At 55.6% G+C, this 141040-nt stretch overlaps 1 protein-coding gene across 2 annotated transcripts; it reads left to right on the top strand.

Moving 5' to 3' along the window:
• Nucleotides 1-37287: 37287 nt before the first annotated feature.
• On the top strand, nucleotides 37288-115027 carry LMX1B (LIM homeobox transcription factor 1 beta; the record flags this gene model as incomplete). 2 transcript variants are annotated; one of them, XM_080709301.1, is made up of 8 exons in its annotated part: nucleotides 37288-37426; nucleotides 38044-38230; nucleotides 110539-110771; nucleotides 112502-112683; nucleotides 112802-112879; nucleotides 112964-113030; nucleotides 114465-114608; nucleotides 114870-115027. In XM_080709301.1, the coding sequence occupies 8 exons, from the start codon at nucleotides 37288-37290 to the stop codon at nucleotides 115025-115027; spliced, it is 1188 nt and encodes a 395-aa protein (XP_080565427.1). The 2 variants fall into 2 exon arrangements, with proteins under 2 accessions (XP_080565427.1, XP_080565426.1); XM_080709300.1 differs by having other exon boundaries at nucleotides 114465-114629.
• Between the last annotated feature and the right edge of the window lie 26013 nt (nucleotides 115028-141040).

Here is a 141040-nt window from a genome sequence, read left to right as displayed (position 1 = left end):
ATCAGATCACCTGAACTATATAACACAAACGTTATGGACAAGTCGAGCGTGGTGGCACATGGCTGTAATCCCAGGATTTGGGATCCTGAAATAGGAGGATTACAGGATTAGGGTGGCCTCGGCAACTCGGCAAGGTCCTCAGCAACTTAGCAAGACCTTGTTCCAAATTAAAAAAGGGCTAGGGTGTGGCTTGGCAGTAGAGCACTTAATACCTAGTACCCCACACACACAACAAATGGACATGAATGGAGAAATAGATTGCAATACAGTAATATCAGAGGACTGTAATACCCCTCCTTCTTCTACTCTCTACAATGGACAGATCAATCAGGGGGAAATTAATTGGAAAATACTGGACTCAAACTGCGCTTTAGACAATGGACCTAACAGATATATACAAAACTTTCTGCCCCACAGTCATGGAATTTGTACTTTCCTCTAATGTACATGGAATATTCTATAAGATAGACCCACGGTAGGTCACAGAACAAGTTTTCACACATTTAAAAAAAAATAAAAATTTGAACAAGTCATAATTTGGACCACAAAGACATAAAATTCAACAACATGTTCCCAGAAAACCAGTGGGTCAAGGAAGACACTGAAAGGGTAATTTAAAAATTTCTCGAGAATGCCGGGCACAGCAGGGCACACTTGTAATCCCAGCTACTCCGGAGGCCGAGGCAGGAGGATTCTATGTTCAAGGCCAGCCTGGGCCACTTAGCAAAACCACATCTCAAAATAAAATTTTAAGCTGGGCATGGTGGAACCTGCCCCTAATCCCAGGATTCAGGAGGCTGAGACAGGAGGATCACAGGTTCAAGGCCAGCCTCAGCAACTTAGTGAGGCCCTGTGTCATAATAAAAATGTTTAGCATGTAAAATGTGTAGAATGTTTCTGGGTTGAAGCCCCAATGCCAAATTAATTAATTAATTAAAAGGGGCTGGAGATATAATTCAATGACAGAGCACCCCTGGGCTCAATCTACAGTATTGCAAAAAAAAAAAAATTGAAAAGTTTAAAGATAAATAAAAATGGAAACATAGTATACCAAAAACTATGGAATCCACCAAAAGCAGTTTTCAAATGGAAGTTTATAGCAATAAATGTCTACATTAAAAAAAATATTTGGCTGGGCGTGGTGGCGCACGCTTGTACTCCCCGCGCTTGGGAGGCGGAGACAGGAGGAGCGTGCAGGTTCGAAGCCAGCCGCGCTGGCTTAAGGGACCCTGTTTCCAAATAAAATGTATAAAACAGGTCTGGGAGTGTAGCCCGGAGGGAGAAGGACTTCCAGGAACCCCAATACCACAAAAAAAAAAAAAATTTGGCAGGGCAGCTACTTGGGGAGACTGAAGCAAGAGGCCAGCAAGTTTAAGGCTGGTCTCAATAACTTAGAAAAACCATCTCAAATTTAAAAAAAACAACAAAAGGGCTGGGGATGTAGCTCCTTAAGGCACCACTGGGTCTAATCTCCAATACCATAAAAGAGAGAAAGAGAACCTGAATAAATAGCCTGATGCTGTATCTCAAAGAACTAGAAAACTAAGAACACTCGACCCAAAATTAGAAGGAAATAATAGATATTAGATATGAAATAAATGAAATACAAAAAGAAGAACGGGTGTTTTGGAAAGACAAAATCAACAGACTTTTAGCCAGACTATTCATTTAAGTATTTGTTTAATTTTTAGATTTAATTTTTATGGTACTGTGGATTGAAACCTCTGAACTATATCCCCGCCCCTAATTCTTTTTTTGAAACAGGATTCCACTAAGTTGCTGAAGGCCTTACTAAGTTACTGAGGCTGGCCTTGAACCTGCTATCCTCCTGTCTCAGCCTCCCAAGTACTGGAATTACAGGCATTAGCCACTACCCCAGTTTGAATTTTACTAAACATTTAAAGAACAAATATCGATTCTTCTTTGACTATTCCTAAAAATCAAAGAAGAATGAATTATTCCAAATTCATTTTATAAGGCCAGAATTACTCTGAGACAAAAACCAGACAAGGACAAAAATAATACAAAAGAAAACTACAGGTCAATATTACTGGAGAACATAGTTATCAACATTGTCAACAAAGCCAGTCAAGGTTGTACAGGTTTGTAATCTCTGTACTTGAGAGGCTGACAGAGGAGGAGCGCAGGTTCAAGGACAGCCTCAGCAAATAGTTAGACTTTCATCAATTTAGTGAGACCCTGTTTCAAAATAAAAATAAAATAAGGCTGGAGATACCGCTCAAAGGTAGAATTCTCTGGGTTCAATTCCTAGACACACACACATACACACACACACACCCTCAATAGAATGCTTAAAAAGTAAATTCAGCAATACATTAAAAATGCCGTTCATGTTGTGTGTAGTGGTGCATGCTTGTAATTAATCCCAGTACTTGGAAGGTTGAGACAGGAGGATCACAGGTTCGAGGACAGCCTCCACAACATAGTGAGACTCTCAACAACCTAGTAAGACCCTGTTTCAAACAAAAATAAAATAGGGCTTTGGGTGTGGCTCAGAAGTAGAACTCCCCTGGGTTCAATCCCCAGTAACACACACACACAAACACACACACACACACACACACACACACAATCATTCAGCATAATCAAGTGAAATTCATCCCAGGCATACAAGGATGGTTCAACGTGTGCAAATCAACAGACATAATTCATTACAATAACAAGTAAAGAAAAAGACCATATGATCATTTCAATAGATGTAGAAGAAGCATTTGATAAATTTTAACATCCCTTCATGATGAAAAGCTCTTAACAAATTAGGCATAAAAGGTACGTACTTCAACATATTAAAGGCCATATGTGACAAGCCTCCCTCTAACATCGTGCTGAATGGGGAAAAGTTGAAAGCTTTTCCTGTAAGATCTGCAACAGGACAAAGATGCCCACTCTCACTTCTTCTACTCAGAGTCATACCTCAAGTCCTGCTGGAACCATTGAGCAAGAGGAAGAAATAAAAGGCATGAAACTAGCTGGGCGTGGTGGCGCACGCTTGTAATCCCCGCGCTTGGGGGGCAGAGACAGGAGGATGGCGCAGGTTCGAAGCCAGCCGCGCGCGCTGGCTTAGGAGACCCTGTTTCCAAATAAAAATGTAAAAATAGGTCTGGGAGTGTAGCCCGGAGGTAGAAGGGCTTCCAGGAACCCCAGTACCACCAAAAAAAAAAAAAAAAAGGCATGAAACTGGAATAGAGGAAGTCGAATCGTCTGTTTGCAGATGACATGATCTTGAAAACAAAGAGCCTTTGAGACTCCACCCAAAACCTGTTAGAGCTAATCAATGAATTCAGTGAAGCTGCGAGGTACAAAACCAACATGCAAAAATCAGTAGTGCGTCTCGCACCAATTGTGAACTATCTGAAAAATAACTAAAGAAAACGACTTCGTTTACAACGACTACCAACAAAATCAGGTGCCTGGGAATACATTTCCAAGGAGCTAAATGATCTCTGCACTAAAACCTATAAGAGATAGATGGAAGAAACTGAAGAGGACGCGGCTAGAGGGAAGGATGTCTTATGTTCGTGGAATAGGAGGACAAATATTGTTAAAGTGTTCATACTACCCAAATCATCGACCACTTCAATGCAATCGTATGGAAATACCAACAGCATTCTTCATAGAAACAAGAAAAAAAAATCCTGAAATCCTTATGGAACCACACCAGGAATGGTGGTGCATGCCTGGGAGGCTGGGACAGGAAGGCTCAAATACAAGACAATTCTTGGTAATTTAGTAAGACTCTGTTTCTTCTTCTTTTCTTTTTTTCCTGTGGACCTGGGGGTTGAACCCAGGGGCATTCTACCTCTGAGCTACCCCCCCCAACCTTATTTTATTTTTAGTTTTTGAAACAGGGTCTCTCTAGGTTGCTGAGAGTCTTGTTGCATTGCTGAGGCTGTCCTCAAACCTATGAGCCTCCTGTCTCAGCCTCCTGAGTACTGGGATTACAGGTGTTTGTCAACACGCCTGGCTAAATTTATATTAATTAATTTACTTATTTTGGGTACTGAGGATGGAACCCAGGGCCATTCTACCTGCCTGCTATTTTTTTTATATTGAAACATAGTCTTACTAAGTTCTGAAGGTCTTGCTAAATTGCCGAGACTAACCTTGAGCCTGCAATCCTCCTGTCTCAGCCTCCCAAGCACTTGGATTACAGCTATGTGCCCCCATAATCCGGCTTGGGAAGAATTTTTTAGATAAAACTTTAAAAGCACAGGTAACAAAGGCAAAAAATGGGCTGAGGGTGTATCTCCAAGATGCAGCACTTGCCTCGCATGTGCGAAGCCCTGGGTTCAATCCCCAGAACCACAAAACTCAGTAGATAAAGAGTAAAGCATATAGAATCACATCAAACTTAAGAAAAAGCTTATTTGGGGCACAGGAGACAATCAACAGAGAGACAGCCTGCAGAATGGAGGCAATATCTGTAAACTCTACATCTCTCTAAAGGTTAATATCCAGAATAGATAAGGAACTCAAAATGCAAGAAACACACACACACACACACGCACACACACACACACACACACTGATTTAAAAATGGGCAAAAACCTGAATAGTATCTCACAGAAGACGTGCAAATGGCCAACAGGCTTATTTTTAAATGCTCAGTATCACTGGCCATTAGAGAAATGCAAACCCAAACCGCAGCGAGATGCCTCCCCTTCCATTCAGAACGGCCATTATCCAAAGATCAAAGAGAATCGGTGTTGGCGAGGACGTGGAGCAAAGGAAACCCTTGCACACTGCTGGTGAGGACATAAATTAGTGGAGCCACTGTGGAAAATGTGGGACAGTTTTCTCAAATACTAAAAATATAACTACAGTTAGGATCCAGCAACCCCACTGCTGAGTTATACATCCAGAAGAAATAAAGTCAGTTCAGCGCAGAGATATCTGCCTCTGACATTGAAACAGCACCAATCACACAAGACAAGATGTGGACTCAACCTACAGGGTATTGTGGATAAAGAAAATATGGCATGCACTGTAACACACACACATGCACGCACACACGAATACCATTCAGCCATAAAAATTTTAAAAATCTTGCCATTTGAAGCAACATGAACGAACTTGGAAGACGTTACTCTAAGTGATGAGGGTCAGCCAGACATGGTGGTGCACGCCAGTACTGGGGAGGCTGAGGCAGGAGGATGGCAGGTGCGGGTTTGAAGGCAGCTTTAGCGAGGCCCTGTTCAAAAAACTTGTTTAAATAAATAAATAGGGAGCCGGGCGTGGTGGCGCACACTTGTAACCCCAGCATTCGAGAGGTTGAGACCTGGAGGATCGCGGTTCACGGACAGCCTCCGCTACTTAGTGAGGCCCTCCGCAACTCAGCGAGACCCGGTTTCAAAATAAAGAATAAAAAATAGGGCAGGGGGTGTAGCTCGGAGGTCAAATGCCCCTGGGTTCCATCCCCAGACCCACACAAATAAATAAATAAATAAATAAATAAATAAATAAATAAATAAATAGGGTGAGGGCGTAGCTCAAAGGTAAAATGCCCCTGGGTTTACTTCCTAGTACCAAAAAAAAGAAAAGAAAAAAACAAAGTAGAGAAAGAAAGGGTCAACTCAGTATGGGGAGGTGGGAGGGGAGGGACCAGGTATTGTGTGGATATATGCCACTGTTAACATGACCTACATTGTGATGTGGGACTATAGTGCGCATATATATATATATGAAAAAGAAAGGGCCAAGTGCGGTGGCACACGATTGCAATCCCAGTATTTGGGAGGCTGAGACAGAAGGATCCAGGCTTGCGAACATTCTCCATTACTTAGTGAGACCCTCTGTGACTTAGTGAGACCCTATTTCAAAATAAAGACTAAAAGCCGGGCGTGGTGGCACACACTTGTAATCCCCACGCTTGGGAGGTAGAGACAGGAGGATCGCGCAGGTACGAAGCCAGCCACCCTGGCTTAAGAGACCCTGTTTTCAAATAAAAAAATATAAAAATAGGTCTGGGAGTGTAGCCCGGAGGTAGAAGAGTTTCCAGGAACCCCGGTACCACCAAAATAAAGAATAAAAAATTGAGCTGGGGGTGTAGCTCGGAGGTAGAATGCCCCTGGGTTCAATCTCCAGCATCACAAAAAGAAAGATGGAAGGAAGGAAGGAAGGAAAGAAGGAAGGGAGGGGCCAGACACAGAAAGGCAAGTACTCTAAGATCTCAAGTAAACATGGGATCTAGAAAACTTTACCCCATGGAAGAGCAAAGCAGAGAGCAGGCAGGGAAGGGGAGGAGAGCTTGCTCAGTGGGTACAAAGTTACAGTCACACAGGAGGAAGCGCTGTAGTCCTTCTGCCAGGCATGGGGGCTATAATCAACATCCATGCATCCTCCATTCAAACCAGCTAGATGAAAGGGTTTTTAATATTCTCACCAGAAAGAAATGGTAACTGGTGGAGGCAGCCATTACACATTGGATGAGGTATATGTGCAACTATGTGTCAAAAGCAAAAAAACGAGCCTGCACCTTGCACACACCTGCCATCCGATTATTCCAGAGGCTGAGCAGGAGAGTCCCGAATTCAAGTCCAGCCTGGGCGGTTTAGCAAGACCCTGTCTCAAAATAAAAAGGTCTGGCCGGACTTTGTGGCGCATGCGTCTAATCCCAGTACTTGGGAGGCTGACACAGGAGAATTGCAGGTTCCAGGACAGCCTCGGGAAGAAGTGAGACTCATCAATCTAGTCAGACCCTACTGCAAAATAAAATAAGGGCGGGGGTGTGCCTTGAAAGTCGAATGCCCTGAATTCAATCTCCAGTAACTCCCCCCACACACACACACACACACACTTGTCTGGTAACATCGTTGAATGGTAGAGCACCCCTGGGCTTAATTCCAGTACTGGAAAAAAGGAAAAAAGAGAAGAGAAAAGAGGAAGGTCAGTTGGTTAAAAAAAAAAAAAAAGGAAAAGAAAAATGAATCAGAGCCAGGCAGGGTGGATCATATCTGTAATCCCAGGATTTGGGAGGCTGAGACAGAAGGATCACAATTTTAAAGCCAGCCTCAGCAACATAGCAAAACTCTCAGCAACTGAGCAAGATTCCGTTTCCAAATAAAAAATAAAATAGGGCTGGGGGTGTAGCTTGAACGTAGGATTCCCCTGGGTTCAATCCCTAGCACCACAGGAAAAAAAGAGAGAGACAGACAGAAATGAATTAGTCCCAAATGTCAATAGAAATCCTGGCTTAAATGATGCAAAATATGAATGGAATGTGCCCTCAGCCGCCCAGGGTGCTGTGCAGGGCACTGTGGTAGGGGGACCCGGCAGAGCTGGGCATGAGCCTTAGGCCCCCTGAGAGTGGCTGTGCACCCTCGGGCAAGTCAAGTTCCCCCTCTGAGTCTCTGCGGGCTCTACTATAAATGGGAAGACCGATGCCCACCCTCTTCCTATTTGGATTTAAATGTCCCCCAAAGGTCCGTAGGCCAAAAGGCTTGGTAACCAGCCTCTGGGGCTGCTGGGAGGTGGCAGAACCTTTGGAAGCTGGGATCTAGGTCTCTGGGGCCATGCCCCGGAAGGAGATGAAGGAATCCTGACCTCTTCCTGTCTCTTTTGGCTTGCTGGCCTCCTCTGCCACATGCTCCACGATGTTCTGCCCCATCCTGCTCCCAGAAGGGACTGGGCCAACCACACAGTGAAACCGCAGGAATCCTGAGCAAAACCTTTCCTCCTTCCACCGATTTCCCCAGGCGTTATGTCACAGTGTCGGAAAGCTGACTAGCAAGCACTTCTTTGGGTTGTAATAGGACTATGTAAAGGATTCGTTCCCCTGTTCTTTGCAAAGAGTCAGGGCTCAAGAAATGCGGGCTGCGCTGGATTGGCTAGTCTCCCCCAGATACACATCCACCCAGAATCTCAGACGATGGCTTTATTTGGAAATAAGGGTCTTTGCAGGTGTAAGTAGCTATGCTACAATGGTGTCACACTGGGTAAGGGCAGGTTCTAAGCCCAAGGACTGGTGCAACTGGAGAAAAGGAGAGATCCGGGCACAGAGACACACGCAGGGAGAACGGGCAAAGAGAGAGGCAGACGCCAGAGTGAGTGCTGCAGCTACAAGCCAAGGACCCCAGGGGCGGCGGGCGCCTCCGGAATCCGAGAGAGAGGCACGCAACAGATCCCGCTTGGAGCCTGGGAAGGCGCCCACCCTGCTGGCTTTCATTTTGGCCTTTGGCTTCTAGGAACTGCAGGAGTAATTTCTGCTGCTCAAAGCCACCAGGTTTGTAGTACTTTATTATTATTTTTTTTAATCACTAAGCCAGGGGCTGTGGCCACACAGCGGCTGTCTTTGTGATGAGCCGTGGCATAGTGCACGGACGTCTGAGGACGCCAGAGGTCTCCAGTGCCTGGGAGCCTGCACACGTTTGCTCTCCAGCTTGCCAGTCAGAACTCCACTAGCCAGGGCTTTTCTCCACGGATCACAGAGAATGTCTGTATCTCCGGATGCCCGGTTTATATTCAGGGCGCACGGTCTGTGAAGCTCGCATGGGATCCCTAGAATCTATAGGATTTTCCTGTAGTACACAGGACGCGCCATCAGCATCTCTCTGTACCTACGACATCCTGCGCGTGTCCCGGTGTTAACGGCATCCAAAGAGCACACGCACAGCACAGGGAGGGTACCGACAACAGCCCCCAAGCGTATGCAAAGGAAGACAAACCTCAAAGCCAGGACCCAGGGCGCCCAGAGCAGGGACCGCGCACAGCAAGCCTCCACGCGCATCCCGGACATTGAGAACCCAGGTGTGAGCGCAGGTGCGCCCCAGCCACGCTCCGCGGGCCCCTGCAGCCGAGTCCCTGCCCCACACAAGTGGCTCTGAAGAGCCGTGTAGCTGTGGCCCTTGGAAAGCAGAGGAGGAAAATCCATTTGGGGCCAAGCGCTCTGTCTGAACTTTGTCCTTTTCTCAAGCAAAAGAAAATATTATTTCACCCTCTAAAGAACCACACATAATAACGGGCGAAATGTCAAGGCCAATGTTGATATAAACCCCAAGGAAAACAAACATCCCCGTACCTTCAGCGTGGCCTCTCCGCCTCACCCTGCTCGGCTAGTTTAAACAGATCTCGCGGTGGGCTGCGGGAGGCGGGGAAAGCCTGCGCGAGGGGGCCTGGAAGGTGAGCCCAGGAATGACTTGGGTCGGCTTTCAGATCCCAGCTCACTCGAGGCTGTGTGACCTTGGGCAAATAGCCTGGCCTCTCTGAACCTGAGTTTCCTCAACGGCAAATAGGAAGGACACAGGGGATAATGGCGGTCAGGCACCAGCCACAGTGCCTGGCACGGGGACTGACCATCACTGGCCACTGTTCTCTGCCCAGCCAGGTCTCCCTGGAGGGAGGGGCCGGGGGTGGCCCCCAGCGAGCTTGAGCCCTACGAGGCACCCAGCACCAGCCCGGCTGCTCTGTCAAATCGCTTCTCCGAAACCCTACAGCCCTGCCCGGTGGAGGGGAGCGTCTTCACGTTGCAAGAGGGGTAAATGAGGCCTGGGGAGGCAACGGGCCTCCGCAGGGTCACCCAGCAGAGAATGAGGCCAGGGACTTAGTTATTGTGTACTGGCCATTGAACCCAGAGCCATTCTACCTCTGAGCTACACCCCCAACCCTTTTTTATATTTTGTTTTGAAATGAGGATTGCTGAGGTTGGCGATTTCATGGCAAAGCTTTCGATCCTCCTGTCTCAGCCTCCCAAGTCCTAGGATTACAGGAGTGTTCCACCACGCCCAGTAGGACTGAGATGGGTCCCAGGCTCGTCGGGAAGCTGGCGCCTCAAGCCTGTCCTGGGGTTTGCGGGCTCGGCATGGGGGTGGCAGGATTCTAGAGGCCATTGGGGGGGAGCTCTGGCTCCCGGCTGCCCAGCCTTATCCGGGTGCTCCCCCCCCCCCCCGGTCCCCCAGACCTGCTTTCCTTTCCTGAGCTCCTCCTCACCCTGAGCTCAACCCACAGACCCAGAGTCAGTCTTCCCTGAGTCCCATCGGGGAGAACACTTGGGTCAGTGGGGGAGGGGAAGACAGACAGACAGACAAGATGGCTGCGCTGCCATCAATACTCACATCAGCAGGTGCCCGGCATGCTGTGGAGGGACCAGGCCACAGAGGTTCTTGAGTCTTCTAGAAAGCCATAGGGAGGTGGCGGCAGCATCTTCAGGAAGACTGAAGGGCCGGAGGGGAAGAGGGCTGGAGACTGAGCCGGGCTCCTGGAAAAGCCTGCACCCTGGCTTCCATCCCCAGTACAACCCCAAAATGTGTTTTTAATTAATTAATTTAAAAAATAAAAAGTATGCGGGACGCTGGGAGGCTGAGACTGGACGATCACGGGTTCAAGGCCAGCCTCTACAATTGAGTGACACCCTATTTCAAAAGAAAAAAATGAAAAGGGCTGAGGGTAGAGCTTGGAGGTAGAATGCCCCTGGGGTCCGTCTCCAGAATAAAAAAGCAAGAAGGAACAGAAAATAGGGGAACGCGGCAGGAACTGGAGCAAGAGATGGAAGGTGGCCCTGAGCAGGAGGTGTGAGGCCCAGGGCTGGGGCTGGGGCTCAGCTTCAACCTGGGAGACTGGAAGCCCTGCTGGCGGTTCAGGAGTCCAGGTCTGAAGCTGCCTGGCTCCGGGAGGCAGGGAGGTCCGTGTGGAGGGTGTCAGAGTTGAGGTCTAGAAGCCATGGGGGCGGGGGGCTTCTGCATCGAAACAGAAAGACGGAGGGACAGGAGGGTTGAGCCAGAGAGAGGATCAGAGGCAGCAGACCAAGGCTGGGAGGCCTGAGCCCCTTGTGAGAAGGGGGCAGGCAGAGGGATCCGGCAGGGTAGCAGGGCGATGAAGGTGACAGAGGCTTTGGGCCCTGGGTTCGCATCCCAGGCCCCAGCTGAGTGACCCGGAAGCTGCACCCCATGTCGCTGTGCCCCGTCCCTGACAGAGGGCCAGCGCTAGCTCCTGTCCCCCGGGGAACACATGCACGGAAGGCACTCGGCGCAGGGCCCCGCGAGCAGAGGACCTCGATAAATAGTAGCAAATAAGAATAATAAATAATGGGGAGCCGTGGAAGGGTTTGAAGCCGGGAAGTGACCAGGTCAAATCTGTATTTTGGAAAGAGCCGGCTGGAGGAGGAGGTAGCTTTGGCGAGAGGCGGAAAGGTCATGCACTTTTTGAGGTATTTCTCTGAAGTCTGTGGGAAGTTTGTAGTGTCAGGTTAAAGATTTTATTGGTTCCATGCCTGGTTTGATCCGGCCGTTTCCTCGGGTCCTCCTGCGTCGGATGCCGGCCTAACCGGCCTGCTGGTAATTGGCTGGCTCATCCTGCCGGGCGATGGGGTCTCATGGAACTTGGAAATGTATTTGAGCAATGGTGAGTGGGAAAAGAGATACAGAGAAGGAAGAACAGACGCGGGGGAGCGTGGGAGAAGAGCCGGAGCCAGGGTGGCCGGCTCAGAGTGGGGTGTGTCCTCCACCGGCGGGAATGGGTGCATCCTGGTGAAGTCCAGTCTGTCCCTCAGGGAGAATCGTGAATGACATGTCACACACGCGCCAGACTCCTTCCTTCCTTCTATACTGCTCACGGCTTGTGCTCAAAATGGCACTAAGCCTGGCATGGCGGTGCACGCCTGTCATCCTGGCACTTGAGAGGCTGAGACCAGAGGTTCAAGGCCAGCCTCGGCAATGCGGCGAGACTCTCGGCAATCTAGAAAGACCCCGTTTCAAAACAAAAGTGTTTTGAAAAAAGAGCCGGGCGTGGTGGCGCACGCTTGTAATCCCAGCGTTTGGGAGGCCGAGACAGGAGGATCGTGCAGGTTCGAAGCCAGCCACGCGCTGGCTTAGGAGACCCCGTTTCCAAATAAAAATGTAAAAATAGGTCTGGGAGTGTAGCCCAGAGGTAGAAGGGCTTCCAGGAACCCCAGTACCACCAAAAAAAAAAGAGCCGGGCGTGGTGGCGCACGCTTGTAATCCCAGCGTTTGGGAGGCTGAGACAGGAGGATCGCGGTTCACAGCCAACCTCGGCTTCTTAGGCCAGTGGCATCTCAGTGAGACCCTGATTCGAAATAAAGAATAAAAAATAGGGCTGGGGGTGTAATTCAGAAGTAGAATGTCCCTGGGTTCCATCTCCAGGAACCCCCCCCAAAAAAAAGCCAAGGATGTGGCTCAGAGGTAGAATGCCCCTGAATTCAGTCCCCAATTCACCCCCCACCAAAAAAATAAAAGAAAGTAAACAAAAAACAGAAAATGAGCATCAACATTTCTTGCAGGGTCTCCTGGAGTCCGAAGCGAGCCAGAGCATTTAGTTCCAGGTCATTAATGGCGACAACTTCCACTGAGCTCTCGCCTGCACCAGGCTCCTACTTGAACTGCAGAACCCTCTGCGGAGACTCCCTGTTTCTAGCCCCATTTCACAGAGGAGCACCCAGGCTCAGGGACTGCACCGCTTGCCCAAGGCTCGGCTTGGATTAGAGCTGTCTTAGAATATTTGCCCACACTCCATCCCCTAGCTCCAGGGCCCCTGGCCGGTGCAGAGCCTCAGAGTCTGAGCTCTGGTGCCCAGCACTCAGCACACAGTAGGAGACGGCCTCCCTTCCGGCTTCCTGCTCACCTGCTGTGTGACCTGGGGCAAGTGGCTTTCCCTCTCTGAACCTTGGCTTGCCTCCCCCGGGTCAAGCGTGGCGAGATGTCTGATCCCCAGGCCTGGCATGGATCCCAACGGCTCCCGTCCGTCATAGGCCTAGCACATAGTAGGCACTCCACAGAGGCCGGAGCCCTCTTCCCAGGGCGTCCCTGTCGGAATGATTATCTCCATGGAATCCACGCTGTGAAAATAAACATGAGCTGAAGTGGCCCGGTCTCCGTGGCAGCCAAGGGGAAGCTGGGTCCCCAGCCCGTGTCTGTTCTAGGCAAGAACAAAAGTTTCCCTGTGAAGTCACCCCCGCCCCCCGACTTCTGGAGCCAGCTGGAATGGGGGCGGGGGCCAGGCCTGCAGCCATGAGCTCAGCTCCTGTCAAAACCCTGCTGCCTGGGCCTCCAAACCCAGCCGCAGCAGCAGGGGCAGAGACCCGGCTGTGGCTGCGGTGGCCCTGGGGACGCAGTGCCCAGGGTCCGGAGTCCAGGGATGCAGATGGGGGAAGCTGCCTGGTGTCTTGGCAGGGCGCCTTTCCCTCTGTTCTGAGTGCCTTAGACCCTGGGTTTCGGGAGCTGGGGGGCAGTGGGCTGGTCCTGGAGGAGGTCGTGGCAGAACCCACGAGGAACGTGTCAGAGAAAAATGGGTCCAGATTCTGCCTCTAGCGCAACTCGCTAGAAGGTGGGGGGCAGGCGGGGGCCTCCCGGGCCCTCTGTGTCTGCACCTGGCTGGGGCCGAGGGATGGGACATCAGCCATATACTTTTTCTCAGTGGCTATTTGTGCCAACCAGGTCTGGGCAGCCCCCCCCCGGGGGGGGGGGGGCAAGGTACAGCCTGGTGGATTCAGACACAAGACAGCCTTGGAGCAGGGAGGTTCCAGGAGGGATGTTTCAAGGACGAACATTGGACCCTTGAGGGAGAAGCTATTCCAGGAGCAGGAGTAAAGCCCAGCCGAGGGCCTGAGCAAGAAAAGGGGCCAGCTGCACGATGGGGCCTCTCTGGGTAGCAGATGACAGTCAATCTCTATCTATCTATCTATCTATCTATCTATCTATCTATCTATCGCAGTACTGGGGATTCTACCTACAAGCTACAACCCCAGCCCTATTTATTTTATTTTTTATTTTGAAACAGGGTCTCACTAAGTCACAGAGGGCCTCACAGTAGCTGCGGCTGGCTGTAAACTTGCAATCCTCCTGCCTCAGCCTCCCAAGTACTGGGATTACAAGTGTGTGCCACTACACCCATCTCTTTATTTTTTAGTGGTACTGGAGATTGAACCCAGGGGCATTCTACCTCTGAGCCACACCCCTAGTCCTTTTTTTTTTTTTTTTTTTTTTTTGGTGGTACTGGGGTTCCTGGAAGCCCTTCTTTCGGGCTACACTCCCAGACCTATTTTTTATATTTTATTTGGAAACAGGGTCTCCTAAGCCAGCGCGCACGGCTGGCTTCGAACCTGCGCGATCCTGCTGTCTCTGCCTCCCAAGCGCGGGGATTACAAGCGTGCGTCACCATGCCCTGCTCCTTTTTTTTTTTTTTTTTTTTAAACAGGGTCTAAGTTGCTGTGGCCTCTAACCTGAGATCCTCCTCTTTCATCCTCCCAGGCACTGGAACACCGGGCGCAAATGACAGTCTTAACCAGTATGGACACAGGTCTCCTGATAATGTGGTTGCTCCCCTAAGAGGAGAAGGGCTGTTTGGAAGGAACCTGTTTCTCTAGGCTGTAACCCTCCAGGTGCCCAAGCAGCCCAACTGTGGGCTGTCCCCAAGCAGGCGTGAGGCAGAGAAGTGGCCCAGCTCTCCTCTGAAACCACCAGAGAATGAGGCGTCCACAGGGAGGGGGCAGCTCTGCGTGGGCAGGGAACCACGCGGCCAGTGGCTGCAGTCACCGCTGAGGCCGCTCGCTGGTGTCCAAAGGCTCCAGAGGCGGCCCCGGTGGCCTCCGCTGCTCAGAGTCCAGTGGAGGAGCTGGAAAGGATATCTGCGAGCTGCCCAGTAACAGCCAAGACTTCTGTGGATGAGACTGCAACAATGCTGCTTAAAAAAAAAAAAAAAAAAAAAAAAACATAATCTGCGGGCGTGGTGGCACATGCTTGTAATCCCAGCATCCGGGAGGCTGAGACAGGAGGATCAGGATAATGGGTGCTGGGGGGGAGGGGCAAAGCTCTTCACCACCACAATTATCATTTGCAACTTGTTGGTGAACGAACAGGAGTTCAGAGGCGAGAAGTAGCTTGTTCGAAGCCAACTAGATAGCAAGGTGGCCAGGATTCGAACCCGCACTAACTCCCAAGAGTTTACTTTGGAGGGAGTATGTTATAGTTTTTGTTTTGGTTTGGTTTTGGTGGTACCGGGGTTGCTGGAAACATTTCTACCTCCGGGCTACACTCCCAGACCTATTTTTATATTTTTATTTGGAAATTTTATTTGGAAACAGCGAGGCTGGCTTAGAACCCGCGTGATCCTCCTGTCTCCGCCTCCCAAGCGCGGGGATTACAAGCGTGTGCCACCACGCCTGGCGGGAAATATGTTTTATTTGCTATGTGAAGTTGCTTCCCGTGATTACCAGCCATAGCGTTTTGATTCATTTGGGAACAAAGGGGAATTCTAAGCCCCTGCTGACGGTGGGTTTGTGGCACCTTGCTGCTTAAGCCGCGCTTGGGCTAGGGTGCCCCTAAGATACCCATGCCCGGTGCCACTGGCCAAGACGGTGCAGGGGCTTCATGAGGCCTGGACCACCCATCCATCATGACAAGGCATCAAAAGCAGCCCATGACAGCAAATGGGAAAAAGAAAAAACACTACAAACAGAGTAATAATAATAATAATAATAGCTATTAGCCGGGCGTGGTGGCGCACGCTTGTAATCCCAGCATTCGGGAGGCTGAGACTGGAGGATCACAGTTCATGGACAGCCTCAGCTACTTAGTGAGGCCCTCTGCAACTCAGTGAGACCCTGTTGCGAAATAAAGAATAAAATATAAAGCTGGGGTGTAGCTCAGAGGTTGAATGCCGCTGGGTTCCACCCCCAGTAGTGCAAAAAAATAATAATAATAATAATAACAGCTATTTCTTGGTGGCTTAACATGTGTCAGGGTCTGTGCTATTCATTCCTCACAAATGCCTGGGGAGGTGGGCGCAGGTGCTGCCCTCTGCCGTGGGCGTTCTCATAGGCACAGAGGGTGAAGTTCCTTCCCGAGCCATCTCAGTGAGGCGGGGCTGAGCCAGCCTCAGTCACCCCCCCCCCCCCCAGTGCACCGCTGCTTCCTCTCTGCGGCAGGAGGACATTGCAGGGCTGCCTGCAGAGACGAGGACTGCAGGCCCCTGTGCTGAGTATCTAACTCCGGGTACTGAGGGGCCCAGGAGGCTGGAGCCTCTGGGCGTCCTCCTCCTCGCTGTAGTTTCCTGGGCATTGGTCGGGAAGGATTACGCAACCGGAGCTCAGCAGCGGCCCAGAAGCCTGCTAGACGTTCTTTCTGTTTTGAGTTCAGGCATAATCTTGAGTTTATAATTATTTTATAGGGTAAAGGATGTCGTCTCCAGTGAAAATAAATCCAATCCCTAAGTAGACACTTAGGCTTAAAGAGATGCTCAATTAGGAAAATGTTCATGAGACATTGTTAGTGATTTTTTTAATGCAAACTGCAGAGAGTGTGTGTGTGCGTATGCACTATATATACACTGTATATACATACATACAATATATGCTGCAATCCAACTGTTTTTTGAAAAGGCTATCCATATACAAGGAAGTTCAAAGGAATAAACAAAAACACTAACTTTTGAGGCTGGTATTAGGGATTTTTTTTTTTTTTTTTTTTTTTTTTTTTTTTGGTGGTACTGGATGGAACCCAGGGACATTTGACCTCTGAGCTCCACCCCTAGCCCTATTTTTCAGCCTTTTTTTTTTTATTTTTTTAAGAGCAAGTTTTTTTTTTATTGGTGCACTGTATTCATACATCATAGTGGGATACAAACTTTTGTAGACATACATGCACACATCGCCCATTCAGCCCCCACCAGATCCCCACCCCATTCTCTCCCCATCCCTCCCTCCCATGCTTGGCTTAGTGGTTGACATCTAGTATTATAGCAGTTTATCCAAAGTTAAAAATTATTATCTCACATAACAGTTTCATTTGTCTGATACCAAGCTTTTGATAACTTAAAGATAACATTTCAATATTTCTTTTTACTTTCTTTCTTACCAGAGAATATTTTTTTCTATTTTTTTTTAGGTGAAACTACCATATATTTATATATTTATTTTTCAGAAAAAAAAATCTATCCTAATATGGAATATGGACTCTAGAAACCCAAAATGATCTTGAAAAAGAACAAAGCTAGAAGATATATATTTTCTGATTTCAAACCATATAAAGCTACAATAATGAAACAGTGTAGTACTGTTCTAAAGGCAGATATATAAACCATTGGAGTTAAATAAAAGCCTAGAGCTAAATTCTTCCCTATATTGTCAAGTTATTTTTGACAAGGTTTCCACGAATATTTGGTGGTGGAAATAATAATCTTTTAACTAAATATTGTTGAAAAATAATAATTACATGGAAAAGAATAAAATTGGACCCTTACCTAATCCCATATACAAGTATTAACTCAAAATAGATAAAAGACCTAAATATAAATCTTAAGACTATAAACTTTTAGAAGAAAATCTGGGTCATAAAACCTCACAACATTGAAATTGGCAGTGATTTCTTGGATATGATTTCAATGGCACAGGCATCAGAAGAGTATACAAACTCCCTAAAAAATAAAAAAATATTGTATATCCAAAGACAATGTAAACAGAGTTAAAAGTTACTAATAGAATTGGATAAAATATTTCCAAATGCTATATCTGAAGGTATATTAATATTCCAACTAGAAATCCTAAAAATTAACAACAATAAAGGCAAACAATACAATTTAGAGATAGGTAAAAGACTAACATAAATAATGAATCTCCACAGATAACCAATCTTAGTTGTCTGTTGGATGGAAAATCTTGTTTCTCTGGTTCTGGTGTGTGTTACCTATTTCTTCTTTGTAGTTAATCTCTTTGAGTATTTTCTCTAGCGCTGGTTTTGAAGACATAAATTCCTTCAGTTTCTGTTTGTCATGGAAGCTTCTTATTTCTCCATCTAATTTGATAGAAAGTTTTGCTGGGTAGGACATTTTTGGCTGGAAGTTGTTTTCTTTCCGAGTTTGGAATATGTTACTCCAAGCCCTTCTGGCTCTCATGACTTGGTTTGGGAAGTCTGAAGTGATTCTAATTGGTTTGCCTCTGAATGTCACTTGGCCCTTTGTTTTTGTTGCCTTTAAGATTCTCTGCTTGGCTTCCACATTGGTCATTTTGACAATTATGTGGCGTGGGGATCCTCTTCTCCGATCCTGTCTAAAGGGAGTTCTATAAGTTTCCTGGACCTGTGTATCAACCTCTTGCTCTATGTTTGGAAAATTTTCTGCTATTACTTCCTTGAAGAGATTGTTGATCCCTTTGGTTTCACCTTCTTTTCCCTCCTCTATTCCAATTATTCTTAGGTTAGCTCTCTTAAAATGGGCCCATATTTCTTCAATATCAGATTCCTGCTGTCTGATATTTTTTTCTAGATTAGAAACTATGCGTTCATTTTTGGAATGATCATCTTCTAAGAGCGAGATTCTGTTCTCCATGTGCTCTAATCGGTTGTTCGTGCTTTGAATTGAGGCCTTTACTTCATTAATTGCATCCTTTATCCCTTTTTGGCTCTCTCTGAATTCTTTTCGAAACACCTCTATTATTTCTACAGTTATTTTCCTGATTTGATCTTCTAGAAATCTCTGATTTTCTGTTTTATCGGGTTCTGATGTTGTGGGGTTGTGGGCATTCATTGCTCCAGTATTATTCCTCTTTCCCATGATTTTGGAAGTTTGTGCCTTCTCTGGGTTCTTCCCTTGGGTCACTATGACTTCACTTAAGGTGCTCTGGATCTCGAGTCAGTAGTATCTCAGACCCCACTACTCCTTTACTGGGTTGTATCACAGAGTCTCCGACCCAGAGAGTCGATAGAGGCTGCTTTAGACTGTGGGGGGTGCCAGGTTGCACGTTCTCCTATGGTGTCATATCTCTGCCACCGCCACTCCCCCACTGGGTCAAGTCCCAGGGATTACAATACTGGGATTTCTCCTCTGTGGCCCACAATTTGACTCACTGTTCTTGAGTGCACAGATGTAGCTGTACTGGACTCGGTGAATTTGCTGCTGCTGCCGCCGGTGGCAATATGGCACCGCTGCTACGCCCTTGGCTGTGAGGCTGGCTTATTTCTTCTTGGTTTTGAGTTCCACTCTGAGTCCCTGCAGCGTGTGCTGAGCTCAGCCACTGGGAGCTTTAGCTGCTCCCTGCGCCGAGAAATCCCGCCCGGCTGTTCTGCAGCGGCTCAGCTCGGCTTGCTGTAGCCGTCTGGTGAACTCTCCGCTGCCGCCGGCAATATGGCGATGCTGCCGCGTCCTCGGGCATGAGGCCGGTGTATCTCCTCTGTGGCTCTGAGCTCTGTTCTCAGTCCGCTTTCTCTCTGGAGCCTGGTGATTTTTTTGTTTCTCTGGTGATGGTGTTTTCTGGCAATGAAAGGCGCTGATTTTGTGGTAATGGAGATTGGTTGTTAGCGGGGCTCTTAAGCCCCGCTTTTCTCGGCCGCCATCTTCCCGGAAGTCCCGCCTTTTTATTTTTGAAACAAGGTCTCACTGAGTTGCAGAGGTCTCACTGAGTAGCTGAGACTGTCTGCGAACCGCGATCCTCTGGTCTTAGCTCCCGAATGCTGGGATTACATGTGTGAGCCACCATACCTGGCTAGGGATTTTTTTAATGTCTCATTTTCTATACTTTCTGAATTTGCTATAATGAAGTACATTGTGTTCATAGTTTTAAAGTTATCACATTTTTTTACAAAGGTGTCTGAGACTAACAGGCATAAGACATCAGTAACAACCCCAAGCTCTGTTTTCCTCTTAACTTTCCTTCTTCATTTATTTATTTTTCATTCAACAAACATCTACTGAGTTCTTCTGGGCTGAGCCAATCAGAGTGGACCAAATGCAGATTCTCGTGCTCTCACTGTGCCGCGACTGGTTGCGCAGCCAGCCCTAAACCACGATCGTCTGCCCAGACACACATGTCGTGGAGCCCCGTGAGGGCAGGACCCTGTCTGGGTCCCCTCTGGATCTCAGTGCCTAGGGCAGGGCCTGCCACAAAGTCAGGTACTCCAGAGATACTTAGGAACATGTCAATAAAATCAAGGAAAAGCCGGGCGTGGCGGCGCACGCTTGTAATCCCTGTGCTTGGGAGGTGGAGACAGGAGGATCGCGCAGGTCGGAAGCCAGCCGCGCTGTTTTAAGAGACCCTGTTTCCAAATAAAAATATAAAATAGGTCTGGGAGTGTAGCCCGGAAATAGAAGGTTTCCATCCCAAGTACCACCGAAATAAATGAATAAATGAATAAATAAATAAATAAATAAATAAATAAAAGCAAGGAGACGGGAGTTCAAATCTCAGCTGCTTGAAGGTCAATATCCTCTTTTGCAAAGCACGAGGATAATACCTGTCCTACAAGGTTGTTTGAAAGCTCGAATAACAGGTGGAAAGTCATTCAGGCAACGCTTAGAAATAGTACGAGACTCCTGACAAAGAGTAGAAATAATATATTCCAAATTGAATAAGCTGGGCATGGTGGCCATGCATGTAATCCCAGTACTTGGGAGGCTGAGACAGGAGGATCTCCGTTCCAGCCTCAGCTACTTAGGCCCTTTGCAACTCAGTGAGACCCTGTTTCAAAATAAAGAATAAAACACAGGGTTGAGGGTGTAGCTCAGAGGTAGAGTGCCCCTGGGTTCCATCTCCGGTACCACAAAAATAAATGAAAATAAACAAATAAAATAAATAAATAAATAAATTAGAAGTGTCAATCTGAATTCATGATTTTAAAAGATAAGACTTTAGCCAGGCATGGTAGTGCACGCTTGTAATCCCAGTAGTTGAGAGGCTGAGACAGGAGGATCGCAGGCTTGAGGACAACTTCAGCAGGTAGTGAGACCCTCCTGAACCTAACAAGACCCTGTTTCAAAAATAAAAAATAAGACTGAGGGTGTAGCTCAGAGGTACAATGTCCTTGGGTTCAGTCCCAGTACCACAAATAAAATAAAAAGATAAACTTTATTTTGGGGCAGTTTTAGGTTTATAAAAAATTGAGCAGAAAATACAGAGCGTTTCAAGTTGGGTGAATCAACATAAGCAGTGAGATATGAGTTCAAATTCCAGCTGTGCGTGGTGGTACACGCCTATCATCCCAGTTCTTGGGAGGCTGAGATAGGAGGATTGAAGGTTTGGGGCTAGCCTCAGCAATTTAGTGAGACCCTGTTTCAAAATAAAAAATAAAAAGGGCTGGAGATACCAGGCGTGGTGGTACATGCCTGTCATCCCAGTACCTAGGAGGCTGAGACAGGAGGCTCACAGGTTCACGGTCAGCCTCAGCTACTTAGTGAGACCCTCCGCTACTTAGTGAGATGTTGTTTCAAAGTAAAGAATAAAAATAAGGCTGAGGGTGTAGCTTGGAGATGGAATGCTCTTTGGCTCAATCCCTAGTACAGAAAAAAATAAAGAAAAAAGTAGTTTCCATATACCCTTTCACATTCTCTCCTTAGATCTTATTGTTAACATCTTGCATTAATGAAATACATTTGTTACAATTTATGATACATCATTATCATGTATAATATTGATAGATCATTATTATTATTATATTATTATTATTATTATTATTAATGGTACTGGGAATTGAACCCAGGTACATTCTACCTCTGAGCTATACCTCCAGCCCTACTTTATTTTCTATTTTGAACCAGTATCTCACCAAATGGCTGAAGGCATACTAAATTGCTGAGGCTAGCTTCCAACTTGGCTATTCCCCTGTCTCAGCCTCCCAAGTACTGGGATTACAGGCATGTGCCCCTGTCGGGCTGATACACTATTGGTGATTGAAGTTCAAGTTGACTTTAGGGTTCGCTCTTCCTGTTGTTCATTCTATGGATTTGGACAATTGTAAAATGGCGTGTACCAGCCATCATACACTGGCGCCCCCTTATCCATGGGAGATACATCCCAAGACCCTCAGTGGATGCCTGAAACCCCAGGTAGTACTGAACTCTGTGTGTGTGTGTGTGTGTGTGTGTGTGTGTGTTACAGTAAGACATCAACAATAATAAGTAATAATAAAATTAAGCAAGCTGGGCATGGCGGCACACCCCTGTAATCTCAGTACTTGGGAGGCTGAGATAGGAGGATCACGAGTTCAAGGCCAGCCTTGGCAATTTAGCGAGACCCTATTTCTCACTCAAAACTAAAACGAGGCTCAGGTGTAGCTCAGAAGCAGCCCTGGGTTCATTCCCCAGCAACACACACACACTGTGAACGATCTCAACAACAGACTGGAACAAGGTTGTGTCTCTGAAGTATCTCCTTGCTCCATACTTCTCCTTCCTGCCATCCTGTGCGATGCCCTGTGGTGACGGGAAGGCTATGGGTCAATAAATGACGTAGACGCTCTGACACGGGGGAACTTAAACTGAGGCGCTGTGGTACCCAGAGGTCTTGGCAGCCAGGGAGTGAGCCCCCAGGTGGGCAGCAGACAGAAAGGGCTGACCCACGTCCTGGGGAGACAAAGTGAGACCGCTGACACTCCACCATGCTACTCAGAATGGAGGGCGACTTAAAGGTCACCAAGTGTTTACCTGGAAAAGTTCCCATTTATTTATTTAGTTAGTTAGTTAGTTTTGGCATTAGGGATTGAATCGAGGGTCATTCTAACTCCAAACTACACTCTCCAGCCCTCTTTTTCTTATTGTTTACTTATTTACTTATTTACTTACGTGCTACTGGGGGTTCAATCCAAGGGCATTCTGTCTCTGAGGTACACCCCAGCCCTGTCTTATTTTTTTTTTTTATTTTCAAACAAGGTCTCACTAAGTTGCTAAGGGTGGTCTTGAACCTGCAATCCTCCTGTCTCCACCTCGCAGGTCCTGGAATCACAGGCATATACCACCTCATCCAGCTCTCCGTTTAATATTTTTTTAACTATAGTTGACCGTGGGTAACCGAAGCTAAGAAAAAATAAAACTGTGAGGAGGGGAGGACTGTTGTCGTGTTAGACTTGTCTTCTTGCTCTAAAAATTCCCTGTGTCCCACCAAAGAGATGGAGCAAACCTTTCCTCCTCCCCAAACCTGACAACTGAGTTTTTAGTCTCCATAAGTTTTGGGGTGTGTGTGTGTGTGTGTGTGTGTGTGTGTGTGTGTGTTAAAGGGGATTGAACTCAGAGGCATTCTGCCTCTGAGCTACACCTCCTCCAAACCTATTTTATTTCTTATTTGGAAACAAGGTCTCACTAGGTTGTAGAGAGCATCACTAAATCATGAAGCTGGCCTCAAACCTGTGATCCTCCCATCTCAGCCTCCCAAGTATCGGGATTCCCAGGGTGTGCCACAACGCCCAGTTTAGTTTTGCCTTTTTAGAACATTATATAATTAGAATTATACTGGTGGACTTCTTTTTGCCCAGCAGTTTCTTTTTTATAGCTTCCAAGTTTGGGCAATCATGACTCATGACTTATGTGGTCTTTTTAAAAAGTGTGTTTCTGGCTCGGCATGGTGCTGCACGCCTGGAATCCCAGCCATTTGGGAGGCTGAGGCAGGAGGCCACAAATTTGAGGCCAGCCTGAGCAACTTAGACCCTGTCTCAAGATAAAAATTAAAAAACTAAAATGGCTGGGGGTGCAGCTCAGTGGTAGAGTGCTCCTGGGTCCTGGCCCCGGTACCGGCGCCCAGGTAGAGGGGAACCGTTCCCTGCGCTCTTGTTTAAAGCTAGACTGCTGGCCGGGCGTGGTGGGCACGCTTGTCATCCCCGCGCTTGGGAGGCGGAGACAGGAGGATGGCGCAGGTTCGAAGCCAGCCTCAGCTGGCCTAAGAGACCCTGTTTCCACATAAAAATATAAAATAGGTCTGGGAGTGTAGCCCGGAGGTAGAAGGCTCCTGGGTTCCATCCTCAGTACCACTAAATAAATAAATAAATAAATAAATAAATAAATAAATAAAATAAAGCTAGACTGTGGACCCCGCATGCCATTCCTGACTCAGGCAAACCCGGGCTCCCTAGAGAAAGGCTGATTTGGGAAATGTGCAAGATTTGCCTAGATCCCTTTGCTTTTCCAGAAAGCAAAGCTTGAAGCCAGCTTTGGACCCGCCGGAATCAAAAACCTCAGAATTGAACCCAAAGGAGGCTGAACTCCTCTCTGGTGGAAGGGGAGTTCTTGAACTCCAGTAAGAATTGCAGGGGAGAAAGCACATCAGATGACATTAGAGCCCTCTCTTCAGAAGGACACTAAAGAAATAACTCCCAGGATTCTAGGAAAGCAACGCGTTCTGTGAGAACCGTGAAATAACCAAATCCTCAGTTGGCACGATGGCGCACACGTATCATCCCAGTACTTGGGAGGCTGAGCCAGGAGGATTGCAGATTCGAGGCCAGTCTCGGCAACCTAGTGAGGTCCTGGCAACTGAGCCTGACCCTGTTTCAAAAATAAAAAAATAAAATCGGGCTGGGGGCTCTAGCTCAGAAGTAGAATGCCAGCCGGGCACGGTGGCACACGCTTGTAATCCCAGCATTCGGGAGGCTGAGACAAGAGGATCACGGTTCACGGCCGGCCTCGGCTACTTAGTGAGGCCCTTTCCAACTCATGGAGGCTTGTCTCAAAATAAAGAATAAGAAACAGGGCTGAGGATGTCGCTTGGAGGTAGAATGCCCCCGGGTTCCATCCCCAGTACCAAACACAGAGACAAAGAAAGAATGGAGTCCTTTGCTGGGCCTGTCTGCTGAGTCCATTGAGTGCAACCATGCTGTACTTTCGGGGAGCTAAATCGCTGAGAAGGTCAGACAGCGCCCTTTCTCAAGTACGCTCGCTCATCAGTGAAGAAGACAGAATCAGAAAAACGTCATTTTGCAGTCCCTCGTGGAATCAGGAACTCAAGAACACGAGAAAGGCTAACTCCACACGCACGAGAAGAGGCCTGCAGACGGCCCGAGCTCCTGACCGAGGGACACCGCAGCTCCTGCGGAGACTCCTCGCCAAAACCCGCGCCTCAGTCTGATCAAGTCACTAGATCTAATGACAGGAAACACCGAGGACAGAGGAACACGTTCCCGGAGCCCACAGGGATACGAGCCGCAAGACCCAGGTTGGGGGAAAATGCTGTGGGACAAAAACTTGGGTTTCTTCAACAAATAAGCCGCAAGGGTGGAGAGGTGGGGAGGGGAGACAGACCGAGAGGCCTGAGGACCTACAAGGGCGTTTACGAGACCATTGGGGAAGCATAAACATTGGTTGGATAGGTTCCTTGATTTCTCCAGGTATGATTATGGTATTATGGCTGTTTTCTTAAGATTCCCTTATCTTTTAGAAATATATGCCAAAATAATCATGGTTGGGATGTTACCGTGTCTGGGATTTGCTTTAAGATAGTTCACTGAGAGGTGGGTGCACACCCGCAATCCCAGTACTTGGGAGGCTAAGCTAGGAGAATCCCAGATTCGAGGTCAGCCTCAACGGCCCTCTGCAACTTAAACCCTGTTTAAAAAAAAGAAAGAAAGAAAATGGAGGCTGGTGAGATAGCTCAGAGGTAGAATCCCCCAGGGTTCGATCCCCAGAACCAAAAATAAAAAATAAAAATCCATCCAAGTCTTGGTGGTATAGCTCAGTGGTAGAGTACTTGCCTAGCATGTGTGAGGCCCCAGTTTTATCCCAGGACACAAAAACAAAATGTGTGTGTGTGTGTGTGCACATATGTGCACGTGTGCGCATGTGCACGTGTGCGTGTGTGCATGTGTGCGTGTGCGCGTGTGTGTTAGGATGGGAGAATTGAAGTTTCAGGATATAATGAAACAAGATTGTCAACATAAGTTATAACTGTTGAACCTGGCTAATGGGTTTATTATTCTACTTCTAAAGATGCTTGAAATTTTTTCCCAATAAAGAAAAGAGAAGTTCACCAAAAATAAAATCTTGAGCTAGGTGTGGTGGCACACGCTTATAATCCCCGCGCTTGGGAGGCTGAGACAGGAGGATGGCACAGGTTCGAAGCCAGCCTCAGCTACCTAGTGAGGCTTTCAGCAACTTAGTGAGATCCTGTTTTCAAATAAAATAGAAAATAGGTCTAGGAGTATAGCCTGGAGGTAGAAAGCCCCTGGGTTCCACTCTCAATACCACCAAAAAAGTAAAATAAAATAAATAAAATAAAATCTTGAAGCCAGGTGCTGAGACAGGAGGATTGCAAATTGGAGGTCAGGCTCTGCAACTTAGTGAGACCCTGTCTCCAAATAAATTAAGGCTGGGGTGTAGCTCAGATGGAGAATGCCTCTGGGGTTAAATCCCCAGTACCACCACTAACAACAACAACACAACAACAGCCTGGCCTGGGTGGAAGCTCCCCAAGGTTCAACACACACACACACACACACACACACACACACGCACGCACGCACGCACGCACGCACACCCGCACTAAGCCGGGCGTGGTGGCGCACGCTTGTCATCCCCGCGCTTGGGAGGCGGAGACGGGAGGATGGCGCAGGTTCGAAGCCAGCCGCGCTGGCTTACGAGACCCTGTTTCAAAATAAACAAAGAAGTATAAAATAGGTCTGGGAGTGTAGCCCGGAGGTAGAAGGGTTTCCAGGAACCCCAGTACCACCAAAAAACAAACAAACAAACAAAAACCAGCACTACAATAAATAAAGAAATAAGGCTCTTTTGCAGAACAAAGGAGCAGCCAACTCAGCATCTCTTATGCTCCTGACGTTTTCTCTTTGTTTTTATGTCAGCTCTTGGTGTAAAATTGGGCTTAAACGAACAGCAATTTTCTTACCAACACGCCTTCCTTCTAAGCACCTGTTGGCCAGTTGGTTCCAAAGGGCCGGAGCAGGGCGAGGAGGGGCCCTGGGTGTGACTCCGCCCCCTGCCTCCACCTGCACCTTGGGAGGGACCACCAACCATCCGGAGGAGGTACCTAGCTGGGTTTAGGCCCCGGCTTTGTACCCAACATGGCAGTCAGGAGACCTCGGGGCCAGAGACCCATCTCCCTGGGCGGCCTTCTGTCTGGAGCATGCGCAGAGCTGGGATTTTTTACCTGGGCGGCCTTCTGTCTGGAGCATGCGCAGTCCTGGGATGCTCGCAGTAGGTGTGGGCCACACGCAGGCGGAGCCAAGCAGCGAGTGGGCGTCGGGGTCTGAGGCTCAGGTTCAAACTCCAGTCCACCAGCGCTCCCTGTGCGGCCTCGGGCCTGCGCCTCCACCCGCCCGAGCCTCGGCTTCCCCTTCTGTGGGCTGGTGGCAGCGGGGTCCGCTCCTGGGGAGGCTGTTGGGTGAATTCAGAGCGAGGATTCTGTGTGGCGCGGAGCTCACCCAGTGATGGTGGCTGTCTCGGTGTCGGCGGGGAAGAAGATGTGCCTGTAACATCATCTCACCATGAAGGAGAGGGACAGGTGGCTGAAAACTTTTTTTTTCCTTTTCTGATTTTTTTTTTCTTTTGGTGGTGGTACTGAGGATTGAACCCAGGGGCGTTCTACCTTTGAGCTACATTCCAAGCCATGTATATATTTTTAAATTTTGAAACAGGGTCTCACTAAGTAGCTGAGACTGGTTTCCAGCCTGTAATCCTCCGGTCTCAGCCTCCCAAGTACTGGGATTACAGGCACATGCCATCACATGCAGCTTGCTGGGAACATATAAGAGGCAGACCCAAGACGGGCGGGGTGGCACAGGCTTGTAATCCTAGTACGTGGGAGGCTGAGACAGGAGAATCATAGGTTCATGGCTGGCCTCAGCAACGTATGAGGCCCTCCACAACTGAGGCCCTGTTTCAAAATAAACACTAAAACCGAGCTAAGGCTGCCCAGCGTTCAGGAGGCTGAGACCGGAGGACCGCGGTTCGCGGACAGCCTCAGCTACTTAGGCCCTCTGCAACTTAGACTCTGTTTCAAAATAAAGAATAAAAAATAGGGCAGGGGGTATAGCTTGGAGGTCAAATGCCCCTGGGTTCCAGCCCCAGACCTGCAAAAAAAAAAAAAAAATAGGGCTAAGGCTGTAGCTCGGAGGTAGAATGCCCCTGGGTTCAATCCCCAGTACCTCCCCCCCCACACACACACACACACACAAACCCTAAATAAATAAAAATGAGAGGTAGGCTCAGTCTAGTCATCGGGAGGGGATGGAGGGCTTCTAGGAGGAGGTGGCATTTGCACTGAGACACAGAGGATGAATAGAAGTCAGCAAGGGGAAGGGAGGGCGCGCACCTTCAGGCCGAGGGGACAGCCTGTTCCAGCTGTAAAGAGGCCCTTGGGCTTGGCGAGCCAAGGGGAGGGAGGGAGGCAGCGATGAGGCCCGGGCGAGGCCGCGGGAGGATTCTGGGCTTGGAGGCTCTTGCCAGGTTTGGTGAAGCTCTTCCAGGGAGCAAACGCTGCCGGGCAGGCTGCGTGGGCTGCGGCGGAGGCGGCGGCCAGGACGTGGGATGGAGTCTTCCGGCCTTTCTGCACACCGGGAGCAGTTGCGGGCTGCCTGGGACTGGGCTCGGGCACACCTGGCACACCCCCTTTGGAGGCTGCTCCGCACCGCAGGGGGCTGGCTGGTTTCAGGGTCCAGGGGTGTCACGGAGGACCTCGCAGAGGAGGTGATGGGAAAGGCTAATTGTTATTACTGTTACTGTTTTCAGTGTTGCTGTTAACAGGAGCAGCCTCGCCCAGCTCCGCCTGTCGCTGTCCCATCTCAGGGACAGACACAGCCAAGCCCCCGGGGGCACGGATGCCATGTTTTGTTCACACGCGTGTGTATCTTGCATCCGTGAGAACCCCTCCTTCCACGGAGGGTCCAGCGGGGTTGCTCGGGGGACACATTCCAGAAAGAATAACTCTGTGTAACCTGAAACCTTGAATCTGGAAACACAGCCTCCACGGGAAGTTGGAGGAGAAGGGCTGCTTCAGGACCGCCCGGCCTCATTCCATACAAAAGGGATGTTGAAACCCAAGGGCCTCGGCTCTTGGCCTCCAGCCTGTGTCTCACCCTTCACCGCGGCCAGAGAGAGCGTCCTAGAAAACAAACTTGACGGTGGCATGCTCTGCTTAGACCCTCTGTGGCACCCCGCTGCCCTCAGGTGCAGGTCGGTGCCTCCCCACCCACCACGAGACACCCGCGGCCACACTGGAGCCTTGCTATGACCCAGCCATGCAGGCCGCCAGTGCTTCACGTACTTTCCTGCCCAGGACCTTTGCACATCCAGTGAGCCCCTCTCCCCTCCATCTAAGGGAACTGACTTTGCTGAACCCTCTGATAGTATGGAAGGTACTAAAAATCCTCCCTACTTTCCAGATGAGGAAACTGAGGCTGTGAGCACTGCCAAGTAGCTTTTGCAACTCAGCCTCAGCAGGCTAGCTAGACCCCGAAATCTGAGCACTCAAGAGGGAGCACCTGGCCACACCTCCAACACAGAAAGAGCAGAGTTGGCTTGGATAAGAGGACTGAACAGAGGACAGGCATGGAGCCGGGCAGCACAGAGCAGACAGCGCATCCAAATCCCAGCTCAGCTGCTTGGAAACTTGTGGTCTGAGGCAGACATCTGACTTTTTTTTTTTTTTTTTTTGAGGTACTGGGGATGAAACCCAGGGCTGTTCTACCTTCAATCAACACCTCCAGGCCTATTTTTTATTCTTTATTTTGAAACAGGGTCTCACTGAGTTGCAGAAGACCTCACTAAGTAGCTGAGGCTGGCTTCGAACCTGTGCCATCCTCCTGTCTCACGCTCCCAAATGCTGGGGTTACACGTGTGCGCCGCCACGCCTGGCTTGACATCTGACCTTTCTGAAGCTCAGTTTCTTTATCTGTCCAGCGATGCTAGGTAGCACTGCCTCCCGCACAGGCGCGCTGGGGGTCTGCAGGAGCAACCAGGAAGCGCCTGGCAGGTGAGTGGCCTGGAGCCAGCCTCCCTGGATGCTCCCGGGGAGGCCTCGCCACCCCGGCCCAGTCCAGAGCAGACTCAGGCACCCCTCCCTCCTGCGCCAGGGCCTGGGAACCATCCCTGCCTGTTTTCTGTTTGGGGTTTTGCGTTTCCTTTGGACCAAGTCCAGCTTCCTCCCTCCTGGAAGGAGGCAGGGGGACCGTTCATGCCTAGGCTGGATGCCCAGGGGAGTTGCGCAGGAACGTGGCCAGAGCCAGGGGTTTGGAGGGGAGGCCAACTGGGTTTAAATCCAGAACCTGACCCTCGCAACGCTGGGCGACCCTGGACAAGTGACTTCACCTCTCTGAGGCGCAGATCTCCTCACCTGTCACGGGCCTCGTGCTGATGGAGAGAGAGACTGAGATGAGAAAAGGTGCCAGGTGGCGTGATTCCAGAAGAGAGAGGTGCCAGCCAGGCGTGGTGGCACACCTTGTAATCCCAGCGCTTGGGAGGCTGAGACAGGAGGATCGCACGGGTTCGAAGCCAGCCTCAGCTACTGAGTGAGGCTCTCAGCAACTTAGTGAGACCCTGTTTCCAAATAAAGTATGTTTTTTAAAAAAAAAGGTCTGAGTATAGCCTGGAGGTTTTCTGCTCCTGGGTTCCACCCCCAGTACTGCAGAGAGAGAGAGAGAGAGAGAGAGAGAGAGAGAGAGAGAGAGAGAGAGAGAGAGGAGAAGAGGTGTCCTGCCTCAGAAACACCTGCCTGGGGGAGGTAGCACCGGTGAATTGGGGGGTGCATGACTCAGCTCCAGATATTAGCACCCTGCTACAGAATGAGGGTCCAGAATCATTCAGGACAAAAGCCCAGCTTTTCACGCAAACATCTCATGGTGAAAAGGAGTATATGCTACATGGTTCTGTTTATATAAAAACCAAAATAAGCCAGGCACGGTGGTACACGCCTCCTCTTGGGAGGCTGAGACAGGTGGATTGCAGGTTCAAAGCCAACCTCAGCAATTTAGTGAGAACTTGTTTCAAAAAAAAAAAAACACTAAATAAAAGTAGGGCTAGGAGTATAGCTCAGAGGTAGAATGGCTCAGAGGTAGTTCAACTCCCAGTGCCACAAAAATAAATAAATAAATAAATAAATAAATAAATCAAAATAAGGCAAAACTCTTTTATAGTAATGGAGAGTTCTGGGGATTAGGGCATCAGGTAGGCTTCTGAGAAGCCAGAAATATTCTCTTTCTGAATCTGGGAGTTGGTCTCAGATCCTGGAGGTTCCCATTCATAATCTTGGGCTTTATATGCTTTTCTGTGTGCATATTATTTTTTTTTTCAGTACTGGGGATGGAACCCAGGTGCAACCTTTCTTTATTTTGAAACAGGGTCTCACTAAGTTGCAAAGGGGCTGACAAGTAGCTGAGGCTGGCCACGGACCTGTGATCATCCTGTCTCAGCTTCCCAAATGCTGGGATTACCAGCGTGTGCCACCATGCCGGCTTCTTTATACACATTATACTTCAATAAAAATGCTAAAATAAGTTTTAAATAAATAGGTCAAGATAGCTGGGCTGGGCGGAGCGCGAGCAGGAGAGCCAGTGTGAGCCTAACAACACACCTGGGGGCTGCGTCCTAACTCTCGGCCACCAGACCCTGAGACCCTGGCTGCCCCTTCACCCCACTAACACAACAGATGGCTCCTCCCTGACTCGACCTCACGGCCAGGTCTTGAGCTGGCACTGGGAAGAACAGGTAGGGTCTGCGATTTAAATGATAACATGCTGGGCACGGCGGCACACACCTGTAATTCTAGTACGTAAGAGACTGAGAAGGAGCTCAGGTTCAATGCCAGCCTTGGTAATTTAGCAAGATGTTTAGCAACTTAGTGAGATCTCCCACCACTATTTTTTTTTTTTTTTTTTTTGGTCCTGGGGATGGAACCCAGGGTCATCATTCTACCTCTGAGCTACACCACCAGCCCTATTTTTTATTCTTTTATTTTGAAACAGGGTCTCACTGAGTTGCAAAGGGCCTCACTGAAGTAGCTGAGGCTGTCCGCGAATGGCGATCCTCCAATCTCAGCCTCCCAAAGGCTGGAATCACAAGCATGAGCCACCACTCCCACCCAGCTTAGTGAGACCCTATTTGAAAATTAAAAATAAAACGGGCTGGGGGCGGAGCTCAGAGGTAGAATATTCCTGACTTCAATCTCTAATACCAAAAAATAAATAAATAAATAAAATAACATGACCCCCTCCAAAAAAAAAAATTCACCCTTATTTGTTAATTTTGCTTTACCAAGAATGCCCAGAGGACAGTAATTAAAAGGCAAGCCTTGTTCTGTTTCCCAAAACAACAACAACAACAAAAATCTTCCTAGGATCTGGATCCCACCAAGCACACCTCGCAGGGCTGAGCAGCAAACCCAGAGCCACACACTCCACTGGCAGCTTCTCTGGTGCCCAGGAGCCTGCAGTGGGGACTGCCCGGCTCCTCCCTTCCGCCTGGTCCCGAGGTCTTGATTTTATTTCTATGTTCACTATCGTTCTGTTTTTTTCTAAAGGCGTCCCTTCTCCATCAAACGGCACTCGTCAAAACAAATGCACGTCAGATGCATTTATTTGCACAGACACTCACAAAAACTTTACTAGACACCAAATAATTACAGGAAGGGGTGAAACTGCAACTCCACCGAACCGCAGCGTTTTGAAGTGGGTTTAAGATAAAGATCAAATAGGAAGGGCACTGCTCCCCCTGCCCACACCCAGCCTCCTCCCCAGCCGCCGACCCTTGGGGTAGAGACCGGTGCGCTCTCTGGCTTTTGTGGATTTGTGTTCAATTCATATAAAATGGCTTTCTGTGAGTTATTCTTAGAGTCCTAATGGGGCCTTTACGGCTCCAGCTTCGCCGTCCTTGGTCTTCTCTTTGTTCTGGCGCGGGTCCTCGGCTGGGGGAGCCCCTGGTTCTAGCCGGGTTGCTGAAATAACCCAGCCCATCCATTTGGCAAGAAATCCACAGATTCTTGAGGAAAGTGCCTGTTAAGAATAAATATAAGCGACACTTTGAGAGTCCCACAGTGTGGTTTCAAGGCAGTGGGCCGCGGCCCCTAATTCTAGTGCCTTCCAAGGGTCTGGCTGACAGCAGCTGCCCTCAGCCCCAGGATCCAGCGCCGGGCGGGTGCTGGGCATCTGGGCACTGCCCGGGGGTCTCTCCTGCCCAGCCCCACAGTGACCTGCACCTGAGCTTCCCGGGCCCTGAAGGAAGGGCTGCGGCTGAGCTCAGGACTTGCCTATCAGCCTCGGGCCCTGGCTGGAGGAGGCAAAGGCAGCCTCCTTTCCATCTAACAAATATTTAGAGGCCTACTACCCGCGGGCCCTTACATTTCACCCTTTCAACACCCCTGTGGGATAGATGCTATGGGGCCCATTTCAGGACACTGAGCTGTGGAGGTATAAGCCTTTCCTGAGTCCCACAGCCGGTCCTTAACCAGATGTGGGGGACTCCATAAGACCTGCTCTTCAGCACCCCTCACCACCGACCAAGGGCGCAGAGACACCCTATGACTAATGGCCCTTGTGCTGAGGAGCCTCCTCTGTGTGGGGTGGGAGTGAAGGACAGAGGGGCCTGGAGCGCTTGCCTCTCTCTCCACACTGGACACAGGTCCACACTGGCTTGCCCAGCCCACACTGCCTCCTGCCACCCAGAAAACCTCACTGGAGAGAGAAAACCGACTCCCAGCCAGGAGTCAGAAAGACCCGGCACTCTGCCCTCCGCCCCCTCAGGGTGGCTCTCCTACCCGCCCCAGGGAAGCCAGGAGACCACGGACACTTGTCGCCGGGCTGTGGGAAAGTGTCCGTGCCCCTTTACTTCTTCTGAACCCTGGACCCACGCGGCCTGGGCCAAGCCCAGCTGGGATCTGGGAGCCGAGGGTGGCTGCGGCTGGCTCCCTAGTTCCCGGCGAGTATCGGCAGCCTCGCTGCATCTTCGGAGTCTGCGGGCTCTCCCAGGGCCCCGCGCCACCCGCAGCCGAGGGCCCAGGGCTTGGATGGCGCGGCCCTTCGCGGACCTGCGGCTCTGGAGCCGGAGGCCGGGGCGCTCGGGCGGCCCTGAGCCTCTCCGCGGAGTGGAACGACGCCCGCGGCTCCTTCGAGCTCCCGCAGCACCCGCTCCGCCATCCCCGCCCGGACCCGCGCCTCCAAATGGAGACCTAACTGGAGGAGGGGTCCCCCTTGGCTGGGCTTTGGGCAGCAGCACAGAACAGCCAAGACCGGGCGGCTGGGCCCCATGGAGGGAGCTGGACCCGCCGCCGCACTCGCAGGAGGCGGGTCGCGCGGGCCAGGGCTGCAAGGCCCGGAGACGCCCGGTGGGAGGGAGGCCGCGGCTCCTCTGCAGGATGGGGACGGGCCCAGACCCCCGCCCGGAGCCGCGCTCTCCCCTCCGGCTTCTCCCGAGGCCCTGCTGGGGTGGAGGTGAGCCCGGGCTGCGTCTGCGGCTGAAGTCAGCCCGCGTCCCGGGTCGGGCGGTGCGCCCCGGGCCGGGTGGGGCGGCGGTGCGCGGGGCCAGGTGCCGCTGGCCGGCCGAGGCCCGCTGCTCCTCCGCGGTGTCTTCTCCGGCGGGGCGGCGATCGGGGGGCACGGGCGCCCGGTGGTGCTGGGCAGAGACCTGGGGCCTCGGCGTGGCTGTGTGCGGAGGAGCCGGGACGGCCCGCTCCAGCGGGGGGGCCGGAGAGCGGGACAAAGGGCCGGGAGCGGGGCCTGCGGGGCGCGGGGGGCCTCGAGCGGCCGGAGAGGAGACGCCGCGTCGAGGGGCCGGGGGCTGCGGACTGAACACCCCCGCCCGGGCCGGAGAAGGCGGCGCGGGTCCACCCAGCGCGCGCCCTGGCGACCCCGGGCCGCCCCGGGGGCGCGGGCAGCGACTCCCGACAGGGGCGCGGAGAGCAACGCCAAGAACCCGCGGCCCAACAGCACCCACCGACTGCCCAGCTCAGCCCTGGCCTGGACACGACCTCGGCCTTCAAGTCCTCCGCGCAGCCGGCGGGTCCGGGAAGCCCGGGAAGCCGAGCCGCCGGGGCCTGCACTCCGCCGAGGGGCTCGGGAGGGGTGTGGAAAGGAAAGGAAGAAATGGGGGGCGGGACAGAACTGCGCCGGGAGCCTGGGGACGGGGTGGGTCTGCAGGGCTGTGGCCACAGAGGACTCCCCTGTGCGCCCAGGGGGAACCGGCGAGGGGCCTGGGCCTCCTGGAACTCGGACTCGGGCGACCGCCGGGCATCGGTTGCAGAGATGCGCTGTGGCCAGCAGAGGGCAGGAGGCGCCCGGGCCGCCCGCGGGGTCCGCGGCTGGCCGCCGGGCGTGCGGGAGCCGGGCGGGCTCGGCCTCTCTCCGCCGCCGCGCGCCCCCGGCAGACGCCGAGGGCCCAGGCCCATCCTGGGGCTCAGAACCTGGGGTTTCCCAGGCTGGACAAACACAGAAGGCGGAGGCCGTGTGAGGGAGGTCCCACGTCCACTTCTCCATCCTCCAGGACACAGACACACAAAGGCGCTGAGAAATTCCAAGGCGCCGGGAAATCCACGGAGGCACAGGGCCATGCATAAAAAAAAAGTAAAAAATAAACCTGCAGGAGACACAGTCATTCAGGAACTCGGAGATAGGTATAGACACAGAAAGGTGCGGGATGCGCATAGGAGAGGCCTCCGGGGCGCAGCACACCAGCTCGTCGGCTCCCGCAGAGACGCCGACGCGGGGACACCCAGATACCCACCGCAGCACACGCAGGTACGGGGGGGGGGGCGGAGCCCCTGAGCCTGCACAAAGCCGGGCCCCTCCGCGGGGCCCCGAGGCACAGGGAGGGGGCCGCTGCGGACCCAGCCTCCCGCGGGCTCCAAATCCGATCCGCCCTCTCGCCTCCAGCGGGGTCAGGGGACCCGCCCCCTGCCCTCCGCCCCCGCCCCGCTCCGCGCCGCCGCTCTGCCCCGGGAGGGGCCGGCCGCCCCGCAGCGGCTCGTCCGGGCAGCGGGGTCCTGCCCCGAGGCCGCGCCCGGACCAGCTGCGCGTCTGTGGGACCGGGGGTCGCGGCCAGGGCGCGATTCCTGCGACCCAACGCAGGGGCTTCTCCGGCGGGGCGGGTGCCAGGCCCGACGGGCGTGGGAGTCGCGGGTCTTGGGCTCCAGGTGCCCAGGCCCGCCGTGCCCAGCCTGGCCAAAGCACTGTCCCTGACCCGTCCGCCCAGTGGCCCCTGGCTGGGTCCCTCGGCCACAGCCACAGGGTGCCTGCCTAGCCCAGCATCCAGCCCGATCTCGATTTCCTCCGGGCCGCAGAGCATCCTTGTCCCGGGCCTGCATCCCGAGCTCTGGGGGCCAATGCCCGCTCCCCCGCACCCCACACTCCAAACCCGGGAGCCTGCCTCTCGCTCACGGCCCCCGTCCCTGCCCGCCCCATCACCTGTAAACTCCTGGTCTCCAGAATCCGGGCCTGACCTTCCCCGCCTACCCACGTCCCCAAGCTCCATCCCGGGGTCCTAATCCCTCCTCTTCGGCTGGCTCCTCCGCCCCATCTCTGCCAGGCCAAAAAAAAAAAAAAAAAAAATCCTGGACGTCTTGCCCGAACCCCGAGCCCACTGCCCTCTCCCGGGCCCGGGGCGCCCTCGGGCGAGTCTGGGGCCAGCCGTCCTGGCCGCCTCGACTCCTCGACCCGGCAGCCAGCCCTCCCTCGGGCCAGGCCGACCCGGGCCGGCGTCGCCGCCGAAGGAGGGGAGCCAGCGCAGCCCCTCGACCTACCTGGGCCGACGGTGGGGGTCCCCGGGCGGCCCGCGGGCCGGCGCCGTCCCCCGGCGGAGCCCCTGCGCTCCCCGCCGTCCGCGCAGTCTGACCTCGCTCGGGGCCACTCCTCTTAGCGCGGGAGCCTTACAAAATATTAATAATAAAGCAGGCACGGCAGGGAAAAAAAAAAAAAAAAAGGAAAGCCTCCATTCCCCGACTCCCAAATCAATTTTTCAAGGGGGTGGGGCAGGGGATGGGTTTCGAAGGCGACCCAAACTTGTGCGAGGGGCCGGCGGGGCGGCGGCCGGGCCGGGGCGCGGGGGCGCGGGGCGCCGGCTCGCGGGGGGGCGGCGACGGCACTATTTGACGCGGAGCCGCGGGCTCATCCCGGCGCAGGGATACGAGGCGCGCCAATGAGTTCAAATGTCAGGAAGTTTGAGGCGGGGTGAGGCGGCTCCGGGCCGTGGTATCCCTCCGCCGCCGGCCCCGGCTCTAAACCGAGCGGCTCCCGCGGCGCACCATGGCACTGGAGTAGTGCGGGGAGCGCGCCGGAGCCCCGCGGCCGCTGCGCCCCGCCCGGGACCCCGCTGCGCCGCCCGCGCCCCCCCAGCCGGGGCCGCCCCGCCCCCGCCGCCGCCGCCGCCGCCGCCGCCGCCGCGGGCTCCGGGGCTGGCGAGCAGGTGACAGCGGAGCCGGCGCGCCGAGCGAGTGCCCGGGAGCGCGGCGCCGTGCAGCCGCCCGGCCCGCCCGCACCGCGCCGGGGCCCGGGGCCCGCGCCGCTCCACGCGCCCGGGGACCGCGGGCGGCCGCAGCCCAGCCCCGGCCCCGCGGGGGCCGCGCCTCCCCGGCTGCGGGGCCGCGGCGGGCGGGAGGGCGGGCGGCGCGGCCGGCGGGGTCCGCAGCGCGCCCCGCGCCCCATGGATATAGCAACAGGTCCCGAGTCGCTGGAGAGGTGCTTCCCTCGCGGGCAGACGGACTGCGCCAAGATGCTGGACGGCATCAAGATGGAGGAGCACGCCCTGCGCCCCGGGCCCGCCACTCTGGGGGTGCTGCTGGGTGAGTGCGGCGGGGACGCCCGACGGGGCGCGGGCAGGGGCGGGAGCGTCGTCCCGCGGTGGGCGCCGGCGTCGGGGGCCTGGGATGATGGACGTGGGTTTGCGGGACGTGGGGAGGGGCGCGGAGCGAGTGCCCGAGGGGCGCCCGGCGCGCCCCAACGCGCTCCCCGGGGAGCACGGGACGCCGCCGCGGCGCCGGCATCCTCCCCGGCCCGGCTCCCGGCGCGGCCACCCCAGCCAGGGGGGGCGGCGGCCCGAGCAGTCCCGTTGGAGAGCCCAGGAGAGGTTCCAGGGCACCGAGGAGGGGTCCAGACCACAGCTTTCGGGGGGTCGAGGGACCGAAGCCCTCGAACGCCGCCGTGGGGCGTGTCCGCCAGCGAGAGCCCCAGCCTCGCCCGGGCTGTCGGTGCCCGCCGGCACCCGGCGCTCCTCGTGGGCAATCGCACGGAGCGCCGGGTCCCCGGGAAGGAGGCGAGCCCTGCGCCGGCCGAGGCTCCAGGCCCGCGGCCTCCTGGCGGCCGAGCCGGCGGGCTGGGGCTGCCCGGCCCCCGCGCGCTCCGGGGCCGGGCACCGCGCCGTCTGGACGCGCTGACGCCGGCTCTCGCCCCTGCGCTGCAGGCTCCGACTGCCCGCACCCCGCCGTCTGCGAGGGCTGCCAGCGGCCCATCTCCGACCGCTTCCTGATGCGAGTCAACGAGTCGTCCTGGCACGAGGAGTGTTTGCAGTGCGCGGCGTGTCAGCAAGCCCTCACCACCAGCTGCTACTTCCGGGATCGGAAACTCTACTGCAAACAAGACTACCAACAGTAAGAGAGCGCCTCTCGCCCTCCTCCTTCCCGCCGCAGCCCGGCGGCCCCTGCCCGCGCCGCCGCCACCGGCCCTGTGCTCCGCTGGGCCCGGCAGCTCCGAGGGCTCTGCGGGCTGCGCGTCTCTGGCGGTGGCCGACCGTCCACTCCTGTTAGGCCCTGGCGGGGCGCCCCTACATGCCGTCCGTTTTCCCGGAAATCTGCGCTGGACCGCCGAGTTGGGGTATAAGACAAGGCCCTTAGCGGACAGGCATCTGGTGCCTGGTCCTGGGAACGGGTTTGACCCCAGTGAGGCCTGAATTGGGGACCAAGAATTGCTTTTCAAAGGAAGGCAGTGCTTTGGGGAGCCAAGCCTGGCCTGTGCTTCCTGGCCTTTGGGCTGGGTGTGTGCGGGTTGGGGGTTCCTGGGGCCGAAGGTGGTGTTTTGGGCATCAATTTGCCTTTGAAGCCGGGAAGAACCCCACTTCCCCAGGCTCCTGGCTGCACTTTTACTTCCCGAGAACTAGAAATGGATGTCCATCTTCCCCCAAACCGTGCCATGCGGGAATTTTTTGGTATATGTATGTATATATATTTATATACGTTTTTATTTCTTGACTGGGGAAGCAGTCTAGGAAGAGGCTCTCAGGAGGTGGCAGGCTTCCATTTAGGACTACCAGATGCAGTAGGGACCGACCCAAGCCCCTACCCACCACCCTTTCTTGCAATATGTTGGAGAGGGGTGGCCGCTCTGCTCTGGAGTAGCCCCAACCTCTGGGCAAACTCCAGGAGCGACAGTGGGTTGGGCCCTATCTGCTGACTTTGTGTTTAGCTGTGACTGTGGATTTGTGTGACAAGAGACTGGGGGCCGAGAGCAGAGGCGGCCGCCGGGGTTTGTGCCTGGCGGTGCGGTGCGATGGAGAGGGAGCTGGTGAGGAGCAACAGTGTGTGGGGCTCCCCGGAGCCCCGAGGTGCAGCAAAGCCCCTGAGAAGTTTTTAGTGGTTCCCCGAAAACCATCGTGGATGGGGCCGCCAGGTGGGTAGGCTGCTCAAGCAGTGCCCGCTCAGAGAGAGTGTGCCCAAGCCTGAGGGAAGGCCGTGCTTCCGAACCTAGGGGGGAGCGCAGCCTACCTGCTCTGCCCAAGAATTATCCCAGAAACAGGGCCTGCTGGGGAGGAGACTCCTAGCTGCAGTGGCTGAGGCCCAGGAATTGTGGGACTCACAGAGCCCTAGAGAGGGCATCGGGGCTGCCCTAGAGGCTCTGGCTCCGTCCCCTGGTCTGGGGAGGAGGCCGGTGGGAGCTGCTCTCTGCACCTTGCTCTTCCTGCTGCCTGGAGGCTCTGTGAGCAGGAATCGAATGCGGGTGGTTTCAGAGGATCAGCTCTTTTGCTGGTCCTAGGATACAGTTACTGTGCAGTGCCCTGGACTGACTCGATCCTAGTTCTGAGGAAGAGGAAGGCCCCCAGTTCAGCCACCCATAGCCACGGCTGGGCCTGGAGCGACACAAATACAATGAGGTAGATGTGGTTGGAGCACCTCCACCGGGTGCCCAGCCTCCAACCCATCCAGCCTCTGTAGCCAGGCATTGTTCTGCTAGCCGCTCTGTCCCGGCAGTGCCACTTACCAGCCACCAACTCACCCGCCAGCCTCAGCAGCTCAGCTCCTAGGGCCAGGAGCCCCGAAAGTAGAAACGTTTGTGCGGTTTTAATTTTTTAGCATATTTGAAAGACTCTTTACAACCTTTTGTACGAATTCACCCTTATAATCGTTATAGGGTTTCTCTTTCAAAGATAGCAAGCATGCCCTCTGGTCCTGCAGGTATGGAGGAGCCGTGGCAAAGTCACTTTTGAGCTGGACGTGGTGTTAGAGATGAGAGATTCCCTCATCTTGCAAAACAATTAAACATTTGCAACTGCTTTGTCCAGGTCTGAAAGAAAGAAAGAAAATGAGAGAGACAGACAGACAGACACCGGCCCCTTCTGTGTAGCCCCATGTAGTGGGAAGAGCTTTGGTCACGGGGCAACTGGTCCCAGCATCCAGGGTCTGGGTCTTGTGAGGCTGGAGCCTGGGGGAGGAGATGGGGGCGGCATTATTCTCTCCGCTTGCAGCCCCCTCCTCCTGCCTCTCCCCCCTTTCTTCCAATAATGCCAGTTAGGTATCTGCTAGGCGGTTCTGCTCCGGTGGCGCGGGCGGAGTAGTCGGGTGGCGTTATCAAGACAATCTTGGGGACAAATCCCCCAGCGGGTATGTAGGCGGCATTTCACAGGGCGAGCTAGCACAGCCAGGCAGGCAGGAGCTCACTGGGAAGCAATGTTCTTTACACAATAAAAAAGATTTTATTCATGATTCCTTTTTTTTTCTTTGAGAATCACAGATGCATATTTATTTCATCTGTGCGCAAATGCTTTTCAGACGGGAATCCAGGCAAGCAGGCGCAGAAACGTGCCTTCTTGATTTTGTCGAGTCTGTGTCAGCGGTATTGGGAAATTAACACCCCCCCCCTCCAACTTTTGAAAAACTGTCCTCACCCGGCTGCGGCCCTGAGGAGCTGCAGAGTCCGTCCTTAGAAAGAGGTTGCCGGTTTTTAGTTAAGTGGCTCCTCTTCTTCCTTTCGATTTGTTCTCAAAGATCGCGGGCACCCAGAAGTACAGAGTTGTTTTACGCACCACAGGGGTGATTAATTGGTGTTTGGCCACATTTAGTAGCATTTGATAAAATCCACTCATACGTCCTAGTTGAGCAAATCAGATTGTCGGCAGCGGAGTTTGGGTGTTTTTACTAGTAAACTCCGGTTCACTAATAACAGTCTCCATTCTCTCCCTGCCGGTTTTTTGGGGGGCTTTTTCTTAAAATATTTTTTAAGAAAGCCCCAGCCATTGGGGATGGAAAACCCAATTAGAAACCCGGAGGAAATGGCAGCACGGACAAGGCCTCTGCCTCTCATGATCTCCACCGGAGAACCGATAGATGAAACAGAAATGACAACCTCCCCCTCCCCATATTCTTCTTTTTCTTGGCAGTTTGGCCAAATAGAATTATGTAACTCTTTTCTTGCCGCCTGTCGCTTGTCTGGAAAGGGTTTCTGTCCTGTGGAGGTGGTGAATTCCTGGTGGAGGCTCCGGAAGGGGGGAGGGTCAGCAGGAGAGTCCAAAAATCTGTCACAAAATGGAGTCTAATCACTTGTTATACAGCCCCAGGTCTGGCGACCCCAGCCTCAGTGATGTGCCAGCAGGAGCCTTTGTGAGCTGCAGAACGCAGGGCTCCTGCCCGGCGGCCTCCACCCGGCAGCCAGGCTAGAGGCTTGCAGCACCCTTCCGGGCTTGCCTGCTTACTGGGCTCCGGGTTCCGCTGAGGCTGCCAGAGTGCCTGGAGCTTGCCTGGCTGAGTCAGATGCCCCCACCATGGCAGAAGGGCACACCAAGGTTTCACCAAGAGTCTGAGTCCTGGGGTGGCTTTTAGCACCCCCCCCCCAAGCTGGCGGCAGGCAGCTCCGGTGGCCTACAGAGCTCTTCCTAGCAGGTTCCTTTCCTTGGAAGTCTTTACACCAGAAAGGCCCTCCCGGGAGCCCCAACGTGTCCCCGGGTGGGGGACAAAGCCAGACTCCAGCCGCTGCTTTTCCCAGCCTGGCCTCCTATAGGCCTTACCTGCAGCACCCCATCTTAGCAAGTACCCCAGCCAGTGTGCCCTCCAGGACTAATTCAGGGCCGAGACACCGGCCCACAGCCTGGGGTAAGAGGTCTGTCCTAGACCCCAGCTGGCTCGCAAAGGTTAGCCAAGACCTTGCCTTACAATGAGACTTCCTTGGTGCTCTCCCTAGGGGCTCAAGGACTGATGGGCATGCTGGCAACCCAAGTCGGGGCCCTCTGCTCTGGGGAAGGTGCCTTTCCATTCACCCCAGCACCTTGGCTGAGGGCAGGAGGGGTCAGGGAAGGCCTTCCTGCGGCTGCAGGCATCTGCCCAACCAAAGCGTTATTCATGGCGACTCCTGGCTCACCCTCTATTCCCCAGGCTCCTGGCTGATGTGGCCTTATTTTTCTGCAGGATTTTTCTCCTGCGGGGAAGCAGTCTGGGAGGATCTGCTCTGGGGTATGTGATTGGCGACTCTCAGATTCCTCCTGCCAAACACCCGGCTTAGAGATACACAGCCCTGGCACCTGCCCGAGATCTTCTTCTATATGGGGGGGGGGGACCCGACCCACCTGGGGGATATTCTTATATAGGGACTCCAGATAAGGTGCTCAAAAGACCTGGCATCTTGCCTGGCATGGTTATAACACTGGAAATTACTGTTACTATTGTTACCATCATTATGGAGGGAGCGCCTTGTCTCCAGACGCACTGCACACTGACTGCTGACAGGTCCCATGCCCAAGATGCAGCTGGCAGGCTGGGCTAGCCTGGGCCTCGCCCTGCAAAGAGGAGGAGGGGTACCCCGTCCCTTTGCCTGTGAACTGTGTCCGTGAGGGTCCTGCCCAGCACCATTGTAACAAGAGCCCTGGACCCAGGCAGAGCTGGCTTCACCTCCCAGCCCCTGCACAGTGGCAGTTGATTCTTAGCCCTGGTCCTCCCAGTTCACCAAGCTGCAGGTGACAGCGCTCTCTCTCTCTGCAGGTGGCTGTGAGGATTATAGAGGGCACCCAGTGGGACTTGAGTGAATGCTCCCCTCTGTAAGGCTCCGTTATCCTGCTCTGAGCCTCAAGGTGGGTGGGGGCAGCTGCCTGAAGGTGAACACGGATGCCGATAGGAAGGACTGAGAGCTGCTGTCTTCTCCCTCAGGGGCCTGGAGATTGGCTCAGAGCAAGGCTGTTTCTCTGGGGATTGATTGGCATCTCCAGAGCCTATGTATCCCTTGGAAAAGCTTTCTCAGTAATTTCATATTTGAAGAACTGTTGGTGCTTATTGTTATTGTGATTCAGACGATAGAGAATAAAGCTCAACCAGCACCTCTAAATGTGGTGGCAGTGAGGTCTGAGTGTGGGGGGGTGGGAGGGACCCATGGTCTGCGGGCTTCTCAGAAGGAAGATGAGACTTGGGGGGGGGGGGACACCATCCCGCCAGGCTCAGTGGCCTTGTGACATTTTAACATGCTCTGTCCTGTGGCTGTGGAGTTTTTTTTTTTTTTCTTAAAGAAAGAAGAGGTTTAAAAAACCAAACATCCTCTACCCGTATCACTTAGAGTGAAGGATGGGCGATACTCACTACAACATCAGTTACAACATCCAATTTGCTGGACACCACGGCTGGAGGGAGGGAGGGAGGAAGATGGGCCACCTCTCCAAGGACCTGCTGTGAGGTTTTTGGCTCTTTGGCCGACCCAGCCAGATGTTCCTCAGGCCCTCTCCAGCCCCAGATCCTGTGGGTTCATGGCAGCAAAGAGTAAAACCAAAGTTACACAGACACACAGAGGCACACACGTATCGCCATTGTAGTAAGAAGTGGGGAGGTGGTGGTAGTGGGGGGGGGGCCTGGAAACCATATTTGAAAAAGTTGCTCCAGGAAGCCAAGTGGCAGACGCTCGCCATTTCATCGACCGGCTGGTGTTCCCCATTCATGCCATCAATGTCTCCTGTCATTTGATGCCAAAAGCAATATGATTTGGCTCCCCGGTGGCCTATAGAGTTTTCCTCTTTTTTTTTTTTGGCTGTAAATGTTTATTTGTTAATAATATACTTTAAACAGCCCAGCCTTGACCTCAAGTCTCCTGAACCATCCATCTTCTCCCAGAAAAATGTTTCAAAGTTTGTGTAATTTTTGGGGGGAAGGTGTAGCTGACGGGCAGTGAAGGGCCATGTTTGCTTTAACTACCGCGGTGGTGTGGACTGGTGAGGCATAAGGAGTCACTGTGCTCCAAACGGTGGCTTTCTTGGGTTTCAGGCCTGGCTGACAGCACTTCCTCGATGCCCCTTACCTTTGCTTCTCCTGATCAGTACAAATAAATTTCTGCCTGCGCCCTTCCTTTGTTATTCCCTGGGCAATATCTCGTAGCCTTCTCAGCTTCTTGACTGGCAGTCCCTGGACCTGCCCTGCTGACCCCGGGGCCCTGAAAGGGCCTTGGGGGGGGGGGTCTCAGGTTGGTCATGTGGGCGCAAGGGAGGAGGAGCTTTGTTTCAATTGAGAGCCTGGCTCAAACTGGCCCCAACTGGGTGTCCACGCTGAAGGCAGAGCACCTGGCTGGCCTGGCTTTTGGTGAGCGTGGGGAAGTGCTGCTTAAGGGAAAACCCGGTTCCTGGAGTCTGGTTCCAGAAGAAACAAAGATGTTTGCTTCCTGGCGGGCAGTGCTGTAAGAGGCTTCCCCTGGAACTGTGGGGAGCTTGCCAGCTGGAGAGGGAGGGTTCTGAGGGCTACCCAGAGGACCCGAGGTGCCCACCGGGGCTGGCAGGCATGGAGGCTGATGAGCTGCTGGGTAGGCAAAGAAAGATGCTGGGTAGAGAAGCGTGCCGGGAACAGGCCGCCAGGGGGTCCCTCCAGGAGCAGGCGGGCGCCTTGCGGGTGCTGCCGCAGCCAGCAGCCAGCGATGACGGGAGAGGAGGAGCAGCAGCACTTTGGGACAAGCTGGGTGTGACTGCTTCCCCCTCCTCCCACCTCCCTCCCGCTGCCTGCGGAGGAGACTCAGTGTGTCCTGTCATGTGACTCCAGGATTGCTATAGTTACTGGGCCGTGGGGCGTGGACACTAGCCCAGGCCTGGGCTGCCTAAGTCTGCAGAGATCAGAAGACTGAGGTGCGGTGGGGTGGTGGGGTGGGGGTGACCTCCAAGTGAGGGGCTCTGGGCGGGGCACATCTTCTCAAAGAAGACCAAGGTTGCTGGCAACGACAGCTTGGCACGGAGAACATCTAGAGACCAGGGGGAGTTTGGGGCATGACTGATAGCTCTCCCGGAGCCTCGGTTTCCTCCGGTGTGGAATGGAGGTAGTGGTTCCCACCTCAGAGGGTGATTCTGGGATAAAGTGGCACAAACCCAAAGGTGCCAGCCACATTGGGCACTCAGTCCAGGTCTGCTTTCCTCCTTCCTGCTGGGAAGTGAGGGGGCAGCCCCCGTCTGGCAGGAATGCATTGTCTAACCTGCGTGGGAGGCCCAGGAAGTGCAGCCTCCTAAATAGGCCTCGGGGAGGGGTCTTGCCCACCTTTTTGCTCCTGGCCCAGGTCTGGGGCCTGTGTGTGAAATTTTCCCTTGAGAAGGGAGTGAGCCGGGTCTGGCTGCCAGAGACTTGCCTCTGGGGAGGGAGCAGGGATGGGCTCCCGCGACTGCAGAGACCTGCAGGTCCCTTCTTCACCCTTGAAAAATTCTTGACCCTGACTAGTTTAGATGAACCTGCAGGAGCGAGCTGTCCTGGCCCCAGAGGAGCAGACCACAGTAGTGCATCTAGGAGGGAAAGAACATTTGCACTTGGTGAGGGCCTGAGGCTCACTGGTCTGCTTGCTGTAGCTCTAACAACCAACACCAAGCCCCAGGTGGAACTAACCTTCAGCCCTGCTGACATCCCCAGGTGCTCCTCTTCTGACCTCCTGAAAGCCCAAGATGTCCAGTAGGGATGGCTCCAGCTCTCCCTAGAGTGCCCAGCCAGGGAATGAGGGGGGCAGGACGAGAGGGTCACGGGGCCCTCCCTGTGCTGAATGCCCCCTATGGGGCCAGCCCTGGCCAAAGGAGGGAAAAGGTTACAATAACTGCCATCCCGAGCGAGCGGGGCAGCTTCCTTCCGAGGCCGGCAGCCTGCACTGACGGCGGTTCGGGCCCCAGGAGCGGGCGGCACGGGTGCACTGGCTACAGGCTCCTCGAAGGGGGGGGCGCCAGCAGCGCTTGATGAATTTCGGTTTCACCAGGGGTTTAGCCCGGATTTGGGAACCGCGCGCTGTAATACGTGCACTCAGTTCTGCCCTTTCTAAAGCGCAGCCCTTTCACCCAGCGCTGATTTATGAAGGAATCCGATCCCGGGCCGGGCCGGCCTGGAGCGGGGAGCCGGGCCCCGCGGCAGCATTGGGCTCCTCCGCGTTTCCAGGATCCTTGGGGGCTCGGAGCTCCCCTACGCTGGACTCGGGGTGCCCCCGCCACAAGGAGCGTCCAGCGGCCCAGAAGGGGCGGTTCCGCCCAGAGCTAGGGAAGGCTGCGCTGGGCTGGCGGGAGAAGCCCTGGCCCCTCCCCAAACCCTCCCGCCGACCCCCTCTGGCAGACCCGAGAGCTGTGAGTTCTCGAGGTTTGTTTATCGAGAGAACGGGAGAACGGAAAATTGGGGAGCGGGGAAGCCTAAGACCTTTTTCCCGCCTGAGAAATGTGCAAAGTCCCTCAACTCCTGGCGGCGGGCAGCCCGGAGGCTGAGTTCCTGACGCGCCGGACCCCAGCCCCCTCCTCCTGTGCCTGGCCCAAGGGCACTGCAGGTTTTTTGTATTTTTTTTTCCAGATTTGGTTCGCAGGGGGAAATGTGGTTGTATCAATCCACAAATATTTACTCTTAACAGACTTGTATCTGTGGAGATTTCGAACAAAGACAGTTTAGGGGGATTACAAAAACCCTAAACCCCGTTTTTCTCCCGGACTTGGTGCTTTAAATGCCAATTACAGCCAAGCCATATCCAACAGCAACGGGGGAAGGCCGGCGGTCCGGGAGGGAGCGGGAGGCGAGTCCAGCCATTAAATGTAACTTTTCATTATGAAAAGGATTTCGCCGGTTTTATCTTCTAATAAGATTATGTCACGAACACAAGTACCTAGGATGGTGCTGAGTGACAGGGCTCAGTGGTTTAATCAGAGGCTGCGCCGCTCAAACCGCGGGGCCCTTTGTCCCACGGAGCGAACGACGGAAACTTGCCGTCCTAATCCCCTTATTCATGACAAGCAGAGAAAGGAGGCCGGGCACCTTACAACCGTGTCCCCTCCACCCCTTCCAAGGGCTGCAGAAGGAGGGGGGCCTCCCCCGAGCCCCCGGGAGACTTGGGTTTCTGAGCGCGCACGGCCTCTGGAGTTGCTGAGGACAGGGTGGCTTTGCCGAAGCCTTGGTTGGCACGTCTGGGAAATGGGGGCAGGAGCCCCACCACCAGAGGATGCCTGGACAGGGCATATCGTTTGCCTACGCCGATGGAGAGCTCAGCCTGTCCCAACCCCTCTTCCCAGGAAAGATGGTGCTGGGGGCGCATGCCCACCACCCCCATCAAAGCAGGACTGACAGAAAGAGACAGGCAGAGAGGCAGTGCCAGGCTGGGGTCCTCGGAGAGGCGGATTTCGTTGGCTCTCTGGGACCGATGTGGCCCTCCCGTGCCCGCAGGTCTCCCGCATCAGCTGCCTCCAGCTGCGAGCTCGGCCCTTTTCTTCTGAGGCCAAATTCCTTTGTTCAACCCCTTACAGAAACCCGCTCCTCAGCGGGGGTCAGAGGGGTGTTTGATGCTGACCACCACCTCTATCCCACCGTTCGCAGGTCTCCACAGCCGCCGGGCAGCAGACCAGCCTGGGGTCCGCGGACACACCCTTCGATGTTGCGGGCCGCCGAGCCCCAGCCCCAGCTGCCCATTTGACAACTAGAATTCCAAACCTCCAGCCACGGGCGGTGGGCGCGGGAGGGAGGCGTGGGCCTTGCTTCTGGGCACAGCTTTGGGCTCCGGAGAAGCGTGTCCCTTGGCTCCGGGTCCCTGTACCAGTTAAACGAAACAAAGCAAAAGCAAAAGTGACACCCAGCAAACCAAACACCCTCCCCCAGGGATCCTTTGGGAACACAGGCCAGCAGCAGCCCCCCCCCCAGCTCCCAAGGTTTCAGCCCCTGGCCCCAGAGTCAGTGGAGCGGGAAAGGGGGCTTTGGAGAAGTTTCTCTGATATACTTGGCATTTTGGCCCCCTTTAAAGCTCCTAGGCTGTGCTCTGAGGACCCCCTTGCCCCAAGTGCTCTGGGGGCGCCTGACGGCACAGTCTCCTCCCGCGCCAAGGAGCCCAGGCTCTGGGCACGGGGAGGATCGAGCTGAGAGCAGGGTATCACCTTGTAAAAGCGACAGGCAAGGGCTATTTTATGGGGAGGGAGACGGGGCAGGAAGTGGTGATTCCATCTCTGGCAGTGGTGGGAGGAGGGCTCCAACCAAAGGAGGTTATCCCAGCCGGGATCCCACATCCCAGAGGGACTGGCCGGCCAGAGACTTTCGGACCCGCAGCCATTAAGCACCAGGCTGGTGGGAACCGGGAAGTGGACTGACAGACCTGGGAATCCAGGGCTCACCTCCCCACGTCTTCTCCCAGAGATCCCTCCAGTCCCTGCCCAGCCAAGTACTGGCCCTTCCTCTTGGCGGCGGAGTGGGGGGGGGTGGAGAGACTTTCCCCCCTTGAAACACTTGATACCAACTTTGTTTTTTTGGCAAGAAAAATAAGCCTTGTTTGGAGAGGGGGGAGCTTCGAGCCAGGGAGGGAAGGAGAGAGCCTGCGGCCGGAGCAAACTTTGCGGATTAGGTTTCACCGCCTCCGCCCCACCCCCAGCCCTGCGGCGGTGATTTGTGTGCGGGGGTCTGTGACCCTGCGAGCATCAAACGGCCCGCGGGAACCGGCCGAGTTCAGAGGGACAGTGGGCAGAGGGGCAGCCTAAGACAACGCAGATGGTTCATATCAGCCCGGCGGCCGCACCCTGGGCTCGCAGCGGCTACCCTGTGCCCTGGCTCCTCCGCTAGGAAGAAGGAAGAGACCTCTGGGCTTTGGGGGGTGGGCCGCAGCGCAGCAGTCACTGGCCCCTAGGGCCGGAGCAAAGGGTTCCCCACCAAGCAGTCCTGATCCTGACCAGCGTAGGGGCTAGGGCTCCTGGCTTCCCTGGAAGCCCTCGGCCTCTTCCAGTGGCGGCTTTACCCCGCCCTGCCCCGCCCCTGCCCCCAGGCAGCTGGGGCTCATCCTGTGGGCGGCGCCCAGCTGCAGGGGTTTGGGCCCCCACCTGCTATCGGCATTCATTCATTCCTTCATTCATTTATTCACGCACTCATTCCACGCTGTGGTACAGCGGCCTGCCCTCCTTGCCTTCTGGAGCCCTTCTGCAGGCCTGAGCTAACTCACAGGGGCCCTGGCTATTTCCCTCTCCTAGCCCCAAGGGAAAGAGCAGGAGGCTCGCTCATACCCTGACCTACTACAGCCTTGTTTTGGGACCCCTGCTTGGGCAGGGTGGGAAGCCCCTGGGCGGCTGCCCCTTTCTCCCCAGAGCTGGAGCTGGGCTTTTGGCCTTAGCAGGCCAAGCCTCCTCATCTCCAGGGTCTTCAAGGACACACCCACAGCCATGGACACTTCCGGCTACTTTAGATATCCCATCTGGGGGGCTCTTCCAGATCCTTGTAGTAGGGAAAGGGAGGCCCAGGTGTGAGCAGGACTTGCCCAGAGTGGAGGAAGTACAGACCACAGACTGCCAGACCAGGGGTCTGTGTGACAGCTCCACAGTTCTTTCCAGAATCCTGGTCCAGACGTGAAAACTGGCCTTTTCTGCCCTTCCTGGGTTGAGGTCTCAGGACCCTGGCTCCTAGCAGGGGGTGACAGGGGGCCTTAACAATGGAGTAACTTTGAGAGTTTTCTGGTTATGTGGGTTTGGGAATTTTATTATCTAAATTGGGACGGTGAAGCAGGGTGTGGCGGCGCACACTTGTCATCCCAGCATTCAGGAGGCTGACGCAGGAGGCTCGCAGTTCGTGGACAGCCTCAGCTACTTAGGCCCTCTGCAACTCAGTGAGACCCTGTTTCAAAATAAAAGAATAAAAAAATAGGGCTGGTGGGTGTAGCTCGGAGGTAGAATGCCCCTGGGTTCCCTTCCCAGTACCTCCAAAATAAATAAATAAATGTAAAAAATAAATTGAGACCTTGAGGGACAAGAGCCAGGTGAGTGCAGGGCCTCAGCCCACCATCCCTCTGTCCTTTTAGCCTCTGATTCCCAGACACCCTGGGCTTGGCCCTTCCCCTCTGCCCTAGGTCACAGGAAGGCCAGCAGCCTGGCCAAGGCCACAGTTGGCGGGCCAGTGGGCTTCAGACCTCCCGGGGCTCCGTCTCTCAGGGTCCCTGCCTCGGGGGAGCAGCCGGCTGGGTCATCTGTGTAGGGAAGACACATCTGTCCTCCACATGTTGAAGGCCGAGCTGAGGACATGTGGTTTGGGACGTGTTATCTTAATCATATTTATTAGCCAATCCTGAAAAAAAAAGTTTGATGTTGTTACGATTCGGAAAAGATCCCTGAATCCACAGGACGGACGACAGGTCAGGAGAGTCCACAGCCAGGCTTTAGCTGGGCGCAGGCCCTGGAAGTTCTTTGGGCGGTTCTAGTGTGATGGAATCCCTGTGCTGCGAAACAGGGCTTGCCGTTTTCATTTTCCCGAGCAGAGATCTGAAGTGAAATTAATTACCCCGCCTTGACTGATAGTTGTTCTGTTGGAGTATGGTTCTAATCCTTATTAGCATCCTCTAAAGTCAGGCATGAAATATGACTTTTGCACCACACTCTTTGGCATATGTTTTCCTTTCCCGGGATATTTTTCAGGCCATCTCCAAGCCACACTGCTGTTCATTATTTTTGCCATGGGTCTAAAGTTGCCAGCCCCAAAGCCAGCCCGACGCAGAGCACAGCCGGGGGGCGGGGCCGGGGGCCAGGCTGTATAGAACACATCTCTGCTCACAGCGCAAATTGCTTCTGATTATTGAGCTTTGAATATTTTCCCCCATCATGTTTTTATTAAAAACGCCAGCATATTTACGCTTGATAGTGTCTTCAATTAGGTTAAAAAAAAATAAAACACGGGGGGGGGTCCCCCTTTCTATAGCAGTATGTAAAGAAAATAGTTGTTATGACCGCAAAATTACCATCCAAGCCTGGTTCAAGTAAAGCCGGCCGGGCTTTGACAAGCCCAGCAGGCTGGGAGCGTTTTTCTACGCGTTCCAGCTGCTAGGGAAACAGACTGGAGAGGAAGTCCACAGCAGCCTCCGTCTGCTTGGTGCGCAGGGCACCTCTCGGTAGCCAACACTTACCAAGTTTGTGAGCTGCAGGAGGGAGCCCAGCCGCGTGGGGCTTCCTGACAGGCAGGGCAGGCCAGGGGGCGTGCAGTAGCAGTGGTGGTAATAACCAAGGTGGATGCTGGCGGCTCGGAGCACTTTCCGTCCTCTATTGACACTCCGACCTAGGCGCTTTGGAGATTCTCAGGCAAGACAGCTGTCTCAGCCTCCCAAATGCTGAGGGACAGAGAAATTGGGTAACTTGCCCCAAGTCACGCAGCTAAGGAGTGGGACTGGATGTGACGCGCAGGCATATGTCACAAGGAAACTGCCAGTGCTCCTTTGGGAGGGCAGACTCTGGCCTCTTGCTGGGCTTGGTACTCCAGCCACAGCTGGCACCTGAGCTCAGCGTTGCCCATGGAGCAAGTGGTTCATCACAAATGGCCAGTGTTCCTGTGTGCAGCCGTGGTAAGGCGGCTTCTCCTCCTCCTCCTCCTCCTTCTTCTCCTTCTCCTTCTTCTCTTCTCCTTCTTCTTCTTCTTCTCCTCCTCCTCCTTCTCCTCCTCCTCCTCCTCCTCCTTCTTCCTTTTCATCTCTCTCTCTCTCTCTCTCTCTCTCTCTCTCTCTCTCTCTCTCTCTTTTGGTGGTACTGGGAGTGAAACCCAGGGGTTTTCTACCTCTGGGCTACACTCCCAGACCTATTTTATATTTTATTTGGAAACAAAGTCTCACTAAGTTGCTGAGAGCCTCACTAAGTAGCTGAGGCTGGTTTTGAACCTGTGGGATCCTCCTGTCTCAGCGCAGATTACAAGAGTGGGCCACCACACCCGGCTTTTTTTTTTTTTTTTTTTTTGCGGTACTGGGGATTGAACCCAGGGGCATTCTACCTCCAAGCGCACCCCCAGCCCTATTTTTTTTAATTATTTATTTTGAAACAGGATCTCACTGAGTTACAAAGGGTCTCACTAAGTAGCTGAGGCTGACCGTAAACCGTGATCCTCCTGTCTCAGCCTCCCAAATGCTGGGATTACAAGCGTGCGCCACCATGCCAGGCCATGTGGCAAGTCTATGAGGATTACCCTCTGAATCGCACCCCTGCCCTGGGGGCGGGCTTTGTTAATACCATTTCCCCCTTTGTGAAACTGAGGGGTGCAGGTCACTCAGTTTCTCAGGTCACTCAGTTTCAGATGAGAATGGTAAATGCTATCATCTCCAAGGCACAGGTTGTGTCTAGGCACGGGCTAAGCTCTTGGCACCCCCAGATCTTGGGGAGTGTTCCTGAAAGCACCATTGTTTACCTGGGCTTCCAGGCAACAGAACCGGGGCTCAGAGAGGTGGAGCCACACACCCAAGTCACGCAGGCGGCAGGGGCTGCACGGCTTGGAGCCAACATCTCAGGAGCCTCTTCTTCACTCTCCTGACCACTGGGCCGGGGCTGGACCACACCTCCTCAGTAGGTCTCACCGGCACAGAACTACCCTGCTAGCAGTAGGTAGGAACACATTTTGACACTGGGGAGGGGTGTATCTTGGCCAGTCTCTGCCAGCTGGGCCTGGCATCCTCTCATCCTGGCTCCATGGCACACGAGGAAACCAAAATGGAAGCTGGGCATGGTGGCGCACACCTGTCATCCCAGCACTCGGGAGGCTGAGACAGGAGGATCACGGTTCGCGGCCAGCCTCAGCTACTTAGGCCCTCTGCAACTCATTGAGACCCTGTTTCAAAATAAAGAATAAAAAATAGGACTTGGGATGTTGCTTGGAGGTAGAATGCCCCTGGGTTCCATCCCAGGTGCCATAAAAAGAAAGGAAGGAAGGAAGGGAAAGAGAAAGAAAGAGAGAGAGAGAGAAAGAAAGAAAGGCAGGCTTGCTGGGGAGCAGCTGCTGGGAATCGCAGGCTGGTGTGCTGGGTGTGAGGCAGAGCCTCTCAGAGAGGCTCTGACTCATTGTTTTTGTCGGCAGCACCAGCAGCTCCACGCCATTCCCCAGTGCCTTTAACGTGCTTTGCAAATACACCAGGAGAGCAAAGAGGTTTGAAGAGGGGAGATGACTTTCCCAGGATTACACCCCAAGGTGTGACCGGCCAGGGTTTGCCCCTCCTGCTCAGGACCTTGGAGGCAGGGGCAGGTGACCACTCCAGGGACAGAGTGCAGTCAGCCTTGACAGGGCATCTTTGCCCGGCAGTTCCTTCCTGGCTCTGAACTGTGACTCCTGCATCTAGGGGCAGCCTCTGTCTGCCCTTTGAAAGGCCGGCCCCCTGAGTCTGTCACTTTGAACTGCAAAGGGGCCTGTGGTGCGGGCTCAGCCCCCTCCCACGTGCCCAGCCTGCCCCCTGCCCAGGTCTGGTTCCAGTGGCAGGCCTGGAGCCAGAGGGGCGGGCAGGGCAGCAGCCCCCCGGTGGGATGTCAGCCTGGTAAGTGAGCAGGAGCCGGAGGAGGCCGGGCTGGCTGCCTACTGGCCGGCCATCAGCCATCCCACGTGGCCGGAGTTCAAGCCAGCCTCTGAGATGCCACCCTCCCACAGACAAGCAGGCCCCCGTGGCTGCAGAAAAACAGCAGTAGTAATGATAGCAATGCTAGCATCCTAAAGGAAATGCCTTGCCTTGGGGCATGTCCTGGACCCATGGCTGGCTCAGCCTGGTGAGCAGGCCCGCAGCTCAGGAGGGGCGTTAGGTGAGAGGCTGGGGCATCTGGGCAGCTAATTTCCAGAACCCAGCCCAGCTAAGGTGGGCTGGGGGGAAAAGTGCCCCTGACTTGGAGAACTGTGGGTTCATGCACGGGGCAGGCACAGGCAGAGGTAGCAGAGATCATGCGCCTGCAGATACCAGCTGCTTCTTGGAGTCTTGCTGTGTTGCCCAGGCTGGCTCCAAACTCCTGTCTCAAGTGGTCCTCCAATGGTCCCCCTGCTTTGGCCCCACCCTGCCCCAGTCCCTGTGACTACAGGCTAGCTCATGCCACGGTTTCCAGCATCTTCTTAGATTTTGTGACCCCAGAACTGATTCCTTGAGAGGCTAAGAACTTAACCAGAATGTGTGTGTGTGTGTGTGTGTGTGTGTGTGTGTGTGTGTGTGTGTGTGTGCGCGCGCGCGCGTGCGCGCGCGCGCACATGAGCACACGCGTATGGTAATAGAGGTTGAACCCCAGGGACATTGTACCTCTGAGCTATACCCCAGACCTATTTTATTTTGTAACAGTGTCTTATTAAGTTGCGGAGTGTCTCACTAAGTTGTTGAGGGTGGCCTCAAACCTGCAATCCTTCTATCTCAGTCTCCCAAGTACTGTTATTATAGGCATGCGCCACCACGCCCAGTTCCAAGTCCATATATATATTATATATTATTTATTTATATTTATATTATATATATTGATTGGGGGCACTGAGGATCAGACCTGGGGCCTCATGCATGCTAGGCACGCATTCTTTCACTGAGCTACACCCCTGGCCTCTTAACTAGATTCTTCAAGAGCGCTCTGGAGCCTCAGATTTCAGAGTCCAGGTCTAGGCTCTTCCTGGCTGTGTGACGTTGGGCAGGCTGCTTTACCTCTCTGAGCCTCAGTTCTCTCGGTCTATTAAGAACCAAGCACCTGCCGCAGGACAGCGATGCAATTTAAAGGAGGCGTGGCGCAGGCTTCTTGCCGGCAACGTGGCTCTTGTAGGTTTTCCCTCTCCTGCTCCCGTGGCCCTGTGTGCTGGGCCTTGGCTAGAACACGGCAAAGTAGATGATCAGTGAGTGCTGAAAGACGGTTGGGGCTAGGTCAGGAGCGAGGCTGGCTGGACTCCAGGCTGGGTTCTCTCTAGCCGTGTGGCCTCTGCAGCCTCCTCAGTCTCTCTGGGCCTCTTCCCATCACTGGTATGACGAGGGTAATCAAAGAACCTACCCCTGGGGTCGTCAGGAGAATTAAACGCGTTGAGGTGTGTGGAGAGCCGCATCTAGCCACGTGAGCTGCTTTTGTCAGGGGAGGGGCGGTGGCGGGGGCCGATTAGGTGCACGAGAACACAGTCTTTATGCCAGGCCACCTGGCCAGGTGCCTGTGAGGCCGGAGGCTTCAGCTGGGAGGGGGCTTGGGGAAGGCAGTGGGGGGCACTGGCTGCCCAGGGGCTGCTGGGACCTGCGGCTGCCGAGCCGGGCAGGGCTGGCTCTGTACTATGGGGTGAGGTCTTATCCTCCGGGCAGGAGGGAGCCATTGAAGGTTATTGGACAGGGGAGTGACGGAGCTGAAGAGGCACTTTATGGAGATGACGCTGGTGCCCTGTGCATGGCATTAGAGGCTGGCAGGAGGAGGCTGCTGCTGCCTTAGAAGTGACGGTAGTAAAGGGCAATGGGAGGGGACAGGTTCCAGCCAACCTTGGGTGGCAGGGTTTAAGGTGGAGGCAAGGTGACAGGCCAAGGGAGACTCCCAGAGGCTTGGGCTGGAGCTGGACTGGCTGGAGCCCGCAGGTGCCCTGCTGCCTGGGTAAGGCCTTGGGGTCCCGAACACTCTGGGCTGGTCCCGGCAAGGGCGACCCCCTTGGCTGGGTCTCTGGACAGATGTGACTCTTTGAGTTGTGACCCTCGTGGCCACACAGCGCCATGCTCCGGAGGGCGTGTGCTTGTTTCTGACTCTGCCTGTCTCTCCCTCATGAAACCTCCACTTCTGAGCAGGGGCTGGCTGCTTTGTTCTGTGCTAAGCCCTGCAGGTGAGCCACTGCCTCAGACAGCCAGGTCCGGCTCAGGCTGAGCATGTCCAGGGCGGCCCCTGGCCTCCCGTCCTCTCTCGGGGAAAGCCCCCCTCCTCTGAAGGCCCAAGATCTCCCTGGCTCCAGAGACCACCCTCACCTGCCAAGCTGGGGTCCGTCCTGTAGCCCTTGTCAAACATACAGATTCCCAAGTCGAGAGGGACTCACACTCTCAGGGTAGAGCCACAAATCTCTATTCCCTGCTGGTCTGCAGAGTTCCTGTGCAGCCTGAGATATGAGAGCCTGCCCAGGGCAGCAGGGCTGGGGGGCGGCACAGGGTGGGTGCTCAGAGTCCGTTACCATCGCAAATGAGTGAATGAACTGGGCTGTTCCCCCTCCCCCTTTAATTATTTTCCTGTGCCAGGAATGGAACCCAGTGTTCTACCACCGCGCTCCAGCCCCAGCTCTTGTCTGTCTGTCTGTCTGTCTGTCTGTCTGTCTGTCTGTCTGTCTGTCTTGACATGTGCATAGGCATTAGTGGTCAGGGCTACAGCAGATGTGGGTCCGGAGGATGGCTAGGGCGCCTGGCCCATGCTTGGGGAACTGGTTAGAATAGTTTCCTTCCCTCTTCCTGGAAGCCCAGGATGTGGGGGGCCAGGCTGGAGATCACAGGGCAAAATTAGTACCTTCTAGGAGGCGGGGAAGGGTCCAGGCTGGGGACCACCAGCACGTCCCCCTCTAGCCTCCCTCCTCCAGCAGGGCCGCACGCGCTCTGCCTACTGCTCAACCCACACAATGCCAGCTCCATGGAAGGAAAGGTCTTTATTTTGTATCTCTAGAATCTTTACCCTGTGCAGCCACTTAATTAAAGACTCACACTGTCTCATTGAACCCTGAAAAGTCTATGAGGCAGGGTCTGTTGTTATCCCTGTTTCAGAGATGTGGAAACTGAGGCGCAGGGAAGCCACACCTGGCAGGCCCAGGGTGAGGAGCAGGCAGAGGGGCCTGGGGGCAGCGCTGACCTCGGCAGGACGAGCTGGGCAGGGGCATCCAATAGGCTCTGCGGAGAGCAAGGAGACTTGGGAACTGCCTTCACCTGCAGAGACCGGAGTGGCATTGAGAGGCCTCAGCCGGTCCCTGGAGCCACGTCCCATTTCACATGGGCCTGCCAGAGACTCACAGGGCCCCTCAGAACCAGGCCCGGGGACCAGCGAGGCGAGGGAGAGCGAGCCAGATGAGACCCTGTCCTGGGACAGACAGGCCCTGGGGCACCCAGCAGGCAGGGCAGGCAGGGGAGGCCGAGGGATGATACGCCAGGAGTGCACGTGGTCCTCGGGGCCCCACTGGGTCTTCTGTTGCCTGATTCCTGCAGCCCCTGATACGCCCCTGAATGCCAGGCGAGGGACCCTCCCCGCCGCCATGTCTGAGAGCCACTGCCTTGAGTTCCTCATTGCTGAGCCCTGGGTTCATTTCTGTAAAATGGGTACTAGTTTGACACTGCAGGTCATGATAGGGACTGACAGGAGCACAGAGCTCATCGCTGGAAAAAAGAAAAGCACAGCTGTTGTTACTGCAGTGCTTTCTGGCTCCCCTCCTCCAGGACTGGGACAGAACCCAGGCCTTGTGCATGCGGGGCAGGCCCTCTGCCACTGAGCTCTGCCCCTTTCTTCCCTCCCTCCCTCCCTCTCTCCTTTCCTCCTTCCCCCTTTTTCTTTTCTCTTTCTTTCTTCCTTCCTTTCTTTCTTTCTTTCTTTTATTTTGTACTAGGGGTTAAATTCAGGGGTGTTCTACCTCCAGGCGACATCCCAGCCCATATATTATACACACACACACACACACACACACACACACACACACACACACACGTACGTAATATATGTATATATATTGCAGTACTGGGGATGAAACTGAACTACACCCACCCACAGGCCTATTTTTTGTTCTTTATTTTAAAACAGGGTCTTACTGAGTTGCAAGGGGCCTCACTAGGTAGCTGAGGCTGTCTGCAAATGAACCCTCCTGTTTTAGCCTCCCAAATGCTGGGATTAAGAGCATGGCCACCATGCCCAGCTGCCTTTTTATATTTTTTATTTTTTACTTTGTAACAGATAACAGAGTTACTTTGTAACAGAGCTAAGTTGCTAAGGATGGCCACCACCCTGCCATCCCCCCATCTCAGCCTCCCAAGTACTGGAATTACAGCACCTAGCCCAGCCTTTTTTAAAATAAGAATTTATAAGAGGAGCCAGAGGAAGGCCCTTCAGACCCTCATGCTCCCCTCTCTCCCACCTCCTTGGGGCCAGCTCCCACCCACTCATGGAGTACCTACTGGAGCCAGACAGATGCTGGGATGGGTATGTCTTGCCAGTCGGGGAGGCTGTGATGGCAGGAAGGGTCCTTAGTGAGGCCAGCACTGCCTTGGACAGAAATGAGTGGGAGAGCTTCTGCCAGCAGGTGACACCAGGACAGAGCCAGGAAAGGAAGGAGGAGGAGGAGGAGGAGGAGGAGGAGGAGGAGGAGGAGAGGAGGGGCAGGAGGACAGTGGCTGTGGTTTTCCAGCTGGGGGACCGTGTGGCCTGTTACAAGGACAGCGCCCTCCCTCGTGGAGTCAGCCTGGTACAGCTTTGCACATGAGGCCTGCTGGCACAAGCCAGGCTGACCTCACACCTCCCAGGCCTGAGGGTAGGTGTTACCACTGCAAGGAGACTGAGACCTAGAGGCTGCACTCTCAGGGTCACACAGCTTGGGCATGTCCCCAGCAGCTCTGCCGCCAGCGCCAGCCCCTTCCTGGCCCACCCCTCCTCTTCAATTCACTGTTGGCACCCTCTGGCTCAGTGTCTTCGCCCTGTCCTGTCCCCTGGGAGCAAGCAAGGCCTCCTGGGGCTCACATGGAGGCAAGGGGGTGCACCGTTGAGACTGGGGAGAAGGGAGCAGAGGCAGGGAAGCGGGCACAGGAAGCGTTTGAGAAGCGGTTGCAGTCAGAGAAGGCCAGGGCGAGGTGTGGAGACTGGTGAGCCCGGTGGCACAGCCCCATTGCACAGGTGGCCTTGGTGGTGAAGAGGAATGAGTGTGTGTTTCAGAGGCCAGTGGACCTGACTCTGATTCCAGCGCTTCCTGCCTTTAACCTTGGATCTCTTCATCTAGAAAATGGATATTTCAGAAGCCCAGGTTAGGGTTTCCAGCAAACGAAATAATCATGGATATCACCATCGTCATCGCCGTCATCATCTGATTCTCTCAAAGTTATAGCCAAGGGAATGGGAGCTCACACTCCTCTGGGGCTTCCAGCTGGGAAGGTGCCTGACAGCCCTGAGGCTGCCCCTCCCAGAGGAGAGGGGAGGTGAGCCGAGCTCTGCAGCCGTGCCCGCCCGTGGGGGCCAGGAGGGGGGCCCCACTCTTATAGCCAGAAACGAGTGCTGGGACAGTGAGTGAGAAAGCACAGCCACCCCTGTGGAGCCGATGGCCCCTGGGCAGCCTCCATGCCAGACCCTCTCCTCCTCCCCCCTCTTCCTTCTTTCCTTCCTTTCTTTCTCTTCATTTATTTCCTTTTTTTGTTACTGGGGACTGGCCCCTCAGTGGCATTCTGCCACAGAGCCACACCTCCAGCCCTTTTCATTTTTTTTAAATTTTGAAACAGGTCTCATTAAGTTACCACTCACTGGCCTCAAACCTGCGACCCTCCCACGTCAGCCGCCCAAGACTGAGTGACAGGTGTGTGCCGCTGTGCCCTCCAAGGCCCTTTCATAGGCCTGTCTCTCGGGAGCTAGAGCCTCACTCTGGGCTCCCCTCTCTCCTTCCTAGTGTTTGCTGAGGGGCTACTGTAGCCTCTTAGTCCCAGGTACTGAGGACTCAGGAGGGACAGCTCTGTGCCAACGAGCTCACGGGCCAGCGGGAGAGAGAAATGTGCACCTGACAGTAGCTTGGTAAGGACTCCGACGGGTGAAGCCTCGGATGTGGTCCCTGCGCACAGGGCTTCTCACGCAGTCTAAGGGCAGAGGGATTATCTAAGGAGAGGACCGAGGGAATCGTTTTCAGGCGGAGATGGCCTAGAGAGAGGAGGTGGCTCAGGGTCTTGAAGGCTGCGCGGGGAAGTCTGCCTTTGTGCCAGGGTCGCTGGAGGCCGAGGGGAATCCACGGCAGGGAGTGCTGTGGCTGATGAGGGGTAAGGAGATGCACTCTGCCCCGTGGATTCAAAGGCAAGAGAGCTGGGAGCCAAAGAGGAGGCCCGGGCGCTCCTGGGGAAGAGGGGGCTACAGAGCGTGTGCCCCCAGGGCCTGGGTGCAAGTGTGCGGTGCGTGTGTGTCCTCACACTGGAGCTCTCCGAGAGCCCACCTGGCCTTGTGTTCTGGGCCAGGGCTCCTACCCAGCATCCAGCGTGGGGCCTGGCATGTGTGGGGGCCCAGTGACTGTGTGCGGACACACAAGGGGCACCAGGCACCCACATCTGTGTGTGCAGCCTAAGCGCATGCGTATGTGCGTCTGTCAGTGATGGTGGTGGGGTGTCAGCCCACTGCCCAGGCATACTGCCTGGAACAAACCAGGGTGCCTCGGGCAAGAGGGCAGGCAGCTGTTAGCCTGGCCTGGACACCACTGGGCCTTGATATCCCATGCCCAGCCAGAGGCCCCAGCCCAGGCTCTGCGTAGGTAGCTGCAGTGTCCAGCAAGTCTGTTTGGGTTATGGCTGCTGCAGCAAATCGTCCTAGTGTATGGCTACCATACCTGCCTGGCCTAATTTGGCTGGGCTGCTGGTGGCAAGGGTGATGCTCTGCTCCAGAATGGAGGGCACCTGGAGAGGCAAGCCCCCTGGGCACCCGGCGTGTTCGCCAGGACTCCAGTGCCAGAGCAGACAGCAAGCCAGCGGGGGCGGTGCCTCACTGTGGCGGGCCACGCGTGGCCATGCATCCGAATGGCACCCTCCGTGCTTATAGCCGCATGGGCGCGCCCATCATGACGTCCATAAGCTCCAGCTCAGGCTGTTGGTGTGGACAGGCATACGTGTGTGGACTTGGTGATGGCACGTGTGTGGCATAAGTGTCTGGGGGACGCCATGTGGGTCTGGGGGTCAGAGTGGTGTCACCAGTGGGCTCTGTCAGGGCATGGAGAGGCTGGCACCTTGACCTGCAGGTGGGATGCGTGGACACAGGGTGGGTGTGATGGGCCGAGCACCGTGTCCCTTCCTGGCCTGTGCCATCAAGGCCCAGGCTTGGTCTGAGGGCCCAGGGCCCGTTTCCAGTAGGAATCCCTCACCTTCATAAGGGTGGGCGGCATGGTGATGGGTGACAGGCCCTCTGCTCCCCTCTGCCTTCTTTCTGCTCAGGGGCTGGGCCCAGGCTTAGCTTCAGGGCCAGAGGAATGGATGCCCAGCTGGGACCCCAGTCCTGGGAGAATCTATTTGCGTGCCTTGTGTCTTGGGGTCTGAAGGCATCCAGGTTAGCATGGTGTGGGGGGGCAAGATGGCAGCAGTGGCGGGGGTAGCAGGTTCCTGGAAGCAAGAGAAACCCCCAGCCCAGGAGAGCCCCTCCTGCTGGCGTCCCTGGCAGGTGGGTAATGACAGGTGTGCCCCGTGGGCGTGTCCTGGCTGGTCTGTCCTCACAGGTGTGCCCTGACAGGTGTGCTCTGACAGTTTCTCTGGGAGGAGCCAGGCAAGTGGCTCGGGCTCCGGGCTCCTGGGCTCCCCACAGCCTGCGCACCCTCCCTGCCACCGTTGGCTGCCCTGCCCTCGGCCCTGCACCCTGGGGAGCTGACCCCGACCCCACCTGGCCCCCCACGTCCCAGCTCGGGGGGGGGGGGCTCACAAAGGGAGAGGAGGGGAGAGAAAAATCGCAGAGATTTGTCTTGTCTCGAGCTGACAGCGGCGCGAGTGATTGCCAGGCCCGCTTGGCAGTTTTTAATCATTTTATCTCTGTTCTCGGCTCTCCGGGGAGACAGCCAGTGCTTAGCAGTCTGCTCAGAAAGACCTCGGGGCGCGTGGCGCAGCGGCGGCTCCGAGCTCCCATTATTAGCTGTGCTCTTCGGAGCGCGCGGCGATCTCTCCCCGGGGGAGCCGGTGAAAAATTAACACGGGCCGGCGGCGCGGGCGCCCGATGTAACTGTAATTACTCCATTGATATTCCTCACACAATAGCGCTGTCATCAGTCATTTACATAAACTTTCTCTCCACGAGGACGGGCGGAGGTGCCTAATCCTATTGGGCGCCTCCACCACATGCATTATACATGGCCGGCTCCTAGGTGAGGAGGGAGGGGAGGGCATAATTGGGAAGGAGAGGTGGAGAGGAGGGGAGGAGAGAGGAGGAAAGGGGAGGAGAAAAACGAGCTGGGAAGAGCTGGGGAGAGGAGTGCAGCCGAGCCGGGAGGGCGGGGAGGGAGTAATGGAGAAGGGAGAAAGGAGAAGAGGGCGCTGGGTAAGGAGGGCAGAACCAGAAGCCATCCCGGTGAAGGTGCCTGAGCCCAGGGTGCCCGATGAGGACCTGGGATACAGGGGCCAGCCCCGGGCAGAGCGCGGGAGGCTCCCAGCCAGGCCGAGAGGCATCTGTCTGACCTGGGACAGGTGAATCTGCTCCTCAGGGGCCTGGCACAAAGCCTGACCCGCCCCTTCCTGGGCCATCCCTGCCCCTTTCCTGCCCGCAGGGCCTGGCCCTAAGCCCCCTCGGGAATCTGGGCCCTGGCTGGAGGCTCTTCAGCTGCTAAGGAGTTAAAACCTCCCTGGAAATTACCCTGTAATGACCTAATTAAAGACTTCAGGGCCACCTACTCTGGGGTGAGAGCTAATAACACCCGCCCAACAATAATAATCCCGGCGGAGCCTCCGTTATTGCTGCAGCCTCGCCCCCCACCCGTGGCTGACCCCCTCCTTGGCCCTGCCTGTGTAAGCTGTGGGCGACGGGGGAGGCTGGGGCCGAGCCCCCAGCTGGGGCCAGGAGGGCTCTGGATGGGACCAAGGGGAGCCGCCCAGGATAGTCAAATTTCCGTTGCTGAATATTTAATGAAGCCTGCTTGGTTTATTTGGTTGGCCTGTCGATTTTTATTCTTCTGTCAATAGCTTCTCATATGTGGGGCTGTGATGATCTTTAGCAGGGGCCTCTCCAGGGACGGCTGCCACTAAATGCAATTATGGATTTTATACCTCAATGTGTTTGATATTTCCACTGATCTAATTTGCAGCCTGGTAGTTTATTGTTTGGCATTTTAATGACGTTCAAATGCTATGGGAAATTTGATTTCTTTTTATAATTCCTCCTTAACACAGTTAATGCGGGTGGCGGTATGGCCCAGATTTTAGAGCCCAATGTATAGAAAGAAGGAACACACACACACACACACACACACACACACACACACACACACACACACACCTTGTATATACTTAAAGATATGTCCCTTGAAGGAGACCTGCCTTGGAGCCCAGGTGAGGGCCTGCCCAGCTTGGGCTTTCTGAGGTGGAGGAGCTGCTGTGGCGGCCAGGTGGGGCTCAGGCGGGGACCCACAGGCAGCCTTGGTGCCAGGCCTCCGGAGCTAGGACCTGTAAGTCTTCTCGTGGGACCTCTCCAAGCGGCTTCAGGTTGCTGCCCTGCTCCTTGTTGGGCAGCTGCAGATCAAGAAAGTCCGCCCTCCCACGGCTACCAGTTATGGTGGCCTGCATCGGAGGGCAGGGGCTACCCCAGTCCCAGGCCTTTGGGTCTGGAGGTACTTCTGTGACATACCTGTCACCTGCCACAAGTCCTGTGGGGTGCCACCCATTCAAGCATCCTTTCCCCACTTCTAGGTCAGGGATGTCGCCACTGCCTCTTCTTCCCCCCATCCCCATGAAGGGTAGACGGGGACATGGCCAGGGCTGGGCAGTGTCCCAGACCCAGGTTGCTTTCTTCAGGCCAGACTGAGAGCAGAGAGGACGCTGAGGTCCTCGGAGCAGGGTGGAGGTCCCCTGCCTCCTTGAGACAGTACCCCAGGCTGGGCCACCTGCTCTCCTGATAGGAGGCCCACAGGCTGGTCATCCAGCCAGGGTGGCCCTCTGCCCTTGGTTAGCAGGGTAGGGCCCTGAGGATGGTGCGGGGAGCCTACTTCTAGGAGAGCCTGCTCTTGGGAGCCGCCCACCCCTGGACAACTGACCATTGTTGTGAGGCCCAGAGAGGCTCAGGAAGCTCTTCCAAGTTGCCTGCCCAGAAATGAGCAGCCAGACTGAGTCCTTCTGCCCCAGGTACTGAGCAGAGGGCTGAGGCCTGACCAGGGGGCTCTGGTGAACACCCCCAGGCCTTCCTGAGGCTCCTCCATGGCTTGCAGACCCTGAATTCTGGTCTAGAAAATGCCCTTACCTGAAGCACTGGGATCCTGGGGTTTCCAGATGCGCTCACAGTGCTCCGTGCGGAGCCTCACGCCCCGCGCGCTGCAGACCCATCTCAGTGCATCCTCAGGAGGCGACAGAGGGTTCGTTCTTGTACCCCTTTCACAGAGGCACAGACTGAGGTTCTGAGAGTTTTGTGTCACCTACCCCAGATCATAGCTAGTGGCAGGACAGGAATCAGCCAGGCATGTGCAGCTCTTGGGCCCTGGTACTAACAGTGTGGTCTGCCCAGGCCTGGGCATGGCTGCATGGAGAGATGGCCATGCCGGCCCTTCTCCTGCTCCTCCTCCACATCCTAGCCAAACTTCTGTCCTGGAGCCAGTCCCAATCCATAGCCTACCCTTGTGGGTAGGTTCTGTCTCTGGGAGAATCCATTCCCAGTGGGTCAACCTCTCCTGACCTCACCATCTGTCCCAGTTTCTCCTGTGGCCAGTCCTGCCTGCCTCTGGCCTCCCCCACGGGAGCAGTCATGGTGAGAACTCAGAATGGGGTGCAGCGTTCCATATACATCCTCTCCACAAGGTGGGGACCACATTCATCCCTTCGCACAGATAGGGAAACCGAGGCCCAGGAGGGCACATTCCTGCTGCAGTCGGTCCTAGCCAAGGCTCAGCGCTTCCTTCCCCAGCCAGAACAGCTGTACCGCCCCATGGCCTTCTCGTGTGTCTGTGGAGTCCAACGCCATGGCACTTAGGTCCACGCGTGTGTCCCCGGCTGGCCCAGGAGGCCTGGCAGCACAGGGACGGGTCTGTCCCCCTCACAGTCTATCACTGCCACAACAGGGCATGAGCAGCTCAGGCCCCAGGCGGAGTGTGGACACGTGGGTGGGAGCAGGATGGCTACAGGCAGGAGTCCCAAAGCCCATGCTCTCGGCCTCTCCTCGGCCACCCCCAACCCCGGCACATGCAGGAGAGACCGTGCTCTAGTTGCCAGGGGCTCGTGGTAGCAGGCTTTCCCCTCAGGTCCCATGGCAGCCCCTCAGCAACACCCAGACGTTCAGTTCTGCCAGGCCTCTGAATCTTCATCCTCTGCCCAGCCCCCTGCTCATCCTGGTCCCCCACCCCAGATCATTCCCTGGGCGGCCTCCCAGGTGCCCCACGCGGCCGGCCCTGTCTCTGGGGACGACCTCCTGTCCCAGCCCCATCACAGGGCTTTGCCAGGCCTCCCTAACTCCCTGGCATCTCCTGGGCGCAAGGCGGTACCATTACAGCAGAGACACTCGCCCAGAAGGGTTTGTGGAACCAACGAAGGGGTGAAGCGGGAAGAGATGCTTCTGTGGGTCACCTCGGCTCAGTCCCATGGCATCCTGGAGGTTGAAGACTGACCCGCTGCTCATTGAAACCCCCGCCCTGGGGCATGAGGGAAAATGGATCGAAACCCTTAGCCGGCCCCGTGTAGACATGAATGCTGTGGCGGGCATGGACTGAGCAGCCGCTGCCCCCCCCCCAGGCCTGGCCCTGCGTCTAGGTGTTAAGTGGCCTCCCCTTCCCACCCCAATCAGCAGTGAAATCAGAGCTGAGTAATCTGATGTTCCACTTAGGAAAGAAAACAGGATTCCCCGGCCCAGAGGAGCTAGGCCTTGGTGGGCAGGAACGCAGCCTCTAGCACCAGATCAGCCATCCCGATAAGATCTTCACAGCTCGTTATCCTGGGTCAGGCTGACTTGTGTGCACAGCTGGCGGGTGGGTGGGTGGGTGGGGGCTCTCCAGGTAGCTGGGCTGCTCTCCCTGACCTGCCCGAGGGGGGGGCTGTGTACTTTTGGATACAGCCGCAGAAGGTGCTGGGGTCTCAGGGCTGCTGTCCGTCCCCCAGAGAGTCCCTGCCACGGAGCTGATGGACACGACAGGGCAGTGGCGTGGGGCACCAAGACCAGACTGACCCTGGCTCAGTCACTGGACGCCGGGTGTCCTCAAGAGGGTCAGCCAGCCTCTCTGGACTCCCATACTTCCACTGTGACTGCAAAATGCAGTCTCTGCTATTCTCTCTCTCTCTCTCTCTCTCTCTCTCTCTCTCTCTCTCTCTCTCTCTCTCTCCTCTCTCTCTCCTCTCTCTCTCTCTCTCTCTCTCTCTCTCTCTCTCTCTCTCTCTCTCTCTCTCTCCAGTATTGGGGATGGAACCTAGGGGCATTTTATCTCTGAGCTACACCCCCTGCCCTATTATTTTATTCTTTAGTTTGAAACAGGGTCTCGCTGAGTTGCAAAGGGCCTCAGTAAGTAGCTGAGGCTGGCCGTGAACCGCCATCCTCCTGTCTCAGCCTCCCAAAGGCCGGGATTGCAAGCATGCGCCACCGTGCCCAGACTCTGCTGGATTTTCAATGAGATTTGGTGGTACCCTGCTCGCCCCTGGCATAGGGACAGCTCAATGAACTAGGGATCATGCCAATCATTGTCCAAACTGGAACACTCTGAGAGTGAGGGATGGACCACAAATATAAACCAGGATGTCCGAGGTACCTGGGTTGGTGGTGCTAGCTGGGTGGAGGGCTCCTGAGACCTGGAGAGGGGATTTTTCTGGAGGCAGTACCTGTGCGGAGCACTTACTATGAACCCGGCACTGTGTTCTTATTAACCTGTCACAATGGCCTGGAGAGGTGGACACCACTTCCCTGCCCACTGTACAGATGAGGAAACGGAGGCTCGGGAAGGTTGAGTGAATTGCCAAGGTCCAGAACAGGGAGAGTTGGAACTGAAAGTGGGCCTGCCTGGCTGCCGCCCCAGCTGCAGAGGAGCCACTGGGTGGCACTGCCTGCCACAGGGCAGGGGCCCCACCCCGGCAGCTGCCAAGAGATGAGGCCCGGCTGCACGGGGGCCATCTGGAGGCCAGGTGGGCGTCCTCTCAGCCTGCCAGGTAACGGGCTTTGCTGGCTCCAGGGCCCACGGTGGCTTCCCCGTCCTCCAGGTCCTGGGCCCCATGCTCGCTCTCCACCCCCCTAGTTCTGTGGCTATCAGGCGTAAAGGTGAGATGGGGAGAGAAATCCATAAACTGAGGGTTTTGAAAAACCTGTTTGCTGAGTGAGCTATCGATCGCCTGGAAAGTTCCTCCCTGGTCACCGGCTAAGCTTAACGGTCAACAGAGGATGGTGGGGTCAGGCGCAGAAAAGGGAGAGGCGCAGAGTTAACTCCCTCTACCCTCTGCCCCATGACTTGCTCCCTTTCCGTGGTAGGAGTTCTGCACCCCAGCCCCAGCACACTTGTGTTCCAAGAGGAGATCGCTCCCTAATCATATGCCCGTGCTAACCTCCCCCAGGCCCGGCCCCGCACTGTGGAGCAAAATGTTAGGAATGGAGCCGGTGGGGGAGAGTGGCTTTGCCCTCCAGCCACCTTGGCTCTACTCTGCCCCTTCCTGGCCGTGGTGCCTGGGGTTGGTGGCAGTCCTTCCTGGATCCTAGGCTTTCTGCTCTGAAATGGGGTCCCCTCTCCTTGCAGGGAAGAGACCTGGGCTTGAGATGCTAAGGGGGCTTCCTGGCTGCAGCTTCAGAGCCAGGTCTGGAGGAGACAGACATGTGTCCCTGGAATTCTCTCAAGTCAGACGGGCCCTCAGAATCCCTGCCAAGCTCCTCTCCTGCCCTCCCAGCCTGCCCAGCCCTCTCCCACCCAGCACCAGCTTCCTGCCTTTGCCTGCATCTAGCCGGTGGTCCCCACCTCACTGGGGTCCCGGGTGAGGAGCCTCCTCAGAGCAGGTGGTGCCTGCCTCCCCCCACCCCCCATGTGCACGTGGTCCTGGCACACCCTTCACCGACACCTCCTCTGGGCCTGGTTGCACCGTGCGACACAGGAAAGTGTCCAGTCTTGTCAGGGAGGCAGGCATAGACAAGGGTGTCACCAAACCCAGGTGACACCACTGTGCTGAGGGATGCCCTGCCCAGCCTGCCCTGCGGGGTACGCGGTGGATGCACTGAGCATGGATTTCAACCCACCCGGTCTGATAAGCGTCTTGTTCAGGGATCATCGCAGGATGGCCCAGAGTGAGGAGATCCATGGAAGAGAATACAGTGGTTTGGATGGTGAAGTGTGGAAGACCCGCCCCGCAGAGCCCTTGAGCACACAGCAGGGGACAGCTTCACGAGGCGCTTGTCCTCGACTTCTGACTCTGAGTCCAAGAGTCTGAGTTGCTCCGGAGTCCCTAGGGAGCCGCAGGGAGGACATAAGCGGGGGGGCTATGGAAGGCAGCCCGGGGTGCTGAGGCAGGAGCGAAATGGCGCTGCTGTGCCTTGGGATGGACTCTCAGCATGGGTCGGGCTGTGCAGGCACCCTCAGTCTGCCCCACTGTGGCAAGAGGCTGTCTGAGTGCCGAGGACGGGAATGCGAGCCGACCTCACCTGCCCGCCCGCACACCTGCCTGTCAGTCCATCCATCTGTCCACCCATCCAGGATTCACCGAGCCTCCACTCCATCTGGACCCCAGGTTAGGCTGATGAAGACACTGGTGGACCTGCAGGCAGGGCTGGCCTCGTGTCTCCCCGCCCGGGGCCGGCTCGACTCGTGGCTGGTGCGGCGTGCCCCCTCCTGTGGGGCCGGCCAGTCGGCCCTTCTGTGAGCCCCACGGGCTCCACTTCTGGTGGAGGAGCAGGGTGGCCATTGGCAAACTCTTGTCTGGTCGCCAAGTCTCTCTCGAGCTCCTCCTGGGTCGGGACGCAGCGCTGAGGTCCCTTGTGGATCTCGTCCTGGACACAGCGCTGAGGTCCCTCGTAGGTCTGGTCCTGCGCACTGCGTGCTGGCTGGAGTTGCCAGGATGAACCGAACCACGGGCTCTTAACATTGAGAAGGTCGTGGGCAGACGGACACCGTGGGAAGTGAGACGTGCTCGAATAGTTCCAGAGCAAAGGCTCGGGGCTCAGAGGAGGGACCAGTGTGTTTTGCTTTGGCAGGTCACAGAGGGTTTTCTGTAAGAGGAAAAAAACACAAAAAACAGCTCACTCTTTTGGACAGATAGCCTTTTTAAAAAGTCATTGTGACCAAAGCAATGTGTGCTGGGGAAAATTCACATACCAATGCAAAAGTTCCCTTCCCATATCCCCCAGCGTAGCCCAGTCTCTGAGCTCAACTCCTGCAGAAATGAACCCAGAACCTACTCGCATATCTACCCGCAGCTCTTCGCGCAAGTTTCGGACAGAACGGCATCACGCTGCCGCGCTCTGGGAGACTCGCGTGTTTCCCTTGCTGGGCAGTCCTTCCATGCGTGCATGCAGCTCCTTCACGCTCTCCCTGGCCCCTCAGTGAGCCAGTCTCCTAATGATGGACAGTGGGATTTGCATTTAACCCCTCGCGTGTTGCTTCAACCTGCCCGCTTTGGAGAATGGTCGGTGGCTCCGGGTAGCCAAAGTGCTGTGTCCCTGCAAGGGGAAACCCATGACCAGTGCTCCGTCCAGCCCTGGGCTATCTGAGCCTCGGCCCTGTGCATGATGGTGCTGTCCCATGGAGAGGCCCAGGGGTCCAGCAACCCCGGTCCAGCTCCGCAAGCCCATACAGTGTTCTTTTGGCAAATCTGCAGCCCAAGAGCAGCCAGCCCACGGCAGTTCCACGGACTAGGCAAGTTCATGGGGACACAGACTTCTCTCTCCAGAGGTCCAGCATCTCCTCCCCTTCCATCCTCCTGTCCCCGGGGAGAGCATCGCTGCCTCCCTCTTGCCTTCCTGACCCTGGTAGCTCCCTGGCTGCCGGGGAAGGCCAGCTCTCCAGCACATGCCCCTGACTCTATACAGTCTGCATTTTTATTTTTTCAGCACGTAGTGAAATTCATAACACCCAGTAATGACTTCTTCACTGTACTGGGTAAAGGGAAAGGGGAAGGATAAAAAAAAAAAAAATAGAACCTCAAAGAAAAATGAACCGTGGCAGGCAGGGACTCCATTTGTAACAATATGGAAATTGATTGTTGAGTCAGAAGAATATTTTGTAGTTTGCTTAGCTGTGCTCGGCACTAATAGCCGGGAGCATTAGTGAACCCAGGGAATGAGTTATGGGCCCATTAAGGAGGCCTCGAGGCTCTGGGGCCTCCCTTGAAGTCAGGTTCCAGCCTGTGGGTCTGACGTCCCTGGGTGCCGGCTCCTTCCTGCCCTGGGAGAACCAGGCCAGGCTCCATAGCTCTGGAGAAAAACCCGGGCGCCTTCTCAGTGGAGCAGTGGGGGCAGAACCGGCTTCGAGTCTCAGCTCCTCCTTCCCGTGTGCTAGGTTCGCTTGGGCAGGTGACTTGCCCCCTCCCCTTGGTCTTTGTTTTCTCATAAAAATGTCCTAATTATTCCTCTCTTTGGAGGCATGAGTGGACTGGGAAAGATCATGGATTAAAGGAAGGGAAAGCAGGCATGGTGGCACAAGCCTGTAATCCCAGTACTTGGGAGGCTGGATCACAGGAGGAGCACAGGCTCACAGCCAGCCTCGGCCACTTGGCGAGGCTCTCAGCAAACTAGCAAGACCCGGTTCCCAAATAAAAGTGGATTTCTCCAGCCCCCCACCCCACATGCCCACGCAAGGAGAACAGGGATGGGCACTTGGCTGGCTCATCATGCTGGAAGGAAGGAAAGATGGATGGATGGATGGGTGGATGGATGGACGGACGGACGGACAGACAGCTCCCTGGCTGAAGATGATGGCTGTAATCAGTGATGCTCGCCGTCCCATTGGAGGCAGCAGGGTGACCAGCCTGCCCAGGTCCATAAGGACCACAAGAAATGAGGTGGCTGTGGCTCGGGACTGCACCCTGAGACTAGATGATCAGGTAGAGGGAGGCAGTGACCTCCCCTGCAGGCAGGTAACTCCTGGTTGCAGAGCTCTGCCTGGCTCAGGCCTCCCACAGTCTCATCTTGTCCCCTAATCAGCATGATCTGAAGTTAGGGCCCCCACTCGCATAGAACCTGGGCCTGCTTCCCTGCTCCTGTCTGGGGGAGAGGCACCACATCCTCAGAACCATCCCAGGTTCTTAGGTCAGAGCCACCTGCGTCTTCCTGGGGGCCTCCTCTGCTCACCTCCCACCTCCCGGCCCTCTGGCCTGCTCACCATCACTCACATCTGTCCTCCACGCCCTGGGTCTCCCTCCCTTGTCTGAGCAGCTGCACTGACTTCTGCCATGTGCCCTTCCAGGCAGGGCCCAGGGACCTGCATAGGGACTCACCTTGTCACTCCCTGGGAGGTGACTCAGGTGACCCAGAGGCCTCGCTCTCCTGCCCTTTCTCCCTGTGTCCCCGAGCTCTAGGACCAGGGTGTTCAAATTTGAGCAGGCACCCAGACCCCTAAATTGCCACTCCTCTTCCCCAGAGTTTCTGGCTCAGCAAGTCCAGGCTGGGGCGGGAGTTTTTGCATTTCTAACCGGATCCCCGGTGGTGCCAAAGCCCTAGGGAACTGCCCTGTGAGAGCCTCTTGGTCCACACACAAGGCTTGGGTTCTCCAACATCAGCTTCATTCCTGTCTCCAAACCTTTGCACCTGCCAACAACGGTCTGTCTCCCTAACTGGCCCCACGAGCTCCTGCTCGTCCTCCCCATGCCCAGGCAGCAGCTGTGGGGAGCTTCTATGGTACTGTACCCCTTTGTCCCTACCGATCCTCATAGCTGGGAGCCTCCAGTCTACTAGGTGTGTGGGCTGCTGGGCACAGGTGACTGCAGATAGAGGGTTTCCTGCCCTGTCTTGTCCCAGCATAGGATCTGGCTGCCCAGGCGGGGCATTTGTGGGGACACAGACTCAGCCCTCCCAGCAGCCAGAGGGGCCTCTGGGAGCTGAGGCCGGAGCTGCAGCTCTGACCGGTCAGCTGAAAGGCAGGCAGGGGCTCCGAGTGGGCAGCCGTGTTTTGTTTTAATCACGGGTGAGATGCTGATGTGGCCCTCCCTAGGGATGGCGAGGGGGAGTCCAGCCCCACCGCGGGAGGCGCTTCTGCAAACAGCCAGCGAAACCCACGTCAGCGGCCACGGGGGCGAGAGGCCAGCCATCCTGGCAGGCAGACAGCAGAGAGCCCGGGAGGGCCCTGCGGCCTTCTCTGCTGGCTCTGCAGCACTGCCCGCTGCCCGGCCCCCGGCCCTTCGCCCTGCCTGAGGCCAGCATGGCCGGGGACCTGCAGGAGCCCGCTAGGAGCCACAAGCGACTGGAAGTTGTCGGCCGCAGCAAAACTTCCAGCGCATCCTTTCGGTGGGTGCCCTGGGCAGCCCTCAGCGGCCGGGAAACTGCTCGCCATACCTATTTTAAACACCAGTGTAATGGTTTATGGCCCATAGAGGGATAATTACGGAGTGCAGAACCCGGCTTTTATGGCCCCTCCTCCCCGGGGCGCACTTAGAGAACAGTATGTGTCATGTAGCCAATTTAGATAATGATTCTGATAAAGATAAACGGAATTGTTTATTATAAGTAATTGGGTCTGCTAAGGCCCAGATGAGGCAGTGATGGGGGAAGGACGCCGTAGGATGTGGGGACCGGGGCCTGGATGGGGCTTCAGGGTGGAAGACACAGGCCCACCCTCTGCCCCCACTCCGCCCCCTCCTGCATCTCTCTTCCCCGCTTTCCCTTGCTCCCTCTCTTCCTCCCTGTCTCCCTCCGTCTCTCTCCCTCTCTGTCTTTCCCTCTCCCCCCTCTCTGGGACCAAACGGATCCTCCTCCATCCTGCATACTGGGCAGAGGCTGCTCCTGGGCATAAATAAATCATGAGGTTTTCTGTTGAGTCAGCTGGGTGGGGGAGGCACCTGGAAGGAAGGACCGGAGGGGGGTCCAGAGGGGGTTCCGACCCACCCCAGGCTCCGGGGCAGCCCAGCCTCTTGGTCCCATGTGGTCCAGGGACCCGGAGGGCTGCCATCCTTCCTCGGAGGGCAGCTGGCAGGTGCGGGGGTGGGGGGGGCGGGGCGCGGGGGGTGGGTCCAGGGTCAGCCCAGAGCAGAGGCTGCAGGGCAAACTCAAGGGAGACAGGGGCCCCAGTTGGGGGTCTTTGTGAATGATAAAACAAAGGCCCTTCCAGCCCTCCCTGCCCCACAACATACACACCTGAGACCTCTAATTATGCCTCAGCCCCAGGCAGGGCCGTGGGAACCACGCTGCCCCTAGCCCGCCTGCCTGACCCCGCTCCCCAGGTCTCTAGAGCCTCCTTGTTTGTCAGTGCCATGCCTTGGGGAGTCAGAAATATGGGGAGCACGGAGATTTGAGGCTCTGAGAACAGGGTCTCTAGACAGGCGGATCCTGCAGGGGGTCCGCAAGCTGGGGTCTGCAACAAGGGGCCACACAAACTGCTGCTCTGAAAGTGGGGCACGCAAGCCAAGATCTTAGATGAGGGATCCCACAGTCTAGTGAATGAGGGACCCTCCAAGCCAGGCCATTAGACAGAACCAAAACCCATCAGGCCTGGGCTCCTGCCGTGTGTGGGGGTCGTCTCTGAGCAGGGATACCTCATAGGGCTGGGGGTCCCTACGACCAGAACCCTTGAGGCAGAGTCCTCCCAGAGGCCCTGCTGGCCCATCAGGCCCAGGTGTAGGGGCCCCGGGTTGACTGCCAGCGGCTCTGGTTTGAAACCCAAACCCCAAACCGGAGGAGCGGCCTGTCAGGTGCCTGTGATCCGCATGATTGAGAGGGGCGCGGCGGGAGGGGGCTGCGGGCCCCCAGGCGCCCCAAGTGGAGCTGCAGCAGCCGCTGCGGGAGACAGGAGAGAGCAGGGGATTTTCTCTTTCTTGCAGCCGCTTAGCTTATCTGATCTCAGGAGGGAAGGGCTCCGTTCAAAGGCAGTCTCCTTATCAGCTGGGGATTTGTTTGGGGCGTGATAACTGCACCTGGCAGGAAAGCGGCCTGCAGGTGGGGCGGCCAGCCTGGGCGGGGCCAGGCTCCTGGGTGGGCGCGGCCAGGCCAAGCTGCACGCCCAGGGCCTCCTACCTGAGCCTTACCTTTGCATACAGCATACACCCAGCAGACCTGGCCCCGTGGGGCACAGCAGGTCTGGGCCTGGGATTGGACCGGGCAGCGCATGGTTTCCTCCGCGATGCCCGTCCCTGCTGGCTCCTCCCGAGTTTCCTTCCCATGGGAACCAGGAGATGAAGTGTCCGTGGAGTGACAGTGAGCCGTGGGTTCAGCTAGGAGGTGAGAGGTGGCCCCGGGGCCTGTGGATGAAGAAGGGGAGGCACAGGTGTGCAGGATGGGGCCGGGCCAGGAGCCAGCCAGAGGGCAGGGGTGGCCCACAGGCAGGGAGAGTTACCCCGGAGTCAGTCTTCGTGGGAAGGGCTCACTTAGCTTGATACCCACCCCTCCAAACTCATCCCCCCAGCCAGTTTTTTAAGTAGATATTTTTAATTAAATGTTTTATTTTGAAATATTATAGATTCCGGTGCATTTATTTAAAAAGTAACAGGGATTCCCTTGTAGCCTCTACCCAGTCTCTCTTAACGATGACGTATTACGCAGTATCACAACCAGAATGAATACAGGGCACCAGTCGTACCCAGGCTTACCCGCGGCGTGTTTCTGCGGTCTCATCCCATGTGGAGGTTCCCGTGTCGCCCGCCACAGAAGAAATAGAACAGTTCCATCACTGTGAGGACCCCTCCCATGCCTTTTATTTTGCTTTAGTTTTAAGGATTGAACATTTTGCTTCCAAGATACACCCCGAGCCCTTTTTCTTTTTCTTTCTTTCTTTTCTTTTTTTTTTTTTTTTTTTTGTGTGATACTGGGGTTCCCGGAAACCCTTCTACCTCCGGGTTACACTCCCAGACCTATTTTATAGTTTTGTTTGGAAACAGGGTCTCTTAAGCCAGCATGGCTGGCTTCGAACCAGCACGATCCTCCTATCTCCGCCTCCCAAGCACGGGGATTACAAGCGTGCGCCACCACGCCCAGCTTATTTTTCATTTTGAAACAGGGTCTCTCTAAGTTCCCAAGGCTGGCCTCAAACCTGCGGTCCTTCTGTCTCAGCTTCCCAAGTGCTGGGATTACAGGCGTGCCGCTCTGGGCCGAGCCCTCCCATTGCTCGTTATGACATACCCACCCCTCCCCACCCCTGGCCCCTGGAGGGCTAAGTTGTTTAATCTTAGGCAGTGGTACCTCTGTCTCCCAGGCCCCTAAGCTGCCTGCCCCCTACATGGACCAGCCATCAAGGCCTGGACATTCACCTTCCTGGGCCTTGCTGGAACTGCCCCCTACTCTCTACTGTGCTTGGGCTGTCTCCAGGGCTGGCCCCACCTGCCCAGTCCCTGTGCTGTACCCCATGTTTGAGCCCTCACTCAACATGTCACTGCTGTACCCCAAATCCTACAACCCGGTGTCTTAGAATCAGAAATGCTAGCCCGCCGGGCATAGTGGCGCATGCTTGTAATCCTAGCATTTGGGAGGCTGAGAGGGGAGGATCTCGGTTTGAGGCCAGCCTCAGCTACTACTTAGGCCCTTTGCAAGTCAGTGAGACCCTGTTTCAAAATAAAGAATAAAAAGTAGGACTGGGGGTATGGTTTGGAGATAGAATGAATGCCCCTGAGATCCATTCCCAGAACCGCAAAATAAATAAGTAAATAAATAAATAAATAAAATGCTAGCCCAGCCCTGGCCTCCTGGCTCTGCCTCCCCAGCCATCCGGAGCACCTTGTGGGCAGAGTGTGGTGTCCACCCTCACTTCCTCCTCTTGGATGGCCCCGGTCGCCCTGCAGGTTCCAGCCAGAGTGTCCTGTCCAGGGAGCCTTCCCCGACATGCGCAGGGCCCCTGGGCCTCCCCACCCCAGCCGCAATCACGTATTGTCAGGCCGTGTTTACTTGCTGTCTTCCCCAGAGAAGGCAGAGGCCTTGTGTGCTGGGCCTTGGGAGGCCAAGCCCCAGGACCAGGAGTCTGGTCTGGTTTCCAGGATGAGGGTGGGTAGGGACGCGGGTCAGCCTGCTGTGTGCTCCAGCGGGGACCTTGGGCATGCATTCCACAGTGGGGCCTTTCTGCCACGGCCTCTGTCCTCTCCCAAGTGGCCCCTGGCTCTGGAGAAGGAAAGAGAAGTGCCGCGCGCCTTCTGGATGCCGGGCCCTTTGGGAGGAGCAGGCAGAGGGACGGTTGGGCCCTTGCTCTGTGCGGTGCTCCTGTCCTTTCGCTCTAGAGGAGCCAGGGACCAGGTGGTGGTGTGAGCAGGTAAAAGCGCCTTTGCCATTGTGTCCAGAGAGGGCCCAAAGGGCGTCCCCAGCTCAGCCCCCCAGGGGCTCTGGCAGCCCTGCCTCTCGGTCCTGAGGTAGCAGCCCCCAGCCCAGGGGCACGCTACCTCCAAGCTACACCCTCAGCCCTATTTTTTATTTTTTACGTTTGACTTTTTATTTTGAAACAGTCTCATCAAGTTTCTGAGGGCCTGGCCACGTTGCTGAGGCTGGCCTCAAACCTGTGAGCCTCCTGCCTCGGCTTCCCAAGTACCAGGCTTCCAGGCGTGTACCGTAGCACCTGGCTCGGCAGCCACCTTTGATGAGAGGTCAGCTTCCTCGCAGCCCCGGCCCACCCCTCTGCCAGTTTTCCTGGAGGGGACAGGTGGATTGGGACTGGGAAGGGTGGGCAAGGGGGCATGGGTGGGACACCTGCCTGGCACAGGGGGATTCTGTCCCAAGGGATGAGACAGACAGACAGGCAGGCAGGCAGGAAAGGGAGCTTTGGGCATGAGTGGCATGACAGGCTGGACTCCGGCCTCGCCCTGTTCGTGGAGTCCTCCAGGACAGGCAGGAAGGAGGTGGCGCTGTTTGCGGTTCTGTTCGCTGGTGTATTCTCAGCACCCGCCACCATGCCTGGCGCTCGGCAGGCGCTCCAAAAACACACGTCGAGTGGTCAGACCGACCTGCAGCAAAACAGCTCTCTTCTCTAAGGCTCAGCTGGGAATAGGGATGTGGTGTCGCTGCCCCGTTTTGTTTTACGTATAATTCACATGGTTTAGTTTCTTTGTGTCGATGTGCGTGTGCGTTCCTGGGGCTCGAGCCCAGGGTCTTGTCTGTGCTAGGCAAGCACTCTGCCACGAAGCCACATACATCCCCTGCGCCAAACTCACCGTTTTTAAAGCTGGGCACAGTGGGGCATGCCTGTCGTTCCAGCTGCTCTGGTGGCTGAGACAGAAGGATCGCAAGTTCAAAGCTAGCCTGGGCAACTTAGTGAGCCCCCATCCCAAAATTCAGGAGCTGAGACTGGAGGATCGTGGTTTTCGCGGACAGCCTCAGCTACTTAGGCCCTCTGCAACTTAGTGAGACCCTGTTTCAAAATAAAGAATAAAAAATAGGGCAGGGGGTGTAGCTCGGAGGTCGAATGCCCCTGGGTTCTGTCCCCAGACCCGCAAAATAAGTAAATAAAAAAATAAATAAATAAAAAGCAAAAGGGGCCGGGGATGTGGCTCAGTCGTAGAGCACTTGCATAGCATTACAAGCCCCTGGATTCAGTCCTCAGCACTAAGAGAAAAAAATAGTGACTGTGAATAGTTTTTGGTGTGGTCACAGGGTTGAACTGAAAGCCGTGCGGAGGAGGAGCTCTTCACAGTAGCCGGCCGGGGCTGCTCACTGCAAGTTGGTGTGTCCCTTGTTTAGGATCCACACCTGCTACTTCCCGAGGGGGTAGGAGGCAGCTTCCAAGAGGAGGCGAAGAGATTCTAAATTCTAATTCTAAAACTCAGCAGGGGAAGTAAATCAAACACCCAGGCTAATATTTCACGAAGATAGAGGATTAAGTTGAGCTCTGAGCATCCTAGCAGCCAAGACAGAAGGGGAAATCGGACGGGGTCAGGAACTCCCTGTCTGACCACGGCCGGCTGATGGGTGCGCTGGGAGCTGCGTGTTGTTTTTTTCCTGTGACCACATTTATGTTTTGCAGGTGTTTTCTGTGAGAAAGGAAAACGGGCAGGTGTCAAATCCCCAACCCTTGCCTGGCGTCTGCGCATCAGAGGCTCTCGTTAAGCCTTTGATGAAGTGGAATAGTAAACGGGATCCTCAGAGGCCACCTTCCCGGGCTCAAGCAGCCGAGCAGGAAGGCCTCGGAGGCGGAGGCTGCGTGGAGAAGGTGGTGCGGCGGGGCCCAGCGTCCAGGAGGGGTGTGTGTGCTGCTCCATGACGCTCTCGGGGCCTGGAGCAGGTAGACGAGGAGCCCAGCTGGGGGCGAGGGCTTGTTCCTCCGCCATCCCTCGGCTCCCCCCCCGCCCCTGTGGCTAGCGCTGAGCTCTCCCAAGAGGCTCTGAACGAGGCAGGTGCAGGGTTCTGCAGCCCCAGCGCCGTGCGCCTGGTAGAGCCAGTTACTCTCTGCTGTGGACACTGGAGGATGTTCAGCGGTGTCCCAGCTTCCACTGCAACATGTCCCCGGCACCGCGGCCCCCATTCGTGACCACCAGAGATGCTTCCAGATGTTGCTGAGTCTTCTGAATCCACTAAGTTGGAGAGACACCAGGCCTTCTGACCTTACGCTCTGGGGTGGCTGCAGGTGGGGATGTTACATGCCGTACCCCCAAACCGCCCTCCATCCCAGATCTGATTTTACCCATCACTAGCTGGAAGAGAAGTCCTCACCTGGCTTCCCCGCCGCCTTTTAAACAGCACCCTGTGCAGTGTTTGAATATTTTATTCAGACAAGTAGGAAGTGGGCAAAAAATAAAAGCACCTGTGCAGGCTTGTAATCTCAGTAATTGGGAGGCTGAGACGGGAAGATCGCAGGTTCGAGGCCAGCTTCAGCTACTTAGTGAGGCCCTCTGCAACTTAGAGAGACACTGTTTTAAAACAAAGGATAAAAAATAGGCCAGGCGTGGTGGTCCCAGCATTCGGGAGGCTGATACCAGAGGATCGCAGTTCACAGACAGCCTCAGCTACTTAGCGAGGCCCTTTGCAACTTAGTGAGACCCTGTTTCAAAATGAAGAATAAAAAATAGGGCAGGGGGTGTAGCTCGGAGGTCGAATGCCCCTGGGTTCCATACCCAGTACTGCAAAGAAGAAAAGAAAATAAGCACCTGTGACTGGGGAGAAAGGGGTTCACCTGCCTGGTGAAGGCAGACGGCAGCGACCTGACAGATGGATGGTGAAGGAAAACCACAAGGTCCCAGAGCCCCGGTCTGAACGTGCGTGAGAAGCACCGTGGAGTCGTTAAAGCCGGGAGGTGAATTATACGACAGACGAAGCACAAAAGAGTGGCACGCGCCCGTAATCCCGGCACCTGGGAGGCTGAGGCAGGAGGAGCTCAGGTTCGAAGCCAGCCTCAGCAACGTAGCAAGACCCCGTTTCAAAATAGGAAATAAAATAGGGCTGGGGATGTCGCTCCGGGGCAAGAATGCCCCTATGTCCAGTCCCTAACACCACTAAAAGAAAAAAGAAAAGAGCCACAAGAGGCAGAGCACACTTGGAAGTCTCATCAGACTTTGGTGCTCAGCAGACAGAGCTCGGCTCCTGCGGTACCCCGCTCCTCCGCAGCCACCCGGTGTGGCTCGCGTGCGGGGCCACCTTATCCGTGGAAGCAGGCGCTGCCTGCGTGGGGCCAGGGTCCGGGGAGGAGGACACCCTTGACTGCATCACAGAAGCCTCGTCGGAGCCCTGGCCATTCACAGGGGGATGCCCTGGTCCCTGCAGCTCCTGGGCCAGAGTTTTGGCGGAAGAGGATCTTGAGACATTTATCCTTCAGTCAGGCAACCATTTAGCCCACTATTGAGGACGGGCCGTGCCCCAGCCGCCGTCCCAGGCACGGAACATTCAGAGATAGGCTGGGGTGCTCCCGGTTTTTGAGGTCGCCCGGGGCTGTGCGTGCCGACCTGCAGGTGGTTCACTGCACCAGGGGCGGGGCCTGGGATCCCGCTTGCTCTCCTGGCACGGGCCCGTGCCTCGCTAGAAGAACGAGCGATTTGTTCATTTAGCAGGAAGGCCCAGCGAGGGCTGGTGAGCAGGCCAGTGCCCAGAGGCTCCCTAGGAGGAGGGTCCGGAGGCCTTGGGTCTTTGCTGGAGGGAAGTGCCTTTAGTAAAATGGAAGAAATCCCAGGAGAGGGGCTGAGGGCCCTGTTTCCCCATAGCCGAGTTGGGGTGCAAGGCCTGAACGGGAGGCCATGTCTGGAGCTCAGGCTGCAGAAGCAAGAAGACATAAGAAATGAGGCCAGTGGGGCAGAGGGGCCTGCCGCGGGCACAGCGTGCCAGGTTTGGAATTAGGGGAAAGGAGCCTGAAACCCTGGACCCTTGGCCAGGGCGTGTGGTGGGATCTGAGCCCCCAGGGCAGAGCACTGACCCTCTGCCCTGCCCGCTGCTGGTCAGCCCCCTCTCTGTGGTCCGCATTCCCACCTCCTGATTAGATTTGGGAAGGACTAATTAGATATAATTCATTATCCTCAAAAATGAGATCAGAAATCAGGAGCTCTCCTCAGAAGAAGGTGGCCTCGCCCCTCATCCATCATGCCGCTAAGTAACCAATTTAAAGTCAGGCGGACGCACGCGGCAGCATTATTACCTTGTCATAAACAGTTAGGGGAAGGCCCCCGAACGAGGCAGCTTTATAAATGGTTTTTATCACATTAGTTTGCAGTTATTTGTCATCTACTTTGCTTAAGATAAATGCCGAACAAATAATCGAATTATCAAGCCCAAACCTGGGAAAGCCATTTGCATTAATTGCGGCAGGAGAGGCCCGGCGTCCTGAGTTTGGGAAGCCCCCTGCCCCTGTCAGGCCTGGGGCGCTGGGTGGGCGGGCGGCAGGGAGGACTTCCTGGGAGCAAGAGGCACCCGGAGGCCCTGTGTGGGCAGCAGGGGTGGCGGGCCGCTGAGAGGAGGGTGCGCCTTCCCTGCCGGGGCGTCTCCTCTCCCTCATGGAGGCAGAGTCACGCAGACAGGACACGCTCAGGACTGTCTGTTGCTGGGCGCCACTGCCTTTTGTCTGGCCCAGAAGGGCCCTGTCACAGGCCTGAATGGGCCGCCGACCCCTATGGAGCTTGACAGCTTCAGGCAACTCGTGCCCGTCTGGTTCCTGTCCCGGCCACCAGTGCCGGGCAGGTGGTGTGGAGTGGCCTGGGCCTGGGCGGGGCGTGTCCAGGGGCGCTGCTGGCCCCCTCCCAGCTGGGCCCTGGAAGGCTCCCCCCAGCACCAGCCCTGAGGAGCGAATGGCGATTTCACGGTGGCCCCGGGAAGCCTCCTGAGCCCCAGCTGGGCCCACCCGCCCCGCGGCACTCTGGCCTTCCATGGAGCCGCTCAGCCTCAGAGCTTGTCCTGTGTGGTGCTGTCCACACTGGCCTCAGAGGTTGTCCTAGTGTGGCCAAGACAAAGTGAGTTTTCTGTGGTCAGTGTAGACCTGCATGGGGCTGCCTGAGAAGTGACTTCTGACCCCAGTAGAAAGAGCACAGCTAGCTTTATACGGGTGCTGGAGCCAGGCGGCCTCAGGTCCAACCCGGCTTGCCCGCTGCGAGACGTCAGGAAAGTCACTTCCCTCTCTGTGCCTGTTTGCTGTCTGTGAACCGGGCTGCTAGGAGTGCCTACCCCCATAGAGCTCCGTGGAGTTAACGTTAGCAAAGCCTTCGCCTCAAATACCTAGAACGCAGTAAACGCTGTAGAAGGGCCGGCAACGGGGTAGGTCGGGGTGACGCAGCAGCCGGCCCCAGGGCTCCGGGCTGTGAAGGTTCCAGTCTCCATCCTTTCTTTCCTGTGTCAAACACCTCGTGTTTCCTGGGCACCTGGGCAGCCGAGGCTGTCCTCCAACCCAGTCAGTGGAAGCCAGTGTCTGCTGTGCTTCTCAGCTCGGGCTGGGGACACAAACATTGTGACGGGGACACACAGGAGGCGAGCAGGAGCACACAGTAGATGAGGGGCCCATGGAAGCGCCCCCTGCAGGAGCAGCATTAAACTAAGATCTGGCCAGGCCTGGTGGCACGTGCCTGTAATCGCAGCTACCCAGGAGGCTGAGACAGAAAGATCGTAGCTATGAAGCCAGCCTGGGTAACTTAGCAAGACCCTGTCTCAAAAAAAAAAAAAAAAAAAAAGCTGAGGGTGTAGCTCAGAAGTAGGGCAGACCTGGGCTCATTCCCCTGTATGACAAAAAGTAAAAATTAAAAATTAAAAAAATTAAAAATAAACTAGGATCAGCCAGGCATGGTGGCAGATACTTGTAATCCCAATACTTGGGAGGCTGAGATGGGAGGATCGCAGTTCACGGCCAGCCTCAGCTACTTAGTGAGGGCCTCTGCAACTTAGTGAGACCCTGTTTCACAATAAAGAATAAAAAATAGGGCTGTGGGTGTAGCTCGGAGGTAGAATGTCTCTGGACTCAGTCCCCAGTACCTCAAAAAATAAATAAATAAAATAAAAAGATCTAGGCTGGGCACAAGGTGGCTGGGGAAGAATAGAAGTACGTCCCCACAGGACAGCTTCCCTGGCCAGGGTGCACCCCACACAGGGGACCTCCGAGGGCCACCTCCACGGCCCGCTGGCTTCTCCCCAGGAGCTCTGAGCAACAGACAGGAGCTAGGATGGGGCTGGCCGCTCCAGGCAGCTGCTCGGGCGGGGTAGGCGGAGGGCTGCTGTGGGGGCACTGAGGCTGAGCCGAAGCACATGGTCGCTGTCTATTTATTGGGCAGCGGAGCAGGTTTAATGGGCCAGCCCCGGAGGCCATGAGGAGGTGGCCTCAGAGGAGCCCTGGATGAGGGAGCCCCTCCTTGCCATCCCCCACCCCTGCTCAGCTGCCTCCTGAGCCAGGAGCCTGGGGCTGGTGGGGGCTCTGTGGGTCCCTGCCTGCCCCTCCCCGCAGGCCTGTCTGTGAGAAGCCGTGGCCTCACACTGAGCAGACACCTGGGAATACCAGGCCTGCCCTCCTGTCCTCCTCGACGCCCCCAGGGCTCCCTGCAAGGTGTGGTCACCGCAGCAGGGAAGGACACCTGGCCAGGCCTGACCTCTGTCCCACCCAGGCAGGCCGCAGCGCAGGGGCCCAGGGGTCCCTCCTGCCCGGGCACCTTCATCCGTCATCTCCCCCTTGGAACAGCTGGTGCTTCCAGGGAAATTGCCTAATGAATCAACAATGCGGGGCTTGTGGAGGGGATGGCAGCAGGGCTCCCAGTGAGGCCCACCGCGGCACTGGACACCTGCGGGGCAGCGAGCCCAGCCCCACCCTGCCTGCAGCCACATCCCGTCCCCGCGGGGCCAGGCTGACCCGGGCTACTGCCGGCTGGGTGGCCTGTGCAGGGCTTTACCTCGCCGCTTTGGTTTTCTCACCTGCACAAATGGGTGGATGTGGCACCTTGTGCTGGGAGGCTGTGGACCAAGAAGGGAGCCCGTGCTGGGCGCGGTGGCGCACGCTCGTGAGGAGGCTGAGACCAGAGGATTGTGGTTCGCAGACATCCTCAGGTACTTAGTGAGGCTCTTTGCAACTCAGTGAGACCCAGTTTCAAAATAAAGAATAAAAATAGGTCAGGGGGTATCGCTCAGAGGTCAAATGCCCCTGGGTTTCATCCCCAGACCCGCAAAAAAAAAAAAGGGAGCTAGCTCATGTACGGCCCTCATGAACGTCACTCTGCCTGCTCAGGACTCCTCAGTCGTTTCTATTCCCAGTGATCCTCGCCAGGGAATTCCTTTCAAACCTCAGTTTCCTCTGCTGTAAAGTGGGGCCAGGATCCTCTTTGCCGGAGGGCAGCGGCAGGGGCCCCGAGACCTCCTGGCTCCCAGCCCAGCCTGGGAGTTCTGCAGAACCAGTTCCTTGGGCTGGCTATGTGCGCTCCCACGCCCTGCCCTCAGGAGGAAGGATGCCTGCTCCCAGGGTGGGCACCGGGGCCTGGGGAGGCGCAGGCGGAAGTGTGTGGGGCTGGGCTAGGAGCGGTGGGCGGCCTGTTGGAGCAGGCCCCGGGCTGGGCACAGAGGGCCCATTGTTGCTGGGCCCAGCCAGGCCAGGCCCGCGCGAGCGGCCACCACCACTGAGTTTCAAAAAGTGTCTAGACAGGGCAGTCCCAGGCCTGGGCAGCCTCCAGGTGGGGCTGTGCCACCCGGGTAGGCAGAGAGGCTTGTGCCCTTGGCTTGGCACTGAGGAGGCTGGGGCAGGGGCAGAGCTGCTGGTAAGGAGAGCAGGCATGATCCCAACCCTGCTGGCGGGAAACTCTGGGTTCCAGTTCCTGGATCTTGCTGTGTTGCCTGGGGCAAGTGCATGCCCTTCTCTGAGCCTCAGCTGGACAACCTAAGGATTAAGAAGTTTGGGATCAGAGAGACCCCAGTTCAAATCCCAGCTTAACCACTTCCACAATGAGCGCTTCTGGCAAAGGGGCTCGAGCTCTGTGAGCCTCATTTTTCCATCTACAGAATAGGGATAAGAAGCCAAGCACAGTGACACATTTCCATAATCCTAGACCCTCCTGTCTCAGGTTCGAGGCCAGTGTGTGATAACTTAGTGAGACCCTGTTTTGAAAATTTTAAAAATAAATCGAAGCCGGGCGTGGTGGCTCACGCTTGTAATCCCAGCATTCAGGAGGCTGAGACCAGAGGATCGCAGTTCGCGGACAGCCTCAGCTACTTAGTGAGGCCCTCTGCAACTCAGTGAGACCCGGTTTCAAAATAAAGAATGAAAAATAGGGCTGGAGGTATAGCTTGGAGGTAGAATGCCCTGGATTCCATCCCCAGTACCGCTAAATAAATAAATAGAAAGGGCTCCAGCTCAGTGATAGAATGCTGCTGGGTTCAATCAACAGTACTGTAACAACAAAAACAGTAATAAGCGGGTATGGTGACGTAGACCTGTAATCCCAGCACTCGGGAGGCTGAGACAGGAAGAGCACCAGTTCCAGGCCAGCCTTAGCAAGTTAGCAAAACCCTCAGCAACTTAGTGAGACCCTGTTTAAATAACAACAACAACAACAACAACAACAACAAGCAAAATAGGGCTGGGGGTGGGACTTGGAAGTAGAACACCCCTGAATTCAATTCCCAGGACCAAAATAAATAAAAAAAAATAGTAATGGGAATAATAAGAATCCCTTCTTTACTTCCAAAAAGGGATGAAACGTGAGCTGTGTGGATCGTGCCTGGCACCTAGTGGGTGTGCAGGCTGCTGGCTGGTTATCACCCTTGGCACCTCTGTTTGGGAGGAGGCCAGGCTTGGAGATGGCTTGCCAGGCGCACCTGGCACTTGGCTGGCGGCGTACTCCAGAGAGCTTTTAATGAGGCATGGGCGAAGGCCCTGGCGCTCTCCGTGGCCCTGGTCGCCCTGCCCGAGATGCGGGCTCTCCCCAGCCCAGGCCCGCCATGGGCAGGGGCAGCAGGCCAGACCTTTGGGGAAGCCCCCACCTCTGCCTCCGGCTGGGGCTATTTTTAGCCCAGTGGTAGGAGCTCTGCTCTTATCTCTGCCTGGTATCCTTGTCTTCTCTTGACTAATGGGGCTCCTCGCCCTGTGCCAGCCGCACCCCAGAGCCCAGGTCTGCGTCCTGGGCCAGGCTCTCATCTCCTGGCCCCAGGGCACACCAGGGAGGGCAGAACACCGAAGGTCCAGACTTCCGCAGCCTGCAGGCCACCCACGGCCAGCCCCAGGTCTGAGGCTAGGGGGGTCTCACATCTGTAAAGGGATCCCAGCCCTGTGCCCCTCCCCCCACACGCTATGTGGTTTCCATGGCAACGAGCACAAATCCCCCAGCCCTTCACAGAGGGGCCTTGTTTGTTTTGCCTGCATAACTTTGGAGACCAAGTCACAGTCCCAGGCTCCCCAACGCCCCCACCCCGGCCTAGCTCAGGTCCCTACGGATCAGATGATCGGGTCCAGGGATGGGTGGGGAGGGGACCTAGGGACAGGGAGCAGAGAGGTGACCTCCTAGAGTACAGGGACAAGTCGACAGCATGTAACCTATGCTCGGTGCTTAATAAGTGCATGAATTGAGCTAGGTGTGGTGGCACATGCCTGTAATCCCAGGATTTGGGAGGCTGAAACAGGAGGATTACCAGTTCAAGACCAGCCTCAGCAACTCAGACGCTCAGCAATTTAGCAAGACCCTGTTTAAAGAAAGAAAGGAAGGAAGGAAGAGAGAAAAGAAAGAAAGACAGACAGACAGACTGGGGATATAGCTCAGTGGTAGAGGACCTCTGGATTCAACCTCCAGCACCACAAAAAATAAAAATAAGTAAACTATGCAAGTCTTTCCTGACCCTGACCAAAGCAATCCGCTTCCCGGTCCTCAGTCTCCCCACCTGTGGAATGGGGTTACATCCCTAGAGGGGTGGGAGCACTAGCCTGCAGGAGGCCTGCCCAGTGCTGAGTGCAGCCTGGCAGGCTTCTCACTGCCAGTGTGGCTGCTATCGCCAGGACCGTGGGATGGGTATGCCACCATGCCCTGGCACCTCCCTCGCTTCTGACAGCTCCCTGAGCTACCTGCTGAGCTGGGTGCCCCTCCCCCAGCATGCAGCCTGGCTTGGGGGGAGGGGCAGTAGAGCCTGGCAGGGCCTGGTCAGGCCCCCTCCTCAGCTGAGCCTGGGCGGCGCGGGGGTGGGGCTGCCAGCCCGTGCAGTGACATTCCGCAGCTCTGCTGGCCGCTCCGGACTCTGGTGGCTAAATTAAGTCTTGGTTTCCTTAAAATGACTATTTATTGCTTTAATGCAGTACTGAGTGTTGGAGAAAAGACTCGACCAGTACGGGGCTCACTCAGGGCTCGGTGGCCGCCCATTAGCATCGTCAGGGCCTGCTGGGGAGGGCAGTGGTGTCTGGGGGGGTGCCTCTTGCCTGAGAAACAAAGGTCCCTTCGGTGCTCCCCATGGTGGGCTGCAGGGGCGGGGTCTCCGAGTCTCTGATCTGGATCCCCTTCCCCTGGGTAGCGTGTGCTCTGGAAGAGGGGGCCTAGGTGACACCCCCACCCGCCCCTCGCCAGCGTGGAGAATCGCTGGCCTTTGAACAGAGCCGGCACCAGCTGCCCCACCAGCCCCTGGGTAGCCCGCCTCCTGCGTGGGGCCAGCCCATGCCAGCCTGGGGCATCTCAGCTGTGAAACCCGCATGAACAAGGGGGCTTGGGCTCTCCCTGGGACTGCACCATTGTCTCCGGTGAATGCAAATGCTGAGCAGGAGGTGGTGGCAGGGACAGGCCCACGTGCCCTGAGACAAAGATCGGAGGGCAAGGCGTGGGGCGCCGTGCTGGCCTGGAGCAGAGGGGCCTGGCCGCGTCTCAGCGTCCGCATAGTACCCCGCGGGGCGGCGGGGATCTTGCCCTATTTTACAGATGGCAAAAGTGAGGTTGGAAAGATTCGAGGAGAGGCAGAGGCCGGGCCTGAACCAGGTCTCCTTGTTCTCTGGGGACAACCAGGGTGTTAGGGGAGTCAGCAAGCCGGTTCCCTGGAGGAGATCTGCCTAAAGTTTGGCCTGGAAGGGTGAGAAGCCTTTAACCACAGCCCAGAGGGCAGCGGGGCGGAAAGGGGACCGTGAGGCCGAGCGGGGACCGAGCAGGCTTGATTCTGGAGTAGCTGAGCGGAGGGAGTGGACGGCCAGCTCAGTGCCTTTGTGCTTTGGAGCCGCAAATGGCTTTCTAGAAAGAGGAAGAGGAGCAGCGAGGAGGAAGGAGGGTGGGAGGCTGGGGCTGCGGCACTTGCCTAGTGCTTGAGGCTCTGGGGCCATGAGGCAGTCAGGGAGGGAGGGAGGGCAAAGGAAGAGCAGACAGGAAGGAAGGCAGGTGACCGAGTTGGGTCTGTCCTTGTGTCAGGGAAGTGTGCGGCCTTGCGCAAGGCGAGCGTGGGCCTCCTAAGAGGGCAGGTCGCTCCATCCTCTTGGCTGTGGGTTATGATTGGATTTATACTTTCAGCAAATGGGGAGGCCGCATCAGGCCTAGGCCTGGGGGTGCCCGAGGGCACGGGCCCAGGGAGGTAGACTGGGCGAGGGAGGGGCTTGAGCGAAGGGCCTGAGGCCCTGAACCCCAGTCCTGGAGATCTGTAGTGCGCTGTCCCGAGCCGGTCCCTTGGGAGCTGAGCTCGGGTGGATAAGATAAACCGGGCATTTTCTTTCTCTGCGGTTCCTTCTTTCTTATATTTGCTAAGTAGCTCTCCTTTTATTCTACCTCCAAGCTACACCTCTAGCCCTATTTTTCATTCTTTATTTTTTGAAACCGGGTCTCACTGAGTTGCAGAGGGCCTCACTAAGTAGCCGAGGCTGTCCGCGAACCACGATCCTCTGGTCTCAGCCTCCCGAATGCTGGGATTACAGGCGTGCCCACTGCGCCCGGCTCAGCGGCTCTCCTTTTATAAAAATCATTGCTGCGCCTCGTAAAACAAACCCAGGCAGAGCAGAAGGGAACATCCCCGCTCCCTTCCCACCCAGGTCAGCCAACCCAGGGTGACATTCCACACCTGGGACTGAGCCCAGGGGTGCTCTATCTCTGAGCTATACCCCTAGCCCTTTAATTAATTAATTAATTAATGTTTTTTTACTTTGACATGGTCTCACTAAGTCGCCAAAGCTGGCCTCAACCGTGATCCTCCTGTCTCAGCCTCCCAAGTCCCGGGGCTCCCAGCATGTTTCTCGGAGCAGCTCCTGCGCACCTCCAGTCCCTTGTCCCTTTCTCAGGATCCCTGTCTCCTCTCACCTGCTTCCCTCTGTACTTGCTGCACGTGGCAGTGCGCTGAGGACATCTGCCCGCGTCCGAGGCCCTGGATTTATCTCCATCTTTGAAAGCACCACCCAACAGTCCAGGGAATGGGCGAGCTCTGAGTTATGAACCCGTCTCCCCTCTGACAGTGCCCTGGATGGCTGCCAGGCCCTTGCTTCACACGCGCCCCGCCGGCCCGGCGAGCAGCCTGCTCTATACATCTTTGTGCACATGTGCTGCATGACAGAGGCTGGGTGTAAACACAGGGGCCCTGGGGTGCGCACGGAGCGGCCGGCCCTGGAGGCAGGTGGGCACCGTGCTCCGGCCCGGGAAGAGGGGCTGTGCCACAGAACTGGGGTGGTTTGAGGGCTTTTGGCATCCGAGTGAATATGGAAGTCACAACAGGACAGAAAGCCCCAGGGCCCTGGCGTTTAAAAGCAGGGGCAGAACCAGGAGCCTGCCCATGTGTGGGAAGAGACCATATGCCTGCCTGCTGCTTTCAGAAGAAAGGGGTGGCTACACTGGGCGCATGCCTGAAATCCCAGTACCTTCGAGAGGCTGAGATAGGAGGATCGCAGGTTTGAGGCTAGCCTCAACAATTTAGGGAGAACCCTCAGCAAGTTAGTGAGACCCTGTTTCAAAATATAAAAGTAAGAAATAAATAGGCCAGGTGTGGTGGTACATGCTTGTAATCCCAGTACCCAAGACAGGAGGATCACAGGTTCAAAGCCAGCCTTGGCAACTTAGCAAGGCTCTCAGTAACCTAGTGAGACCCTGTTTCCAAATTTAAAAAAATAGCCGGGTGTGGTGGCGCACGCTTGTGATCCCAGCATATGGGAGGTTGAGACTAGAGGATCGCAGTTTGCGGACGGCCTCAGCTACTTAGTGAGGCCCTCCGCAACTCAGTGAGACCCTGTTTCAAAATAAAGAATAAAAAATAGGGCAGGGGGTGTAACTCAGAGGTAGAATACCCCTGGGCTCCATCCCTAGACCTGCAAAATATATATATATATATATATATATATATATATATATATATATATATTATATATATTGGGCTGGGGACATAGCTTGGAGGTAGAATGCTTCTGAGTTTAGTGCCCAGTACCAAAAATGAATGAATGAATGAATGAATGAATGGAGTTGTGGGCTCTGGGCCACAAATAAGATAAACAAAGGCAGATCTTCCAGACTCCAAAGAGACCCCCCTTAACCTGCCCCCCTAAAGCTGACAGGCCCAGCTCCTGGCAGGGGTGAAAGGCCAGGCCAGCAGGGAGAGGCCCTCACACCTGCCTCACACCCCGCGTGGGCAGGGGTCTTGCACCTCCCCTTCTTTGTTAAGCCACTGTGAGTGCTTCACTAGGCAAGGGCACTGCGGGTCCCTGGCACTTGTTGCCCTTTAGAAATGGACCACCGGGGCCGGGCGTGGTGGGCACGCTTGTCATCCCCGCGCTTGGGAGGCGGAAACAGGAGGATCGCGCAGGTTCGAAGCCAGCCGCACGTGCTGGCTTAGGAGACCCTGTTTCCAAATGAAAATATAAAAATAGGTCTGGGAGTGTAGCCCGGAGGTAGAAGGGCTTCCAGGAACCCCAGTACCACAAATAAATAAATAAATAAATAAATAGGAGCTGTGCATGGTGGCCCATGCTTGTAATTCCAGTACATGGGGGCCGAGACAGTAGGATCACGGGTTTGCAGCTAGCCCCAGCTACTTAGTAAGGCCCTCAGCAACTTAGTGAGACCCTGGTTCAAAATAAAGAAAAAGTAAATAAATAGCACTGGAGGTGTAGCTCGGAGTAGAATGCCCCTCCCTGGGTTTAATCTCTAGTACTGCAAATAAAAAGAGAATGAAGAAGGAAGGAAGGAAGGAAGCCAGCTCCAAGATTATGGCAGGCCTGGGGTCCAGCCTGGTAGCCCAGCAGGAGGGGGTGCGGCTTGCACTGGCAAGGCGGGGGGCATGGCGTTCCTGGCCACAGTAAAGGCCCACGCATGAAGTCAGCACAGGGGGGCAGAGGAGTGCGCCGCGGGCACGGGCAGCACTTCATGGTGTCGGAGAGGCAGCCAGGGCCTCACAACAGGGCGGCACAAAACTAGAACAATGAGGGAACCAAACTAGAAACAATGGCGCCCTTGGATGTGAGGACTGGGGCCGGCTGGGGCCGGTGGAGCAGGCCGGGCCTCAGCCCGTGCGTGGCTCCTGTCCTCCTGCCTGGGCCTCCCGCCTCGCCAGCACCAGCAGCCACGTTCTGGCCAACCAAGCCTTCTGAGACTCGCCCTCCTGAGCAGAGTGCCCGGGGTCTGTGCTGTGCGGTTGTGCATGTGTGCGTGTGCATGTGCGTGCACACCGGTCCAGGTGCCACTCTAGGCGGAGGCCTGTGGCCATGTCCTGGTTATCCAACATGTCCATGTGCTTGGTGTGAGCACACACCTCTGTCCCTGGGCGCTTGTGTGGGCCTTGGTTTGTGGCCGTGTGCTTCTCTACGTGAGTAGGTGGGCTTTTAATCACCGTATGCGTGTGTGACTGTGTGTCTGCATGTGTGTGTGTGCACAGGCATACATGCATGTTGTGATATGTGTCCTTGGGAGGCTGTGCGGCTTTGGGGCTGAGGCCATGGGCCCCTTGCCTCTGGGACAGAATGGTAAGCTCTGTCTGAATGTGGGCAGCCTGCTGAGCCCCCAGGGTGGCCCCCAAGACCTCGGGCAGGAACTGCAGGCAGAGGAGGGAGGCAGGGAGCCTGCAGAGGATGCTGAGGACAGGGCTCCTGGGCAGGGGACTGGACTGCTTGGGGCAGGGCTTGTGTAAGACCGTAGCAGACCCCCAGCCCTGCCCTGGGGCCCGACCCAGCAACTTTCCCAGAAACCCCGCAGGAAGGCCTTGCCCCAAACTGAACTCGCAAGAGTGTGCCTGAACCTCCCAGGACACCCACTGGCCGGCAGGACAGGTCCCCAGAGTGACACCCCTCCCAGCAACAGACCCTTGGCACTGCCCATGCATGGAGACCTAGGTATAGGTGAGCGAAGCAGTGGGCACCCCACAGGTGGAAATGCAGGTGTGCATGTATGTGAACGATGTGTGAGTGTGCTCAGATCGGCCTACCGACGGTTGTCCACAGATGTGCTCTGTGGCTTATGTGGCTTGTGCCGGTGGACAGTGAGCCCACGTGTGCCCATGGGTGGACACCCTCGGATCTGCAGGCTATTTGCACATGTAGGCATGTGCAAACAAGCTCCGTGTACAAGTCGGCGAGGCAGCCACAGATGCAGAGGTAGCTGTGGTAGCCCACGTGCTTGGGTGTGGGTGTGCGCTCGTACCATGCCAGCATGCACACATATGAGTAGGCATGTGCAGGTGGATATGGGTAAGGGCTTGAAGAGCACTGGTGTGGGCAGTGCAGGTGGCACACACACATGTATACACATGGCACCTGTGTACCGCAGTGGCAGTACAGGTCGGGCAGGTCCACATGATGTGAGTGGGGGTGTGCCAGAGAACCTGGGGCTGTGTGCACACGCTCATCTTGAGCAGATTGGCCACCATGGAAAGGCAAAGACAGGCACGGACGGGCAGGCAGCCGGGAGCTCCTGGGGTGGCAGAGCGGGGCAAAGGCAGCCTCCAGGGCCCCCATTCTCCCAAGAGCGTGGCGTGCTGGGCACAGCCCCCATGCCCTCAGCAGGATTCAGTCCCGCCCCAGAAAACCTGGCTCTGCCAGGCTACCGCTGCCGAGCCACGAGGTGGGGGAAGGGCCCAACTCAGAATCGGCCATAAATTTCTTGAGATGCTTTAATTTTTTAAAAGCCCCACATAGATGCTTTGCATTGCAAAAACCCACAAATATCGGCTAAATGAGGTGCACCAGCAGAAGGCCCACAGCCCTCCCCGCCCGCCCGGCAGCTGGGCCCAGGCTCAGCTGGGACCCCTGGCCTGGCCAGCCGGGCCGAGGGGCCCATCTTTGTTCCGAGTAGGGCTCAGACTGCCCGAGTGGCTGGGTAAATAGTCGCCGCAGTAATCGCAGGCTGATTCCAACTAATTAAATCCTGCGCCAAGAGCCCACTCCAGCCAGCATCCCGAGAGGCCAGGGAAACACAGACACCCCAGACGGAGCTTTGCTCCGGGTTGGTCTGGCTCTCTAATCCCGCATCTTTTGAAAGATAGGCGCGTCCCGGGATGAGAGGTCAGCGGGCCTGCCCTGTGCCGAGCGGTGGAATTTTTCAATAACCAGCAGCTGGGTCACCAGGCTCACAAAGGCAGAGTAATATCCTGTGGGCTTACTCGAGGAGCGCGCGGCCGTGCAGAGCCAGCTCCCTCCAGGCCGGGGCAGCGGCCCCCCACAGCCCGGGCCCCAGCGGCCAGCGAGAGGCCACTCGGCAGCTCTCCATTCTCCTCCCACAGAAGAGCAGGAGAAGGGAGGTCGGCGGCCTCTGCTGCCCCATCCTCCCCAACTGGGGCTCCAAGTCAATTCATCTTCCTTATTACAAACCAGCCTGGACGCTCCCAGCCCTCAGCTGTGCGGTGCCCGACCTGCCTGGGGCAGGGCTGCTGGGACCAGGCCTCTTCCGGGGCAGCAGCTGTGTCTCGAATGGGGAGGCCACCGTGCAGGGCAAAGGTCCTCGACTCTGCAGAGGATGGGGTTCAAGTCACACCAAGCCTGTGTGTCCAAGGAGATCCCAGCTAGGCCATGCACTGGCTTGAGTGAGGGCCGCCTCGATTATACCCTCTGTGAAATGGGACCATGAAGCCCGGGCTGAGGTGACCGTGTGGATTCGGTTAGAGCAGATGACCAGGACGTGGTGGCTCTCCCCGCCACCGCCACCGTATCTTGGGGCCCCGGGGCCTCTCCCGGGCTCTGGGAGCAGCAAGGTTCGTGCTCCCGAGGGCTCACACACTGTAGAGGGCTGCCCTGCAGCGGGACCACACCACACATGTGAGAGTGATTAGAAGCTGCAGAGACTTGGTTTATTTTATTTTATTTTTTCCCAGAGAAACAATAGTTGCCCCCTCGCCGGAGTCTGGAATGCTTTCCGCCCCGGGTCTGGGACCCCTCATTTAAATTGGCTTCGAAGGGACAGGCGCTGCGAGCCCCTGGAGGGGGTTGTTAGGGATGGAAAGCCGGGGGCCCAGGAATTTACAACCCGTTACTTGAGAGGTGTCCTGCCTCCCCTCGCCCCGTCCAGGCCTTCGCAGGCCCCAGCATGTGCCGTAAAGATGTCACCCTGGGTGGGGGGCGCCACGGAGCCATCCAGGGCCTGGTCTTTGGGAGGGGGGTCCGCTGCCCAGAACATGACCCTGGCCGCACACGTCCCAGCCAGATGAGCTCACGGGAAGGGTGGGTACGTGGGCGTGGCTGTTTCCACCACACACCCCTCCACAATAGCGCCAGCTGTGATGGGGTTCGCACACGGCGGCATCTGCAGCGGGGGCCTGGTCGCAGCTGCGCGCCCTCGCTGCCCGCCTGGGCCAGGCACAGTCCCAGGACTCTGCTCACAGGAAGCCAGGGGCTCTTCTTGTCCCTTGCCAAGTCACGCACACCTTGTGTCTTCTTTAGCTCTCGGGCGCTGTCCGCAGCACCTCTCTGCGCCTGTTTTCTTGTCTGTGAAATGGGAAGAATCACCTCCTCCACCTCCCAGGGTTGGGGGAAATTGGATCCATGTATGGCTGGGTCCAGAGCCGAGGAGGGGAGGGAACCCCTGTCACTGGGGGCTCCCCGAGGGAAAGGGCATCTGGGCTGCCACCAACAGAGGGAGCAGGCGTGGCACGTGGGCTTTGCGGTGGCCTAACCCCAGGCCCCCCGCCCGGCTCCCCACTCAGGAGGAGCGCCAGACCTGGGCAAATGTGGGGACAGTGGGAGGGAGCAGTGTCCCCGGGCCACTGCGGGCAGCACCGCTGTGTGGGGGACGTTGTGGGGAGCCCTTGGGGGACTGCGAGGAAGAGAGAGCTCACAGCACACGGGCCAGGAAGCCCGAGAGCCAGCCCCTGGGGAGCTGCACCTGTTGGATAGCAAGAGGTCCCATAGGCCATCAGCTCCAAGGTCAGCGCCTGCTCCTGCTCCGCGCGGGCGAGAGGGGGCAGCAGCAGCATCGCGGGGAGCCGGCCTGGAGCTCCCTGGCCGCCTAGCTTCTGCCCCACAGGCTGGGGTGGCCAAGCTGAGCTGAACCAGTCAGCCACCAGTCAGAGGGCAGGGAGCAGAGATGGAGGACACCAGCCCCAGGGAGAGCCTGGTGGAAATGCTCCTGGGGGGTGGGTGGGGGAAAGAGAGGGGGGGAGGGAGGGAGGGAGGGAGAGAGAGAGAGAGAGAGTGTGTGTGTGTGTGTGTGGTGGAGCGGGGAGCAGAGCAAACAGCCGCTGCCCTGTCCCCTCTGTGGCTGTGGCCAGGTACACAGGCCTGTTTGGACAGCTGCCTTGTCTGTCCGTCTGTTTGGGAGATGCTGGCTGATAGATGGGGGTGGGTGGGCTGTTAACCCCTCACTGCCCGCACTCCCACGAGCTGCGGCCCCCTCCCAGCTCCTCTCCAGGGGAACTTCAAGCACAGTGATTTGTGGGGGAGGAGGGCGGCGCAGCCTGCCCCTCCCACCAAGGAAGCCGAGGGCTGGGAAGAAGGTCTCCTGTGATGACCAGGGGCAGAATGTGTCCCTCTGTCCATCTCCAAGAAAGAACTGGCCAGGATTTCCAGGGCTGCTTTCTGCACACAGCCAGCCCAGCCCAGGGTCTGGGTGGAGGAAGTGGGGTGGCCCCTGTGAAGTGTCAGCTGGGGCCAGCCGTGGGGGAGCCGGGCTCCAGTCCTCTCCTGACTTGGGGGATCTCAGACCTAGTGGTGAATCCGAGGCCGGATGTCAGGGAGTTGAGGACAGGGCTGCCGTCCACCTGGCATCTCCACCCACCACCCAGGGGTGGGGCATCCCAGCTCCTCCACCTGTGCGTTTCACACCCTACATTGCTCTCTCTAACCCAGCTCTGTCTCCCACTCCTGCACCCCCAGTGCCCCGCACCTGCAGGGCCCCAGCGGGTCCAATCCACCAAGCTAAGCTCCTGCCTCTGCCCTGCGTGCCCCCTGCCTGAGCTCCGGGCTCCAGCCAGAGTGATCTTTGAAAAATGTAAATCGCTCAAGCCGCCTCCCACTTAAAACCTCTCAGTGGCTTCCTATGGCTCTTGAGATTAAGACAAAAATCCTTTAAAAGGCCCATGAGGCCGTCAATGGGGCGCAGGTTAAGTAAATTAGGGTTCACCCCCTCCAAAAGAGGACAGGTCTGCTATAAATCAGGTGCGCCGGGCCTGCCTGGGATCAACTCCCACAGTTATGGAGGAGGAGTTGAGCCCCCAGCGGAAGAGTGGTAGAGCATGTTAGTGTCTGTGAAGAAAGAAAGAAAGAAAGAAAGAAAGAAAGAAAGAAAGGAGGAAAGACAAAAACCTGACCAGTCCTCCTTATAAAAACAAGAACCAGGTGGGGAGGGGAGGACAGCCCACCTGCTCCTGTACCTGCTACATAGGGTGGGAAGCAATGGCCCAAGGAAGACCTCGGCTGCCCCGGAGAGGAACCTGATGGCTGGGGATGGGGTGGGGGAGGCTAACCTGTTGTACATTTCAATATTAAACTATAGAACAAGTCACCTATTAAAAATAAATCCATTTTTTGTTGTTTATTCTGTGGGGGGTATTAGGGACTGGCCCCAGGGGCATTTTACCTCTGAGCTACACCCCAGTCCTTTTTTATTTTTAATTCTGAAACAGGGTCTAAGTTGCAAAGGGTCTTGCTAAGTTGCTGAGGCTGGCCTGGAACTTGGGATCATCCTCTCTCGGCCTCACAAGTACCAGCAGTACAGGTGCGCCCCATGTCCTCCTGCCTCAGTCTCCTATGCAGCTGTGATTTCAAGTGAACTCTAAAAAAATTTTTTTTAAACATAATTGGAAGCCAGCTTGGTGGTGAACACCTGTACTTTCAGTACTTGGGAGGGCGAGACGGGAAGATGGTAGGTTCAAGATCGACCTCAACAACTAAGAGCTTCTCAGCAACTTAGACCCTGTTTCAAAATCAAATAAATCAGGGCAGGGTGTATAGCTTGAAGGTAGAATGCCCCTGGCTCAATCCCTAGTACCACCCCGTGGGGGCGTGCTAAACGGCCCAGATCCCCCGCGCTGAGAGGAGAGAGAGGGAGAGGGGTCTGCCGGACTGCCCCTCGCTGCCTCTGGTCGGCACGCGCCTCCGCCGCCCCTTCCTGCCTGGCTAATGCTCAGGAGCCTGGGGCCTCCTGCTCACTGTCCCCGGCTGCCCGGACCTCTCTCGCCCACCCCCACCCCCAGCCCAGACCCGCCTTGGAGGAAGGGGCTGCTCCGACTCCGCCCCAGCTCTGCACGCCGTCCTTCGCCCTCGGGGGGCGCAGCCCACGCAGGCAGAGCCCCTGGGGCTGGCCTGAGCTGCCCAGTGCCCAGCGCCCCGCCGGCACACAGTGGTCACATCGGTATTTGGGGACCGGGTGAAGCAGAAGGCGCATTCCGTGCCGTGGGGGCCGGGCGGTGCCCGCCTGGGCCCCGGAGGCCTCTGCCAGCCTCAGCGGGGAAGGGGCCGGAGCCGCGGGCGCTGCCTGCCAGGCGCGAGGCCCGGGCAGCTGGATCTTCAGGCGCACCGCCTGCCAGCCTCGCTCTCCCGCGCCCGCCTGTCTGGGGCAAGTTAACCTCCTCTCTTTTTCCCTTTCCGTGCCTCAGTTTGCTTCTCTGCAAAATGGGGGTGTGGACAGGACCCACGTCTCCGAGTTGTTAGGGGCGGGGTCCCGGATCCCCACCGAGAGGGCGGGCGCACACAGTAGGTGCTGGGTGAGTGCTGGGGGGACTGGTGCGGCCCCGCGAAAGGGTTAAAGCCCAGCGCTTTTTAATTGTCAAATGACTGCGGGCGATTAGCGCTGGCAGCTTCCTCAATAATCGCTCTTCTCTGTACCTGCTGGGAGCTTAATTAAAAAACAAAGAGGCTCAATTTAAAGGCCATTACTATGCTAATGCGGCCGGGCGCGGGGTGATTAAGCGGCTGGGGCGGGTAGCGGGCGGCTGGGGCGGGGCGCGGGGCGATCTGTTACCCACTAAACGGGTGGCGGCAGAGTCGGCGGCAGTGAGGCCTCCACGCCCGCCCCCAGCCCGTGGGAACAGAGCGCAGGGCCTGGGGAGCCCCAGGGATGTGGTCTCCCATCCTCCGGGGGCTGCCGTGAAGGCCACCCACGGCTCCTGGCACCCCTCTAGAATCCCTCCTCTGTCCCCAGCTCGGCGTGGAGTCCCATTCCTCTCCAGCACCGGCTAGGCCCCCCTCTCAAGCCCGGTAGATGGCTCAGCTGGGGGGCTTGGTCTGCCCCCTGCTAGGGCTCTTCCCAGGAACAGAGTCAGCCCAGCCCAGGCAACCCACTGGGGGAACCGACCTCAGGCTGCCAAATCTCTGGGTGTTTGCTGCCCCAGCCTCAGCCACCTTCCCAGCCCCCAGGATGGGGTTGGAGCTCAGGCCCCCTGAGAGAGGTGGGCAGTGAGGCCCCGTTAGTGGGCTGACAAAGCTGGCGAGCTGGCACTCTCTGGCTATATCAAGAGGAGGATAGGGTGGAAAGTAAGGGAGAGGACGGCTGGTCTCACCTGTAGAGGGCTGAGCTCCTGGGCCTGGGCCTCCATGGCCACAGGAACAAACACACTCCTTCCAAGGGTGACCAGAGTAGGACACCACAGGCACCGGGCCACCTGACCACCCAAGGGAAGTGTACTTTTGTGAGTCTCTGAAGGGCCCTGGAGTCCCAGCTGAAGCTGGACATTTGTCCCCAACACAGGACACCCCAAGTCTGTCTTAACCCCATGGTCCTTGCCCTTGCATATTTTCATTAGCTTCCTGGTAAATGTGTGACAATACACTTGGGTGATTCTGCGGGTACCATTGGAAACCACCCCACCTGCCCGGGGAAGATCGAACTTGGTTAAAAAAAACAAAAACAAAAACAGATCCCTGCTGGTAAAAACATGATCAGTGGCCGCAAATTACCCAGCGTCAAATCAGCAAGATCCAGTGTGGGCACAGACCTGACAGCGGAAGCAAACCTTTATTGAAAAAAAGTTCATGAAATCGCATTTATCTCAATGAAAATAATTTTAGTAAAATAAAAATGGAAATGGAAAAAGTTATAAATTATTTAACTGTACCAGAAAGAAAATTGATCAAGAAATTAAATTGCCTTAATGGAGTTTGTTCCAGAAAACACTGTTCAAAGGAACTTTATCAATGTTCTTAGAACCCTAATTAAAATGCTATGGTCTATGAACTGCCAGCTCAAGTCCTTGGGAGCCGGGTGGGGGAGGGCAGGGCATCCTCGTAGCTCTTCTGCTCCTCCCCCCCTGGGACCTCTTCCCTGGGCACCTGGTTCCCTGTCCTGCCAGGCGCTCCCCGCAGCAGGGGCCATGTCTTATTCCCCTGCACACTCCCCATCTCCTGGCACAGCACTTGGTCATGGTAAGTGTTTGGTAAATGCCAGTAGAATCAACAAATCTAGTATTATAGTGAAAAGTTTAAAAGGTTGATAGGACTCCCTGCTCTTTCAAAGGAGCCATGGCACAAGGTTTGGCACAAAGCAAATATCTAAGATTGGATGGATGGATGAATCCATGAATGGCTAGGTGATAGATAGGCAGATGAAGGGATGAGTGGCTGGATGGGTAGATGGCTAATGGTGAGCAGATAAAGAGATGGATGGGTGGTTGGATGGATGGATGGATGGATGGATGGATGGATGGATGGATGGATGAAGGGGTAGGTGGATGGATCAACAGATGGCTAGATGAATGACTATATGGGTAGACAGATGAAGAATTAGATGGATGGGTGGGTAGATGGATGGATGGATGGATGACTGGATAGATCAATCAGTTCATTGATGGATCAATGGATGAATGGATAGTAGATAGATAAAGAGATGGCTGGATGAAATGGTGCCTAGATGGATAGATGGAGAAGAGATGGATGGGTGGATGAATTAATGACTAGATGGGTAGATGGATGAAGAGAAAGATAGATCAATGGATGGCTAGAAGACAGGATGGATGGAGAAATGGGTGCCGGTGGGTAGATGGATGCCAGGACCAAGGGATGGATGCTAGATGGGCAGGTGGATAAAGGTATGGATAGCTGAGTGAGAGGACGGATAGTAGTGGTCAGGTAGCTGTGTGAGTGTAAGAAGGCAAAGAGATGAATGATTCCATGGGAACAAAAAGATCTGATTTGCCCTCTTTGCCTAACATTCAAAGCCTCCAGCCTGGCCTTCTTTCTTGCCTAGGCCTCAGCCTGACCTTGCAGAAGGCCTCCATATCCCCAAGCTTTTGCTTATTTCCAAACTCTCCCTCCCAGCATGGCCCCTGCTGGTCTCTCCCTACACAGAACCCTCCTCTGGAATCAGGCACACCCCTGTTCCCACCCCATCCCTACCAGGAGTTCTGCTGAAGTCCCCAGCAAGTCCTCCACCTGGCTGAGCTTGGCCTCCTCGGGCTCTGTGCTGGGTGCCCCAGCCCTTTCTGGCCATGCAGGACCAGAGAGAAATCCTGAGGCCCCTGTACCTCACGCTGCGAGGATTCTCATCTTTCCTCTGTGTCATCCATCCCCCGGATTGTGGGGCCTCCCCCTCGGTGCCCTCAGTACCCCAGCCCAGCGCATGAACTCTGAGCAACTGGGCCGATGCAGAGTGGTCTCGGGATGTGGGCAGGGTGGAGAAAGCAGAGGCAGAAGAGGGCTTCGAAGACAGGAAGGCCCCATCTGGGCACAGTAGCACACACCTGTGATCCCAGTACTTGGCAGGCTGAGACGGGAAGATCACAGGTTCCAGGCCAACACATGACAACTTAGACCCTGTTTTAGAAGACAATATGGCTACAGGTGTGGCTCAGAGACAGAACTCCCCTGTGTTCCATCCCCAGTACCAGGAGTGTGCTGGAGCTCAGCATGCTGGCCTTGAACCCAGCGCTAGTCCTCAGGGGTCCTGCTCCCCTCTGAGCACCTTCCCTTCCTAGTAAAAAAGGTGGCTGTGCCTGTCTTGTAGAGAGGTGGTTCGAAAGCACAACGCCTAGTATGTAGGAAACACTCAAACAATCTTGTAAGTAATAATAGCAATGACAATGGCTGGGTTTGGCAGCCAGGAGCCAGTAACCTCAGTGAGCTTGGGGAAGGGACTCCTGATCAGCTCACAGGGGTCTGAGATCAAGAGGGAGGAGGAGGCACCTCCTGTGGGGCCAGTACAGAGCCGGGCTCAGAGTAGACGCTCAGCGTTAGATGGCTGAGTAAATAAGCAAATCATAAAGTGCATCCAACTCTCCAGTCAAGGAGGAGTCCTTCCAAAGCTTAACGAAAACCCGGGCGTGGTGGCGCACGCTTGTCATCTCTGCGCTTGGGAGGCTGAGACAGGAGGATCGCACAGGTTCGAAGCCAGCCTCAGCTACTGAGTGAGGCTCTCGGGAACATAGTGAGACCCTGTTTCCAAATAAAAAGCATAAAAAAAAAAATAGGGCTGGGAGTATAGCCCAGAGGTAGAAAAAGCCCCGGGGTTCCACCCCCAGTACCACCAAAGTTTAATGAAAGAATACAGCTAAGCCAGGCGTGGCGTTGCACTCCTGTAGTCCCAGTGTTGGGGAGGCTGAGACAGAAGGACTGCAGGTTTGAGGACAGCCTCAGCAACTTAATGAGACCCTGTACCAAAATAAAAATTAGAAAAAAGGCTGGGCGTGTAGCTCAGGGGTAGCCACGCCCCTGGGTTTAATTCTCAATAAAATAAAAATAAATAAATGAAGCAGGGCGTGGTGGCACACATTTGTAATCCCAGCATTCCGGAGGCTGAGACGGGAGGATCGCGGTTCGAGGACAGCCTCAGCTACTACTTAGTGAGGCTCTTGGCAACTCAGTGAGACCCTGTTTCAAAATAAAGAATGAAAAATAGGATGCCGGGCGTGGTGGCGCACGCTTGTAAACCCTGCACTTGGAAGGCTGAGACAGAGGATCGCACAGGTTCGAAGCCAGCCTCAGCTACTTAGTGAGGCTCTCAGCAACTTAGTGAGAGTCTGTTTCCAAATTTAAAAAAAATATAAAAAATAGGTCTGGGAGTATAGCCCGGAGGTAGAGAGCCTCTGAGTTCCACCCCCAGGACCACCAAAAAGGGGGGGGGGGCTGGGAATGTAGCTTGGAGGTAGAATGCCCCTGGGTTCCATCCCCAATATTGCAGTAAATACATACATACATACATACATACATACAATCAACACCCTTACCTTGGGGGCCACATGCTCCAGCAGCTCCTCTGGCCTGGACCAGTGTCCCCAGCTCTTGAAGCTCCACCCACCCCCTGCCCTGGACCCTTGTATCTCCTGATGGTAAGAGGGCTCAGGCCTGTCATGGGGGTGGGCTGGTCCCAGAGAAGCCCCAGCGTCTTCAATGCAAAAGAGACTCCTGGAGAAATCTGGGCCCCAGCCCACTCCACTCCCCAGGGATGGGACACCCCATAGCTGAGAGGCCATTCTGGAGGTGTGTGTCTGTCCCAGCAGCCCACACCGTTTCCAGTTCTCGGCCTGGGCCTCCTGCAACTGCAGGCTCAAGGTATGCGCCGGCCTTGGTCCAAGCTGACTAGAAGGCAGCTCAGAGGCAGGTCCAGAGCTGGGGCCCACCCCACCCCTACCCAGGGCCCTGCTTCACCTGGTAGCAGCTGCCAACCGCCATCCCTCCCCCTGCCTGGGTTGCGCATCCCCAGATCCCCGCACCTGCCCTGCTCTGCCCCTCCAGCTGACCTCACCTTCTGCCTGGGTCACTGGGCAGGGAACCCGCCATAGCTTCCCCCAGCTCCCTGCCCCACCTTGGCGACAGGGCGGCCTCTGTGAGGCCGAGCCCTGACCCCCTTAGTCCCAGCATCACACACAAGGAAATGTCAGACCACACCCCATACTCAAAACCCCCAAGCTCCCGCGCCACCCCCAGCCCACCCCGCACCCCTTGCTCACGTGTTCTGACACTTCCCCGACACCCCAGATACCTGGGCATCTTTGCACTCGCGGGCCTCTGGGAGCTCAGGCGTCCCCTCAGGACTGCCCCCTCCTCCTTCCTGACCTTGCGACCCTGTCGCACCCCGCCCCCGTTTTCACCCACTGCGGCCATTTCTTAGCCTCAGCGTGCCGCGTTGGGTCTGTTTGCTAAAACAGCCAAATGCCATGGAAGCTGGGTCGAGGCGGGCACAGACTCCCGTCCCTGGCCCCCAGCAGCGCCGGCGTGCAGTAGGTGCTGAGTGTCAGGTGGGATGGCGGAGTGCCTGCTGCGCGGCCAGGCCGCCCCTGGATGGCACCGGCCACGGCTGGGCGCGTTCCTGCCCGCCTGCCCCACCGCCTGACCTCCAGCCCACCAGGGCTTCCCACTGACCCCAGGGCGTGGATCAAAGGCCGAGCGCACAGCTGTGTCTGTGCACCGCCCGAGGGAAGCGCCAGGCCGGGGAGGTGCTGAGGCCGAGGAGGCCCAGGAGGTCGGAGGCCGGCGGCCAGCCGAGGAGAGCTGCAGCGCCAGCCACGCAGCGCATTCCAGCCTCTGATTGACAGCGCGCAGGGGCCCTGCCTGCGGCTCCCGCCGTAGCCCGCCGGCTGCCGCATCAAAGCAGATGTTTGCAGCTGGTTTGAGTTGGATCCCCGTCAACAGGCCCTTTTTTGTCTCAAAATAAAAAACAGCTACGCCCGGAATGATAAGGACGCAGCAGGCACGTGGGGGAGATGTCAGCTAGTCGGGCGGCGAGGAGGAGGCCTGGCAACAGCCTCTGCCCAGGGGCAGGCTGACTGCAGTGGCCAGGGCCCTCTCCCTCCTGTGGACTGCCCTGACCCCAGCCCGTGTCATCGCCTCCTCACAGCCCCACCCCAGGGATAACCTCAGCACGGGTGGGGGCGCTGCGGCCCAGAGCCAACACACGGGTCCACCCTGGAATCCAGCACGGGGAGAAGCCGCATGCACTGCACCGCCGCATGCACCGCACCCGCATCGCGGGCTGGCAATTCCTGGGAGGTGGGCGTTGGGAGCCTCCTTTTCAAGTGGGAAGATGGGGTCAGAGGGCGCTGGCCGCCAGCTTCAAGGTCAGGCCACTAGTAGGTGGCAGAGCTGAGATTCACATCCATTCCTTCTGCCTCCAGAATCAGGTTCTTTGGTTTATTCACTCATTTATTTTCTTATTTTGGTCTTGGGGATTAGAACCAGGGGCATTTACCTCTGAGCTAATCTCCCAGCCCTTTTTATTTTGGAACAGGGTCTTGCTAAGTTGCGGGGGGTCTCACTGAGTTGCCGAGGCCGGCCTCAAGGCTGTGATCTTCCTGTCTCAGCCTCCCAAATACTGGGATTACAAGCACGTGCCTCCACGCTGGACTACAACCAGGTTCTTAAGCCTGGGTCCTGGCCCCTTTAACAGGAAGTCCTCAGATGGACCATCGCAGCTCTCAGTGAACCCCAGGAGCACACCCCGGCAGATGACGGCTGCCCACCCCAATGGGCGAGCAGGCGGCCCAGCTGCCCCAGGCATCCTGCTCTGGAGGCAGCCTGGGAGAGGGTGTGGCCAGTGGGCACAGAGGGGCTGCATCCCATGGCCGAGCATCCTGGTCCCCACAGAGGAACCAGCAGCAGTGGTCCAGGGGGGTGGGACAGGGCCTGGAGAGTTCCTGGAGGAAACCAGGCCAGAGTCTGCCTGGTGTCCAGTGTGGCCCTGGTGAGGTTCTGACAGAAGCCCGTAGCTACAAAGAGAGAGGATTCAGATTCAACCGTGTAGTTAGTGGGCTTCTGGCTGAAGTTGGAGGTAAAGGAGAGAAGTTGCCAGAGCCTGCATGAGGCACCGCTTAGGATGGAGGTGGGCGCGCCCATCAGGATGCCGTCTGTACTGAGTCTCCTCACGCAGGTTAACACTCACTGAGTCTCAGTCACCCAGCGAGGACAGTTGACAGCCCCGCTGCAGAAGAGGAAGCCAAGGCTCAGAGGAATGTGGGAGCCAGCTGGTACTCGCGCCCCGGCCAGCACAGACCCGGACCAGGGCTCTCCAGTGAGCAGGATGAGGGAGGGACAGAGAACAGAGGTCCAGTTGGCCCACTGTGAGCCCGGGGTCCAGGCTGGCCCGTCCCTGTGGTCGGGGGAGGGGTCGTTCCTTATGAACCTGCCACCCAGGCTTTTTCCCCACAGGAGGGGTTGGCAGCCAGCACGGAGCGTCAGTGAAGAAAGGTTAAGAACATGGACTCTAAGTGATGCCCTCACGGTGAGGGCAGCTCTGTCCAACTTGTTACGTTAATGGCATTCTCATGCCCTAAAAGCAGCGTATTTAATATTTTCTCGTCTACCAGGCAGCCTATTTCATTTCTCACAACGTTGACCATCCAACCAACACTCCCTAACCACCCCCTCAGTATCAGAGTCCGGAGCTGGGAGAGCAGACCCAGCATGTAGTATGCAGGTCAGTAGAGGCTTTGGACTCAGCCAGAGAGTATCTGGGGTCATCAGCATCAAGGAAGGCTTCACAGAGGAGGTGGCACTTGAGCTGGGTCTTGAAGGATGGAGAGGAGTTTGACAAGAAGCAGAGGAAAGGGGCAGAGAAGGCATCCTTGGGAGTTTCAGTTTAAGTGCTGTGGGGCCAGAAGGACGTGGCCCTGTTCAGGGAGCAATAAACAGTTCTGATACGCCAGGCGTGGAGGCGCACACTTGTCATCCCAGCATTCGGGAGGCAGAGACCAGAGGGCTGCAGTTCGCAGACAGCCTCAGCTCCTTAGTGAGGCCCTTCGCAACTCAGTGAGACCCTGTTTCAAAAATGAAAGACTAAAAAATAGGGCTGGGGGTGTAGCTTGGAGGTACAGTGCCCCTGAGTTCCATCCCAAGTACTGCAGACAAAAAGAAGAAGGAGAAGGAGAAGTTGTCCTGATATGACAGCATGGGCGGGACCCTGAGCACAATTAGGTCTTGGGGCTTATCCTGAAATTATTGGGTGATCTTGGCTATCCTGAAGCAAAGGGGGTTTGAAATCTGATTTGATTTCAAATGTTAGTCAGCTTTCCATCACTATGACAAAATGCCTGAGCTAATCCATTTATGAAGAGGAAAGGTTTGCTTCGGCTCGTGGTTCAGAGGCCGCCATCCATGGCTGCTGGGCCCTGTTGCCTTGGACCTGTGGTGTGACCGTGCATCTTGGCAGGAGTGTGTGGCAGAGGAGGCCACCAAACAGAGGCCAAGAAATAGAAAGGAGGGGCTGGAGTCCTACTCTCCCCTCCAGGGCACGCCCCCAAGGACCTAACTTCCTCCCCTACCGCCCGCTTCCTAAAGGCTCCACTGATCCCCTTGGCGCCGCAGGCTGGAGACCAAGCCTGTGGGGGCCACCTCCTCACTATAGCAAGGAGGCGAGGGCAAACTTCGGATGTCTCTTGCCCGAACCTTCCATTTTCTTCATGAGATAAGAAGTGACCCGTCCATTGACTGGGGGGAGCAGGAAGGAATCACCCCTGAGGCTGGTGAGTGAAGGTGACAAAGGCCCAGGGAGCAGAGGGGATGAACATGGAGTGGAGGTTATTCCAAGAACCCATGAAGGGCTGCGTCAGCTGTCTGGCGCAGTGAGGGGTCTGCGTAGGCAGCGCAGGGAGGCGGCGGCAGGGCAGCTTCCACTGGGCAAGGGTGCTGAGCGGGCACCGGGAGTCTTGGAGAAATGCTAACAGCGCTCACGGGCCCCAGGTGGCCTCTGTGATTGTCCCCCTTGGGCAGATGGGGAGACCCAGGCTCAAGAAGGGGCGTGTGCAGGGCTCGGGTGCTAGGGTGTGCCGGGCCGGGCTTCCGAGCCCCGGGCATGCCGCTGTCTGGACTCTCAGCGCGGGGATGACGATCTGCTGGAGAGGCGGAGAGGCCGGCGCGCCCGCACCGGAAGGCCCAGGAACCAGCACGCTCCGCACATCTCTGCGGTCGTCAGTGGTTTAGGAGAAATTAATCAGATTTGCAGCCCATGTCCTGGAAAACATGGCTTTCAGAGTTTTGTTTATTAGCTTTATGAGTTTAATAAATTGAGCATTAAACAAATCAACCAATAAAAACGCAGAGGAGCTAGAGATCTGCTCTCACAGCCTGGGACTGTTCGAGGGAAGGCTGTCCCTACAAATGGAATTTCTTATTCCATAATCACAGATGATCCCACCAGGAGGAAGAAAAAAAAAAGACGTGTTTCTATGTGGGGGGAGCTCAGCGTGCTCTTTAAGGAGCCCCACGCTCTCGGCCCCACCTTCTAGGGGCTGGACTCCATAGAGTAATAAGCGCTGAGCGTACACGGGCCCCTCCCAGTGACGTTCAGTCTCGACGGCAGACGGACACAGACACAGACACGGTGGTGCCCAGGGCGCAGGGCATGCTGGGACTCCCAGGGCAGAGGGCCCGTCGGGATGCTGCGTGTGACCTGGGAGGGCAGCCTGCCCTCTGCGCCTTGCTGTGCTCATCTGCGAAGTGGGGGAGGAGCCGGCAGCCTCCTTTGTGGGCTCTGCAGGACTTAACCAGGGGACGAGGTGGACGGCCTCTGAGCATGGTCAGTGCTCAGGAATGTTAATGAGACGGACAGATCACTGAGCCAGGAGGGCTCCGGCCAGGCCGGACAGAAGCTAGACGCAGCGGCCTAGGCCCCAGGCAGCTGGTGGGAGGGAGACGCAGTTGGGATGTGGTCAGGAAGCCTGCTCCCAGGAATTACAGAGGCCCCCGCAGGGGTGGCCCGTTTGGACCCAGGCAAGACAAGAGGAGGGCCGAGCAGGGCACATTTGTTGTGAAAAAGGTCTTCCGTGTGCCAGCCCAGCACCCGGCCTTCCCAGTGACACCATAGTTAGCTCTAGCCAGTCCCAGTTTATGGGCGAAGAATCTGAGCTCAATGTGTGGCCCAAAGTCACACAGGGGGCTGGGGGCGCAGCTCAGTGCTAGAGTGCCCGCTTGCCTGGCATGCACAAGGCCCTGGGTTCCAGCCCCAGCACTGAAAAAGAAAAAAAAAAAGAAAAAGACTGGCTCTCCCCACGGAGAAGCAGGCAGTGACATGCAGCCTCTCTACAGGTAAGGTAAGCTGAGTCTCAGAGGAACTTGCCCCGTCACCAGCCAACAAGTGGGGGGACCTGGGCTGGAACCCACGGCCCTCTGACTCCAGTGCCGCTCCTCCGTGGCTCCCCAGTGGCTGGAGGAAGGGGAAGGGGGCTCACAGAGGTGCCCCGGCCCCTCCCACACGCTTGCCCGCCACTGCGCCATAGACAAAGGCAGCCCCGTAATCGGGAGTATTTCATGCGTCCCCCCCCCCCCGATGTTTTATTGGGTGGAGAGATGCTTGGAGACCAAACGGATGGCACATTCCGTTTATAAAGTGCACGCAGTTTGTTTTATTTCCCGGGTTTTTGCAATCTAGATAACAGATGACGCCCCCGGTGGCTGGCGCTGCCTCCGTAATGGCGGCAGCGAGCCTTTGGAGAAGAATTAATAATAGATTGTGTTGATGAGTTTGGAGAAAGTAGCAATCGACCCCCTGCTGCCAAAGCATTAGCACGGCTGTTCTGAAGCACCGAGGCCGAGCTGCCCCTCCCCAGACCGAGAAGGTCTCCCCTCTGCGGGCTGCCCAAGCGCCGAGCCTGGCCTGGGACCCCAGCCCCCCACCCCGCCCCGCCGCAGACATGGCTCGTGCCGGGCTGCTCAGAAGCAGCCCGAGGACCTCATGGGCCCCTTGGTCAGGTGCCAAGGGGCAGGGAGGGGGGCAGGGCGGGATTGTCCCCCATGTGTGAGCAACAGCATCTGCAGATCCTGGGGAGAGCGGATGGCCAGCCAGGATCCTCGGGGCCCTGCCTGTGGATGCCAGGGACAGCTGGGTGGGTTGTGCTCTGAACACAAATCTGCAGTCCCAGAGCTGAATCGGAGCGAAATCCAGCCAATGTTCCCTTTGCGAAGCACAGGCTGAAGGGGTCAGTCCTGAGCCCCAGCCCACTCCAGGCCTCTACCTACCTGCTCCAAACCAGGCCACCCGAGGATCGGGGGAGCCAGGTGGTGCCCTGTGGAACCCTAGTAGGGCTGGGCATCCACGGAGCATAGGAGCCCTCGCTGCAGTGCTCACCAAGTTCCGTGCACAATATCATCAAATCCGGACAACAGCCCTTTGAGGAAGGGCCTGTTGATATCCCCCATTTCACAGCAGAACTAACTGAGGCCAGAAGGGTGCTCAGGGGAGCACAGAGGAGGCCTCCCCTAGCCTGGGGCATCCGAGAAGGCTTCCCAGAGGAGGTGGCATTGAAGTTGGGTGTTGCAGGATGAATAGGAGCCTGCCGGGTGGACTGGAGGCAGATGTCAGGGGAGCCTAGGGTGCCCCCGAGCAGAGTGCCCTGGCCAGCACTAGGGCGGCAGGCAGAGCCGGCCCTGTCCGCAGCACCCCGGCGGCTTGCCGTGGGCGGTACTGATGGCAGCCCCGGGAAGGGAAGCAGGCCGAGAGCCCCACATTTATGGCTGTTCCTGTTCCAGAACCGATTAGTGGAGAATTGCAGCTGTAATCTGTGCCCGTGATGGCGGGCCATAAAGAGGGATGGGATGTGCACAGCGCTCCCAAGGTGGCGCCCGTAGACGTGGCCCGGGGACGCGGGGAATGAAAAATGGTTTTAATTCCCTCCCAGCAGCAATAATTTGATTCTTCATAAATTTTTCCATCAAAGTGTTGTTGAGGCTGGGTTCCCACAGAGCAGGGCACGTGATGGGTGGGGGGTGGCGGGGTGGGGGGAGCGGTCAGCCCCGCAGAGGAGGGGCTGCCACCCAGCCCTTCTGCGCTTGCGTGTGGCCGGGCTGTGTCTGGAGGTGGGAGTGGGGTTGGGCTGTCCAGCACTTGCTACCCACAGGGCTCTGTGCACGCCACACGCCTCTCCGTGCCTCAATATGCTCATCTCTAAAATGGGCCCAGCACTTGTTCTTAGCTGGCAGGGCATTGCAAGGATTAATTGCTCCTCTGTACATAAAGTCCTTAGAATAGCGGCTGTTGTGTGAATGTCGTTTCATGTTGGCCATGCCCAAGCAGAAACAGAGATGTTCCTGGGCATCAGTTAAGTCCAGGAACAGGGAAAGGACAGGTCGAAAGGCCACCATGATGATGCTTGGGAGAGCGGCAAGATCATGAGGGGCCGTGATTGCCAGGCTCAGGTGCTTAGACATTCTCCTGAGGGAACTAGGGAGCCATGGAGGAGTCTGGAGCAGGGAAACAGCATGATCACACGTGTTTTAGATATTTCTAAAGCCAGGCGTGGTGGTGCACGCTTGTAATCCCATCATTTAAGAGACTGAGACAGGAGGATTGCTTTTCGTGGACAGCCTCAGCTACTTAGGCCCTTTGCAATTCAGTGAGACCCTGTTTCAAAAATAAAGAATAAAATATAGGGCTGGGGAGCCGGGCGTGGTGGCGCACACTTGTAATCCCTGCACTTGGGAGGCAGAGACAGGAGGATCACGCAGGTTCAAAGCCAGCCGCGCTGGCTTAAGAGACCCTGGTTCCAAATAAAAAAATATAAAATAGGTCTGGGAGTGTAGCCCGGAGGTAGAAGGGTTTCCAGGAACCCCGGTACCACCAAAAAAAAAAAATAGGGCTGGGGGTGTAGCTCTGAGGTTGAATGCGGAGGGGGGGGAGAGAGAGAGAAACAGAGAGGGGGAGGGAGATACTGGATTTTGTTGAGGGAAGGGTTGACGGATCAGAGGGTCCAGGAGCCCAGAGAGGAAAGGGGCCCAGGCTGCAGAGCTGGACACGATCGATTGATCAATCAATAATCGGGGATTTCTTGGATGTGGGGGTGAGGGGCAGGGAGGAAGCTGGGAGTGAGGGTGAATGGGACCCTCTCCACTGGCCAGTCTGGCCCTGGGGACCTGCACACACTGCCCTCTAGTGGCTGCTGCATCTGGGAGCCAGAAGGTCCCTGAGCAGGGGCCACGGGGGAGGGGGGGGATGTGAGGTGGCCGTGGCCAGGGCGAGGCCCAGCCGACACGGCCGCCGTGTGCGCCCGCAGGCTCTTCGCAGCCAAGTGCAGTGGCTGCATGGAGAAGATCGCCCCCACCGAGTTCGTGATGCGGGCGCTGGAGTGCGTGTACCACCTGGGCTGCTTCTGCTGCTGCGTGTGCGAGCGGCAGCTGCGCAAGGGTGACGAGTTCGTGCTCAAGGAGGGCCAGCTGCTGTGCAAGGGCGACTACGAGAAGGAGAAGGACCTCCTCAGCTCCGTGAGCCCCGACGAGTCCGACTCTGGTGAGCCCGGGCGGAGCAGGGTGCCCTGGAGGGCGGCGGGCTAGCAGGCGGCTCCCAACGCACCCACGTCCAGTGCACACACACAGTAACGCTCACCCCTCAGCGCTCACATGGTGCCTCCAGACACTAGCCCAGAGGCACATGGAGCCATATGCATGCACACGCGTGTGAGCACACATCCACACTCAGTGCCCAGGAGTGTAGACATATACGTGCATATGCAGGTGGGCACGCGTTCATCCCTCCAAGCACGCACAGCCCCCGCCCAGGCGCACACACAGGCATGCGCACTTAAACGTGCACAGGACCTGCACACTTACGGGCCTCACGTGCACGATTGGAGTGGGGCTCACACATACACGCTCATTGTTCTCTGGGGCGGCATCCCTGTCACTCTGGGAGTGGAAGGACTTGGGCAGGAGCCTGGAGAAGAGGCCCCCTGGCCTGCCCTCGGGGGAAGCCTAGAACCCATACTCACAAAATCTGAACACACAGGAAGGGGCCGTCACTGCCAGGGCCTCAGTGGGGAGGGAGCGAGCGTGCATCCCCCTGGGCCGGACACACAGCGGCCAGTCCTGCAGCTGCCCGGCTCCTGCTGGAGGGCGGAGGCTGAGCAGGTGCCACTAGCCATCACACCAGGCCTAGGAGAGGGAGAGGGCAGCCTCTCCCGAGGGCTCACGTGGAGGAGGGAGGGCAGCAGGAAGCTGGACAGTGGCGGTGGAGCTGTGGCTACTCACCTGGGGCTGGAATCCCCGAGGCCCTGGACTCTGCAGCGCGGAAGAGCCATGTGCGCATGGTGGGCGTGGCCACTGCTCAAGCTCTGCCTGTGAGCATGCGCCTCCGTGGGCCTGCAAGCAGCTCATGCTCGGGCCTTTGTGGGTCAGTCTGTGTGTGCATGAGCCGGTGAGCGTCTGTGTGCGTGCGTGCGTCCACACTGTGGTCGTGGGTATCTCAGTGGCAGGTGGCCGGCCAATTCTTAGCCCTTGAAAACTTCAAGAAAGAAGGTTCCTTCCTTTCTCCCACCACCCCTGGTACCCAGCTGGTACTGGACCGGGGCCTCCAGGTGCCAGAGGTCAGCAGGATGAGGCAGGCCTCAGATAAGATGGGTCAGGGAGCCCAGGGCCAGCACAGGCCGCAGATGCCAGCCCCCCCCTCTTTTTTTTTTTTTTTTTTGCAGGTCTGGGGATGGAACCCAGAGGCATTCAACCTCTGAGCTACACCCTGCCCTATTTTTTATTCTTTATTTCGAAACAGGGTCTCACTAAGTAGCTGAGGCTGGCCCTGAACTGAGATCCTCCAGTCTCAGCCTCCCGAATGCTGGGATTACAAGCGTGCGCCACCACGCCCGGCTTCCAGCCCCTCCCTTAAGGGTGGTTATGTGCCCCAAGAGGCCAGCAGAGCCGCGCTCACGTGTGAGCATCCGCGCACCTGTCCACACTCCTGCGTGCATCCGTGGGAGGCAGGTGCCCGCCCATGAGTGTGCACCTGTCTCCACGTGGGCCTGCAGCGTGCCTTCTTTAGCGTGAGCTTCCCGGGGCGCAGCCGCCTTGGCCTGTGCGTCACGTGGTGCGCACATGGGGCCAGCTAAGCAGGTCTGGGCCTGAGGCTCAGCATGAGAAAACGAGAACACGCATGGGGAAGGGACATGCAGGGGGCAAGGGAGCAGGAGATGAGGCCCCCAGCCAGGCAGCCCCTAACCGCGCTCACAGGCTGGGTCCTGTCCCCCACAGTGAAGAGCGAGGATGAGGATGGAGACATGAAGCCGGCCAAGGGCCAGGGCGGTCAGAGCAAGGGCAGCGGGGACGACGGGAAGGACCCGCGGAGGCCCAAGCGACCCCGGACCATCCTCACCACGCAGCAACGAAGAGCCTTCAAGGCCTCCTTTGAAGTCTCGTCCAAGCCCTGCCGGAAGGTGAGAGACCCCCTCCCCTCAGGGGATGCCCGCGCAGGGTCCCCCCCACCCCGCCACCGCTCGCCCTCCCCAGCGGCGGCCCCCGCTGGCCTGACCTGCCTCATTTCCTCCCGGCCAGGTCCGAGAGACGCTGGCGGCAGAGACGGGCCTCAGTGTGCGCGTGGTCCAGGTCTGGTTTCAGAACCAAAGAGCCAAGGTGAGGTGCACTTCCGCAGGGCGCACAGGGGTGGGGGGCGGGCAGGAGGCCGGAGGGCCTGAGCGCTGCTCCCCCACCCCGCAGATGAAGAAGCTGGCGCGGCGGCATCAGCAGCAGCAGGAGCAGCAGAACTCCCAGCGGCTGGGCCAAGGTGAGTGGTGGCGGGGACAGGGGCCGGCCCTGCTGCCTCTCCTCAGCACTCCTGAGGTCAGAGCCCACGAAACCTCCTCCTCAGAACCAGATGGAGAGAAGCAGAGAAGCGGGGGCAGGGGAACTGGGAGGAGGGAAAGTAGCCAGGGGCGGCCGTGGGCTCCTCCACCCCCAGCGCTCTGATCCCGGTGGGAAGGGGATCGTCACGCCCCATTTCACAGCTGAGGAAGGAACATAAGGGACTTGCCTGGAAGCACTCAGCCGGCCAGGGCAAGCTGGGCCTCAGCCCTAGGGCGGACGGGCCTCCCGCAGTGCTTCCAGTGTCCACAGAGTGCATGGGAGCGGCCAGGGAGCGTTGGTCTCTGTGGCAGGAGTGCAGGGTGGCTCCTGCTGGTGGGCTTTGCTGCATGCATGGCTATTTCCATATCACAGTCCTGGGCCAGGCCTCATCTCCCTGGCCCCACAGGGCCCCTGAGCCTTCAAGGCCACGAAGGGAGGATGCAGGGCCCTCGAGCTACTGAAGTTGGGGTGGGGTGTGCGGGGCTACTGCGCCAGGTGAGAGGGGGCCTGGGCACCCACAGTGGCTCTCCCTCTCAGGGATCTGGGAACCAGGACAAAGTCCCTGACCAGACTCGGGGCTCCTGGTTCTTCTCCTGTTCTCCCTCTGCTCACTCTGGGGCCACAGTCACTGCCTCCCATGACAAGATGGCCTCCGAGCTGTAACTCAGCCTCCTCCCCAGCATCACCTCCCTGAGATTGCGCCTGGCCCTTCCTTCCCCACCCCTGGCATCTGCCACCAGCCCAGCCACAAGGGGCTTCCCCGCCCGTGGCCCTCATGTCCCGCAGTGACCTTGGCAAAGGTTAACCCTTCCTAACTTCTCCCTCCCACGCACCGGTCCCTGAGCCCCATAATCACCCTCCCAGCCTTCCCCCCTGCTAAGACCGTCCCCTGGCTCCTGATGGTCTCAGCTCAGAGGCCCCCTCAGCTCTGCCCAGAGCCCCCGCAGTGGGCCGTCCGCTTTTCTAGAGTCCCCACACTGGCTCCTGTACCCCCACCCTCCTGCTTACACTCCGCCCCGCAGTCTGGACTCTGGGATCTTGGCAGGCCCCCCTAACCTGGCATCCCTCATCGCCCCTTCCTGTTGGCTCTTTGGGTTACTCTGGGGCCTCTCATGGGCCCTCGCTGGCCCTGGTTCAGGCCCCAGCTGGGCACTCCCAGGTTCAGGACCTGCGCCGCACCCACAGTGAACACTGCCTGAGCACCCGAGCTCCTGGGGGGCAGCAGAGGGGAAGGAGGAGGTGGGGAGGAAGCCCTCTTTGGCTTTTGTGAAAGGGATTCTGGGAGAGGGGCTGGAGGTCCAACTGAGATAGGCCAGAGAGGGGTCCCGGGGAGCATAGTGGGGCTGCAGTTGGTGACGGCGTCCACTGTCCCCAGAGGTCCTGTCCAGCCGTATGGAGGGCATGATGGCCTCCTACACGCCGCTGGCCCCGCCGCAGCAGCAGATCGTGGCCATGGAGCAGAGCCCCTACGGCAGCAGCGACCCCTTCCAGCAAGGCCTCACGCCGCCCCAAATGCCAGGTGACCACATGAACCCCTATGGTAAGCCGCCCACCCCCCCTCACCCCAGCACTGCCCAGCCCCCACCCGGCCAGGCAGACCTGGGACCACGACGACCACCTGCCTCCCAGGGCCACAGGTCCCCTGCACAACCCGCCTGCCTCCCTCAAGGGCAGGTTCCCCCCGCCCGTGGCCACATGCTGGCCGGCAGCCCAGCTTTTCACCCCCGGCCTCCAGACATACAGCCTGCAGCCCTGTCCTGACGCCCGTCTTGCCTCCCAGGGAATGACTCCATCTTCCACGACATCGACAGTGATACCTCCCTAACCAGCCTCAGCGACTGCTTCCTCGGCTCCTCAGACGTGGGCTCCCTGCAGGCCCGCGTGGGGAACCCCATCGACCGGCTCTACTCCATGCAGAGTTCCTACTTCGCCTCCTGAGAGCCAGCCGGGCCACAGGGACGCTTGGGCACGGGGCCCGGGGTGCCCCCGGCCTGCCGCCCGCACAGACTCTACAGACAGCCATACGGTGCCCTCCCCTCGGCCAGCCGGGCCTGGCACCAGTGCCCATTGGGCGCAGCCGGGGCGGGGGCTGTGTCCCGCCAACAGAGACCTTGTCGTCCGGGGACACAGAGCTCTCGGACAGCCACCCGCTCCCAGCCCCACCTCCACGCCGCCGCCTCTTTCTCCCTCCCCATCTCTTTTTTGGGAAGCTTAAATTCTCTCTATTTTTTTAAATGTCCTCTCTCTGTCCAGCCAAACCTCCGTGCCCCTCACCCCCGCCAGCCCCAGGACGATGATGTGACACGGTGCCTGGTATCCTAGAAGTGTGTGTGCTGGCGCCCAGGGCTGGCGCCAGCCTTCCCCTCTGGCCAGCACAGAGGTGGCGTCCGAGGTCCCAGGTGGCCCGGGACCACCCCTCCCAGACTGAGCCTGGAGCGGAAGCGTGGAGGAGCGGGGCAGGTGTGATGGCCAGACCCAAAGGGACAGTGGCACACCTGCAAGGCATACATGTGCACAGCCGCAGGCACCCATGCCGATGAACGCACACGGCGTGCACACACATACACGCATGCACACACATCCACATAGAGACACTGAAAGGCAGAGGCTCTGCTGGACTCGCCAGGCAGGGGCGGGAAGCCGCGAGGGATGGGGCCCCTCTTCCTAGAGTAGTCGGAGGGAAGAGCGTTGGGGTGGTGTGAGGTATGCGGACCCTGGAGTACAAGCTCAGCCCAGGTGGGGCCACCTGGACCAGGCAGGACCCCGCAGGCCACCCACTTGGCATGCCCCATGCTATGTGGCTCCTCCAAGCCCCTCCCCTCCCCCTGCATACCTGCAGTAACGGAGCCCACTCCATCCCGGAGCCCGCGTGGCCCTTGCTGTGGGCTCGCCGCTGTGGCCCTCACTCAAGCAGCCCCCAGTTCTACCCCCAACGCCATACCCTGGCTGGGAATGGGCCGCCCGGCCCGGCAAGTCGGCTGTCACCTCCCTGCCTCTGTTGATGACGTCCTCCCGAGGTCCAGGGAGGGCTTTGGGCCACATGACCTTGGAAACCCACCCTGCCCTTCCGTGGGGAGTCTGCTGGGGGTTGCTAAGCTTCTCTGGATCTAGCAGATGGGAGGCGCCATTCCTTGTCTGGACCTGTGAAGGACTCTCGCTCGTTCATGGTCAGCTCCTCTTACTTGGTTCAGTTGACCTGTGGAGTTTCTCTGCACCCCGACCCCACGACCACTGGCTTTAGCCCCCCAAGTCCTTTGCCAGTGAGTGGAACTGGGTGTCCTGCCAAAGCCTCCCTGGGTGTCCCACGGGGGGGGGGCATGGCGCTGGCCCATTAACCGACCCCCTTGGGAGAAGCATCCCAACCCCTTGGCTCCAGGAGGCCGCAGGGGTTCTTGTCCCATGCCCAGCCCCTTGACTCGACCAGCCAGAAAGAAAGGGCAGGGAGAAGGGCGTCCTCAGCAGCCAACACTGTCCCCCAGCGACCACTGTGTCCTCACAGGTGCTCTTGACCCTGCCTTTAACTCTAAGGTCCAGCCCTAGGCCACCTCCCTGCGGCCCGCCCAGTCCAGCCTCCGTGCAACTGAGGCCCGTGAGCGCCTCTCCCCACTCCGGGCCCTCTGCCTGGCTCTGGAATCCTCCACCCTGCTGGGGGTCTTTGCTCTTCTGTGTGCTGGGCAGAGACCTCGGTCCCTCCAGAGCATCTTAGGCCAATCTCCTCACCCGTGCAGGGCTCCTGAGCGCACACCCTGCTCATCCTCAGTTATTAAGGAGAAGATGTGGCTCGGCCGCCGTGGTCGGGCCACGCAGCCAGCCTCCTCCTGTGCCCTTCTTACTACAGAGGGGCCTTGGCCAGGGACCTGGGGGACGGCCGTGGTCCGCCCACAGCCTCAGTCTGCCCGGGGCTGCCTGCTTTCCTATCAGCCTACCCGTTTCCCCTTTGGCACATGCGCAGGCTGAGTGGAGCTGGGGACACTTGGGGCCCAGGAGACCAGCCCCTCTGTCCCTGTAGGTTGGAAGGAACATCAGCAGTGGGTCCCGCAGCCCGCCCCTCGTTTACTGCTGGGAAGCGGAGGCAGGAGGGCGTAGGCGCCCGCCCCAGGCCTCGCAGCCCTCAGCCCTCACCCTGCTTGCCTCGTGAAGGAGCTCAGGTCTGTGGATGGACTTGTTTTTAGTAACCGTGCTGGCCCTGATGGTTTTCTCTTCCCACTCTGGGTCCTAGCCGACCCTGAACCTGGCCCCTGCCTCTGTGTTGAGGCCCACTCACACCCGTGACCCTAGGTTGCCAGAGCCAGAAGGGACCTCAGAGAGCCCCTGGTGCCAGAGGCGCCCCGCCAGCCAGGCTTAGTGCCCGTCACCACCTCCCCGCCCAGGTGCACCCTGGGTAAGGGTGCACAGGGGTGGGGGACTCTCCCAGGAGAGCCAAACGCTCCCGCAGTAAGGGACCCACTTCTCAGATGAGGAACTCACCTGGGGAAGGTGAGGGGAGCAGGCTCCCCAGCAGTGGAGTGAGCACAGCCGTGACAGGGAGGGGCAGGAGGTGCCCGGGGAGGAGGGAGGGGCTCTGGAGGAGGGGTGGGCTGCGAGGACTGGCTGTCAAGTTTCACTCCCCTGCTGGGGAAGTCGAGGCTGCCTCAGAGGAGGAAATCTGCCCCAGCCTCAGGGCAGAGGAGCGACCGGAGCCTCCTCTGGCTGCTCTGCCATGCCTCCCTCGCGCTCTGCTGTCTAGGAGACACATGGACGCTGCAGGGACAGAGGGACACTGGTTGAGGGGGCAGACCAAGGGGGCCAGTGTAACCTGGAGGGGAAAGTTCTGGGGCCAGTGGACCAGGCATCCTGGAGGGGAGGACATGGAGAGTTTCTGGCGCATGGGGCTGGGGGGCAGCCTCTTCTCCCACCCCCCAGGCAGGGAGGCTGGATGCCCCTCTCCCTGGGACCAGCGGGGTGAGAGCCTGCAGCCCAGGGCTGGCTCTGTCCCGACACTCACACCCAGTGTGCATGGGAGCTCACAGGCCCACGCGGGGGGCCGGGGCCAGGGGAGCAGGGGGGTGTGGCCCTCGGGTGGCGCCCGCCCCCACCTGGGGTCCCACGCGAGCCGGGCGTGGGAGCAGCCACAGGCATTCCTCCGTTTTCCTTGTACAGACTCTCACTGCCCACCCACCATCCCCACACACATTTTATTTAATAACTTGTCATTGTTAAATTATTTATTAGCGTTTACCACGTCACCCCCTCCCGCCTTCCACTCTCGCCTTCTGCCTCCTCCCACAAAAGCAGAAAATGGGAAGAACAACCAGAAAAGATAAGACATCAGTATATTTGTAAATAAACCAACCTGTACACACCTGTGCTGCTTCTCCTTGGGGGGAGGGGCCGAGCCACGCCCGCGGGGACCTGAGATTCCTTGGTGTCTGCCAGGGGCAGCAGGTCAAAGCCTGGGGCTCCAGGTCTTGCCCAAAAGCATCTTATAATCCTCGTGTCCTCCTGCCCGGGCCCTGAGCCATCTCCAGCCCGAAGACCAGTGCCTGCATCCGCAGGTCACTCCGTCCCAGTGCTGACGAAGGGTCCCTGAGGGGTCGCCAGGCTGAGAGCCAGGGTTGGGTGGTCCCTGCGCTAAGGGCAGAAGCAGGTGATGGGGGCTCGGCCGAGGCTCACCAAAGGCTTGTCCTGGGGTGCCTGGTCCTGTCTGCAGGGGCAGAGCACCAGGGAAGGCTTCCTGGGAGAGGCAGCATGTGAAGCTGGGCGCGGGGAAGGGTGTCTGGAGTGTCCCGGGCACTTGTACAGACCTCCAAGGCAGGCACAGTCTTGTGACTTCTAATCCCAAAAGAAGGGGAGAAGCGATGAGGCTGGAGGCATGGCCAGGCCATCGGGGGCTCTGCACAGAGGCAGGGAGGTCAACTGGGTCACCAAGGCGGGATGGCTTTGACGAGGGTGGTAACAGTAGGGAGCAAATACCCCGCCATCAAGCCAGCCAGCGCAGCAGAACCCGGATTAGAAACCAGGTTTGGCAGCGGGGCGTGGTGACGCACGCTTGTAATTACCGCGCTTGGGAAGCTGAGACAGGAGGATCGCGCAGGTTCGAAGCCAGCCTCAGCTACTTAGTAAGATTCTCAGCAACTTAGTGAGACCCTGTTTCCAAATAAAGTATAAAATAGGTCTGGGAGTGTAGCCCAGAGGTAGAAAAGCCCCTGGGTTCCACCTTCAGTACCACAAAAAAAAAAAAAGCAGGTTGATCCCGGGGGTCCAGGTGACATGCTGGTCACTGTGGTGAAGTCGGGGTGCAGGAAGGGGAGCAGCGGGGGTGGAATAAAACCTTGTTCTGCAGCTCGAGAGCTGGGTGTCTGGGACACCCGAGTGGAGCCGGCCTGGACCTCTGGGGGCCAGGGCAGCGCACCCGGGTCTCCAGCAGCAGCCAGATGGAGGCTGAGCCACAGGCTGGGCGAGTTCAGGAAGCTGAGGCCGAGCCCACGTGGCCATGCGGCCGGTGCAGAGGAGATGGTGGTGTGGGCGGAGAATGTGGTTCTCAAAGTCTGTTTCTCGAAGTCTTAGGATTCCTCCGAGGCCCATCAGTGTGTGTGTGTGTGCGCGCGTGCGCGTGTGTTTGTTTCTATGGAAATAGCTCTTCAGACCGGTTTGCCTGGGTGTGTGTGCGTGGAGCTGGGTGCCAGTGTGTTGGGTGCATCGGGACAGGAAGGCTGCGGCGCACGCATTGAAGATTCTGTATTTCCACACACGGGGGTAGATGATTGTGTGTCGGATGTCTACGCGTCCGAGGCCTCTGGGCCAGATGTCCCGTGTCCTCTCGCTCCACTCCCCCTCTGGCTGCTCCTTTGCGGCCACCCCCATTCCTGCGGTGGGCACCACCTGAAATCACCCATCCCCCCTCTGTCCTCTGTGAGCGCTGGCATCCCCTAGGGGCAGGCTCATCCCTGCAGCCTCGTGTGGACTCTATTCACAGTCGGGGTGATTTGGGCCGCCACATGGCTCCTGGAACTCCAGTTCATTTCATCACTGGGATCCCTAACAACCCTGAGAGACAGGAGACAGAACCCAGGGTCAGAGGAGGCAGTGGCCAGCTCACTATGACAAGGTCAACAAGCACAGCAGAACCAGCCGGGCGTGGTGGTGCATGCCTGTGGTCCCAGTACTTGGGAGGCTGAGACAGGAGGACTGCATGCAGATTCACAGCCAGCCTCAGCTCCTTAGTGAGGCCCTCCGCAACTTAGTGAGACCCTACTTCAAAATAAAGTATTAAAAATAGGGCTGGAAGCCGGGCATGGTGGTACACGCTTGTAATCACAGCATTTGGGAGGCAGAGACTGGAGGTTCACGATTCGTGGACAGCCTCAGCTACTTAGGAACCCTTTGCAACTCAGTGTGATCCTGTTTCAAAAAATAAAAAGACTAGCCGGGCGTGGTGGTGCATGCTTGTAATCCCTGTACTTGGGAGGTGAGACAGGAGGATCGTGCAGGTTAGAAGCCAGCCATGCTGGCTTAAGAAACCCTGTTTCCAAATAAAAATAATATATAAAAATAGGTCTGGGAGTGTATCCTAGAGGTAGAAGGGTTCCATCCCCAGTATCACCAAAAAATAAAAAATAAAAATAAATAAAAAGACTAAAAAATAGGGCTGGGGCTGTAGCTTGGAGGTACAATGCCCCTGGGTTCCATCCCCAGTACCGTAATGATGATAATAATAGTAATTAATAATAATAATAATAATAATAATAATGGGGTGGAGGTGCAGCTCAGAGGTAGAATGACCCAGGGTTCAATCCCCAGTACCACACACACAAAAAGATTTTTAAAAAACGGTCGAGGGTATAGGGTTCAATGCCTAGTACCACAAAAATAAATAATAGATGATAGATAGATAAGGAAAAAAGAAAGGAAGGAAAAGAAAGAAAGAAAGAGAGCAGAAGTAGGATTAGAAACCAGGTTTGAGTAGACCATGGAAATAAAAAATAAAATAGGGCCAGGGGCGTAGCTCAGAGGTAGAATGCCCTGGGTTAAATTCCTAGTCACACACACACACACACACACACACACACACACACACACACACACAACTGGGCTTGGCTGCAAACCCCACCCCCCCACCCGGGGCTTGCCACCACCCCAGGCAGCTCCCCAAGCCCGCACTCTCTGGCCCTGCGAGCACAGAGGCAAGACCAGACCAATTCTTGAAGCCAAAGCCCTGGCCTGGGTTCCTGTGAGAGGCCTCGCCACCCCGCCCCGCGCCAGCAGGAGGCTGCCAACTCTACTGCCTGCAGCAAGCCTTCCAAAGCCCATCACTAAAAACTGTGTATGTGTGTATGTGTGCGTGTGAGTGCACGCGCTCAGGCGTGCCTATGTGCGAGCTAATCCACTTCCTCCCTCCCCTGCCTTCTCCCCTCCCCAGGCCCAGCAGGCGAAGGTCTAGGGGAGGAGCTGTAGGCCCAGCTACTGGGGACAAGAGAAGACATGGGAGGAGGCCCTGATCAGAAGCCTCCTTTTTGGGGTAGATTTGGCTTCTGAGTGTCTGAACCCAGGGGCATTCTACCTCTGAGCAACACCCCCAGCACTATTTTTTATTCTTTATTTTGAAACAAGGTTTCACTGAATTGCAAAGGGCCTCACTAAGTAGATGAGGCTGTCCTCGAACCGCCATCCTCCTGTCTCAGCCTCCCGAGTACTGGGATTATAGTCATGAGACACCATGCCCCACTTGCCTGAATCTATTCTTTCTTTCTTTCTTTCCTTGTTTCTTTCTTTCTTTGTTTCTTTCTTTCTTTCTTTCTCTCATCCTCTCTCTTTCTTTCTCTTTTTCTTTCTTCCTTTTTCTTGCACTACAGGCTGAACCCAGAAGTATTCTACCCTGAACCATATCCCAGCCCTTTTTTAGAAGCCAGGTTTGAGTAGGCCATGGAAATAAAAAATAAAACAGGGCCAGACAGACAGGGAGGACTCTGTTCTTGGCTTGGAACTCAGAGCACCCCTGAGCTCAGCCGGAGGGGGAGCAGCCCCTGGACGAGCAGCCCCTTTGCTCTGTGGCCTGCCACCCGGGGCAGAGGTCATGAGAAAGACACAGAGGGCTCAAAGTGGGGTGGGGTGGGATGGGGTGGGCGTGTCAGCCACGCTGGGGAAACCAGGGCGGGCCCTCTGGAGGAGGGGACATTTGGGCTGAGGCTGCAAAGACAGATCAGAGTAGAGCAGGCAGAGACTGGAACATCAACCAGGAAGAGGGAACTGCTAGAGGAGAGGCCCAGAGGCCGGACTGCAGGAGGCAGGGAGGCTGGCAGGAGGTTGAATTTAGAGTCAAAAGGTCAGAGATGGCCCGAGGTGCGGTTCCTGGTGCTGTGGGTGCCCGGGCAGGAAGGGATGCCTGACAAGTCCCCTTCTCCATTCATCTGGGAATCAGCTCAACACACTGTGAAATATTGAATAACAAGAACACAAGAGTCTATGTGTTCTCAAACAGACATATTTATGGCTTAAGTAGGAATAATCAAACAAAGCCCTTATACTGAGCCGGGTGTGGTGGGAAGGCTGAGACCAGAGGATCCTGGGTTTGAGGACAGCCTCAGCAATATAGGGAGACTTTCAGCATCTGAGCGCTAGACAGACCCTGTTTCAAAACAAATAATGAAAAATAAAAAGGTCTACGATGCTGGGGCCAGCGAGGCCGGCATTGGAGCCTGCCATGAGGCAAGGCTTGTGCTGGGGCCTCCGAGGTCGGGTCCGGAACCTGCCGAGGGGTTAGGCCAGTGCTGGGGTCAGCGAGGCCGGCATCAGAGCCTGCCATGAGGCAAGGCCAGTGCTGGGGCCTCCAAGGACGGGACCGGAGCCTGCTGAGGGGTTAGGCCGGTGCTGGGGCCAGCGAGGCTGGCATCAGAGCCTGCCATGAGGCAAGGCCGGTACTGGGGCCTCCGAGGTCAGGATAAGAGCCTGCCAAGGGGTTAGGCCGGTGCTGGGGCCAGTGAGGCCGGCATCGGAGCCTGCCATGAGACAAGGCCGGTACTGGGGCCTCTGAGGCCGGGATAAGAGCCTGCCGAGGGTTAGGCCGGTGCTGGAGCCAGTGAGGCCGGCATCGCACCCTGCCGTGAGGCATGGCTGGTGCTGGGGCCTCCGAGGCCGGGATTGGAGCCTGCCTTGAGGCAAGGCCGGTACTGGGGCCTCCGAGGTCAGGATAAGAGCCTGCCGAGGGGTTAGGCCGGTGCTGGGGCCAGTGAGGCCGGCATCGGAGCCTGCCGTGAGGCAAGGCCGGTACTGGGACCTCCAAGGCCGGTACTGGGGCCTCTGAGGCCAGGATAAGAGCCTGCCGAGGGGTTAGGCCGGTGCTGGGGCCAGCAAGGCCAGCATCGGAGCCTGCTGTGAGGCATGGCCGGTGCTGGGGCCTCCGAGGCCAGGATAAGAGCCTGCCGAGGGGTTAGGCCGGTGCTGGGGCCAGTGAGGCCGGCATCGGAGCCTGCCTTGAGGCAAGGCCGGTACTGGAGCCTCCGAGGCCAGGATAAGAGCCTGCCAAGGGGTTAGGCTGGTGCTGGGGCCAGTGAGGCTGGCATCGGAGCCTGCTGTGAGGCATGACCAGTGCTGGGGCCTCTGAGGCCGGGATAAGAGTCTGCCGAGGGGTTAGGCCAGTGCTGGAGCCAGTGAGGCCGGCATTGCACCCTGCCATGAGGCATGGCCGGTGCTGGGACCTCCGAGGCCAGGATTGGAGCCTGCCTTGAGGCAAGGCTGGTACTGGGGCCTCCGAGGTCAGGATAAGAGCCTGCCGAGGGGTTAGGCCGGTGCTGGGGCCAGTGAGGACGGTATCGGAGCCTGCCGTGAGGCAAGGCCGGTACTGGGACCTCCAAGGCCTGTACTGGGACCTCCGAGGCCGGGATAAGAGCCTGTTGAGGGGATAGGCCGGTGCTGGGGCCAGCGAGGCTGGCATCGGAGCCTGCCGTGAGGCAAGGCCGGTACTGGGGCCTCCGAGGCCAGGATAACAACCTGCCGAAGGGCTAGACCGGTGCTGGGACCTCCAAGGCCAGTACTGGGACCTCCGAGGCCGGGATAAGAGCCTGTCGAGGGGTTAGGCCAGTGCTGGGGCCAGCGAGGCCGGCATCGGAGCCTGCCGTGAGGCAAGGCCGGTACTGGGGCCTCCGAGGCCAGGATAACAACCTGCCGAAGGGCTAGACAGGTGCTGGGGCCAGCAAGGCCGGCATTGGAGCCTGCCGTGAGGCGAGGCCAGCATTGGAGCCTGCCGTGAGACATGGCCAGTGCTGGGGCCTCCTAACCCGGGAACGGAACCTGCCGAGGGCTTAGGCTGGTGCTGGGGCCAACGAGGCCGGCATTGGAGCCTGCTGTGAGGCTAGGCCGGTGCTAGGGCCTCCGAGGCCGGGATTGGAATCCTGCCAAGGGGTTAGGCCGGTGCAGGGGCCAATGGCCAGCATCGGAGCCTGGCGTGAGGCAAGTTCACTCCTGCGGCCTCCAAGGCCGGGACCAAAGCCAGCTTAGGGGTTAGACTGGTGCAGGGGCCAGCGAGACCAGAACTGGGGCCTCCCATGAGGCAAGGCCGCTGCTTGAGCCAGCGAGGTCTGGATCAGTCCACTGAGTAGCCAGGCCACTACTGGAACCATCAAGAGTGGGATTGGTACTTGCAACGCAGCATGCACAGAGAAATATTGCAGAAAATATAAATCAGACGCTTCTCTTAATCAGCAATAACTAGGAGGAAAAGGGCAACAGGAAGAGGTTGAGCTATAGAAAGGGCCCTATAGTGAAGCAATTAATGTGACCAATCAGAGGGTATGTAATACTGGAGGGCGGAGCCTCTTTAAAACGCAGGAGGTACATAAACAAATGTATCAAAGTAAATCACCAAAGAAGAGTGGGATGGAGGGAGGGGGAGGGAATGGGATGGGGGCTGGAGGAGGGCTAATTGGATGATGTGTGCTTGTATATCCTCTCAAGTTTTGTACTCCAATGTGATTGATATATGACTACAATGCACCAATTTAAAAAATAAATTAATAAAAAAAAATAAAAATAAATAAATAAAAAGGTCTAGGGATGTGGCGCAGAGGTAGAGTACCCCTGGGTTCCATCCTGTTACCATAAAACAAAAACAAAAGCTGTGCCCACTCCCTACATAAAGAAAATGTACATTTTTGATTCTTGGGGTCCCTGGCAGTTGGAGAACCCCTATATTTTTCATTTGGGACACTCCGATCAGCAGGGGCACAGAAAGCCCCTAGCAGAATCTGGCCAGCACTCCACTCCGCCAGTCCGCCTCCCCCCTTGAGGCAGAACATTCAGGTGGCTTTCTATTGGCAGCACCCCATTTTTATTCCTCACCCCTTTATTTATTTACTTATTTAGTTAGTTATTTTTGTGTGTTACTAGGGATGTAACCCAGGGGACTTCTACCTCCTGGTTATACTCCCAGACCTTTTTTTGTGTGTGTGGTATTGGGGTTCCTGGAAGCCCTTCTACCTCTGGGCTACACTCCCAGACCTATTTTTATATTTTTTAAATTTGGAAACAGGGTCTCGTAAGCCAGCGCGTCTGGCTTCGAACCTGCGCGATCCTCCTGTCTCTGCCTCCCCAAGCACGGGGATTACAAGCATGCGCCACCACGCCCGGCTAGACCTATTTTTTTTAATATTTTGTTTGCAACTAAGTTGCTCAGAGCAGCTGAGGCTGGTTTCGAACCCACGCCATCCTCCTATCTCAGCCTCCCAAGTGCTGGGATTGCAAGCGTGAGCCACCACGGCCGGCATGCACCCCATTATCAAATCAGGTTTTTTTGTTGTTGTTTGTTTGTTTGTTTTTGCGGATCAGGGGCTGGAACCCAGAGGCATTTGACCTCCGAGCTACAGCCCCTGCCCAATTTTCTATTCTTTATTTTGAAACCGGGTCTCACTGAGTTGCAGAGGGCCTCACTAAGTAGCTGAGGCTGTCCGCGAACCGCGATCCTCTGGTCTCAGCCTCCCGAATGCTGGGATTACAAGCGTGCCCCCACGCCCGGTCCCACGTTCAAATCTTGCTTTGCTACTAACTCCCCAGGACAGACCAGAAATTGGTCAGAATTTCCTCCCCGGGCCTGCAGTCGTCCGTGAGGCCACGAGGTGGCGGTCGGGAGCCAGGCAGGTGCGCGTCCCGCGACCGCAGTGAGCAGTCCATTCTGATGGTTCAGGCTCGGCCCTCAACACGGAGTGGGGTGTGGGGGTGACTGGCCTGGCAATGGTGAATCTCCCCCCCTTTTACCAGGGAAGCTTCCAGAAGCTGCGTTTCCGGTGGCATCAGCCTTCCCGTTGTCGGAGGCTGATGGAGCATGGCCCTGTTGCGAGGGTGAAGCTGGGGTACCTGCCTGGCCAGTTGGAGGGGGGCCGCCAGCCATGTTCCCGGCCCTGGGGGATGGGGGCCAATTCCCAGACAGAGGGTAAGAGGAAAGAGGGACCGAGAGAGGCCGCCTCCACGACTGCGTTTATGGACGCTCGAAGGAGGCCACTTAAAGCTCTTTACTGCGTCAGCTAACTAACTGGAGCCTGTCCCTTGTCGCCAGAGTCCTAAAACAGTTACTGAGTGAGTAAATGCAAGAATACTTTTAAGTTCCTGACATAAAAAGCAGTGATCAAACAAACCCCAAATCGCAGCCAAGAGGGCTCTCGGGAGCACGGGGACGCCCCGCTCCTCCCCCCTGTGGTCATCCTGTTTGCTGTCACTGTAACAAAACGCCAGAGGCCGGAGACTTCCAAGAAAGAGGCTCGCTTCATTCACAGTTTTTGAGACTGAAAGTCCAAGTAGCACAGCCAGGGCTCTGGCATGGGCCTCGTGGAAGATGGCGTCATGTGTGGGAGGGCGTGCACGACGGAAGCTGGAGCTCAGGGATGGCCAGGTCCGCGCTCATGAAACCCTCCTGTGAGCGAGAAGCAGGGTCCTTCAGAGGGAGGGCGGACGCAATGACCTAAGTGCTTCCCATTAGGCCCCGCCTCTTAAAGGGCTCATGACCTGAGAACACTGCCACACTAGGACCCATGCGACACATAGACCCTTAGGGGACATGGTCAGACCATATCCAAAGCCTAGCTAGCACTCCCCCCAACTTGGCAGCGTCACCCCACTTTGCAAGGTTTGTGAACGTTCTACCTAACATACGCATCGACTTAAAAATATTTTGCAGTACTGGGGATTGAACTCAGGGCTCTGCACATGCTAGACAAGTGCACAGGGTTTGAGCTGGTATTTAAGAGTAGGTGTTGTCTGGGTTACATTTTCTCTGAGGATTGCATCCAACCAGATAATTGCCAGAGATTTCCTGAGTACAGATGACAAGGATGATTGTTGGCATAAAATACACAGCCACGACCCAGCGTCACAGCAAGACGGTCCCTGCCACCTGGGCTCTGTGACCACGAGCGCCTGGTTGGTATGGGGTCCCATCTGGTCCCACACTGTGGAGAGGAAGCCCCCAGCCATGCCAAGCTCTAACGGGGGGGGGGGCAGAGACAGGCCATGGAGTATTTCATGTGTGACAGTTCAATTGGAAAAAGTGAATTACTGGTGCTGAGATACTAATCAGCAAATAATCTGGTTATTCTTGTTGCAAAAATGTCCACAAACAGCAACTGTGACAAGGGCCGAAAGCTGGATCACTGCTCTGCAAAAACAAAAAACAAAACAACAATAAAAAAGGAGCGTGGCGGTGCACGCTTGTGATCCCAGCACTCGGGAGGCTGAGATGGGAGGATGGCAGCTTGCGGCCAGCCTCGGCTACCCAGTGAGGTCCTTTGCAACTCAGTGAGACCCTGTTTCAAAATAGAGTAAAAAATAGGGCTGGGGGTGTTGCTCAGAGGTAGAATGCCCCTGGGTTCCATCCCCAGTACCAACACACACACACACACACACACACACACACACACACACACCACTGTGAAGTTGAAAGTGTACAAAAAGTCACTTACCACACCGATCTTTCTGCTTATAAAGTGCTGCCAGTACCGAGTAGTAGTGACACCCACGATGCCGCCTGGTCCCACTAGATTGCCACGCAAGGTAGCGCGACTGTCCCCAGCTCTACCTAGATGAAGACACCGCTGCTCTGAGGGTGAAGGGGCCACAGCTTCTGAGAGCAGGTCCCCAGCGTGAACAAGCAAGTCCTTTTGAAGGGAAGGCGGGCAGAGCCCTTTGGCGGGTTGGGCAGCTCCAGGTCCCAGGCCCCAAGCCCCGCAGCGCACCGGTGGAGCAGCCAGCGGGTCGTGTGAGATTTCTCCTCACAAGGGGACAGAGGGAGGACTCTGCCCGGCGGGAGCGGCTTCCTGGGCGCTGGCAGCCACGGGCTCAGACAGGACACGGGAAGTCAGGGGAGAGGGAGGCCCATTTTGGCGCACAGCCTGATGCTCTCCCACTGTCTGGTGCTGGTCAGAGGAAGAGGCCGAGGGGCTCAGCGCAGTGGCGGCTTGCCGAGGTCACACAGCCAGCCAGCGCCCCGGGCATGGTGGGCAGGCAGGACAGGGAAGATGGTGTGTTCATTGTCACAGATTAAATCCTTGCCACCTCCACAGGAAAAGGCATTGGGCAGGCCAGAGGAAGCCGGGATGGAGGAGGCCAGGTAGCACACAGATGCAGGCGCTGGGGCCAGGCCAGGACCCCTGGGTCCCTCCCAGGGCGCTGGAGAAGGCGGGGCCTGTCCCGGAGGCGACTCCTCCAAGGCTGGGCGCTGCCCGGAGCGAGCCTGGCCGCCAGGGCTGTCCCCAGGAGGGGTCTCCTCCCGCCGAGCAGGAAAGCAGGCACGAAAAGCTTGAGAAGCTTTCCCTTTGGAATTTCTTATTTACAAGGTTTGTGATTGCTTCCGCTTTCTCTTCCTCAGGGAACGCATATTTCTTTATTAAATGATGTCTTTCTTTGTGCTGTTTAATACTTCTGGCCTTGAATTTCATTTCTCTCTCTCTCTCTCTTTATTTTGTACTGAGGATTGAACCTTGAACCCAGGGGCATTCTATCCCTAGCTATCCCCTGACACTTTTGTGTGTATGTATAAAAATATGTATTTTGGCCGGGCGTGGTGGCGCACGCTTGTAATCCCCGCGCTTGGGAAGCGGAGACAGGAGGATCGCGCAGGTTCGAAGCCAGTCGCGCGCGCTGGCTTAGGAGACCCTGTTTCCAAATAAAAATGCAAAAATAGGTCTGGGAGTGTAGCCCGGAGATAGAAGGGCTTCCAGGAACCCCAGTACCACCAAAAAAAAAAAAAAATGTATTTTGTGGTACCAGAGATGGAACCCAGGGGCTTTCTACCTCCAGGCTACACCCTTAGCCTCAATTTATTTTATTTTATTTTAGTTTTCTTATTTGGAAACAGGGTCTCACTAAGTTACAGAGGGCTTCACTAAGTTGCTGAGGCTGGCCTCGAAACTGTGATCCTCCTGTCTCAGCCTCTCAAGTGCTGGGAATACAAGAGTGGGCCACCATGCCCGACTTACATATTTCTTTTGAAATAGAGTCTTGCTAAGTTGCTGAGGCTGGCCTCAAACCTGAGATCCTCCTGTCTCAGCTCCCAAGTACTAGTATTACAAGTGTACACCACCCTGCCCAGTATCCGACCTCTTTATTTATATTTATTTATTTGTTTGTTTATTTATTTATTTTTGCAGTACTGGAGATTGAACCCAGGGCATTCTACCTCCAAGCTATGCTCTCGGCCCTATTTATTATTCTTTATTTTGAAACAGAGTCTCACTAAGTTGCAGAGGGCCTCACTAAGGAGCTAAAGCTGGCCGCTAACCTGCAATCTTCCTGTCTCAGTCTCCCAAGTACCGGGATTACAGGCAAGTGCTGCCATGCCCGGCTCTTCCTTCTTTCTTAATGCTGACTTTTAGAATAGAAGTTCTTCATTGTAATGCAGTCTAATTTGTCATACTTTTTTTTTGGGTGGGGGGAGTTACTTGATTCCTGAAACCCCTTCTACCTCTGGGCTACACTCCCAGATCTATTTTTTAAAAAAATGTTTTTATTGGTACATTGTAGTCAAACATCTCAGTGGAATACAAGACTTGTGAGGATATACAAGCACACATCATCCAATTAGCCTCTATCCAATCCCCATCCCATTCCCTCCCCCTCCCTCGAGCCCATGCTTGATTTAGTGATTGACTCTGATATATTTGTTTACGTATATCATGTGCTTTAAAGAGATTCCATTTTCCCCCATCCCATCCCCTCTGATAGGTCACCTTGATTGCTCCTCCATAAAGCCCTTTCTTCAACTGGATTTCCTTCTATTACCCATTTCTTCTTAGTTTTTGCATATTAGGAAAAGCATCTGATTTTTTATTTTCTGTGATATTTCTCTGTGTATGCCGCATTGTAAGCTCCGATCCCGCTCTTGGAGGCCCCAGCACCAGCCTCGCCACCTGGCAGGCTCTGATCTCGGCCTCGCTGGCTCCAGCACCGGCCTTGCCTCACAGCAGGCTCTGATCCCAGCCTTGCTGGCCCAGGCGCCGGCCTCACCCCTCAGTTTAAGAGACCCTGGGGCCTCTTAAGCCAGCGCGCGGCCGGCTTCGAACCTGCGCAATCCTCCTGTCTCCGCCTCCCAAGCGCGGGGATTACAAGAGTGCGCCACCACACCCGGCTTTGTCATGCTTTTTATGACTAGTGTTTTCTCCTTTTTTTGTAGGATTTTACTTATAAAATCCTTCTCTAGTCAAGTCACAAAGATAGTCTTATATATTCTTCTTAAATTTGAGGCTATGACTTTCACATATAGATTTATATTATTTATTCATGGTGATGCTGGGGATAAAACCTGGAGCCTTATCCATGCTAGACAAGCACTCCTCCACTGAGCTTTACATGTACATTTTTATTTATTTATTTTTTATTTTTTGTGGTACTGGGGGTGGAACCCAGAGACTTTCTACCTCCGGGCTATACTCCCAGATCTATTTTATATTATATTTGGAAACAGGGTCTCACTAAGTTGCTGAGAGCCTCACTAAGTAGCTGAGGCTGGCTTCGAACCCGTGCGATCCTCCTGTCTCAGCCTCCCAAGCACGGGGATTACAAGCGTGCGCCACCACGCCCGGCTACATGTACATTTTTTAATGTACATGTAACAACAAGCGCTCCTCCATCTTCAGCTTTACATGTACATTTTTAATCCATTAAGAATGGATTTTTTACCCGGGCATGGTGGCACACGCCTGTAATCCCAGTACATGGGAACCGAGACAGGAGGACTACAGGTTCATGGCCAGCCTCAGCAACTTAGTGAGACCCTGTTTCAAAAATAAATAACTAGCCGGGCGTGGTGGCACACGCTTGTAATCCCAGCATTCGGGAGGCTGAGACCAGAGGATCGCGGTTCGTGGACAGCCCCAGCTACTTAGTGAGGCCCTCTGCAACTCAGTGAGACCTTGTTTCAAAATAAAGAATAGAAAATTGGGCAGCGGGTGTAGCTTGGAGATCAAATGCCTCTGGGTTCCAGTCCCAGACCCGCAAAATAACTAAATAACTAAATAAGTAGAATAGGGCTGAGGGTGCAGCTCGGAGGTAGAATACCCCTGGGTTCAATCCCCGTTAACACACACACACACACATACGAACTGATTTCGGGGGTACAGGTGAACTAAGGATGTTACGTGCTTCTTTTCCATGTGGATAACCAATCACCCAGCACCGAGTATAGACTTGTCCATTGTTTTCTGGTGATGGAAATGCTAGTCCCGTCGCAGGTCTGGTTTCCAATGACATGAGCACTTGGTACTGTCTCATTGGTGCCCTGGGCGCATCCTGGGCCAGCGCCGCACGGCCTCCTTCACCAGCCCTTCAGAAGGTGTCCATTGGGCCTATTCCAGCTTCTTCCATTCAGCGGTCACCGAGGCTTGGGCTTGGGCTCTTTGTTTACTTGTTTTTTTTTTTTTGTTTTTTTTTTGTTCTGAAGTGCTGGGGATGGAAGCCATGGCCTTGTGCATGCTAAGCAAGCCCTCTATCACTGAGTTACATCCCCAGCCCCATATAAGTTTTAGAATCAATTTCTAAAAGATTGAATCTGGGTGTGGTGGCACATACTTATAATCCCAGTCCTTGGGAGGTTGAGGCAGGAGGACTGCAGGATTGTGGCCAGCCTCAGCAACTTGTGAGGCCTTCCACAACTTAATGAGACCCTGTTTCAAAATAAAGAATAAGCCGGGCGTGGTGACGCACGCTTGTAATCCCAGCATTCGGGAGACTGAGACAGGAGGATCCCGGTTCACGGGCAACTCAGTGAGACCCTGTTTCAAAATAAAGAATAAAAAATAGGACTGGGAGTGGAGCTTGGAGGTAGAATCTCCCTGGGTTCAATCCCCAGTATTGCAAAATTAATTAATTAATTAATTAGTAAATACATAAATAAATAAAAGATTGGAAGTCAAGGCCAATCTAGGCGACTCAGCAACACCCTATCTCAAAATAAAATTAGGCCTGGAGTGGTGGCACAGCTTGTAAACGCAGAACTTGATAGGCTGAGACAGGAGGATCAAAGGTTCACGGCCAGCCTCAGCTACTTAGTGAGGCCCTCTTTCAAACTAAGGAATAATAGAGGTGTAGCTCGGAGGCAGAATGCCCCTGTGTTCAATCCTTAGTACCTCAAAAAAAAAATAAGTAAAATAAAATTAGAAGCTGGGCATGGTGGCACACGCTCATAATCCCAGTACTTGGGAGGCTGAGACAGGAGAACTGAAGGTTCACAGTCAGCTTCAGTAACTTGGGCCCTCCCCAACTAGTGAGACCCATTTTCCAAATAAAAAATAAAATAGGGCTGGGTATGGAGCTCAGAGAAAGAATGTCCCTGGGTTCCATCCCTAGTACTGTGCGCGCGCGCACACACACACACACACACACACACATACACACACACACAATAAATCAATAAAATAAAATTAGAACATGGCTGGGAATGTAGCTCAGTGGTAGAGTGCCTGTCTAGCGTGTGGGAGACCCTGTGTTCGATCCCAAGTATAGGTAGATAGATATTTTAGTTGGAATTTTGACTGGAAGTACTCTTTCAATAATATAAGGAGAGTAGATAAAATTGTAGCTAATAAATCCTCCCCTCCCTGAATAGAATGTTTCTCTGTATATTTACGTCTTCTTTCATTTATTTTATTTATTTATTTATTTATTGTACTGGTGATTGAACCCAGGGGCATTCTATCTCTAAGCTATACCCCAGGCATATTTTATTTTTTATTCTGAAACAGGGTCTTGATAGGTTGATGGTAGTCTCATTACTTGCTGAGGCTGTCCTCAAACCTGTGATCCTCCTGTCTTAGCCTCCCGGGCACAGACATGTGCCCCCACACCCGGCTTTTCATGCTTTCTCATACAGTTGTATTAGTAGACTGTGTGTGTGTGTGTGTGTGTGTGTGTGTGTGTGTGTGTGTGTGTGTCACTAGGGATTGAACCCAGGGGCATTCTACCTCTGAGCTACAACCTCAGCCTTTTATATCTTTGCTTTTGAAATAGGGTCTCACTAACTTGCTGGGAGTCTCACTAAATTTCTGAGGCTGGCCTCAAAACTGCGATCCTCTTGTCTCGGCTTCCCAAGCACTGGGATTCTAGGCACGCGCCACCGTTCCCAGTTTAGACTTTCAGATTGCTTTCTTTCTTCTTCAGAATTGTTTACTTTTATCAGCAAGCGTAGAGAAAAGAACAGTTTAATTTCGAAGACTGATCTTCTATCCTGCCACCTTGATAAACTTTTATTAATTCTAATCGCCTAGATTATTAGATTAGATTATTTTGAACTTTTATATGTAGGTAACCGTATCATCTGGAAGTAATGATAGCTCTGTTTCTCTCTGATCATTATGCCTTTTCTTTTGTCTTAAACACCGGGCTAGAACCTCCAATAAGATGCTGACCAGGAGGCTGGAAGATGGAGTCTTGTCTTGTTCTGTTAAGGAGAATGCTTTTTACTCTTTACTACCAAGTATGATTTTCTTAATATTTCAAGAAATGTCCTTGAATTCCTAAGATAAGAATTTTAATCTTGAAAGGCTATTGATTTTTATTAAATGTTTTTTCTGCACAGATTTTTCTCCTTTAATCGGTTAGTCACTGCATATATTTATATTTTAAATTAATTTTATATTTTATTATTATATTTGCGTATATTATATGGTATTATTAATAATATAAAAATGTATCATGTGTATTAATGTTAAATATTATGGCATAAACCCATTTTTGTCATATTTAAATTTTTTAATTTAGCTTTCTTTTTCTTCTTATTCTTTTTTTTTTTTTTTTTTTTTTTGCAGTGCTAGGAATTGAACCCACAGCCCCACACATGCTAGGTAGATGCTCTACTACTGAGCTGCATTTTTGGTACTGGGAATTGGACCAGGGGCATTTTGCCTCTGAGCTACCCTCCCAGCCTTGTTTTGAAACAGGGTCTCACTAAGTTGCTGAGGGCCTTACCAAGTGGCTGAGGCTGGCCTCAAACCTGCGATTCTTCTGTCTCTGCTTCCCAAGTACTAGAATTACCAGTGTACACCACCAGGCCTGGCTAATTAACTGTGTGTATGTGGTGCTGGGGATGGAACCCAGGGACATTCGACCTCCGAGCTACACCCCCAGCCTGATTTTGTATTCTTTATTTAGAAACAGGGTCTCACCAAGTTGCAGAGGGCCTCACTAAGTAGATGAGGCTGGCCGCAAACCTGGATCCTCCTGTCTCAGCCTCCCAATGCTGGGATGACAAGCGTGCGCCACTACACCTGGCATTAACCATGTTTAAAAAAAAAAATAGAAGCACTTAAGCCGGGCGTGGTGGCGCACGCTTGTCATCCCGCGCTTGGGAGGCTGAGACAGGAGGATCGCACGGGTACGAAGCCAGCCTCAGCTACTTAGTGAGGCTCTCAGCAACTTAGTGAGACCCTGTTTCCAAAAATAGGTCTGGGAGTATAGCCTGGAGGTAGAAAGCCTCTGGGTTCCACCCCCAGTACCACCAAAAAAAAAAAAAAAAGAAGCACTTAAGACTCTAAATTCCTCTACAAACAATGCTACTGCTTCATTTCACAAGTTTCTTGTTGTTGTCTTGGTGTACTGTAGTCGCGGTGACGTTCAGTGTGACAGACACAGGCGCACAGGCCGCTGGCGGCTCCCCTCCCCACGGGCTCAGCCGTGAGCGCGGGAGCATCGGGACCCTTCCCATGGTCAGGTCTCCCCTTCCCCTCCCAAGTCCCTTCCTCTGTTCTACCGGTGTCCCCCCTCATTGATCTGAGGTCCTCTCCATCCTCCACACATGAGAAAACACGTGACCCTTCATTTTCTGGGGCTGGCTCATCTCACGCACCGGCATCCATTTTCCTGGAAATGACATGATTGTGTTCGTTTCCATGGCGTAGTAAAATTCCATGTGCAGGTGTGTGTATATATGATGTGTAGCACACTTTCCTATGACATCTCATACGCTATCCATATATGGATACTATGTATGTGTACGTATTTGTATCTGTGGTACATGTGTGTATATACTATATATCCGTATAGATATACACACACACACTATGATACATAATCCATCTGCTGATGGACCCCTAGGCTGGTTCCATAGTTTGGCTGCTGTGACTTGGGCTGCCATAAACATGGATACGCAGGTCTTCCTATAGTATTCTGGCCTCAGTTCCTTTGGGAAGACCCCCAGGAGTGTACGGCTGGGCCATGTGCCAGCTCCATCCTAGTCTTTTATTTATTTATTTTTATTTTATTTTATTTATTTATTTTGCAGTACTAGGGATGGAACCCAGGGGCATTTTGCCTCCGAGCTACACCCCCTGCCCTATTTTTTATTCTTTATTTTGAAACAGGGTCTCACTGAGTTGCAGAGGGCCTCGCTAAGTAGCTGAGGCTGGCTGCGAACCCAGATCCTCCTGTCTCGGCCTCCCGAATGCTGGGATGACAAACGCCCGGCTCATCCTTTCTTTTTAAGGAATCTTTTAAGGAACCACCATACCAATCTCCATAGCAGCTAGGCTAATTTGCAGTCCCACCAACAGAGTTTTGATCCGTAATATTTTCATTCCAGTCTAAGTACTTTTAAATTTTCTATCATGATATTTTTCTTACTTACAAATGCTGGATTTTTATTCATTGCTTTATTGACTTTTAACCTAGTTGCAGTGTGGGGCATAGAAACATGGTCTGTATTCCAATTATTATGATTTGTTGAGAATTACACTGTGTTCTAATATGTAGAAGAGAGTTACATTAAAACACATTCTCTGTTGGAATGAGGACTTCTACTCATATTTAATTTTCCACACTTATCAGTTACGTAGCGTGTGTGTGTGTGTGTGTGTGTGTGTGTGTGTGTGTGTGTGTGTGTTAGGGATTGAATCCATGGACATTGTAGCTCTGAGACACACCCCCAGCCCTTTTTATTTTTTGCTGAAATGGTCTCACTAGGTTGCCGAGACTCTTGCTAAGTTGCTGAGGCTGGCCTCAGACCTCCCTTGTCTCGGCCTCCCGGGTACTGGGTTAACAGGCGTGTGCCGCCACTCCCAGCTTACTTATGTAGTTTAAGCCTCCTGTATCTCAATTTTTTTTTGCTTATAATGTAAATAACTGGAAAAGACACTGGAATCTATAACTATCACAGGTTTATCAATTTCTCTGTCTAGTTCTATCTACTCCTGTTTTGGTATATTTTGAGGTTATTAGTTGAATTGTTATAACCTCCAGGTGCACTAAAACTTTGATCACCCCATCATTACTAAGAACTTTATCTTGTAATAATGTTTAACATAATGACTCTTTTTTGGGATACTAATAAGGCGCTCTAGTTTTACTTTGGTTGGTATTTTTCAGAGGTGTCCCTCTAGACATTTCTATTTTCAGCCTTTCTGCGTCTTCGTATTTGAGGAGAGGCTCGTAGGAAACATGTCGCTGAATTTTTTTAATGTTCTGTTTAAACCGGGCAGGGTGGCGCACACCCGTAATCCCAGTACTTGGGAGACTGAGACCAGAGAATCGCAGGTTCACGACTGGCCTCAGCAACTCAGTGAGGCCCTGTTTTAAAATAAAAATTTAAAAAATAGATCTGGGGTGTACCTCAGGGGTAGAATGCCCTGGGTTCAATTTTCATACCACACACAAAAATATTATGTCTAATAATTATGGGGTTTATTTGTCCTTTATTATTATTATTTTTTTTTTTTTGGTGGTACTGGGGATTGAACCCAGGGACCATTCTGCCTCTGAACTACACTCCCAGCCCTACTTTATTTTTATTTGGAAACACAGTCTTGCTAAATTGCTGAGGCTGGCCCCAAACCTGTGATCCTCCTGACGTAGGCTCTCAGGTACTGGGATTACGGGGTTGCGCCACCATACTTGACTTCTTCATTCTTTTACTTTTTTTTTTTTATTAATCTGGTTGATTCTAAATTCTCTCTATTTTTGGTCTCCACAAGCCTATTACAATGTGTCCAGGTGTGAATCTGAATCTCTTCTAAGTTGCAAAAGACCACGTTCTCTTCAAACACCATCTCACCTTGTCTATCTCTGTTCTCAGTGGGTCTCAGTGGTAGCAGAGGGTCTCAAGCCCTCTCCTTTCTTAATCCCCATTCATAGGTTACATTTTCTTTTTCTCTGTTTTGTATCCTGGGTAATTTCTGCAGATTTTTTTTTAGTTTCATAAATATCTTTTTAACTGTATCAAATTTGCTATTTAATCCATCTCCAACGAGATTCTGGTTTTATTTATTTATTTATTTATTCATTTATTTCTTTATTTATGGGTCTGGGGATGAAACCCAGGGGCATTCGACCTCCGAGCTACACCCCCTGCCCTTTTATTCTCTTCTTCTTCTTCTTCTTATTATTATTATTATTATTATTATTATTTATTATTATTATTATTATTCCTTCTCCTTCTCCTTCTCCTTTTTTTCTTTCTTTCTTCTTCTTTTTTTTTTTTTTGGTGGTACTGGGGTTTCTGGAAACCCTTTTACCTCCGGGCTACACTCCCAGACCTATTTTTATATTTTTAAAATTTGGAAACAGGGTCTCCTAAGCCAGTGAGTCTGGCTTTGAACCTGCGCGATCCTCCTGCCTCCGCCTCCCAAGCGCAGGGGTTACAAACGTGCGCCACCACCCACCCGCCTCCTTTTATTCTTTATTTTTAAACCGGGTCTCACTGAGTTGCAGAGGGCCTCACTAAGTAGCTGAGGCTGTCCACGAATCGTGATCCTCTGGTCTCAGCCTCCCAAATGCTGGGATTACAAGCTTGCACCACGACGCCCAGCTGAGATTCTGTTTATTTTATCTTTAATTTGGCACCAGGGATCGAACCTAGGAGCATTCTACCTCTGAGTTACATCCCCAGCTTTTTATTTTATTTTTTTATTTTTCCATTTTGAAACAGTGTCTCACCAAATTGCTGAGGCTGGTCTCAACCCTTCGATCCTCCTGTCTCAGCCTCCCAAATACTAGGATTACAGGTATGCACCATCACACCGGGCTCTGAACAGACTCATATCATTAAGTAAAATGTTCATTTGCACAAGTTCTAGTTGGTTTATTTTCAAATCTTCCCAGTTAGTCTTGAATTTATTTATTTATTTATTTATTTATTTATTTATTTATTTATTTATTTTTGGTGGTACTGGGGTTCCTGGAAGCCCTTCTACCTCCGGGCTACACTCCCAGAGCTGTTTTTACATTTTTATTTGGAAACAGGGTCTCCTAAGCCAGCGCGCGCGGCTGGCTTCGAACCTGCGCGATCCTCCTGTCTCTGCCTCCCAAGCGCGGGGATTACAAGCGTGCGCCACCACGCCCGGCAGTCTTGAGTGTTTTTACTCTGTGTCCTTTCATGGATGTGTGTAAGTCCATCTTGATTGCTTTTCTTCTCTTTATTTTCTTTCTGGTGCTGGGGTTGAACCCAGGAGCATTCTACCTCTGAGCTACAACCCCCAGCCCTATGTTATCATATATTCTTATTTTGAAACAGGGTGTGCACCACCACACCTTGCTCAAATAACTATTTGTTTTACTCCGTTTTGTAATTAGTGCAGCATCTAGTTGCACCTTAGTGGGAGAACATTTTCCATCTTGCCCAAAGTGTAAAATAAAAATGATAATTATTTTGCAGGTGAGTAGACTGAGTCTCAGGAATTGTCTTGTTTGAGACACACAGCTAAGCAGTGGCACAGTCAGGATGAGGACCCCAGCAACCGAGGCCTGCTGCCCCAAAGGAGAAACGTGCTTGGGGGCTGCAGCCTTGGCCAGTGCTCTGGGAGGAGCACACAGACGCCCTGTCAAGCCCAGAGCCACACGGTGCCAGCTGCCGCTTCAGCACCAGCTCGGCCCAGCCAGTGCAGCAGACACAGCCTGCTCCTCCCATCCTGGGAAGGAGTCAGCAGGCGCTTCCTGAACTCAGTTGCCATGACGACCAGTGGCCCTCTGCCAGGAGATGCAAAAGCCACAAGCAGTGAGTGAAACACTCCTGATTCTGGGGCCCTCATTACAGGTGGGTCTTCTGCAGCCTTGGGGGCAGTGCCAGGGGCAGCCCAGAGGAAAGACAGCACATGTGAAGGCTGGCCACGATGCCTCTCACTACCCCTTTCTTCTCATCCTCTCCCCAGTTCGGATGTTCTCTGAAATCACAGGACTAGAGAACCCAGAACAGGGTGCGGTCTGCCCGGTGCTATGTCCCATGCAAGGCCAGGTTCCCCTGTCTCATGTAGCAACAGCTCTCTCTCTCACCTCCTCCATTCAGGTCCTCAGGATCCTCTGAGAGCGGAGGGTCCCACCCTCGGTGAGTTACCAGTCTAGTGCAAGACCCAGACAGATCCTAATCGCCGATTAGACCAGGGGACAAGGGGCAGAGGGGCCAAAGAGCACGGAAGAGTGAGTGCTCCCAGCAAGTCTTCCCCGCACAGGGATACTTGAGCTGGGTCTAAAAGGGCAATGGAAAGAAATTAGCCCAATAAAGTCAGGAGGAAAGGGAATTCCAGGGAGAAGGCACCTCAATGTGGGAGGCTCAGAGGCACGAAAGAGCTCATTTTCTTTAGTAAAAGAAGGTGAAGGAAGCAGAAAAGGAGAGCACAGAGGGGAGCCGAATCAGATCTTAATGAACCTTGAACACGATGCTGTGGAGTTGGGCTTCTTCCTGGGAGCAGTGAGCAGCCCTTAAATGGTTTTATGGGGGCCTGATAAGTATCAACGGTCATCACAGTGTGGGATGGATAGGGGTCGGGGAGACCCGCAGAAAGTCCACTCAACAGAGGAGACACCACAGGAACCTGGAATACGGTCACTGTGGTGGCAGGGCTAAGGAAGCAGGAGGCAAGCTTTGAGTGGTGGCACACACCTGTAATCCTAATTGCATGAGGACTGCAGGGTTGAGGCCAGGCTTGACAACTGAGCAAGACCCTGTTTCAAAATTTAAAAAATAAAAATAAAAAGGGTTGGGGTATAATAGCACTCCAGAGTTCAATTCCCAGTACCCCCAATACCGGAACAAATATACAAAACCAAAAACACACGGGGCAGGTTTGAGGGCTGTTTAGAAGGGCAGATGGACAGGACTTGGTCAGAGGGCCGAGGAGGGCCCACATCAACCTGAGAGGGACCCCAGGAGCAGAGGCAGGGAGAGGAGGGGTGGTCACCGCAGCCCTGGCTGGGCCATGCCTGGGGTGTGATATCTAGGACTGGAAACAGTATTATGGAGCCTTCTCAGCCTGCGGGGTCTAGAAGGCTGCAACCGCCAGTGGGCACGTCCAGAGGTCGTGCCCGGCCCACACCCTGACCCGCCTACCTTGGCCACTGGCCCTCCGCTCCCAGGCCGGTGGAGCCGGACGTCTGTCCCCTGCCTTGCTTCTTTTACATCACAAAATCTGCCTGGAACTGCTTGGCTATGTAGTCTGAGGCAGAATGAATATAAAGTAAATTGTAAGAATTAGGCTGGTAATTCTAGGAACCAGGAGGCTCTGGAGTCATACAGAGTGT

Source organism: Muscardinus avellanarius (assembly GCF_963383645.1).
Source record: "Muscardinus avellanarius genome assembly, chromosome: 13".
Taxonomy (NCBI): domain Eukaryota; kingdom Metazoa; phylum Chordata; class Mammalia; order Rodentia; family Gliridae; genus Muscardinus; species Muscardinus avellanarius.
Note: the sequence above shows the minus strand (reverse complement) of the source record. Positions and strands in the feature narration are given on the sequence as shown.